The sequence below is a fragment of the Jatropha curcas genome, chromosome 9 (assembly GCF_041381405.1).
Source record: "Jatropha curcas cultivar XTBG-Jc1 chromosome 9, XTBG_Jcur_1.0, whole genome shotgun sequence".
NCBI lineage: Eukaryota > Viridiplantae > Streptophyta > Magnoliopsida > Malpighiales > Euphorbiaceae > Jatropha > Jatropha curcas.
Window position 1 is genome coordinate 9,112,060 of NC_143159.1, and position 138,584 is coordinate 9,250,643.

Sequence of the window (138,584 nt, forward strand, 5' to 3'; positions counted from 1 at the left end):
TCTTTTCCTATTGAAAGTGATTGACAGCTCTATTTCCATATCTTATAGTATCCAAATAACATATCTACCTTCTTTCTATAAACATTTATTAACATGTTTTGGGGCAAATTTAGAGCTTTAAAGATCAGAAAAGGTATGTCTTCATCTTTTCATATTAACTATTTATCACAAACATGTTTTTCCCCCCTTGTTTAGTTCTATTGTAATGTAAAAATTAATGGAATTCTTTTTTAATTTTTATAGTTAGAGGTCTGAAAAGTTTCTTGAATAGTCGAATTTTGCTTAGGAAATTTCATGTTATGAAAATCCCTAATTTTGAAAATTACTTACTTATGCTCGATTATTTTACTTCTTTATTTTCAGATAAGAAAGAATTGAGGGATGTCTGCCAAAGCTTGAACGTCAATGAAGAATATGTTAGTGCCTTAAGAACACAATCATATATCGATTTCTTTGCAAAAGCTCAATCGCTTGTAAATGAGCCGCCGTCGTCATCATCACCGTTATCACCATTTCCATCTTCCTGCTATAAAAAATTCTCTGAATTTCTTCTTGAACCAGATCAAGAAACTATACCTGCAATTCTTGAATCAACTACTATTTTTTCGAAAATACCTGAACTCAAAACCCTAATCCTTAACTACTTTGAAATAAGTGCTGAAGCTTCAAAAATTTGCAGTCATCTTCTCACAAACATTTCCCAGATTCAATCTCATTACCAATACATTCAACGAGTGATCGACACTACTATTGATGATTTTGATTACTCACCGGAGAAGGTAAAGCTTATTGTTTCAGAGCTAAACTCATTTATCTTTCAAAGAAACCCATTTTCCTCTCCCAATAAGCACGAATTCAAGCTTATTCATGAAAAGTACTCATTAGCATTAAATCACCTAAAATTAAAAAGAAAAAAAGTAGCTCGAAAAATAAAGCTTATGACATGTATACACAAGGCAAGTGGAGTTTGCATAACAGCAGCTTGTTGTTTAATTGCAATATCAGCCATTGTTTTAGCAGCTCACACTCTTACTGCTTTAGTGATGGGGCCTGTAATATTTGGATTTCCATTAAAAAGCTTTAAGAAAAGCTTCGGATTTTTAAGAAGTGGATCATATCTTATGAAAGGTTGCCAGCAACTTGATGTTGCAGCTAAAGGAACTTATATACTAAATAGGGATTTTGACACCATGAGCAGACTTGTCGGTAGGCTTCATGATGAAGTTGAACATAATAAGGAAGTGATTAAGTTTTGCTTGGAGAGAAGAGAACATAAGTTTTTTCTGCAAGTAGTGAAAGAGCTGAAGAAGGGTGACGTTGGGTTTAGGAAGCAAATAGAGGAGCTTGAAGAACATATTTATCTTTGTCTTTTAACAATTAATAGAGCAAGAGGTTTAGTTATTAAGGAAATGACTACAATTTCTAGTTTAGATAGTTTGAGATAGCATGCTACTCTTAAATATTAATTTCAGAGGAGTGGTAAATATTGTATTATGTAAAAAAAAATTTGTTTTTGTACATATGTATGACAATTGAGCTCTTATACAATAATTGAATTGACCTTGTTTTATTTTACATAATGTATTTATATAATTTTACTTGAAATTTGTTAATTATGACTGGGGCTGGTCAGACCGGGCTTTGGTTCAATGAAAAGAAATTTAAGCCGGGTTTAGGTTTAATATTACATTTATATTTTATGTTGGGCTGAATTTGGGCTTAGTTAAAAAATATGTAAGCCCGAACTAAACTTTGCCCAATCTCAATCCGAGTCAGCACTTGAACAGTTGTACTTACAGTAAATAACTTAATGCATATTAAATCGCGACAAGAGTAAAGGTATGACTAGTTATAATTTAATTTCAACTCAAAAAATAAGTTTTAGTAGTTTTTTTTTTTTTTTTTTGAAAGGCAAAAAATAAGTATTAGTATTAAAATAAATATATTTTATTTTTCATATATTTATGTAGATAGATGTATCAACGTGAGATATAGATTAATATTTTCTCTTTCTCTGTTCCACTTTAATAACAATATTTAATTTTTTTATAAGAATTAAAAAAAAAGAAAATGATCACATTGATTTTTTAAAATATACAGTAAAATATCTAAATTATCCTTAAAATTAAAATATTTTATAATGACGTGGGATAGGTAAATGTCATCGTATTAAACTTATATTATAATCTTACAATTTTTTTGAGGCTGAAATCATAATATAAAAGAATTTTGTTCAGAAAATATTAGAGCATTGTTGAAAATATCAAATTTGCGGCTCAGTTTACACTTGTAAATGCATTGTCCCCACAGTCAAGAATGAACAAATAAGAGACATGACACTTGTTCCTTGCTTTAATCATTGTCCATATTTTGCTATTCATTTGGTCTAAAATCTAACACGAATTTAAAATTAATTAATATCAGTCATTTTAGGTTAATATTTTTATCATAAAATATAAATCGTTTAAATATTTTAAAGAGAAATAAATAATCTGTTTTTAATTTTACAGTTATTTATATGTCAAATATAATATAATGATGTTAGATATGAGTAATGATGTGAGATAAATGATAATTTGATTAAATTACCTCTTTTTTTTATAATTTAAGAGAATTAATTGTTTTTTTAATCTGATATAAAAATCTTACACTTTGTTTGGATGGAGGTATTTTTTTGAAGGAATCAAAATAGCTGAGGAAAATAGCTGTGGAAAATAATTTTACCTTATTTGGAAAAGAAGGAAAATTAATAAAAGGACAACTAATTTATTTTCCTCTCTATCTCATAAAGATAGAATCTCTCCTTTTGGGAGAGAAATGGTGGAATGTTAAAGTTTCTTCAATTTTTACGCTTATTCAAATACCCAAACTACTTTTAATTAAATATTGAAGATATTGAATGACAGTGCTTTCGCAAGTGTACGAAATCGCTACAAGTAATATATGATGAATAGAGTATCGTTCCCACGAGAATTGTATACCAAGTACCAAAATTATGTTAACCTATTATTATTTAAACGATTAAATAAGAAAATTGTTTCAAGAATTTAAATTCAACAAGTAAAAATAAGAAGAGGTCAAGCAAACAAAATTTGATTAAAGAAAACAAGGATTTAAAACTACTAGGGATTTTGATTTCACTTAATTCTATCCAATTTATTTTATTAGTTCATTAATCAATTTTAATTATTCAAGTAGGGGAAACAACTCTAAAATCACGGACAAGATCTCCCAATGTATTGTTAGCTATTTTAATTCCTTTTAAGTACCTATCTTCCAATAGCATAATTAAACCTGAATCAAATCATTAAGCTTTGCAGTTTGTTTACAAAATCATAAATTGAAGTTGTTAATTTATGAAAACCCCCATGAGTCAAACCATATAGCTTCCGTGTCAATTTGTTATTCTCATGTGATTCATTAACTTTTTCATATCAAAAATCCATCTTCCGATAGTGATTAATAAAATAAATCAATCCAGGGGATAACCTCAGCCTGGAATTATTAAGTTTATCAATCAATCATAACTTGAACAAAGAAAAATAAATCTAATATTATAAATTGGAAAAGAAGTTAAGTTACATCAAATCCCTAGTATAAGAATTTAGTTAGATATAGTGCTTAAATAAAACTCAATAATACTTGATAAATATTCCATAATCAATAAGAATAATGAAAGAAATAAACAAGATTAAGAGTTTAGAAATAAAAACTAGTTAACAATGGCTTTGAATGACTTCCTTGAATCTTTGCACAACTCTTGAATACTTGAACTTTTGAAGAAATAAAACTATATACAAGGGTAAGAGAATGAGATGAGATGGATCTGGAATGGAATGGGATAGGATGGTATGGGATTTGAGATGGAATGAATTGGGATCCTTTCTCTCTTTATATAGACTTTCTTGGGAGAGAACTTCTACATTGTTTAGGGAATAAATCCACATTGTTTAGGGAATAAATTCCACCTTGTTTAGGGAATAAAGTTCTCATTAGGCCTTAAATTTCTCTCAAACATGTCTTTTCCATGTGCATAGATTAGAACTTGATTTGCATGTCAAGAAAGTATCCAAGATGAGCTCATGAAAATGATAAGGAATGGTTGGAAATTTTGACTCAAATCAGCACTTGGTATTTAGCACGGGCGTGCTGGGAACCACGGTCTGGGCGTGCCAAGTTCTGAATCTATGGGGAGTTCAGCATGGGTCGTGCTTAGAGGCACGCTTGGATAAGGACTTGTGGCACGGGCGTGCTAGGCTCTGAGTCTCCACTTGATTTTCCTTAATTCGAGCACGGGCATGCTGATGTGCACGGCTTGGATGTGCTAGAGCCTGAGTGTTTTGCTTTATTTTGCTCTTTCTATGCCAAAACCCTATAAATTTCCTTAAGACCAAGTGAATTATAATTCAAGAAAGCTTTTACATGAAAACATAAATAAAATTAAGATAAAAACTAAATAAAGTAATTAAAAATACTAAAAACTCCTAATAAAACTATATTGAAAACACTATAAAAATAACACTATCATTGAAGTTATATGATCATCAAAGTCCTTCAAATGGATAAGTGAGGTTAAAATGGTAAGATATCAATATTAACAATTTTTTCCTCTAAAATCTTACCTTTCCAAACAAAGTAAAATAAATTTATTTTCTTTCCTTTATTATTTTCCTTCATCATCCAAACACAAGGATGAAAATTAACAATTCATCCTTATTTTCTTTCATTATTTTAATTCTTTCATTATTTTCATTCTTCTTCTTTTCAAGAGTGTTAAAATTTTATACTTTAGAAGAGAGGGAGTAATTTGTAATTATGGTCCAAGAATAAGATGACATTTTAAGTTCTGATGCAAGATTGTCAACAAATTGAACAAGTATAATTAACGTGTTCCATGAGAGGGGGAAATCTATTTTCTGTTTTGTAATCATATCATAAAAAAAGAATTTCAGAACAGAAGACCCAGGTTGGCACCACATGTTCTTTTTTCTTTTTTTTTTTTTCTTTTCTTTTAAAATAACTTGGTTAGTTATAGCTTGTCTATTATTATTATTTAACTTGTTGAATATGGTGTCTCATCAAGTATAGCAGTGGGGTCGAAGATTATAACATGGGAAAGCAGATCCAATTTAGCTTTTATATAAAATAAATATAGGATGTGAATGTAATTAACGATGTTTTTCTGTCTTCAAAATTATCTAGTTGCATACCCATATAATTTATCCTATTAATATTTAAATTTATCATATTTTGCATACACTATATTCAGTAGTTTTAAACATATTAAAATTAAATAATAAACTTTTATTGTTTTTATAAAAAATAATTAAGAGGCCACCCTATTTTTTTTCTCTTAAGAAAATAGAAACCAGTATCATCGAAACCTTTCTTCTCACTATTCTTTTTGTTTTAATAACAATTAATTATTTTAGTAATTGTTAATTATTTTATTACCAATCAACTAAGCATTAAGAGAGTCGTTCCTCTAACTTCTAAACACTAGTATACTGAATGTTATGTGTCACGGGCTCGGTGCTTTTGGCTCACTACATAGCAATTGTCCATGCGGCACTAGCAAACTTTTTCACAAGTTAGCTAGTCAGCCTTCCCCATCCTCAAAGTGAGGATGATGGCAAAGTAATGAAGCTTTAGAGCTTAACAGATCTAGAGAGACAGACTGGAGGAAAAAGATTTCACTAAGCAATGGAAAACTTTACACCGCGTAAGAAGTTATGGCATGCTATGCCTCTCTCTCTCTCTCTCTCTCTCTCTATATATATATATATATATATATATATATATGTGTGTGTGTGTGTCTGTGTGTGCACTTTCTTTCTAGAGCTTTCTAGGCATGTCTTGGCCTAGATCTTGATAGAAGGCTCTAGAAGCCCCTAGGTAGATCCGAATGGTAATGGAACTTTCCAAAAATCTCCAAATGATGCTCCAACCTTCTAGTTGGCTCTAGATTGTGGTACCTCTTGGATCTCCCAAGATTCTTATAGCACTCTCTAGGCTTGTCTAGAACGTTGCACATGGTTCTAGGCTCTTCTAGAATCTGCTAACCTCTTAGCTCACCCTTGGCTCGACCCAGCTCGCCCTTGTCGCCTGCCTACATAGTGTCTCACCCAAGCCTTGCGCCTGGCAGCCCAAGTCTCACGTGACTTAGATTTTGGCCTGCCTCTCATGGGCAGATTGGCCCCAAACTCGACATTGGCCCGTAAATCACCTTTTTGGGCCCTGAAATAGGCATTTGGCGTATGAGGGAAGTCTTAGTGTGTGACATATGTCACTGAGAGGGCTTTTGATTTAGCAGTTGATTCATACAACTAATTGTTGATTTACACCAACCCAACAATTAGTTTGTAGTTGTTCCGTAAACTTTTTACAACTAGTTTGTAGCTGCTAGCTGATTTGGATATTATTTTGTTTACACTCCATTAACCTTATAAAAGTAACTACTCATAAAATTTTCAAGTTAATATTTTTAATGATAATTTTATTTATGGTTATTTAAAATCGTAATTTTTTTATTAAATGTTACACTTAAAAATTAATTAATATTTTTTATTTATACAATGCATTAGAATAAAAAATAATGCATTCACTTTAAAAATAAAAAAATCTATGTACATTATATATCATAACATATAAAAAAAAACAATTATGTCTTTATTGGACATTTTATATTTTAACAATAACTAGCTATCAAAATTTTACTAAACATCATAATTAGTCAACTAATCGCTATCAGTCATCAGCTACTAGCTATTAGTTATTTGCTGATATAAACAGCTAATCAAATGAGCTTTATACGATGTAAATAGCAAATAATATTTCTCCCTTTGGCAATAGCTTTCACATAGCATTTAGTATTTTGATTAAAATCAAGATTGTGTTCGGCAATAGAATTTTTAGTCAGTCAAAATGGTAAATGTTACTTAAAAAATTGTTCGATGACATAACATTTGTACTAGTTTTAAAAGGTTATGGTAGTGTTTTATGAAAAGTTAACTCATATAACGTTTACCTTTTAGCGTTTCATGAAAAGCTACTCAAACAGCTAATAGCTAAATGCTACTGAAACAGTTAACAACTACCAAAATAGCTAATTTTACCAAACAGATCCCAAAACACTATCTCTATTATACATAGTTGTCAATGATTAAGATCAAACCACTATTTATAATATTTGATAACGTAAAATTTTTTACTAAAATTTAAATTTAAGGGAGTAAATTTATTCTTTTTAATTTTAAATAAAATGTTACTGACATTTAGTAAAACAACAAATTGTACTGAAGAAATTCTGTTACTTTTAAAACCATTCTTGAAAAAATGAGAAACTTTCTTGATAGTGTAGAGACTTGAATTTATATGGTTTAATAATAATTTAAAATGTAGAGTGCAAAAAAGGAAAAATATTTAAGTGTTACTTCTGCAGTTCTATTTTTATAGAGAAAATTTTATTTTTTGTCATTCTATTTATATAAAGAAAATTTTCTAAAATGGTAATTTTGAGACTAATGCCAAAGCAAAAGGTTCAATATGCCCTTATTTTGATTTATAGATTAAACATTGACTTTGAGAATATTTCAAGAAAGACATTATTGTAGTTGGGCATTTAGTGTTTGAAAATTAATTGAATTGTGCATTAAGAATATGTGAACTTCAAGCACATTATGTACAAAGATTAAATTCGATCAAGAAGTTTAGGCTTAATAATTAAGTGTGCACATATAGTGAGATTTACTAACAACTCTAATAAATTCAGAACGAAGAGAAATTTTCTTCCAAACGATAGTGCTTAAATCAAAATTATTGTGCTCATTTATATTTACTTATAGTTGTGTACACTTATAACTTGATTCTCAAAAATAACTTTATCTTCTAGACAACTTAAAGTACTGCAAACACATAAAATAGGTAGTCCACACTTATAAGAAAAATATATGGACATTTTTACATGACAATGCATATATATTAAAAAGTATGCGATATAATTTATGGGTTGTGGCTTAGTTGGCAATGCAGACTGGACATGTGAGAAAAGCTCTTGGGTTCGATCCCTATTAAATGCACCTGTAGGGAGAGGCGAGGTGCTTTAATTGTGACTAAGCCCCTGGTAATAGGATCCGGATTTCGATAGCTTACAGGAATATAAATTAAGAATTAGTTAACATATTAAGCACCAGAACTCACGTTTTTGTTTTGTTGGAAGTCTAAGTAAATAAAACTTCTCATTTAAATAACATATCCTCTCTCTTATCCTTTACCGTTCCCTCTCTCATTATTTACCACCCTTTTATTGAAATTTGGAGGCTATTTAATTTTTTTTTTCAAGTATAAATTAGGAAAAAATTCACAAAAAAGGACCATCTTCTTAACCCTACAAAAATTTTAACTTTCTTTGCATAAATAGAATGGAGAGACTATTTTTCTTACTATATCTATACTATATATAAAAGTGGGAATGAGAGAAAATATTGAGATTTCTTATATTGTCTTTATAAAATTTAAGATACTCTTAAATAACCTTATTAATAGCCAATTAAAAAATTTTAACAAAAAAAAATATATAATATCTCTATAATTTGAATGGATGTTTTTTTAGTAGATAAAGATATATAAACAATTAAGTATTTAAAATTTAAAACTTTACTATTATTATTTTTTTTCTAATTATGTTTTATTTTATTTTATTATTATATAAATTTTTCATAATTTTAATAATTTATTAATATTATTTATGATTTTTATTTATTATTATTATAATTTATCTTCAACAATATTATTTTAAATGAATATGTGTAAATGTGAGGCATTTGAAATTTTTATTTTGTTGAATTTATTTTAAATAAATATATCTAAATAATTAAGATTTTGATTTAAAAAGGGTATAGTTAAATTTCTTTAATTATAAATTTCTCTCTAATTTGATTGGCCAAAAAATAAGATAAACATCTCGAATTTCATTGATTATATTGATATCTTATTTAATTCAAATCTTATTCTTTCTACTAAGGAATATAATTTTGTTAATAAAATTTTTAATGATTTTATGATTTTAATTGGCTAAAAAAAATAATTATTATTTATAAAGATTTAATTTGATTTATTAGATTAGTTTTTTATTCTATTGTTAAAGTATATTTATTTAATAAAAGATATTATAGTGAAAATTGTTAACAAAATATGTAAGTTAATTATAAAACGTAAAATAAAAGTTATATGATGAATTTTACAAATCAATTTGGCACTTAAACAAAAAATAAAAACAACTACTTAAACAAAAAAATAAAAGCAAACATTCATTTTAATGCATTGATTTAAATTAGAGTATAATAAAAACTACGCAAACAAGTACGTTGAAGATAATATAAATGACATATTTCATATTTAAACTAGTGTTCAAAAGTGTACGATGCACGTTGTTACTCGTTGAACATACCCGTTAGAATAATTATTTATAATTTATTTTTTATATATTTTTTATTAATTTTTACAAACACAATATAAAAATTCAATATTTTTAGTTATAATTATTACATGTATAAAAATATATGTAAACCACTATCATATATATTTAGTATTTGATGAAAAATTTTAATAATTTCTTAGAATAGATTTTTTGACGAAATGAAAAAGTTATAAAGTTGAAAATAAATAATCATTTTATCCAAGATCTCGCCATATAGAAAATAAAATACATATATAAATTATTGGTAATTAAATTCAAAATTTTTTTGTGATAGTATACCAAAATTAAAAAAAACTAAATTAGTACTTTTAATAGTAATAATAATAAAGTGAGAAGTTTTGATATAGTAGTAACACAAAAACTCTTGAGAGTAAAGAGTTTTCAATGAATTATTGTAATAAAAGCCAAACAAATCTTAATAGTAGTAAAAAAAAATAGTTATTTGATAGGTTAAATTTTCAATTGAGTTATAATTTAAATATTTGTCCTTTATTATCATAATAATAGATGTAATATTAAACGCAAAGTATAATAAACTTTTAAATTAAAAATATGCAACAACTTAAAAAAAAGCGTTAAAGGTTAAAAAAATTACAATCATGATTTAAATAAATTTTTTTAAAACTTAAAACATTTATAGTGATTGAAAATTGATCAAGAAATTTACTTAGCTAATTAATATTAAAATAATTAATACTCTCAAGAGAATGATAAGGCAAAAAGTAGCTAACAGTATTAATAATGCAAACAAAAGGAAATTTGAGTGAAAGACAAGAATTTCAATTTATAATTTATAAATTTATATTTATTCCCTACTTTTTCTTGAACTAATAAATTTATTTATTCAAAAGTAAATTATTTTTATTTTTTCAGCAAATATAATTAAACTTCTTAAAGTTTTATATTTTTACTGTATATATCTTATATAATATATAATATAATTTATTATTTTATCCAATATAATTTACATTTAAATAGAAAATTTCCATCCTCAATAATTAAATTGGCTTTACTTTTCAACCAATAAAATTAAAATCCTTAAAAGTTTTATATCCTTATCATATATATCTTATATAATATCTAATGTAATATATTGTTTTATTCAATAGAATATATGTTTAAATAGAAAATTAAAATGTTTAATAATTAAATTAGCTTTATTTTTCAACCAATAAAATTAAAATCTTTAATAATTTCATATTTAGAATTAGATTAAACTTCCTATAGTTGCTAGAACACACTTAATAAACACAAATAAAAATTATTCTATTGATTTATAAATAGAGAAAGTTAAGATTATATTTATCGCAAGAAAAAAACATGATGCAAACTCAATAATTTCAAATTAGCAAAGTTTGATTTAATAATTTTTGATAGTCAAAAACAACAAATTCGTGATAGTCAAAATTCAAAAGTAATTATAACCAAAAAATATATATAGTGATATGATAAGACAAAATCCTAATTAGAATTGGATTAAAAGTCAAATTCCTAATTAGAGTGTGATTAAATTCATAATATTAATATAATAAAAATAATAAATTGATTAAAGTCAAATTCCTAATTAAAATGAGATTAAAATTATAATATTAATAAAAAGGGGCTACTAATAAGGGATTAATAAATTTAATATCTTATATTATAATATATTTAAATTATAAGACATTAAATCATAGTATTTTTATATGTATAGGAATTTCAAAAGTTCCTAATTAGAATAGGACTAAATTATTTTTAATAATATGTTTAATTAATCAACTACTAAAATACCATTAAAGTTAAGAGTTTTCTAATTAGAATAAGACTAAATTATTTTTCAATCAATCAATAGAATTAAAAGTCTACAAGGGCATTTTAGAAACCCAATGTTCTCCCTTATTCGCGCCCGCGCGCGCGCGTACACACACACACACACACACATATATATATATATATATATATATATATATCCCCTCATTCGCGCGCGCGCGCGCGCACACACACACACACACACACACACACACATATATATATATATATATATATATATATATATATATATATAATTTGGAATTTCTACACATGCAAAAAAATTATGATTTATTATATTATAATTTGAATATTAAAATTTTCATGGCTATCTTAATTTCATCGAAATACTTGAAACTAAGAAAATAAAGATATTATTTTGACAAATATTGATCTTACAATTCAAATAAAGTTTAGACTATTAATAAAATATAAAATAAAAGAGAGGAAGAAAACAGAAAAGGAAGTGCAAGCATACAAAGGATGTGGCATATAAGAGAAATGCAGTGAAAATAGATTCTGAATCTTAGTTATAACTTTAGCAACGAATAAAAATTCGGCTGCTAACTCGTTTGTAGAACCCGCTCTCAACGACGAAAGAAAAAATAATTCATGTTACAACTTTAGAAACGGAAAAACTTTTCGTTGCTAACACGTTTATAGAACCTTTTGTCAACTCTTAGCAACTTCAAAATAATGAAACAAGATTTATTAATTAATAAAAATATTATGACTAAGGAAACTAAAATAATCAATCTAATTAAAATTTATTATATAATTTTAATCAATAAATAAAATTAAAATTTCCTAATTAAATGGTTCATCTCTTTAAGATATTTCACGATAATGCTATTCAGGAGGAAAACTTATAAGCTTGTAATTATTCATGATTACTAAACAATTATAATCTATAAATCTAAATTATAAGAACTATAAATAAAAATTATTCTATTAATTTGTAAATAGAAAGAGTTAAGATTATACTTACCGCAAAAAGAAAACACAATTGCAAACTCAGTAATTTCAAATTAGCAAAAGCTTAATATAACAATTCTTGATAGTCAAAAGCAACAAATTTTTTTTATAGTCAAAAGCAACAAATTCTTGATAGTCAAAAATAATTAAAACTAAATATATATATACTGGTATAATAGGCAAATTCCTAATTAGAATCAGATTAAATTTATAATATTAATATAATAAATATAATAAATTGATATCATATTTAGATTATGATTAGTAATGATATTTTTATCAATTCATAAACTTAATAGGGGCGTTTTAGGAACCCAAAGTTCTCCCCATTCATACTTTTATATATACTAGTCTTTTTTATGACGTGCGTTGCATATTGACTATGCTCGTTATATATTTGTACTCTTTTTAATTTTTTTTTATCTATATACTATTAAAGTATAAGTTTTTTTTTTAGATTAAAATAAATACAATTACTTAATTTGTATTGGGTTTTGTCGTATAACTTACTTGTAATGTTACTTTTTATATACTTAATTCAATTTTTTTTTATAATGAAGTAGTCTCAAAATAAAATTCAACCTAATTCCTATAACTAATCATTCCTTCAGTCCTTAATTTATAAATGTAAATTCTTAAAACCTTAATAAGTATCCAAAAAGAAAATTAAGTCATCATTTCATCTCCAACTTTCTGCTCTTAATCCCAAATCAATATCTAAATACAACTATAATAAAAAATAATAAAAAATTATTTTTTACAGCTGGGTAAAGAAAAGAAATGAGCAGATGAGCTGAATTGATGATGATAATTATTTTGGCTATGATAACAATATTACTCACTCAGTGCATTAGAGAAAGGAATATATGTACATACACACAAAATCTTGAAACCCTAAAAAGTGACCCAAAACAGAGATGTATAGTTTTAGTTTTTTTTTTTCCAGTTTTATAAACACTATTTTCTTTCGAGTCAAACATATTTAAAATATAATAGAAAAAAATTAAGAAAATTCAAAATGTGTAATTATCAAAAGTCATCTATTTATTGCAAGGGAGATATAAATCTCTTGCTAAATTAAAGTGATAATAGTTACAAATTAATTTAGTAACAAAAAAGAAAATAAAAAATTGTTATTAACAATAGAACTTCTTTCGGAACTCAACATATAACAAGAAACAAATTATATTAAAAAATTATTAATTTGAATTTCAAAAACCAACCCCTTCTTTAATTGGAAATGTTATAATTTAATCAAATTTGATATTGATAGACAAAATAAAAATTATAACCAATTCAATTAATGAAAATTACAAAGCAAATAATGCTAAGATCTAATTTTAATTCTCTATTTTTATAAATTGCAAATTTAAAATAAATAAATAAATTAATTAATTAATAAAAAATATTACATAAAAAAAACGTTATATTCCCGCTAAATAAACCCTCAATTTTAAGGAAGAGCATACTTTTTCTTTTTTTATTGTCTACATGTATTTATTTAAAAAATAATTTTTAGAAATTATATCCAATTAAATAATAAAATTGTAACTTTTCTTTTTTTTGTCTTAACTCCTGAGCCCATTGGACTAGAACTAAACTCTGCTTGTATTGGGTTGCGCAAGAAGGGGTAAAATACTCCAAGCAAGTATTTACTTATTCATAAGAATCGAACTCTTTGCCTCACTCAAAAGAAAAGAGTGCCGAACCACTCATCCAAACCCTCATTAGTATAAAATATAATTTTCGAATTAACTATGATTAAGGCTATTTTAGGATTTCTAAGATTTCATTAAGATTAATATAGGTAATCTCATTATTCGCCCTCGTTCACACTTTTGTATAGTATATATAGATAAATAGAATATAGATTATAGATCATAGATTATAGATACATAGATTACTATTTCTTAATGAGATATTACAGCGAAAGACATATAACTAAAAAAAAAAATAATGTATATATAAAAACTATTATATTTATTGTAATCTAAATAAAAATTTATATTTTAATTACATAAATAAAGAAATTAAATGAGCATAAAAAATGAACATATAACAAATATATTAAAGTTCCATTAAAAGATAGTTATTATAAAAATTAGAACTGTTAATATATAAGGTGGGTTGGCCGCGTTGAAAGAGGCGCACCCCGCAAAGCGCGAGGCTGCACAAAAGATTCATCGCCCGATCCGTGCGATGTGCGTTAGTTGTGTCAGACAATAACTACCGTTCCTTCTTTTCCATACTTTACCGAATTTTTTTTTTTAAAACGTTAGATAGCTTTATTTCTAAAAAATAAAAATGGCCTTTTTCTTATACAATTTTAAAAATAATATAAAAATTACGTTTTAAATAAATTTTAAAATTTAAGCAGTATTCAATAATAACTTTTTAAATCGCATAATGCTACTTAAAATATTATTCAATAATAATAGCGTTTGTACTAAATTTTTCAGATTGCAGTATCATTTTGTAAAAAGTTAATTTATATAATGTTTAAAACAGTTAATTTTGCTAATCAGATTCTAGGTGATTAAAAAAAAATATCGAACAGACGCTAAGTGGTTAAAAAAAAAGCTCGTTGCTTTAATTTGCAAGCACTTTTTAAAATACTTTATGAATTATTTAAAATTTTTTAAAAATATTTAACTTTACATACATAATCTTGTCTAAAAATATTTTAGTATATAAAATTAATCATTATATTAATGTTAAAAGACATGCGAAACTTTAACAAATTTAAAATTGTAAATATTAATTTAAAATTAGAAGCATTATTATAATATGTAGTCAATAACAAATTATAAAATTGAGACTGCCAATTCTTTTTTCTTACTTTCAATTAATTGGACAATTATAGTTTAGGAGTTTCTATAATAAATTAAAATTCACCTCCTTATTATTTATTTATATTTTCACTCAATTCGCGTCCTCCTACTTGTTGGTCGCTGTAGTCTCTCCATTCGTTAAGGTTTCTTGCCCATGTTTCTCTAAAGTCTAAACTCGGACACAGGAAGTGAAGTGCACTCACCTGTAATCATCACCTTCTCAACTTGCTCTTTCCGTTTTTTATCAACTTTCAATCTTTGACTACACAAATAACTTCTACACCCTTCTGCATAGTTTCTTTTGCAGTCAAATTCCATTGCCACCGGTGTAAGTACACGATCGTATTAAAACTTAATGACTTAAATTCCTCATTTTCTTTTACCTTTCTGAACAGCTTATAGCTTACAGTTCTTGATAGTATTTCTAAATAAGTATCAATAATCTTGTATCTTTTCTGGGTCTTGTATTTGCTTTCGGTTTCTTGAATTGACTTTCCAATTTTTTTGCTAATTTTGAACTCTTTTATACTTAATTCTTGCCTTTAGGCCGGGTTTAGCTTATCTAAAATATGCTTACCTAACGTTCTTTATGGTCCAATTGACTGGTGGGTAGTTTTCTAGCTTACTTGCTTGTTTCTTTGTTTGTCTGGTTAAGTATATTCTTTATATAGTATTTAGAACTTCAATTCCGGTTCTCTTTGAACTTTTGACATCTGCCCACTTTTATCTTTGCAAATGTTCATTTATTTTGCTTGGAAAATTCAAGAATTCAAATTCAGAGGATTGTGGTTGACGTTTTCTTGGAAAATCCTATTTTCATAGGTTTTGCTAGATTGTTGGGATTGTGGGGAGGGTTGTCAAAAGGGTTTTTGAGTTGAGGGTTTACTGAGTCGTACTATGTGATTTTGTGTTTTCAGCTTAAAGCTTTTGAGAAGTCGTACTATGTGATTTTTTGGTGAAGGGTTTAAGATTTGTGGGTTCTGCTAGGTTGTTATTGTGAAGCAGTTTTTGGCTGTAACATTCGGGAAGTTTGAGAACTGAGAAATTGAGAATTGTTGTTAGAGGGAGTTAGAATTGTTGGTCCTGGAAATTTTCTTGTTGATGTGATTAACTTTAGGCATTTTGCACTTTGAGAGTTTTGGATTTGGATTCGTGAATTAGATTAGTGCACTACTTTATAGGATTTGGTGACATTTTCTTGTTGGTCAGTACCTTTTGCATTTCACTGCCGAAGTAAGGACATTGTATTGGGATTTGAAAAGTAGTTGGGTTATTATTTTGGGGTAGGCTGCGCATTTGACGAAATGGGGAGTAATGGGGTTGATCATCCATTGAGTAATTCAGAAGAGGAAGGGCTTAGTAGCAGCCAGGAACTTTATAAGAGCTTTGAGCAGATTGGTGGTGTTGACACTTCAGTAATTGTAGATTACGTGTCTTCAGGTGAACAATTTGAAGTAGGTTCTCCTCAAGAAACACAAAAGCAGGAGACGAATTCAGGAATGACAAAAGCTGGTCAGCTTCAGGAAGCACAGAAATCAGTGACAGATTCAGCGCAGCAGCCATCTGTTCAAGAGATTCTAGAATCAAAAAGGCCAAATGCCACTTCTTTCCCTCAACGAGGTTTGTACTCATCAACTCAAACTAGTTTCCTTAAACTTGGTTATATCAGTAAGCTCTTGGTTATATCGGTAAACTTTTAGGGTTGAACGACAGTGTAGTCCACTGAATCTAATGACCAGAGTGGGGTATGCAAATCCTTCTTGTGATGTGAAAGTGTATCAATACTGAATTACTGGATTGCAAAGCATTAACCTTGTTGCCCATGGTTCATTAATAATTGCTTTTCGAGAAACCCTACCTTTGGAAGGACGGAATTTGATTTTCAATCCCCGGACCAACTTGCATTTTATGCTATCTAAATTTTTGCTGCAGCAATATACCTTTATTTTTCAGTTTTGAAAATTTATTTATCTAATTATCTTGGTTAACCCATTGCATATAAAATTGCTGGAGATTAGGCTCACCTAAAAGTTTGTTTTCTCGCTCAGTGGTTCCCAAAATGTGTGGTCATGCAATAGGATTGTTATGTGGAAATAGACTAGAAGCATAGATTATAAAACTAAAATAGATCATATATATGTCATGTACCCATGAATGTGCTATGTACACATGGTATGCTTGCAATGTGGTTCTTTGAAATAAACATAGGTTTGGAGGTGCATTTCTCAAACTGCCTAATTGCAGTCATAAAGTGGCTGTAGCAGCTTTTGTCACATGCCTTGCATATAATATCTTACATCCTTAGTTTTTGAAGGGAAGATACTTCTTCCTGAAATCAATTTCAGGGTAGTTCTCATTAATTTATTGATTTTTCTGTCTCTCAACGCCATTAAGATTGAATTTCCACTCAATTTTTGCATATTGGAATGCTTCATAAAATTTGATTTTATGAAAGAGAAAATGCAGAAGTGATCTGTTATGGTTATTTAAAGGAAAAAGGAAATTAAGATTCATCGGAAACTAAAATAAAAAGAATTATCATATGGTAAGAATTTGGATTTTATAAATCTCATCCAATGAGAATCCAACAGCCATGAAATAAGAAATTTAAAGCATTATAAAGAACAGTAGGAACACCGTGGACTACCAACACGCATCTTTTTCGTATCCCTCATGTTTCTGTTTTTCTTATTTCCTATAAGTTAGAATAAAAGTTTTCTCCATGTTCTTTCTGTTTGGGGACTATATTTCCAAGTCAGAGTTTGTACCTGGCATGCTGAAGTTCTCTCACAAACATTTAACCTTTCATGTATGAGTTTGTTTGATATGTTCTCTGACAACAAAGCATCTGATCTTGAAGGATTGAATCACTCCGTTACTGCCCCTGTTTCTACTGATAGACATCCTCTGCTCGATGACTCTGGTAAATTTACATTCTGTAGATCCATGACAGAGAAGAAGACTCCAAGGCATGAGCTAAAATTGGATAGACTATCAGAGCATGAAAAGGTAAATTTAGTAGTATCTGCGAGTTTCCTAGCTTGTATCTGATCATTATTTTTCCTTTGCATGTTCACAAGGTATGTAGGAGATGCTCTCTAGTTTATAGGCAATGGAATTCGGCTAGTTCTTATATGTTCATGAGTCATTGCCTATGCAATGTCATATTCATTTCCTTATTGCATTCCACACCATTTTAAGGCCTACTATGGAATTTGGTACATTTTTCTCTCATATCATTATTTCATAACACAGCAGCTAATGCTACTGGGCCTATCGTTATTTTAATGAATCTATAAATTTATTTCCTCTGTGGCATCTAGTACTAGGTTTCTGTGGCAATTTGAAGAACCAACCATCTATGAGGGTCTCGGTTCAGGAAAAAATTTCATTCTCCACTTTGCCCAAAGCTTCTATTGGTTCAGGTACTGTTTTCTTCTTACTAATCATGTTTCTTTCTTGTAATGTCTTCAGCACAAACTAATCATTGAGCTAGTCAAGATCCAAAATGATGGAACAGTTGAAGTTGATATAGCCAAAAGTTCACCTGTTGCATCTGAATTATTAGAGCTCCATTCAGTTGAAGGGGCATCCTTCTATAGCAGTTCTGAATCTTTCAATAAATCAATTCCGAGGTTGAAAATTGCCATTCTTGTGGTCGGAACAAGAGGAGATGTGCAGCCATTTCTAGCTATGGCTAAGAGACTTCAGGCATGTTGATAGTAATTTGTTGATTACTCTGGTCACTGTTTTTGCTATGCCACTTATGTCCTGTGCAATCATCCCCAGGTTTATATGTTCAGAGCATTCATTTCTAATTTTCTACGTTAGAACATCTTGTTCTTTCTTCAACAATTTCAGCAGGATTCAAACTCAGATGAAGTTCTAACAATCTGTCGATTGAATTCCTCTTTTGTGGACTTTTTATGATCTTTAATTCATTACTACATTATTAGGAATCAAAAATATAGATATCCGGACCATGTGTGTGCAGCTCCTTATATTCTAGCCATTTTTTAATATATGGTTATATAAACCTTAATAATTATTAATTTGAATTACATTTAACAATCCAATGTTCAATTGCAGGAATTTGGTCATCGTGTTAGGTTGGCAACTCATGCTAACTTTAGAAGTTTCGTAAGGTCAGCTGGTGTGGAATTTTATCCCTTGGGTGGTGATCCCCGGGTTTTGGCAGGATGTAAGAGGTCCCTAATCTTTGAATGTCCTTTATGTTTTGTTTCATTGCAATTCAATGTCTTTTGTGTGGCCAGCCTGTTTGGGACCCTAATGTTTACTTTTTATACTCTTTTATTTTTAAGTTTTTTGTAGCTTTTTGAAAGTGATGGAAAAATGCATTAGAATACAGTTAGGATGTATGCTTCACTTTATAATTATGTTTTAAAGCATTAATCGATTTCCCATTGTTGCAAATTATGATCTCATCTCTTTGAACTTACATTGCCCTCCTATTTAAGATACCCTAGTATGTCCTATATAATCAAAACTCTTTCATCTCCTTCTTCCTTCCTAAATTTTCTTTAAATTTGTTTGTATTATAGTGCTAAAAAGAATCGATTTTAAATTTCAGATATGGCAAGAAATAAAGGCCTCATCCCATCTGCACCTGGTGAAATAGGCATACAAAGGAAGCAGCTGAAAGCCATTATTGAGTCTCTTCTTCCAGCATGTACAGAACCGGATATAGAAACTGGTGCATCTTTTAGAGCCCAGGCAATTATTGCAAACCCACCTGCTTATGGTGAGTTAATACAAACTGAAGAATGCTTGGTTCTTGTTGCTTCAGCTTCTGGACAATTCCCATTATTGTTTAGTACATCTCAAAAATTGATTCTGGGTGGCCTAATGTAAACATTAGCAGTTCGCTTCATGACCCTTCTTACATTATTATTTGTAAAGATTGCACTACTACTATTAAAAGACTTGTGACACAAACTATCATCAATTTGTTCCATGTTAGGTTCTGCTTTTGATACTGGAGCATGTATTAAAGATAAGATCTATATTAATGGTTCCTACTTAGAAGATTGACTGGACTGGAATAAAATTTTAGTGCTTTGGAAAATGTCTGGAAGCATTTATTTGGACCAAGCTTGTAGACATTGGTTTAGAACGAGATTTCTGTCCCAAAAGTAAAGCTATCGAACATAAAATTGAACAAGATTGAAACCTTGAATTTTGCTGACTGTGAAGGATTGATTGCTCTCATGTAAATTTTGTGTTTGTTTAAGATGTATGAATGGTTTTAGTCGCATGATAATAATTTAGAAATTATGTGTCTGTCAGTCTGGTTGTGTGGATTGGAAAGGAAGAGAGAAAGAGAGGAATATGCATGACTGGTATGGAGTAAAGTGAGAAAATGAAATGCTAAAAGCCATAGAAGGAAAGGAGAAAGGATGTAAAGAAAAAGAATTTGATAATTTTGTTATCTGTGAAAAGTGGAATCTCTCAGAAACTATTCTTTATGCAATATAAAAGGGTCAACATGAAGATAGTAGTTTACATCAGAGCGTGGAAAAAAATTCCTTCTGGTGTTATGGTATCTTTACATTAGAATCTAATTGTAGTTTGTGTTGCAGGACATGTGCATGTTGCTGAAGCTCTTGGGATCCCGATTCATATTTTTTTCACAATGCCTTGGACGTGAGTATTAATTGAAAATTACCACACATGGGAATCTGAAAAAATAAATGATTCATTTGAAATTTTAGACATTTTAAAGTAAAATCATCCTTATTGCTTGGAAAATGTTAAAAAATGGATTAGAAGAGAGCCATTTAAATTTTAATCAAAGCTTTCTGCAAAAGGTTTCCACTAGTTTATCAGAATAGCCTGCATGATTGTTTGAGTTTTACTTTGATGTGTGTTCCCTACTAGGCAAGTGTTTTCCCATTATTGAACATGTGAGAATTACATGGATCTTGGACAAAACAACCTGAAAATTGATGGAATTGCAGCTTATATGCAGGAACTTTTTTTTTTGTTACATTTATTATTATTATTATTATTATTATTTTTTTTTTTTGTGTGTGTGTGTGTGTGTGTTGGGGGGGGGGGGGGGTGTTGGGCGGTTATTGTTAAGTGATTATGCTGTGATATTGTCTAGCATACATCTACGCTAATATTTGTTTAGTGCTAATAAAATGGGATGACAATATTTTGAGGCAAATATGATGCAATTGAAAATTACATGAGAAATTCATATTTAATTTTGCACACTTTTACTTGAATTATGTTTTCTTACTTCCTTCTTCAATAGGCAGGCCAACTTATGAATTTCCTCACCCTTTAGCACGTGTACCTCAAAGCGCTGGTAATTGGGTATGTTCTTTTTTGTCGTATCACATTTCCCTTTAAGTTTTCTATAAATCAGTGAACCATTGGGCTGATTCGCCAGATAATGTTTCTGTCTGTTCTTAATGGATCCAGCTTTCATACGTAGTTGTGGATTTACTCATATGGTGGGGAATAAGAGGATACATAAATGACTTTAGGAAAAGAAAGTTGAAGCTTCCCCCAATTGCATACTTCAGTATGTATCATGGATCATTATCTCATTTGCCAACAGGTTATTTGTGGAGTCCCCATCTTGTGCCAAAGCCAAATGGTAAGCATATTTGGTCTCTTTTTTTTCTCTTGTTCTCTCTCTCTCTCTCTCTCTCTCTCTCTCTTGTTTTCTCCCACTCGAGTATGTTATGTATATATTTATACAGTTTTGAATTATCTTTTTGTGCCCCAAATGCACACAGCCTCAAACTCAGTCATCAAATGCAACAACTGTGATGTTGCAGTCTCTGAGAGCATTTCTATGCTCTTTTTTCTGCTTATACCTTTTATTAGTACCACATTCTTATGGGTGAACTATGATATATTTTTTTGCTTTCCTGAAACAAGACCTGTGACACCTTGAGCGAATCCCACATCGGCGAAGTACAAGGTGAAAGTGATGAACATAAGAAAGGGCAAGTCTTAGACTACCAAGAGGCCTTTTGAGCTATTGAGTTGGTTCTAGCCCAAAAACAAAGCCATGCGGGCCCGAGTAGGTTCGGCCCAAAGCGGACAATATCTTGCTAGGCTTGGCTGTTACAAGCTTAGTATCAGAGCCAAGCCTTGTCCCTCTGGCTGGTGGTGGGGCAAACCTCAGCGAGGGCTCTGAGTCCCTAAGGGGGCTGGATGTGACACCCTAGGCGAATCCCACATCGGCTAAGCACAAGGTGAAAGTGATGTACATAAGAAAGGGCGTCCCTTAGACTAGCAAGAGGCCTTTTGGGCTATTGAGTTGGCTCTAGCGCAAGAACAAAACCGTCCGTACTTGAGTGAGTTCGGCCCAAAGCGGACAATGTCTTGTTAGGTCTGGGCTGTACAAGCCTCCATGTCCTGCCAACCATTGATCTAAGTCTTTGTAGCTGGGCACTAGATGGAATATGACTTTATCAAAATTGTGTTTCATGTATTTTTTGAAAGAAAATTAAGGCACTATTGGAAGCCCTAGAACATTCATTTGGAGAATGTTAAAAGTAGGCATCCAGAGATTTCTCTCTATGTTTCAAATGCCTCTGATTTTTTTTTTTTTTATCTTGTTTTTTAACACTATTTGGAAAAGCTATGTGCAGAGATTTTAATCAGCTATATATTATTTGGTACCCTTTTGGGAGAGATCTAACCAATTGTTGAGTGTTTTTAATTGCTCTCACCTTCTCATGTTCTTCGTTGTTGTTTTGATGCGCTAGCCACTAAGCTTCTTGCTTCTTACAGTTTTTGTGATACTTATTTGGAATCCCCAAATGCTAATATTTATGCTTTGTGTGAAAGAATTAACTTTATAAACTAATATGCAGATTGGGGTCCTTTAGTTGATGTCGTTGGTTATTGTTTCTTAAACCTTGGGTCAAAGTATGAACCTAAAGAAGAATTTAACAAATGGATTCTGAAAGGAACAAAGCCCATTTATATTGGGTTTGGGAGCATGGTATGTCATTTTTTCAAGAGCAGTTGTAGTTATTGCATTTAATGTGTTTTTTCTTTTTCTGTTTTTTTTTTTTTTTTTTTTTTTGCCTTTAGTTTCTTACGCCAACTGATGTACCTCAACCATTTGTCATTTTCTATTTTCTCCAGATGTCTCTAGTATTTAATATTTTCTTTGCATTGATTGAGCCTCTAGTGCATTTTCTTGGAGTAGTTTCTTAGTTGCAGTGAGAAATTTTTTTTTCAATTAAATCATATTTGTGGACAACCAATATTGTGTATGGGAAGGGACTGCAAAATACATCTGACCTAAGGCTTAACTGTAAGGATACTATTAGACTGGGCTAAGTTCAATGTTGTATGTGTTTGAACTGATTGAGGAATGAACAAGTAATTCCTTTCTTGTACTTAGTAACTCAGCTAAATTCCTTATTCAATATAGTGAGTACTTTTATTGGAACTGGTTTTATGTTTGCATCACTTAAGGAGTAGGTGACACGGTACATGGGCTTGCAGCATATTGATTTTCTTCCCTGCCCTACACTAAAATACTTGGCATTCTCATCAGCCCTTTTGTTAATTCTACTTTATATTTTGTGATTGGCATATTTGGCTGTTACAGTTTTTCTTTTCTTCATTACTATTTGGGGAAGCTCTGACTAGTGCTTGTTATTTGTTAAGCCTCTTGAAGATCCCAAGAAGACTACAGACATGATAACAGAGGCATTGAAAGATACTGGGCAAAGAGGAATAATTGATCGAGGTTGGGGCGATCTTGGAAATCGTGAGTATTTTCCTTCCATCTTTGTATTGCTCTTTCTAGGTGTTTTGGTTGTTTTAGAAATTCTGATCCCTTGAGCAAATTAACATAGTCTATGGTACTAGTTACTAGTAGAGATGCTCCTTTTATTGTAATTGACTTTGTGAACAATTTTTTGTTTAGCAATATATTCGAGTGAAGCTTTGCTGCTAATTTTACATTGACACACAAGCAAATACGAGCCTTATTGTTCAAAAAGTATGGAACTTTAGATGTGATTTTTCATTTTATGTCATTTAGAAATAGAAGCTTCACTTCGTTATAGGATAGAGCTCTCTCAAAAAAAGATTTTAATGAAGCAATGGGTGATGAATTGGAGATGAAAATTCTAGAGACAAGCCTCAAAAGTTGCATTTTGTTTAGTGGACAGGAGGACAACTTGCTCTTTTCTTGGGATGCACCTGTTTGATTTCCTACTGTGCTTCTTGCTGGTTTTCCATTATTAAGTTTGATTTCTGTGGATTGATATTTGAAGACTGAGGTCACTGCATTTTACATGGCTGGTAACATAGATATGTGACCTTACAATTTGTTTGATGAAAGGTTGTAGAATTCCTAGCATACTGATTACTGATACAGCATCGTAATTCTAAATACTCTTTCTGCTCTATGACTTGTAATCTTTGAATTGAAACAGATGTCGTTTGTTGACCATGTACTAAATAGAATACATGTATTGTTCCCTCAAATTTTTTGCTTTTTCTTTTTCTCTCTCTCTCTCCCTCTCTCTCTCTCTCTCTCTCTCTTTTTTTTTTTTTTTTTTTTTTTTTTGAACTTTCTCCTATTTGTTTTTGTCTTGCAGTTACAGAGGTTCCTGATAATGTCTTTCTTTTGGAGGACTGCCCCCATGATTGGTTGTTTCCTCAATGTGCTGCTGTGGTGAGTCTTTTATTACTTCTAATAGAGGATAACTAATTATAAATTCTTTTGCGATTAAAATAACTTTGCAGTTGGTCTTCTGTTTTTGTCCCACTGGACCCTGTGTTTGATCATGATTGCAACAAATATGCAGGTTCATCATGGTGGTGCTGGAACCACAGCTACAGGATTAAAAGCAGGGGTAACTAGTTAGTTTCTTTGTAAATGCTCTTTACTGTGTATTAGACTGGTTTCCTTTAATAAGATTCTTTTCTCTTTGCTTGTCCAAATAAAAAAAAAAAAAAAAAAGAAAAAGAGGGGGGGGGGGGGGGGCAGAATTATGTAATTGGAAATTACATTAAGGGATAAGATTGGTAATCCATTTAAACTTATATATAATTTAAGATATTTACTAGAAGTGACTGTTTTAAGCGGTTGATCTTCTGTTGTCAAACTTGTAAATACAGTGCCCAACAACCATAGTGCCGTTCTTTGGAGATCAGTTTTTCTGGGGTGATAAAGTGCATAAACAAGGGCTGGGACCTGCTCCAATACCGATTGCCCAGCTCAATGTTGAGAATCTTTCAAATGCAATAACATTCATGCTCCAACCAGAGGTAATTCTCATGTGCATGAATGCTCCCAATTTGTAGAAGGGTTGATTCTAGAGGATGGAAATATATTGTATTGGCCTTACTTTTATCATGGCAATACTGGTTGGTGTTTATAATATTATACTAAATTTTATTGGATTTGATTTGCTTTGCTCGTCAGTTTGGTCCTTATAAATCGATTACTCCATTAATCTTTGGTAGATCAAAGACTTGATTAACTATGCATCAGAAGTATGATACAAACAAATACAATGACAGTTGTGATGCTATATTGAGTAGGAGTTTGAAAGACACCATTTGTTCGACTGCCTATGTTTTGTTGGTAATGAAAACATGAACTACAAAAGAAAAAAAAAAAAAAAAAGAATTGAATAAGAGATGTCCAGGATCTGTTTTCAACAGTGTTTTCAGGTTACTGTCCAAAAAGAGAGCAGAATAAAACTTTGCAATTACTTTGGTGTTGAAAGATGTATTTGGAAGCTAGCTAAAAATTCAGAGAATAGGTTCTTTGTGTTGTGTGCAACAGGTGACATGTCCAAACTCTGCTAAAAACAGTCCAACATGTTCTGAAGCTGCACTACAATTTTATATTTTGAAGAAAAGAAAAATGTTTCTAGAAGTTATCCAATTTTAGATATTTGGTTTTTAGTGGCTTTATCATCTCTGTTCTGTTCCTTCACATGTTGACCATCATGTTTTCCATCCTTTCCTTCACTCTTTAATTTTATTACGAGCCACTTGTCTTATACTAATGCTATTTAAAATTTTCCCAGGTGAAATCTCGAGCAATGGAATTAGCGAAGTTGATAGAAAATGAAGATGGTGTTGCCGCTGCAGTTGATGCATTTCACCGGCATTTACCACCTGAGCTACCTTCGCCTACCGCATCTTTTGATGAAGATGAACATCCAGACCCTCTACAATGGTTCTTTATTCAACTTCAAAGGTGGTGCTGTCGACCTTGTGGTGGTGTGTAGGCTTCTTCGTTGTATCTTTTAGCGTTGTATAGATTTGTTTTCATTTTATTTTTATGTCACAGGTTAATTTTGGCATTTTTATTTAATGATTCATTCATTCCATTCATGGATCTAGTGTGGTGTTAAGTTATAGTTGAAGAAATAGGGTAGATTTTTCTCGATGCTTGTATAACAATATTAGGCTTCTTTTTATTTACATTTGTTAGATTGATCTCACAAACGAGTTGCAATAAATTAAGATGGTTTACTTGAAACCAGTTAATGGGTTGTCCAGTTATCATTTCCAGTTATTTGGAGACACTCTCGGATTTGAATCTTGCATCTCAGTCCCTCTTCCTCTATCCCTTCTCTACTGTTAATGTATGTATTGTATATTTTGGATGTTTTCCTTCCATTATTAGTTTGATGACTTAGGGTATGTTCGGCAAAATTAACTGTTTTGGTAGTTGTTTGAGTAACTTTTCATAAGACATTACATAGGTTAGCTTTTTATAAAATGTTACTTTAATCTCTAAAGATTATTTTAAACACTCTTATCGAACACTAGTGACTTGAATGATCAGGCGCTTCATAAACTCCACATTTGAAATAATGCTCCGCCGGGCTGTCATCGTTGACGATCAGTTTCTGTTGACCATTTACGAAGACTGTGATTTCCTCTTGACCTACATTGTGGATCACATTAACTCTTAGCCACTTATTGTAGATATCTGCAGCCACCGAGTTGGAGTTGTCAGTAGGGATGCAAGTGAGATGAGTATTTTAGGATATCCAATCTGCTCCGATCTGTTTAATGAGTACGGATAGTTATAAATAGAGGTTATAGATGGATACGGGTAGTGAAATTACAACTCGTAACGGATGGGTAGGATGCGGGTATTAGACTCTAGGTACCCACTATCCATTACCTGCTATAATAAATAGTTTTGACATGAATACTTGCGGGAACCCTACCAATTTATTAGTGAAAACACATTTTAAATAAATTCGGATTTGGATAGTTTAAAATGTGTGGATACTCTATTCGTTTAAGAGGTACTTTAAAACGGGTTTGGGACGAATACAGGTAATAAAATTTTAAATAGATTTTGGACGGATATGGATAGTAAAATTTTAAACAGATACAATTACAGGTAGTTCAAAATTCGTGGGTATCAGCCCCGCTTCCATGTATAGTTGTAAGCCTTCAACTCTCCGTTGTAAACCCTTAAGTTGCAGAGCTGTTGCTTTCTTCACTGCACCAAATATTTGCATTACTATTACTCCACTGGTCCCTGTTGGAACATATAGCTGCCCTTCAAATTGCCAAACTCTAGATGAGTAATTATGTCCTTAGAACAAGAGAGAAGGTACCTTTTATTATGTATAGTAAGAACTAAATGCATGTTTATGTTAGGGGTGTATACGATTTAGTTTTGAAAATACAAAAATATTTTTTATTAGTCTTAAAAGAACTTTTTGTGTGGCTCATTGAAACAAAAATTTAGTTTAGTAATTACTTCCTCCATCTCATAATTTATGTTAAGGATTAAGATAATTTAATTAATATGATTAAGCTATAATTTTTGCTTCATTTTTTTTTCTAATATACACTTATGTTACTATCCATAAAAATTAAATGATTCATATTAAATTGTTCTTGAAATTAATCAAATAGTATTTGATTAAATAGAGCTTTACCGGGGAGTTAATTAGTTCTCCCTTGATGGGAATTAGGGTTCTTTCTCTTGGGAATTAGAGTTTCATTTGTTTTGGCGTCTAGGGTTCCTTCTGAGGTTGTTGTTATTCCTGACGAGGCTTGTTCTGAGGATTTGAGTGAAGTTTAGCTATGTATTGCGGGAAAGCTATGGATTGAATGTCCTTACAATAAGTTTGATCTTATGGATTTGATGCAAAGGGTTTGGAAACCCAAACATGGAGTTGTGATGAGAGAGTGGAGTAAGGAGGTCCTGTTATTCCAATTCCAGCATTGGCAGGATCTGCAATACGTACTAGTTTCACCTTGGCACTTTGAAAAGCAGATTCTTGTTGTAAAACAAGTCACAGGTGATGAGCTACCGTCGTCCTTAGAACTCTGCTAAAATATAAATGCTTACCCAACTTCTGTTATTGCTGCAGATGATGTGGACACTTATACAAACAATGTGAGTTACTGTCAGATAGGAGGGAGGTTGATCAGTTTGCTCTTGCTTTTGATGAAGGAATTAGGGCGTCTCCTTTTAGAAAATCAGTAAGGCTAGCGACGGGTTTTGAAGGTTCTAATTTTGTCACTCGCTAGTTGTTTCCCAAACCAACATAAGGCAAAGTGGATAAGCATATTCCAGCCGCACTAAATATTGACGTTTTAGGGAATTAAGAGTGAAGTGAGAATCAGGAGGCTCTTCTGAGTGCTACAGCGGCGGACACTGATGAAGTATTAAACATGCTTGAGCAAATGCATGTTAGAACTGCGTTGCGCCAGGATAGTTCAGGTACTGATGAAGATGAGTTTACCAGGTTGATGGGGGGTACTATTTTGACACATGATTCTGACCCGATCTTGCAAGCTCAAATTCCTTCGATCCAGGTAACTAAAAATAAAAGCCCCAATTCAGCTGTGAACCTTCCCATTCTAAAAAATACTGCCACTGCCACCTCTGTCCCCATAAATTCTCCGGATAAAATAAATTCCAATAACCACAACTCCTGCACTGAACTAGGTTTTTACCATGTTCCTATTATTCTCGATTCCCCACCTGATCAATCCGTCCTCCTTGGACCCTTGCTTTGCTGCTAATCTGGTTAAACCATATAATTCCATTTTTCTCCTCTTAAACCCGATTTAGGCCCACCTTCTCAAAACAAAACTCCACCAAAAATCTTGTGGAAACGTATGGCCCGAATAAATCAAATATCGATTTCCCCGTCAGACTTAGTGTTAGTTGGTGAGAGACGAAAAAGTGTTATTCAGGGTGTTGCGCAACAGTTCGGTCAGGAGATGGATATGGGTTTAAAGAAATTAAAAAAAGAACAGGGGTATTGTGATTGTTGATTTTGATAATTTATCGGCGGAGGCATTCGCAATAAGTCTTTTACTATGGAACTTTAGAGGGCTTAGGAACCAGGATGCAATTTGTCAATTGAAGAAGGTTTGGGATTAGCGTTCCGTGTGATGAAAGGCTTGGTAGGAAAGGAGTTTTGGCTCTGTTCTGGTCTGATTTTTTTCGAGTTAAGCTGTTGTCATACTCGGATCACCATATTGATATTGAGATTGATGATACATGGCATTTTACGGGTTTTTATGCTTAGTCTGACGAATCGAATAAGCACTTGTCTTAGGATTTATTGCGTCGATTGGTAGGGAATTATGGTTTACCGTGGTTGTGCGGGGGAGACTTTAATGAGATTCTCTATAACTATGAAAAGAAAGGAGGGAACTCTCGTCCTCAAGCTAAAATGGATGCTTTTCATTCTGTTTTGGACAGTAGCGGGTTAGGCGATCTGAGTTACCAAGGGTATAACTTCACTTGGTCGAATGGTCAAGAAGGAGAATCTCGCGGTTGAAGTGCGACTTGATAGGATCACAGCCTCCATGACGTGGGTTAGTCTCTTTCTTGAGTACGCTATATCTCACTTATTTCGTTTTTGCTCAGACCATTGTCCCATTTTCATATCTCTCTTGAAATCGGCTGTTACTAATTGTCGAAGATGTAGACCTTTTAGATTTGAATCCATATGGTTGAGAGATAGTACTTATAGGGAGGTAGTACAACAAGCGCGGGAGGGTTCAGAGGATTTTGGGTTTCGGGTTTCCATTGAAGATAAATTTAAGAGATGTAGTGTAGCTTTGAGAAAATGGGAAAAAAAAATTCATTTTGGGCGTGTTTCAAAAGAAATTTCGGATTGTCAGAAGAATCTCCATGAGTTGCAGGTAGGAGTTCAGTGTAGAGAAAATATAGCTCTCTAAAAGATTCCGGAATCAAATTTAAAAGAACTTTTAGCTAGGGAGGAGCTTATGTGGCTTCAACGTTCTAGAATTAATTGGTTAAGGGAGGGGGATAGAAATACAACTTTTTTCCACCAGAAAGCTGATGGTAGACAAAAAAGAAATCAAGTTGTTAGCATTCAAGATGAAACGGGTCGACTTGTTGATAATGAAGATGGCGTTCGTTTGGTTTTTTACAGATATTTTTGAGACTTATTCACATCTTCTAATCCATCTGCCTATGATAATGTGTTGAATTCAGTAGAGCCAAAGGTTTCTATGGATATGAATGTTGATCTATGCCGACCTTACAGTAAAGAGGAAATTGTTGCGACTTTGCGTCAAATGCAACCTTCCAAGGCTCCTAGGCCTGACGGTATGCCTCCTCTATTTTTTCAAAAATTTTGGTCTATTATTTGATCTTCTATTGTGGAAAAAGTCTTGTCTGTTTTAAATAATGGTGAATCTCCTGCATTTATAAATCGAACCTTTATTTTTTTGATTCCTAAAGTAAATGATCCTTCTCTTACTTCTCAATTTCGTCCTGTTAGTTTATACAATGTATTTTTAAACTTATTACCAAGGTCATAGCTAATAGGGTGAAATTCATTCTTTCGTAGGTTATTAGTTAGTCTCAATATGCTTTTGTGCTTGGTCGTTTAATTACTGATAATGCCTGATAGCCTTTGAAATTTTCCATTATACGAAGAATAAATCTAGTGGGCGAAAATGCTTTTTTGCATGTAAGCTTGATATGAACAAGGCTTATGATAGGGTAGAGTGGTGTTTTTTAAGAGATCTGATGCTAAAAATGGGATTTGTGAGTAGTTGGGTGGATCTTGTGATGAGATGTGTTTCAACTGTTTCGTATTCTATTCTTATTAATGGAGAGCTTCACAATTATTTTTCTCCTAATTGAGGGTTTAGACAAAGAGATCCCCTCTCTCCATATCTATTTCTTTTCTGTGCAGAAGCTTTTTCCAGTTTAATCAGGCAAGCAGAAGTTAATCGGCTAATCCATGGCGTGAAGATCTGTCCAACAGCTCTAGCAATTTCTCATTTGTTTTTTTGCAGATGACAATATTATTTTTGGTAGAGCAAGTGTCGGAAGCGAATGTATTAAAGAAAATTTTGGAGATTTATGAGAAGGCTTCCGGTTAGAAGATAAATCTGGAGAAATCTGAAATTTCATTTAGTAAAAATATTTTCATGGTGTCGCAAGAGGTGATCTCCAATTTGTTGGGAGTTAGAAGCATATCTGGCCACAGCAGGTATCTAGGTTTACCAGCAATTATAGGGAGAAAAAAGAAGCAAGTGTTTAGCACCCTTGTTGATAGGGTAGCCAAAAAACTAAAGAGATGGAAGGAATTATTTCTCTCAAGAGCTGGTAAGGAAGTCTTGTTAAAGTCAGTGGTGCAAGCAATCCCTAATTACACTATGTCCTGTTTTCTCTTACCAAAGGATATTTGTGCTAAAATTGAATCTTTAATGGATAATTTTTAGTGGGGTCAGCGAAAAGATGAGCGTCGTATTCACTGGACTAGTTGGCATTAACTATGTTTATCCAAGTTTTGGGGAGGTCTTGGGTTTAAGGATCTGCACTCTTTTAATCTGGCTATGTTGGCTAAACAATGTTGAAGATTTTTAAACAATGATGAGTCGTTAGTTTTTAAATTTTTTAGGGCCAAATATTTTCCTAACTGCTCTTTTTTGGAAGCACAGCCGGGTTATCAACCTAGCTTCACTTGGAGAATCATTATGGAAGCCAGATGGATCATAGAAGAAGGGAGTAGAAGGGTCATTGGTAATGGTGTGAGTATTCCCATTTGGCGTGATACATGGGTTCCTGGTTTGCATGATTTTAGAATCTCTTCTCAGCCAAATCTGTTGGACGAGAATGCAACTGTGAATAATTTAATTGGTTTCAACACAGGGTGCTGGAATGGGGATCTTATGGTATCTTTGTTCTCAGAGGAGGAGGCCAAATGTATTGTGTGAATACCTTTGTGTCTTCGTAGAGGAATGGATGTGCTCAATTAGGTTCATCACAAATTAGGCCTTTTCAATGCGAAGTCAGCTTATATGGCTGCGTTTAATTCCGTAGTTTCGTCTATAATGTCCAGCTCTTCTCAGTGGAGTGAAGTCCCTTATTAGAAACTCCTTTGGAACCTTCATTTCCCCCCAAAGTTGAAGCACTTTTTTTTATAGAGTCTGTTCCAGAAAGCTCCCTACTAAATTAGCTTTACTTCAGCGAACTATCCCAGTTGACCCTATTTGTAGTGTTTGTGGAGAGGAAAATGAGTCTGTGGAGCATATTCTCCTTCACTGCCCTGTGGCTCAAAGGGCTTGGATGCTAAGTCCTCTTCGGCTTTCTATCCGCTCAGATGAGTCGTTATTCAAGTCTTCGTTCTTTAATCTCGTTGATTCCTTTCAATCGGAGCAGTTGGAGGTTGTGGTTGCTATAGCCTGGAGTATTTGGAAATCGCAAAATGCTTAGGTTGTTCTAGAATAGTCAGCTTTCTAACCCTTTTATAGTCAATCAAGCACTATCTATGATCCATGACTTTCAATCTTCAGGTATGAATTCTGTTTCTCCCCCAACTGCAGGTTTAGTACAGAAATGGTCTCCCCTGATTGGTACTTGTGTAAAAATTAATTGTGATGCTGGTGTGTTGAAGGACTGAAATTGTTGTGACATTAGTTTTGTTATTCGTAATGAGAGAGGGGAATTGATGGCAACGAGGTTGACACAACTTGATTGTGTCTTAGAGGTTCAGGATGTTGATGCAGACGCTGCCATTTTTGCTCTAGAGTCAGCTCTTGCTCTATCTTTCTCACAAATTACTTTAGAATCGGATTGCCTTCTACTTCTTCGACAATATGCCTCAAAGAAGTTTCCCCCAGCTGAATGGGGTACCAGATTGAGTAGAATTGCTGATTTAGCTTCTCATTTCCAATTATTTTCCTTTAATTATATTCCTAGACATTATAATCAGGTGGCCCATAAGTTAATGTCTTTGGCTTTATCGGTTTATTCTTCTGAGCACATTTGGATTGAAGATGGTCCTAGTGCCATTGTTCATATTATTCAAGGTGACATTTCAGCTTCTTTAGTTTCTGAATAAAACTGCAGTTTTAATTCTCGAAAAAAAAAAAAAAAATAGAGCTTCACGGGAAGATTAAAGGTTAATATGTTAATTTTGTTCATATCAAGATTTAATTAATGGCAATATAGTAGTTGATTATTATATTTATTGACAAAGAAACATATTAAATAAGGGTAAAATAGTAACTTTCAATATTATTCGCTTCTAAAAAAAGAAATAAAATAATAATTTGGAATGAATAAAAATAGAAAGTTAGACAAAAATTACGGAACGGAGAGAGTAATAAGTAACAAATTAATATTATTTGACTTTAATGGAACTAATTCCAAAGTTTGGTCACCATTTAGCGTAAACAAATATTTGATCCCTCGGGTTTGGTTATAATTACAATTTCATCATTCTTAATGCACAATGCACTCATTAGTAATGAATTTCAGTTCTCTCAAATTATTTAGTCTTTTATCCAAAAAGTGTTATTTTTTGCCATTGAATAAAAGATTTTAAATAATAATTCAATGCGTAAATATGAGATATTAAATTATAATATCATATTAAATAAGAATGATTAAATAGTCAAATATTACAGAAATTCAACAAAATTATAATTATGACCAAATTTGAAGGAGTAAATAATTATTTGCCCTTAATATAATTTACACAAATCCAAATTGAACTGAATTATCAAGAGAAACTATATCGTTTAGATTATGAAATCCATAATTTGGTTAGTTTTATTGGGCTTATAGTTTAATATCTCCTCCGTCCCATAATTTTTGTCTTGATTTCATTTGCACATGGATTAACAAAATTTAGTTAATATAGTTAAAATATAATTTTTACCTTATTTTTTCCTAATCAGTAATGCTATTTAGCACAGTTTGTGTCAGCTCAAGAGGCGTATTTTTGAGTTTTACTTATTGTATTTATATTTTACAATTTTCAATTGATTAAATATTATAAAGTCATAAAATATCCTTTACAATATAATATATATAGAAATTTTGTAATTAGATTTGAAATCCAAATTATTTATTGATTTTTAAGCAATATTTATTGTAGTTAATGGTTCCAATGAATTGACTTTTTTATAAAACGAAGGTTAAAAAAATGCCAAAAGAGAGACAAGTATACTAATATAATATCTAGTACTTTATATAATTAACTTCACTAATAATAATTTATACTTTAAAGAATTATATGATTTCTACTTTAAAGAACCATATATTTTAATATGATTTGTACTTTAAAGAAATAAAATACAAGTGTCAAGGTTAGAATATATATTTTATCATTATTAAGTGTTATTCCATATGAAATATTAAATAAATATCTCTTAGAATATATATGTATAATTGTCAAAATTAAGTAGAAATCCTTGAAAATTATTTGAAATTAAAGATTTTTTGCTTAATCAAATTAGAGAATTGAAAACTCACATAAATATTTTATTTTCATTCATATTATTCCTATTAAACTTTATATTTATTATTTAATTTAAATAAAGTATCAATTTATATTTAATTCATATCAATATTATTATATATTTACTATAATCTGTGATAGTATGGATTTATATTTAATTTGAAAAAAAAAACATTTGCTTCCTTAATTAATCTAATTATAATCATAAAGAGTTTTTAACTAATCAAATTCATAACATTAGAAAATATTATTTAATTTGAATCTGGATATATCACCAGATCGTATATGCACTTACCATTAAGTCATACCTTGGTGTATATATTATTTAATTCGATTAAGTACATTAAACATCTTTGCATAACGAGTTACTCCTATAAATAATTTATACTTGTTCATATCACTAACATTAGGTATTTTTATTTAATCAAATTTATATCATACTGAATTTGATGAAATACGTTACTTAAAATTAAAGATTTCTATTTAATCAAACTAATTAATGAATTATATGCAATTTGATTATTTACATTAATTTTTTTAATATGATTAATCATAATAGAGATTTTTATTTAAACCAATTGACGATGTTATGTATTTCAAATTCTAATAATTATACGTATGTGTGTGAATTTTAGGATGTTACAATTCACGTTTAATTTTAAATTTCATGAAATATAATTTACTATAATTGTTCTTTATTTGTTAATTAGTTTTTAAATATTTTATTAAATAATATCGTAGAATTATATAAGTTATACATATATAGTTACTATAAGTATTATACAATTTTAAATATTTACTATAATCACCCTTTCCTAATATTCCACTAAAATTAAATGATTCACATTAATTTATGCTTAAATTAATTGGGCAATAAATCAAACATTTGATTAAATAAATTTTTCTTAAAAGATTAAAGATTTATATTCTAATTTTTAATGGTAATATAAGAGTTTGACTATTATATATATTTAATAAGGGCAAAATACTAAAATTCAAATATTATTAACTTCTAAAAAAAAGGAAACAAAACAATAATTTGGGACGAATGAAAAAAAAAAAAATAATTATAGGACGGGAATACATTATTTTCTCAAAACTGGTTTTGAATTTAAAACAATTTTAATTATTCAACTTCTCAAATCATTACTAAATTTTAATAATTGTGAAATCCTTTATAATAAAAATGATGAAGCTATATATTCAGTGTTTGTTCTTTCCCTCAAAACCATCAAATTGAATGGTTTTCTAGTCTCTTAAAATTATTAGATCATCCCATATGTTATAATAATTAGCTTCCATTTATTTTCTGAAAATAATTTGTTTAGAAAATATGTTTTTTGATTTTTAGATGTTTGGAATGTTGAGGAGAATCAGTCAATGAAAATAAATGGAAAATATTTTTTAAAAAAAAGTTATTTTTTGAAAAGAAACGGTGCCTTGGTTACAGAGAGAAAAGGTTACCTTGATGTGCATTACAGTGCGAGGCCTGGTAGGGCTGCCTTCCTTGAAAGGCTTATCATTTTCATAAACCCAGAAACGATGAATCCCATCATGGAACCTGTAATGCTCGTTCAAGTGTTTGTCATATGGTTTTTGTATTCAAAGTCGAATGGCACCTCACTAAAACCATTGGCACTAGGATCTGCAAAACAAAGATTGGTGTCTTTCAGGAAGCTAACGTTGACAGGAATCAAAAGGACAAAACTGTACAACCAGCGGTAGGAAAACAGATTCTTTTCCATGTGTCCTGGTTTTTTCTTAAGCTTTTTACAAAAACTTACAAAAAAAATTTATGCAAACGGTGTTCTTTGAAAAGGATTTACGAGAATGGTGTTCTGTTGACATTTCAAAGGCATTTGTTCAGGTTATAGTGTAACAAATGCATTGTTGATATGACTGTAACAAAAGTAATAAATTTTAATCTGTTTTACTATTGTCCAGTGGCTTTACAGACCAATATTCTTTTTCCGCTCTCTTTGTTAAATGTTTTACTATAAGTGAAACAATGTCGCAATATCATGAAGAATATATTCTAAGCTTTTCTAAAGTACACATGGTAAGATTAAGATTCCCACTATGAAAGGATACATTGTTGCAGTGTAAGTATAACAATTTAAAAATATAAAACAAGAAGGAGAAACAAGGGAGAAACACAAATTAAGACTGTGAGTAGGAGAAGCAATGTAATGTATAAGTTCTTTCCTTTAATAATTTCAACCTCTTATACAAGAATATTTTCCTTCCCAATAGACATCTTTTGCATAACATCAAATTGTTCAAGTGTTTTGTGTAAATAAAACATTGTTACACTATTAATAACACAATATGTGTTTTATATTTGTAGGTTGTTACAATATAAGTGTAACAATAACAATAGTTTATTGGTTGTTACACTATAACATATATGGAACTGTGCAAGAATATTTTCCTTCCCAATAAACATCTCTTGCATAACATCAAATCGTTCATGTGTTTTGTGTAAATAAAACATATTGTTACACTATTAATGCACAATATGTATTTTATATTTGTAGGTTGTTATAGTATAAGTGTAAAAATAGCAATAATTTATTGGTTGTTACACTATAACACCATGGAACTGTGCAAGAATTTCAAAGGTAGCGTGGGAATCTCATCTATGGATCAATTGCACCTTTGCGTTGGAATCTCGACAAAGAATATATTTCTTCCCATATTGTGATATTGTTTCACTTATGGTATAACATTTAACAAAGAGAGAGGAGAGAGAATATTGGTATATAAAGCTACTGGCAAAACATATTAAAATTTATTGCTTTTGTTCCAGTCACAGCGTAACAATGCATTTGTTACACTATGATTAGAACAAATGCCTTTGAAATGTCAATTGTAAATACTTTTTGGAGAACACCGCTTGCGTAAATATTTTTTTGCAAAACAACATTTTTGTAAAAGGCCCCTTTTTCTTAGCAAACCCCTTAACATCAACTCAAGTGTTCTTATTTACACTCGTATGTATAAAGTTCTTTATGTAAGAGAATATTTTTTCCAAGTGGTTGTCACTTTAGGGCAAGAAAGTGATGCTTCTCAAAATGGAAACAGAATTGGTGTCTTTAGAATTGCTTTAGCATTGAAGTAGATAAGGAGTCTACCTTGCTATTATTAAGTGTAGAATAAAACAACCCTTACAGTTACACTAATTTCCAATAGGTCTGGCTAGGTAAATGGGCTCTAACTTGTAAAAAATTACAGATAAACCTAATGGATATGAAACAATAATATCTTTTGTGTTCATCGTCTTGTTTGATTTCATGGTTGGCGTTCTCAACTTGCACTCTGTAACGCTTGGATAAGAATTATCTCAACTTAAAGTAGCATTAATTATTTTATTTTATTTTTACTCTTGTCTAGATATTTACAGTAAACTTTATTTCAATTAAATGAACATTAATTAAAAGGTAATTTAGTCAATTACCATTTTTTTTTTCAGAATTCACGTGATTAAATCATTTTATTAATTTTTGTGAAAAATTAAAAACTATCAAATTTAACGGAATAGATGAAATATTGAATTTAAATATTTATTCAATTACTCGTACTAGAGTTAGAAGTTTTGCTATGGGAAAAGGTATTTTGACTCATAACGAGCTAAGATTATTAGATAGTAAGTATCCGCTTTGCAGTCAATTTCAAGTTTTAGGTTTAACTTAGGCGGAGTGAATGAAAATTTTGAAATTCAAAAATGACATCCTCTCTTCCTTTATCAACCAACAACAAACAAAATATCAAATGGACTGAGATTCTCAAAGCATTACTAGTTTTATGATACTATCCCTGCTTCATAATACTTGTCATATTTTGAATTTCACGTCCTTTAAGAAAACTATTAAATTTGTCTAAGTTGTAATAAATTATTAAATAAATTGACTATATTACTCTTAATTTAATACTAATTTTTTAAGAAAACTATTAAATTAAAATAATAATTATTGGTCCTATACAAATAGTAAATATGGAAAAAAATTTTAATTATTTCTTGAAACCACAAATATGACAAGTATTTTGGAACAAACTATTTCCTCAAATCTGACAAATATTATGGAATAAAGGTAGTACATTTTTAGATGTAAGATTTCAATTTCCATCTAATTCCTTTTTGTTTTGTCTCCCTTCTCAAATAATTTCATCTTATAAATCAAACAAAGTGAAGAAAAATTATTTTGGATTCTTCAACAAGGGAAAAGATTTATTGGTGCGTGAAAAAAAGATTGGATGGCTATAAAAATTTAGTGAAGAAATCCAAATCCCCTTGGTCCATTGTAAAAGAGTGGTGTTCAATGCAAGTAACATATATAAAGAAAATATTTTTCATGCTTAGGTAGGAGTGATATTTAAGGGTTTGTTTGGTAAAATTAGCTGTTTTGAAGCTAAATATTACATGAGTTAACTTTTTCATAGAATGTTATTATAATTTCTAAAAACTAATCCAACTGCTATGTTACCGAATATCTTTTTAAGTAGCGTTTCACATTTTAAAAAAGCTACTTAAAAAACTGTTATCCAAACAGTCTAAGTGAAGCTTTAGCGACTTCCTTGCAAGCAAAGTTCGCTTGCGATGTAGTACGCTTCGCCTTATTTAAGTGTACTGCTATTTGTAATATCAGTTTTTGTAAATTTTGATATATCTCCAACTTGATCCCATATAGTTACTATAATTATACCTCCAACTTTTGTGGTCATAGACCCGACCCGTGAACTTCAAACTCCATTTTTGTAACTGTAACTATCTCGTAAAGATTTGTCATATGGTTTGTACATTTGCAGAAAGGTCACAAGCAGTATGAGCAGAAAACTATTGTAGTGAGAGTAAGTATTCATTTCAGTTCATAAGTTATTTTCTCGCAGTAATTAGAACTAGGATCCATGTTTACAGTCAGTTTCAAGAATCAAGATTATCACTTCAAGACAAAGAAATCTTCTTATGTTATTGATCCTCTTAGTTATTATCTCCATATTTATAATCAATTTCATGTTTATTATCATATAAACATGAAAATTCAAAATTCCTAAAGTTGCTCTCGTCGAATCTACTTTTGTAAGAAAGTAATTTTCTATAGGAAAGTTGATTTTCGATAACTAAATACCTCCAGTACAGACCGCTAATTAACTAGAGTACAACATAGAGAGTGCTTATAATTAAGGGGTATTTAATTATTGTTGTTTCTTACAAGAACAATTAATATTATTTAATAATCTTGTTGAGTTATAGCTTTCGCTAAAAGGTTAAGAGCAGCTTCAAAAAATAAATTAACATATTGATATTATAAAATTGTTACTGCTATTATTTCACAAGATCTATCATGAAATAGAGTATATAAAATAAAATATAAGCACTTAAAATTTATATTAATTAATATTGTTGAGATAAAAATATACTTTTAAGTTTTATAATTTTAATAAGTTTCTCAAAATTAAACAAATTAATTTGAATTATATTTTTGAACTTGATTTAGACGAATTTAACAAACTAATTTTAATTGATATTGTAATATTTTTTTCTTGACTTATTCGATTATAACCATGATTTTTTAGTGGCGCCTATTCTCATGATTCATACACAACATAAAATTCTTTTTTAAATATAATATGTGGCACCATTAATTCTTTTTTTTGGATAAAAACCATGAGAATAAAACTTCCTAAGTCTAATGGCATTGGTGGCCGAATAGGCCTTATGCACTTAGCTTAGAGTTGTTTTATTTTTATTGAATAATTGCCTTAATTTAATGGTTTCTAAAGTAAATGAATTTGGATTCTAAGTATAATTTTCAAATTGGTATGGTTAAAGCTTGGTTTTTCTAAGAAGCATGTCTTTATGCATAATGACAGTGTGATTTAATATTGAACATGAAAATTACCGTAGTCTTGAAAGTAAGTGATGGATAGAAGTGTTATTTCCTTTTTCAGATTTTTGATTAAGTATAGTTTTTAGAGGAAGCTTTTAAAATTTTTCTATATGAATTTCCTAGATATTTTCCAAGTAATTATGGGTTTGCTAGCATGTGAATTCTAAAGCATATATGATTGTAAGATATATTTAGATTGTTATGATGAGACTTGATTCTAGCATCTTAATATAGTGCATTTAGCACAAAATGTGGCATCCATTGCCCTAGTCCTTCGGAATTAAGTAAGGGTTGTTATGGGTTGGGCACTAGTGAATGAATAAAATGAAGGATAATTACTATTGTATCTCTATATTTTGTATAATTAATTATTTTATTTCTATATTTTTTAAAAATGGATAACTTTATCCTTAGTGACCGATTCCGTATAACTATATTATCCATATACTTATATAATTTTCCATTAAACAATTTAGGAGTAATTACTATTTTCTTCTTATATTTTCTCAAAGTTAAATATTTTGTTCTTGTATTTTTTAAGAATATAACAATCTATTTTTAAAATGAGAAGCACAAAATAGTTAATTTTTATAAAATATAAGGATGAAAGAATAATTATTCCTCAGACTTTTAATGAAAAAACGACAAAAAGCTAGATGGAATAATAAAATAGTTGGATAGAATCAAACGTTACGGATAAAATTAACAACTTTACAAATATAAAGATAAGGTAGTTAATTACGATAAAATATGTGCACAAAATAATAATTATTCCATAAAATGAGCATCGCCGATGAAATTAATTGATTCATTTGGTTTTGGACCAAGTACTTGGTAGTATCGGGAATAGATCTGGTAAGGCAACCCAAATCCGACCCGCATGACCCATTCATAGCTAACCGGTAATAGTGGGTAACCTCTATTACCAAACCTGTCGATTCAAAACCCTAAGCCGAAGCCTGAAACTGCCAACGATACAATTTCAAAATTTGAACTTGGCGCTCTTGCTATTTCGGCAATTCATCTCCCTCTGGATCTCCAATTTCATAGCCTTTCTTCATTCTCTACACAGTCAATTCCATCCTTCCAATAAGAAACAAAAGAAAATGGGAGCCGCTAACAGCCGCGAAGAGCTCTTATCGGATTCCGACACGGAGTACCAAGAAGAAACTGAAGACGAAAGCTTCGCAACGCCAGAGAAATCATCCTCCGGGCACAGACCTAAAACTCCTTCGTCTTTGGACGACGTTGAGGCCAAGCTCAAGGCCCTCAAGCTTAAATACCCATCTACAGCAACCCCACCAAGCGAAAAACCCAATTTGAAAAATGCTGTCAAGCTCTACCTCCACATTGGCGGAAATACTCCCAAAGCCAAATGGGTCACATCGGAGAAGCTCACCTTTTATTCCTTCTTTAAGACGTCCAAAATCGGCAGTCAGGAAGATGAAGATGAGGAATCAGAATCGGAATCTGAAGGGGAAGGTTGGTGGGTGTTGAAGGTGGGTAATAAAGTTAGAGTTAAAATTGCTGCTGATATGCAATTGAAGACTTTTAAGGACCAACGTCGCGTTGATTTTGTCGCGCAAGGAGTTTGGGCTATGAAGTTCTTTAGTGACGAGGATTATGGGGATTTTATTAGTAAGTATCAAGATTGTTTGTTTGAGAATACTTATGGGTTTGAGTCCAACGATGCCAATAAGGTTAAGGTTTACGGGAAGGATTTCATTGGATGGGCTAACCCTGAAAAGGCTGATGACTCTATGTGGGAAGATGCAGAAGATAGTTTCTTGAGAAGCCCTGAACCAGCAACTCCAGTTAGGGGTAATCAAGATTTGAGAGAGGAATTTGAGGAGGCTGCAAATGGAGGGATACAGAGCCTGGCATTGGGTGCATTGGATAATAGTTTCTTGGTAGGTGATTCGGGCATTCAGGTTGTTAAAAATTTTAGCCATGGGATTCATGGGAAAGGTGTTTGTGTCAATTTTGGCGGTGAGAACCAAAGGAGTGGTTCAAAGCTGGCACCTAAGAAGGCACTTCTTATGCGTGCTGAAACTAACATGTTGCTTATGAGTCCAGTTGCCGAAGGCAAACCACATACTAGAGGTTTGCATCAGCTTGACATTGAGACTGGGAAGATTGTTACACAGTGGAGATTTGAGAAGGATGGAACTGATATTACAATGAGGGACATTGTAAATGATACCAAGGGGGCTCAGTTGGATCCATCAGGGTCAACATTTTTGGGATTAGATGATAACAGGCTTTGTAGGTGGGATATGCGTGACCGAAATGGGATTGTTCAGAATCTTGCAACTGCTAGTTCCCCTGTCCTGAATTGGGCACAAGGGCATCAGTTTTCAAGAGGAACAAACTTCCAGTGCTTTGCAAGCACTGGTGATGGATCAATTGTTGTTGGGTCTCTAGATGGGAAGATACGATTGTACTCAAGCAATTCTATGAGGCAGGCAAAAACAGCTTTTCCTGGCCTGGGATCACCTATTACTCATGTTGATGTTACTTACGATGGGAAGTGGATATTGGGTACCACTGATACCTATTTGGTACTCATCTGCACTCTGTTTACGGACAAGGATGGTAAGACAAAGACAGGTTTCAATGGTCGAATGGGAAATAGGATTGCAGCACCCAGACTGTTGAAGCTAACTCCATTGGATTCACATTTAGCTGGGGTTAATAACAAGTTTCGCAACGCTCAATTTTCATGGGTAAGTAGACATATTTCCTTTCTAGCTGTGTGTTGCATTTCCTGCTTTGCTTTGCTGGTAGTCTTCCAGTAATGGATATGATATGGAAGTCTCCTATCATGCCCATTGAACTTGAAAGCTTTCTTGCCTTTCTTATGGTACTTAGTGTCATTCATTTTTTTTTTGCTCACATTTCTGTCAATATCTGGACTTGTGTTTATTTTGTTTGCTCTAAGGCTGCTTAAACTACAACTTTCTAGATAAAAGCGAACAAAGTTGCTCCATGTTAATTTTTATCAATCTGTTTCTCTATCCGTTGCACTTAATTCCAGTGTATAATACATGCCTATGGTACTTTTGTTTGTAGCTGAAACCCTCAATCACTTGGTACTGTGGTATTTAGTAGTTTCTGCAGAGACCTTTGGAATGTGAAAGGTGATTTTGCCAGGGTATAGAGGAATTGAGTGGCTTTTTATATATGATACTTTGAAAAGATGTTCCTGTATTGATCCTTAGAAAGTTTTTTTCTCCACTGATGAAAAGATCATGTAATGTTTTACAGTGATATAGAAGTTGGGTTATCCAGAATTGGTTTTGTTTTACCTAGTGCTTCAATCGGAAAGACTGCCCAATATTGCTTGCTTTGCATTCCTATGTTTTAGGATAGATGCTTGTTGATTGGGGTATTGTACTTGCATGGTCACTGATATAGTGGGGATTTGAGTTTGTTCTATGATCAAATTGCTTTTTGCAATGGAATATTTTCTTTGAACTTGAGGCCCTATAGTATTTATCAACATTCTTATCCTGATTATCCAGCTAAGATTCTTTTCCTCTTATTATGTCTTCCAAATTTGATTTAATTCTTCTGGCAGTCTCTGTCTTGTGTCTTCCCAACAAAAACATAAGCATACTGATTTCTACTGTCCCTAGCCCATAGATATCCTCTTTTGAATGTTGATAGCTCCTGACTGCTTGATGAACCTTACCGAACAGAAAATTTGTTTTCTAGAACCTGCATTTTTTCTAGTTTACAGATAAGATATACCTTCTTTGATGGTTTAACCTTGCAATGTTGTCTAAATTAGTAGCTAACTCTAGTTGTTATTTATAGCACTCTGACTGAAATTCTTGATAATTTTGTGTTATCTTTACCGTTATTGTTGCACGTCCTTTATTCTGTGAACTTGTTTTTCTGAAGTGTTCTTTCTTGCTTTATTGAAGACTTATTTTAGAAATGCCAAATATAATGAAGTGGAAAAGCTGTTGTTTTCATTCATGAATTTTCATTTAGACCTCAGCCATTGAAAGATTGTGACCATGTTCAAACAAGCCCAATGAAATGCTGATATATAATGATTGAGTATCAGCCACTGCAGAATTATGCATCGATGGGGTGCCTTTGCTGTGTCTCTATTAATCTGAAAATTACAACAACACTACTTAGCCTTAATCCCAAACTAGTTAGGGATAAAACTGAAAATTATTCAAATAAATTTTTTGTGCTCAAAATTACATAAAGATGAGTGGGATTCTATCTCTAAATATTTATGCACTTTTTAGCTCTAACCAAGTAGTAGAGTTGGAATTATTTTCCCTCATTCATTTCGTTCCATATCCCCTGCCCTAGCTTTTAGCTACGGGAAACAATGTGGTGACTGTGGATAAGAAATTTAACATGTATGGTGTTATAAAATTATTTCAGGTCACAGAGAATGGGAAGCAGGAGCGCCATTTGGTTGCAACGGTTGGCAAGTTTAGTGTGATATGGAACTTCCTGCAGGTAAAGAATGGGTCACACGAGTGCTACCGCAATCAAGAGGGCCTGAAGAGCTGCTATTGCTATAAGATAGTCTTGAAGGATGATTCCATTGTTGACAGTCGTTTCATGCACGATAAGTTTGCAGTCTCTGATTCTCCTGAGGCTCCGCTGGTGATTGCAACACCTTTGAAAGTCAGTTCCTTCAGCATATCCAGCAGGCGATGACATGACATGAAGATGCTCCGACAGTCTTCAGTGTCATTAGCAATGTAATTCAGATGGTTTATATTAAACCTTCTTAATTGTATTTTACATTTTTGTTTAACCAAGATAAGCTTGGATTATCTTAAGGGAAGGATGCTGTCTAATTAAGTTGTACAAGATTTCTACGTAATTGCCAGTTATTTGATGACATGCAGCTTTAATTTTGTATTATTTGTCAAAGAATCAACTTCTGTGATTTGTTCTTTCATTTTTCTTCAATTATTCATCAAGTTATGGCTGTCTCTCAATTTTCCAACAATTACCTTGACCGGTCTTGAAAAAGTTTATGGTAAATACACCTCAGAGCCAATTTGGAGCTGCCGGGGCCATTTTATAATGTTTTATGGTATGCATGTAAAAGATGAGTTCTTACTTTGGATGGTATTGTATAAAGAGATCAACACTCCACTAACAGAAGCTTAAAAGAGATGAAAATGGTATACTTTGTTCAACTCTTCCAAATATTGATTTTTCTTTCATTAAATAAATAAATTTACTCCTCTATTTTTTGCAAAAAACTTTATAGCAGTCTTAACTTTTAGTTTGGCACATGAAAACTTTAATTTTATAAATTTTCACCACCTACAAAACCATTCTATTGAATGCTTCTAGGGATGGAAGTGGTGTGAGTATTTTAGGGTATCTGCTCCGATCCGTTTAAATAGGATATGTGTAGTTATAAATGGTTTTTTGAAGGGTATGGATAGTGAAATTACTAATTGTAAAGGATATGGGTACGGAGTGGGTGTAGGTCTTTGGATACCTGCTACCCACCATTGGGTACCCACGGGTATCCTATTCACTGTTAATAAAAATTATATTTTAAATAAGTTTGAATTTGAATAGTTAAAATTCGTGGGTACCCTACCCATTTAAAGTATTTTAAACGGGTTATGGACGGATATGAATAGTAAAAATTTAAATAGATTTAGATACAGGTACTTAAATGGATATTTAAACGAGTTTTAAATGGATACGGGTATTAAAATTTTAAATGAATATGATACGGGTAGCTTAAATTTAGTGGATACCCGCCCCGCTTCTAGCCCTAAATGCTCCAACTCCTAATATCAAATCAATTAAACATTTATTGAATAGTTGATAAATGTGAAAAAACATTGTTTCAAAAGTTTTATTGAACCCTCATCAAATCATTATCTTACATATAGAACCAAAAATCTTAACTACCTGTTGTTGTTAGTGTGGAAAAGTGTGCAATGTTATTAAAATTCATAATTTTAAATGGCATAATAGATCCTTATAAAGTTGGAAGTGTTATAAGGTTTTTCTTGAAAAATATATGAGAAAAATTTAAGTATTTTCTTTGTAATGACATTCTAAGCAGGGTGGAGGGAGGGGGCACTGGGGGAGCCTGTTCCTCTAAACTACAGAATTTTTTTTTTTTAAAAAATTTTGTTTTACAACTTACTGCAAAAATTTTTTAACTTCGTTTTGGTCGCTTTAACTTTAAAAAAAATTTTTTTAGCCTCTCAAAATTCTGAAGTCTAGCTACATACTTATTCCAAAGTTTGTTGCATTCTTCAAACCAGCTTCTCATATATAATGAAATATTGTTATGAAATAAGTAGATGTCCTATATGGGTTAAAAATCTGTATTCTTAATTATTGTGAACTCTATTTTTTTAATTTGTGTAGTATTCTATTAGGATTATACTTATGTAACTATATACATGTGGTTTCTCATCAATAGTATATATACTTTTGTATTCTCTCCCTATTCTCTTTGTATTTCTCTTTCTAATTTTATATTATTTTATAACACATTATCAGCACGATTTCGTTCTACCACTGTGATGTTATTCTACCGCTTTCAACTTCATCAATGGATATGATTTTGCTCGAACCTTTTCAAACTTGATGAATTCGATTAAAGCTTAGTGCATGCTATTTTGCATCAAAAAGGTAGGATCCAATATTAATTATATTACAAGTATACTTATTTATTTTGATTATTCATTATATATAATCGTTCATATATATATATATATATATATATATATATATATATATATATATATATGATTAATAGCTTGACTGAATATATTACTGTTACGACCCGACTCCGTGGGCCGGACCGGCACTAGAGCCTAGGTAAGCATAAGGCCCCCGAGGCCCGTAGTAAGCCTAATTACTCAACTTATACATTCCATACCATTTATAAAAAGTAACGCATACAACAAGGCCCAATTTAAATGCACAACCCTATAACTGCAGAGTTCAATAATATTCTGATAATAGAATAATTTATACATCCAAAATTAAATAACAGAAATATAAAGTTTACATTTATAACTCTGCGGAGAAGATTGCAGAGCTTCCGTTGGATCAGCAACTTCATACTACCTGAGAAGTTTGGAGAGAAGGGGGGTGAGTTTTGCAACTCAGTGAATAATAATAAATAATACACACCACATACAGTCACACGAAATGCGCCCTAATATACTGAATGATCACACAACAATCAATCATATGGTATAACATCAGCACCCACAAACAAAATCACCTTTAAATAATCACATCACGTGGAAATAGTCAGTGGAGTCACCGAACCCCCGATGAGCCGTCCTCCCACATGGCTCATCCTCTCACATGTGCACCAGGGAGCCGATCCCCCATACTGGCCGACCGGTCTAATCCTCACTTGACCAGCCCTTTCATTGTTTTTCTATCCTCTCTTTTCTTTTTCATACCAACAGGAGGCAACCCGGTGGTCTCCATCCAATCTAGATCATCAAGCGCTCACAACAGGAGGCCACCCTGCGGGCTGCGATCAAATCTAGACTGTCCGGTGCGCAACGACGAGAAGCCAACCCGTGGTTAACGGTAACGGTAACGGTAGGTGCACACGGGAGCGCCGATCTCCCATTTACCCGGCTAACAGAAACAGAATCAGGATCCATATAACAGAATCAGAATATAACAGAAATCAGAATCAGGATCCGTATAACAGAAACAGTCTCACAAACCCATGGTGACCCACTTCATCCCAATTCCACACAAACAAATCACAATATATGCACAGCACAATTATTCAAACAATTCTTTCAACGTACTACACCAATACATCCAAATATACAATTATGCAACATAAAATAAATATGAGCTTTAATATAAATAAATATATATATATATATATATATATATATATATATATATATAAGGTTTGTAAAAAAAATGCTATGCAAATGCATGTTGATATGCATTGTTTATTATTACTCACAGCGCTGGAGAGCGAAGTTCTAGCTTTGATTCTGTCCTGGAGGAGCACTAGATGGACCCGAGCGATCTAAGCAGAGTAAGAACGACACAAAAGAAAATAATTCTATCAGATAAAATATTTCTTTACCACTCTAAGAATTTTATTTTATATTCTAAATTTTTCTACGTAATTTAATCTCGATATTTAATTTCTTTTCTGTAATAACTTTTTATTTTTCTACCGAACTCTATTTTATTTATTTTCTTCTGAAATCTATTTTATTTCCTACCGACATTTATTTCATTTTCTACCGAAATTTCGGCAACATCTCCCCTAAAAATTGGACTATCTACCTGTTAGAATATCAACAATATACCAATAATTCCAAACCACACAGCCCATCCATCGGGCAATCAATCAATTCAATTTCCCCATCCTCCATCCGAAATACAATATTAACATTACCTTTAATTCTCAATTCCTTATTTCATTCCATTCACAATATTATCATCAAAATTCCTCAATAAATTAATCAAAGGATTTTAATTCAATCAACACTTATATTATAAATCAATACTAAAAATTAAATTAACTTAATTCAACTACTCACAATTACTAAATTAAATTAACTAAATTGATTAACTACAATAATAAAATTTATTTAATTAACTAAAATTACTAAAATTAAATTATACCCAATATATATTGCTGTCGGAATTGTTTGACCGAAAATGGAGGTTACACGTGCCGGAATGAAGAGCAGGTGGAGGCTGGTGGCCGGAGGTGCACTGGAGCAGCGGCAGAGCTGCTGTGACGTCGGCGGAGGTGCGATCTGTTGTGGCGGATCAGTGGCGGAGCAGCAGCATAATGACGGTGGCGCGACAAGGTGGAGATCGTGCTGTTGCCGTGCGCTGCGCGCGATTTGGCAGAGGGCGGAGCTACTGGCGGAGCTGCTGCGACGTCGAGCTGCAGCGAGGTGGCGCGCGAGGAGGCCCGATCGACTGGAGGTGTCGCGCGACCTGCTGCTGTCTCGCCAGAAATGCAAACGCAAGGAAGGAAGGGAAAGAAAGAAAGAAGAGAAAGGAAGAAAGAAAGAAAAGAAAGGAAGAAGAAGAGGAGGAGGTGGCGCGGTGGTGGTGGCAGTGCCGGTGGAGTGGAGGTGCGCTGGTGAGGGGGGATGAGTTTAGCGTTGGAGATGAGAGAATTTTCTAGATGGTTTGGGTCGAACCGGTTCGATTCGGTTCGGCCCAAATCTCTGGTTTTCAATTGGTTTACGGCTTTTTCAATCGGTTTTCAGTTCGGTTTCTCACAGTATTCGCAATAAAATATTAATATGAATTTCCAAGCTATCGGTTCATTAAATTTAATTGGAGAATATTTTGAAAATGAAAATTCGGGTTGTTTCAATTACACTAACTTGTAGTATATATATTATCATTATCATTGCATGTTTAAATATCTGTCATGGTGTCCATGAAACTACCTTTTTTTTTTTTATTATCAATTAATTAGATCTTAGATATATATTTTAATTTATTTTGTTTATTTGTCATATTTTCTAAATTCAATTCATCCAGTATTGATGATATGTGAGTTTATTATCTGTGTTTAAATCAATTTTGTACTATGATTTAATATAGAATTTGATCGTGGACAAAAAAGAAGAGAGGGACTATTGTTTATTTATATAGGCTGTAGGGACTGCCACTTACGTGGTTGAGTCTTGGCCAATTTATGAATTTGGTTTTTTTTTTTTTTTTTTTTTTTTTTTTTTTAAGTTTTTTAGGCCCAAACATAGTCACTTTTTCATGGCCATCAATAAAAATCATATATATAATACTATTTATTAATAGATTAATGTAATGCCAAATTACAAAATTCAACAAAGTATAGTTATGCACATACTAGTCGTTACTGTGTATGGATAGTTGCTACAGATTAAATATGATTATGCGCTATTATGTAATTCTAGTTTCATTATTTTTTTTGTGATTTCATTATCCAATATATTATTGTTATTTTGTTATAATATTTTCGTCCATATCAAATCTTACGAACTTTTATTCCTCTGTACATATATTTTATTGCAAGTATTTTGTGCTGAATATGCTATTCGATTGTTGATTTTTAATTTCGTGATTTGAGTTTTTATGGGTAAGAATAATTTATCATGAATGCTAAACTTGAAATATATTTGGATAATATGAATTTGGAAGATCAAGATTCTAATCAAAATAATATAAAGGCAATGATATTCCTCTATTGAATATTTGATAATTAAGTATCGATTCGTTCTTTGGAGTGATTTGAAAGGAAGATACAATAATCAAAAGAGCTCATCATGAATTGATGATCGCTATGAGATCATAAAATTGTAAGTTATTTCAACTTTGCAATATCAAAGTTATTATTTATTATTATAATTATTGCTATATATTAGAATATATTATCCATGTGATATAAATTTTGAGAATTAATTGATTTATTTCTTAAATATAATTAAGATATTGTTATTATTATATTTGGAGCTTATATTAGCTCTTAATCTAGAATTGTCAATGATATTATTTATACCTTGAATATGTTCCTGAAGCAGCAATATTGAGAGAAAAAGTTTTATGATAAACATTGAATTTAATTCATATCATTCTATTATTGAGCAAAGTATTGAGCTCCTAATTATATCATGAAGCTTGTCCAATTAGATTTTCACCATTCCCTGAAGTGAATGGAATGACATATAATGCTGACATAAAAGTAGTGAAATCCACTCAACTAGATTTGATGCATTGCCTGAAATGAATACAATAATATATGATATTCGGTGTAAACATGAACAATGAATGAGATATACTCATCATTGAGAATATCAATAAGGTCACAATTGAAGTAATGGTCTTAACAATTATGGTGGCTACATAATTAAGAACAAATTTTACCACCAAAAGTCGTACAAATAATGTGAGATATATGAATATTGATTATGTACTTGTTGTACACCAAAATATTGAAAGACAAATTTACTTTTGGTGGTAAAAGAATATTAAAAGACTCCGGCAGAGCAAATATTATTATATAAAGGAATGAATTTTATGCATAATGCATTATTCCAAAGATATTCATTAAAATGAATATTATATAAAGATAACAATTCAAATAAATATGATTATAAATCAGAAGTTTACAAATTCAAGTACTTTATTATTTGGCATGATCGGTTGGACCATCCCGATCAACAATGTTGTGAAGAAAAATTTAAATTATTATATGGATATTTATTGGAAAACCAGAAATTTCTTGAATTATTCATGCTTAGTTTATTCTCAAAGCAGATTAATTATTAAGTAATCACCAAGTATAGTTCAAATTGAACTGCTTGTATTTTCTGAAATATATAAAGGAAAATTATGATCAATTCATTCACCATGTGGATCATTTAAATATTTGAATGGATGCATCCAAAAGATAGTTACATGGTTATTAATTCGCAACCTGGAATCTACAAATATTATTAACTTTCAAACTGAAGTTTGTAAGCACATAATTTTCAGATTATGCTATTAAGCTAATTTATCTTGAGAATGATGGTGAATTTACATATCAGGCCTTTAATGATTATAACACTTGTTGATTGAAATAATTATAGAGCAACTAGTTATTGCTTTTATTTATGCTCAAAATCATTTAGTTGAATAATTTCTTAAATGATTGCAATTAATTGCAAGACAATTATTATGAGAATAAAACTCTTTGTTTTTGTAGAGCAGGATGTTGTTATATGTAGTAGCACTTACTTGCATCAGGTCAATAAGTTGTTATATGTTCTCCCTTTTATAATTGATTTTGGATCAAGAATCAAATACCCATAGAGAAATTTTATTTTAAATGTGCATCATATGTTCTAATTGCTCCACCACAACGCACTAAGTGTAACATCCTACTGAATCGAATCGTTGCATAGAATGTAAAAAGCAACAGCTTGACATCATAATCAGCATACAACATGATATTAGCATGAAAGGACATAGGTTCAACCAGATTGTAGCGTCTCAGCTCGGTTCATTTGAGTTAACGGGTGGACCGGGAAGGGATGTTACACTAAGATGTGTCCTCAAAAGAGGTTGAAAAATATGTCGGGTATGGATTTACATTTATCTATCTAGAACTTTCAAATACGAAAGTTATTTGTGGCCAAATTTGCTAATTGTTATGGATCCTGACATTAGGGGGAGAAAATAAGTAGCAAGAAGATTAAATTAGCTGGAAAAGAATTATCGTTATTAAATCTTGATTTTCATACAAGGCAGTGTGAATTTAAAAGTTTAAAAGAAAATTCATCTACAAAATGTTACAAATTAGTTGCCAGATGTATTTACTGATCCAAAAGGTGATAATTAAATCTTATATACTAGCTGCAAATTGCTCCTATTAGAATTGAAGTCCCTGAAGGACAAATTGCCTATGTTAATGAGTTTAAGGCATGCCTGAAGCATGGTAGACCAATCGGTTCCAAGGATAAAAATCCTAGAAAAAGAAAATGAGCAAATATTCAATATGGTTAAGTTCTAGAAAGTAAATTCTAGCAGAAATCTTAGACATGACTAATAAGTTTTTCGAAGAAACTCAAATACCTGGAATCATTGAAAATTATGAAATATCTATAAATTATGTCATGTCAGGAAATATATGAAACTGTTATAAAAGAAATGTCGACAATATTTATATAATATAGCGCTTGAAATTGTGAAAAATAATGAGGACCTTGAGTTTAGTCTATTGAGAATATAGACATAGAATTGATTAGTCAAAATAAAACAACGCATGTGGCATTTAATTTACTTGAAAAGTAAAATTTGAAATTTTAATATGCGCATCAAGAGATGTCAAGTCAGTAGAATACAAATATCTATTTGCGCGAAAATTGAAACAGGTCATGAGATATAAAGTAAACTTGTTGCACATGTTTTTTCGCAAAGAACTGGCATTGATTATGAGGATAAATACCATCATGTGGTGAATACAATTACAATTTGATATTTGATTAGTCCGCTAGTTTATGAAAATTCTAAATGTGTCTAATGAATTAATGGCTGCCTATTTATATGCTAACTTGATATAGATATCTATATGAAAATCCCTAAAGAATTTTAATTGCTTGAAGCATAAAATTAAATTCTCGAGAAATTTATTCAATCAAATTATATAGAGTTCTATATAGATTATTGGATAATGATATCCATAGAATACTGAAAAAATGCTTGAAGCAAGCAAATCGAGACCTCGAGAAATATATTCAGGATTTCTATGCAGGTTAAAGAAATCTCAATACATATGGTATAATTGCCTCAATGATGTTAATGGCTAAGACAATATTATATTATTTTATAATATTTTATTATTGAAAGCATACTTTTGATATTTACTTTATATACTATCATGAGTAAGGTGATCCCTTGATTAGTGAATATCTGTTGAAAAGACATTTTAATAATATTGTTATATGTTCATGAATTTTTACAGAGATATTTGGATATGAATTTATCATTATTTGGTTTATAAACATTATTGAAACTCCTAAAGAGCTTCCAAAGATTATAAATTCCTTAAGGAAAGAGTTTGAGATGAAAGATATGGGAAATATAAAGTTTTGTCTCGGCCTGAAGATCGAGCATTTCATAAATGATAGTTTTCATATGAATCCACATATATGACTAAGTTATTCAAATGATTCTATGTGGATAATAGTGAGGTCACTTGATGAGAAGATGACCATTTTTTACTTTGAGAAAAATTACGAAGAACTCTTGGTCCTAAAGTACCATATCTTAGTGCAATAAAGAGGCTAATCTATTTTGCTACTTGACTTGATTTTTATAAATTTTATTAGGAAGATGTAGTTCTTACTGGATAAGAAGAAATTAAATGGAGTTAAACATATATTTTGACATCTCCATGACACAATATATATGAGTTATATTATAATTAAGATGTCAAAATCAGTTTTGATTTGCTATGAAAATGCAGGTTATTTGTTTAATTCACATTATGTTAGATCATAAATAAGCTATTCATTCACATGTGGAGGTACAATTATTTCATAACATTCAAGAAATGAAGTATTACTACTACTTTTAGCCATGTAGAAATTTTAGAACTCATGAAGAAAGACGAAAGTGTGTTTGTTCGAAGTATGTGCAATCTACTTATCTGTAGAGAAATTCCTATAATATTTGGAAAAAACATTTCACACACTCATCTCCCTTAAAGAAATGATATATTAAAGAAAATAAGAAGAGCATATATTACAACAATTCTTCTTTTGCTTATGATCTACAAAAGAATGGTAACATTGAAGTTCAATCACGCAAGACAATATTGTTAATTTATTAGCATTTTCTACTACAAGTTTTATGCTACAAGCTTTTTACTACAAGTTTTGAAGAATTGATGCACAAAATTAGAATGTATAAATTTAAAGATCTCAAGATTTATCTTCATGAGGGGGAGTAAATACGCACTGTACTTTTTTTCTCTTTAACCAAGATTTTTTCCATTGGATTTTCCTGGTAAAGGTTTGTAAAGAGGCATTATTTCAATGCGTATTTAAGAAAAGAATAATGTACTCTTTTTTCTTTACTAAGATTTTTTTTCCACATGGTTTTTTCTTAATAAAGTTTTAACGAAGTATAGTCTTTGAAGAATGGACATCCAATAGGGACTGTTATGAAATAAGAGGATGTTCTATATGGGCTAGAAGTCTGTATTCATAATTATTGCGAACTATATCTTCTTGATTCGTGTAGCACTCTATTAGGATTCCATTTATGTAATTATATTTATGTGGTTTCTCATCAATAATATATACACTCTCATATTTTTTCTCTATTCTCTCTTTATTTCTCTCCCTAGTTTTATATTATTTTATAACAAAATATAATTTTTTATTGCAATTATCAATTATTGGTGATGAACTATGAGATTGAGTGATGGATATGGAATATCAATGAGAGATACTCTAGGTTATGGGCTAAGGTTACACAGACATCTGATATGGGATACAAGTACAATATCATTTGACATGGACACGAGACACGATAATTTTCTAAAATAATAATTATCTAGTAGATTTACAAATTGACAATCATAAATAAGGTTTTATTTCTTTTATAATTTAATTTTTTTATTTTAAGTGTAAATAATTATTTACTATGTATTTAAGACGATAAGTTTAAAATTTTTGTTAAATTTATAACCATATAAAATTTTTAAAAAATGTTCTAAAGCATCTAAGAAGTGCCTTTAAAGAGAGTTTCCAAGAGGATTCGTTCTCCAAGTGTGTTTGACACGTTGAGTATTGGCGCTTTGCAGTATACATATATATAATGCTTTAAGTCGAGTAATAAGGTTAAGTTTCTCTGAATTCAGTGCTCAATTGTATGTTTTAAAGTCAAGCTAAAGGCCTAAAAATGCTTGAATTTCATCAAGCTAAAGCCTCAATTCTCCAAATTGCTAAATATTTATTCCTCATGATTAAATAATTATACTAAAATTTGCAAAAAAATATGATTTTATCCTTGTATATTCTTGCATTTTTAAAAATACATCAAAGTTTTTCTTATATTTTAGTCGTTAAATTATGTTGAATTTCAATCCAAATTCATATATTTTACCCATTAAGTTAGGGAAAAAGCCAAGGTGAGATGAGAAATAACAAAATTGAGAACCTCAAATAACATTGTAGCATTGCATATATAAAATGAAGAAGAAGCCAAAATATAAGGAAGAACATTTTGGGCTTTTGAACGAATTGAAATAGAAAAGGCTTTGCATGTCTAAAAGAGTGGAATGTCTTCATCCAATATCAATCATAGTGGGTGGATTGAAGATCCATTAAGACGATGTGCACATGTGGAAAAACAATTTGAGATTCAAATTTTAGATGCCTTGAAGAACAAGAATATTCTCTATAATTACTGTCAAAATAATGAGTGTGGAACGTTTCTCCATTGGTTAAAGCTTGCAAAAGCCATCGAGTGTGCGAGGAAAATGAGAGAGTCCAGAGAAACATGAGATTTTAATGATTATGAAGTGATCCAACGGACCAGCCTCTCATGATGTGCATGATTTGATGGAAGTCTCTAAATGTGACAACTATTATGAAAAGAAGATAGTAGAATATAATAAATAATTAATAATATATTTTTATATTATATTATTAATATAATTATTAAATTATATTTTGCTTGATTTAGTCTAATTTTGTAGTTTTTAGGTTTAGGATGATTTGGGCTAAATGGCATAGTTTCCTAACTCTACGTAATTTGATTATATTTTAGTTGATAAATTCTATAATAATTTTCAATATTAAATTGTAATTTACCTAAGACATAACCATACTTTATGAACCAAAGAGTGTATTTTATACGAAATCTAAACAGGATTAGCATATACCATTTCTAATCCTTTGATTACGAAATCTGAAGGGTCTTTTAGATCTCTTTAAAAGATAGGACACAATTCAATTCATTATTCTTTTCTTGACCAAATTCCCTTAAAAAAATTATAATCCATCAATTGGTGTTATGAGCGTAGACACGATCTTCTAATCTCCGGTCTATGCTGTAATTTAATACATTGCATTTTCCTTTTAATCGTGAAATCAAAGGTATTTATCCAAGCTTACCCCAACTTGTATAAAATCCATCAAAATGGCACCGTCTAACATGAATTATTCTTCATTAATTAGGAGTATGTAATTAAGTCTTCAACGACAGTAAGTTTTAAAATGACATAACATCAATTAAAAAAAAAAAAGAACATGAATATTTTATGGGTCATGGTGACAAAAATTTAATGACATTTTCGTCTAAGGCTGCAAATATAATATCTTATATAGCAAGAACTATTAAATTATAAAACTTACCTGAGCTTTAGAATAACATTATATTTGTAATATTTTAGATATTATGATGACGTTACAATTAATAACTTGGTAATTGATATGAATAAGTCTTATTATCTACTAGTCTTGATGTATGTGCCCACCCGTGCAGCCAACATTTTCTTATTCATTTTTTACATGTACAATACATTTTCAATTGTAAAAAAAAAAAAAAAAATGTCCAAGCAGGCCGAATATATGGGAAGAGCTTTGAAGTTCAATTCCTACTAAACACATCGCCAAAGAGAGGCGAAAAGCTTTAACTGTGAATAAGTCTCGAGCCGGATTAGGTAATCCGTGGTAATAGGATCCGGATACCGGTGGTTTATACAAAAAAAAAAAAAACAAAAGAAACTAAGTGCTTATAAATTAAAGATGACAATAAAATAAACTAATGTAAGGATTTAATTGCAGAAAAAGAAGAATTTAAGTGGACATATGCATCTATTTTAGATTGGGAAGTCTCTAAAGAGAACGATATGTTTAATTAAAAGACATAAAATACTATGCATTTTTGCTTAAAAAAAATATCTTATACAGGACAGGGGCAAAGACTGTTTCAGAAAATAAGAATCACTCGTGCACTAATAAATACTTTGCAACTCATATAAAAGAAAGTTATGCATTCTTCTAATTAAATGGTTAGCTAGAGACTCCATCACTGATCAAAAGCTCTCCTAATTTAATTTCAGAGAATGGCTTTGTTAATGGATGCCATTTAGCCATTAACTTTGAAGAAACTTGTTCCATTGTTGGTCGAGATTGAGGATTCACACTTGAACAAGCAAATGCAAGTTTTAAAATGTAGATCACTCCCTCAGCTTCTTTATTATAAGGTGATGGTAAACGTTGATCAATCACTTCTTTTATCCGTATTTGTTGCACAATTGCTGAAGAAGATGAAAGAGATGATATGAAATCACTCGGATGTGTTCCCATTATAATCTCTAGAGTCACCACACCAAAGCTATAGACATCGCATTTTTCATTCACCATCATTGTGTAAGCGAGTTCTAAAAAATTTACAATTCCACATTAGTTTGTAATAATGATACTTTGCTGATAAATATTAATTAAAGATGATATGAAGGTATGCACCTGGAGCTGTGTACCCAAATGTGCCAGCAAATGATGTCCAATGTGTTGAGTCAGGCATTAGTAGCCTAGCTGTGCCGAAATCAGACACATGAGCTTCAAACTCTGAATCCAATAGAACATTGTTGCTGGAAATATCGCGATGAATAATTGGAGGAAAGCAATTATGGTGCATATAAGATAATGCATTAGCTATTCCCTTAACGACATTTAGCCTCTTGCCCCAAGTTAACTCTGTTGCACGTTCTTCATCACATAATATTTTTCTCAAACTTCCTCTTTCCATGAAATCATAAATCAAGAATGAATGTTTACGATGTGAACAAAACCCATGTAACTTTACAATGTTCCGATGACGAATGTTTGTCAATGCAGAAATCTCATTTTGAAATGCTTTTAAATTTGTCATCTCTCCATTTTGTGATTGGTCATGAATTTTCTTCACAGCAACCACTCGACCTGTTGGTAACACAGCTTTATAAACAATTCCATACCCTCCTACGCCAATGCAATACATGGAGTTAAATTCCCTTGTAGCCTCAATAATGTTCTCATATTGCATATCTGTATCTTGGCTCCATATTAAATGAACAATTTGATTGCTTGATGTTGCTTTTTTGGTTGTATTTCTTTGGCGAAGGATGAAGAAACCTCCAATCAAAACAAAGAATAGAAATAGACTACCCAAGAGTGGAAGAACAATAAGATTGACTACGTTTTTGTTCTTTTTTCCTATGATTGCAAGAGAAACACAAGCCTCTAAGTTACTGTTATTACCACACAAGTGGCTATTATTTCTTAATGCTTCAAATGGAGCCACAAGAAAAGCTTTCGTGTTTGGAATTTTGCCCTCTAACTCATTGTAGGATATATCCACCTCTGTCAAGCTTTCTAAATTATCAAAGGCTTTTGGAATAGAACCTGATAAAAAATTGTTAGAGATGTTCAGTATCTCTAGACTTTTCAACTTTCCAAGCTGTTGTGGTATCTCTTTTGTTAACAAATTGTGACTTAGATCAAGAATTTCTAGAAAGTTTAAATTCCCTATCTCTGAAGGAATACTACTTGCAAATTTATTATTACTGAGATTCAAGAACAGTAATTTTGAGCATTCACCGAGCTGTTTAGGAATTGGTCCACTAAAATTGTTTGCTGCCAAGTTAAGAAGTTCAAGTTCATAAAACATTCTAACTTCTTTAGGAATTCCACTTGAAATCTTGTTGTTGGCAAGAGAAAGTTGGTACAGTGTTAAATTTCCCAATTCTTTTGGAATATTCCCCACAAGATGATTCGATGAGAGGTCAAGAACATGCAACTGAGTTGCCTTACTGAGTTCAGATGGAATTGTGCCAGAGATACTATTCTTTGATATTTTCAAAGTTGACAAATTCTGAAAATTTTCCCATTTCCATGTAAGCTCACCATAGAATTTGTTGTCACTTAAATCTAAATAGTACAAGTGTGGATATATCCCAAAATTTTCAGATATATTTCCTGTAAGTTGGTTTCTCTCAAGACGGAGTCTTATCAAACTACTGCAATTTCGAAGGCTTTTTGGGATGAGACTCGAAAAATTATTTCCATAAACAGAGAAAAACTGAAGTCGACCTCCAAGGCATACGTTATCTGGTAGGTGACCTTCCAATCTATTTTCACCTATTACTAATTGTTCTAATAGCATAAGGTTGTTAATCTCCAAAGGGAGAGTTCCGGAAAGCTGGTTGAATCTAAGATATAGAACTGATAGCTTTGTCAAGTTTCCTATAGAATTTGGGATTACACCGGTGAGTTCGTTATCATCCAATCTAAAGTTGGTGATCGATTTCAACATTCCAATCGAAGGTATGGGACCGGAAAGTTGATTTCGATACAAATGAATAAGTGACAGCTTTGTCAGGTTTCCTACAGAAGCGGGAATTGAACCATTGAGATAATTCTCTGACAAATCAAATTCAACAGCAAACTTTAAGATTCCAACTTCTTGGGGTATGGAACCAGAAAGTTTGTTAGCGTACAAATAAATATTTGATAGCTTTGTCAAGTTTCCGATCGAAACCGGAATCTCACCAATGAGCTGATTGGTTGACAATGCTAAGTAGGTAATTGTACTCGACATTCCAATTTCTGCTGGTATGGTACCAGAAAGTTGATTTCCTGACAAATCCAAATTGACAATAGACCTCAAAAATCCAAGTTCTCGAGGTATGGCACCTGAAAGATGGTTGGTATGAAGAGAAAGAGTTGATATTTTTGTCAGATTTCCTATAGAAGTAGGGATTCTGCTAGTGAGATAGTTCTTTGCGAAATCCAATTCAACAACAGACTTTAAAGTTCCAATAACTTCTGGTATGGAACCGGAGAGCTGGTTACTACCAAGATAAAGAACTGATATCTTTGTCAAGTTTCCAAAAGAAAATGGAATTGAATCGGAGAGATTATTGTATGACAAGTCAAGGATGGTGAGAAATGCCAAAGTTCCAAGTTTTAGAGGTATTGGACCAGAAAGCTGATTGCTATTAAGATGAAGAGTGGATAGCTTTGTCAAATTTCCTATAGAAGCAGGGATCGAACCCCACAATTGATTGCTTGACAAGTCAATAGATGTTACAGAGCTTAATGTTCCAATATCTTGAGGAATGCTACCAGAGAATTTATTAGAAGATAAGTCAAGGACACTGAGTTTAGAAAGATTACCTATATGTGAAGGAATGTTCCCTTCGAATGAGTTATTACTAAGATTAAGCCGAAGAAGATTGGGAAATAATGAAAAGTTGAGATTTTGAAGTGTACCTTCTAAACCAAAATCTGCGAGTCTTATAATGGAGACGTTTTTATTTCTATTACAGTAAATACCAAACCAATTGCAAGGAGTAGATTTGGTTGCAGACCAGGAAGACAAGACAGATTGGCTTTGATGATCAAGACTAGCTTTCCATTTTAGAAGAGCATTTGCTTCAGTTTGAACAGAAGCCATGGAAGTAAAAGCAAGGATATGAAAAGATAACATAATAATAAGAAAGAAAATGGAAAGTGGTGTGTCTGAGGAGGATGACATGGCTAATTACTTGTATTAAGAGATTGCAAAGATTTTATTGATGAATTTTAGATGCAGATTAAGAGATATTTATAGAATAATTTAATTTTTGGACCAAAGAATCATTTATTTTTATTAGTTGAGATAGTTGAGTTAGTTGAGTTTATTAAAATATCACCGATTAATTTAGAAAAGATAACCACCAAAATGGGTTACTACAATAAGATAAATACTTGGCAAGCTTAAAGACCCAAAACCCCAAGCCCAAAGTTGGAGGTCCAAGCCCACATTCTAAAATACTCCACAATTCTCCACACATGAGATGTAATAAAAATATCTTACCTAACTCTAGAATGTTTCTTGTAATCTAGACCGTCCAGTTTTGTAAACAAATCTTAGCCGTACATTGAGGAGGTGGAAATGCCTATAAATACCACCCCTCCTATCATTTGTAACCAACCAAGCAAACACCAAGCAAAAACCAAGTAAGTAATCATTTCCTTAAGCTTTGTGAATGTTTGCTTCTTATTAATACAATATTATTTGGTGTTTTGTGTTAGCATTATTTTGGTTGCCTTTTCCGTTATTATTTTTGGTGTTATAAATTATTAATCAATATTGGAGTTTATTACTGCGCTGATATCCAACAAGTGGTATCAGAGCCTGGTTGTGGTGGTAGTTGTTGTAGCCGTGGTCTTTTGTGGTGTTCATTTACAAGTGTAGAGTATCGTTACTCTGCTGGAATTAACAGTCGGGGACTGTTGTTGAAACAAGATTCACAAGCAAGGATTGTGATTTTAATTGGTCAAGGACCGTTGTGCATTGGTTAGTGTCAGGAACACTAGTATCTTATGGCGGATTTTTCTGGAGTTGCTAATAGCATCGAGAAGCTAAATAGCAACAATTACGGGAACTGGAGTACCCGTATGAGATATTATCTCATAGGTCAAGACTTATGGGATATCGTCGGAGGAGATAATACTACACCACCAGTTGGGGATACGAAAGCTCTGAAAGAGTGGGAGACAAAATGCGGAAAGGCGATGTATATTCTGACGGTTGCAGTAGAAGATGAGCATATGCAACGGATCAAGTCAGCTAAAACACCAAAGGAAGCGTGGGACATCCTCAAGTCTGCTTTCGCCAAGAAGAATGAAGCAAAACTGCAACGACTCGAAAACGAGTTGTTCTCAATCTCGCAATAGAGCCTCACTGTAAGTCAATACTTTTCTAAAGTAAAATCTTTATGTGAAGAGATTTCGAAATTAGATCCAGACAACGAGATTAACGAGACAAGGATGAGGAGGATCATCATCCATGGTCTAAGACCTGAATTTAAGGGTCTTGTGACTGCTACTCGTGGTTGGGCTACACAACCAACCTTAGACGAGTTAGAGAATATCTTGTCCAATGAAGAGACTTTGGACGAAAAAATGTCTAAAGTAACTTTGAAGGATGATGAGAAAGCTCTCTTTGCTAAAAAGAGGGGATTTCGAAATGTTGTGAGAGTAGATGGTGGAAAAGAAAGGAGCAATCAACAAGGATGGAGAAAGCAAAAGTGGAGACCATCACAGTAAGGCGGAGCAAGGCCAAGACAAAGGAAAGACGACTGGCGAGAAAGTGATCGTTGCTATGAGTGCAACAAAAGAGGACATTTTGCCCGAGAATGTCGAAGCAGACGAGTAGAAGGAAACATAACATCAACCCAGAATGAGCAACAAAGTGAAGAGGAATGGGATATTCACAATTTCTTTGTTTAGGAGGAAGAATATTCACCACAGAAACCAGTAGAGATGATGATCAAAGGACCCGAGCAAGAGTCGTCATTGATATCTGTAAGTGATAGAATCAACTATGATGATGATTGGATAGTTGATTCTGGAAGTTCTAATCACATGACAGGAAATAAGGAGAAATTATCGGATGTATTCGATTATGATGGAGGTCGTGTTGTAGTCACAGCAAATAACACGAGATTGCCAATAGCTCACTTTAGAAAGAGAACCATTGTTTCTCCCTCCAGTAAGGAGAAAATGGAGTTACAGATGGTTTACCATGTGCCAAGGATGAAGAAAAACTTGCTCTCTGTATCACAAATAGCAAGTGCAGGTAATTATGTGGTGTTCGGTCCTGATAATGTTAAGGTTTATCGTAACCTTAAATTAATCGGAGATCCAGTCATGGAAGGACGATGAGTAGAATCAATCTACGTCATGTCAGCACAAGAAGCCTATGTTGACCGAACAAGAAAGAATGAGATAGCTGACTTGTGGCACGCTCGTCTGGGACATGTTAGTTATCACAAGCTTAAGGTGATGATGAAGAAGTCCATGCTTAAAGGTCTTCCTCAGTTGGAATGCCGAGAAGACACTATATGTGCTGGATGCTAGTATGGAAAAGCTCACCAAATTCCCTTTGAAGAGTCAAAACATAGAGCCAAGGTGCCATTGGAGTTAATACATTCAGATGTTCTTAGACGGATCAAGCAACCTACAAATAGTAATATGAGGTACATGATTACTTTCATCAATGACTACTCGAGATATGTTTGGGTAGATTTCATGGTAGAGAAGTCGGAAGCTTTTGAAAGATTCAAAGCTTTCAAGAAGAAAGTTGAAAAAGAAGTCGGGAATAAAATTAGATGCCTTTGCACCGACAATGGTGGAGAGTACACGTCTGACGAATTCACTAAATATTGCCAAGAGCAAGGCATTCAAAGGCAATTCACATGTCTAAGAACACCGCAGCAGAATGGAGTTGTTGAGAGAAAGAATCGACACCTAGTGGAGATCTGCAGGAGTTTGCTCCATGCGAAGAATGTGCCAGCTAGATTTTGGGCAGAGTGCATGAAGACAGTTGTGTACGTCACCAACAGACTACCTCAAGCAAGACTGGAGTTTATATCTCCATTCCAGAAATTGTGGAACATTAAACCAACTGTAAGTCATTTTCGCGTTTTTGGATGCGTGTGTTATGTCTTCGTTCCGAATGAACTTCGAAGCAAGTTTGACAAAAAGGCACTTCGCTGCATATTCGTTGGTTATGATGACTAAAGAAAAGGCTGGAGATGTTGTGATCCTACAACTAACAAGTGCCATATTTCACGAAATGTGGTCTTTGATGAGACATCATCTTGGTGGTCATCTCAAGCAACCCTGCTACCAGACTCAAAAGAAATTCAAGAAAAAGTTGAAAAGAAGATAGGAGAGGGAGAGTTCATCCTAGAGAAAGGTCAAGGAGAGCCATCCAGAGTTCAAGAGAAATCGAAGAGCCCATGGAAGATAGGTGCATACGAACAACAACAGCCAAGTCAAGAAGAACAAGATCCAGATTATCCTCCACTTCGGAAATCGAGTCGAGAAAGAAGGTCTAATCCAAAATATGCAAATGCTGCTATAACAGAGATAAAAGAGCCAACAACTTATGAAGAAGCATCAAAGAAGATGGAGTGGACGACTGCAATGGAAGAAGAAATTGCTGCTTTGGAGGAAAATCAAACATGGGAATTAGTGCCAAAACCAAAAGATGTGAAACACATCTCTTACAAATGGGTCTACAAAATCAAAACTCGCCCGGATGGATCTATTGAGCGATACAAAGCAAGACTGGTTGCTCATGGATTTTCTCAACAGTATGGCTTGGACTATGATGAGACATTTAGTCCAGTTGCCAAGATCACTACTGTGCGAGTATTACTAGCTTTAGCAGCTAGTAAGTCATGACCTTTGTGGCAGATGGATGTGAAGAATGCATTCTTACATGGTGAAGTTGATCGTGAAATCTACATGGAGCAACCATCAGGGTTCAGAAGTCGTAAAAATCCTAACTATGTGTGCAAGCTAAGGAAAGCTCTTTATGGTCTAAAACAAGCATCGAGGGCCTAGTATGGCAAGATTGCAGAAGCCTAAGAAACCTCACTTGGAAGCAGTTCGAAGAATATTGAGATATGTCAAAAGTACAATCGATTATGGGATCTTTTATAAGAGATGTAAAATTATCAAGTTGGAAGGATATTGCGATGCTGATTATGCAGGAGATCACGACACTCGGCACTCGACAATAGGCTATGCATTTAGTCTTGGTTCAGGAGTAATCTCTTGGTGCAGCAAGAGACAACCTACAGTGTCACTGTCCACAACAGAAGCTGAGTATCGAGCAGCAGCAACAGCAACTCAGGAAAGTGTTTGGTTGTCACAGCTTATGAACGATCTGCATCAACCCATCGACTATCCAATTCCATTAAATTGTGATAATCGTTTGGCTATACAAATGGCTGAGAATCTGGTGTTTCATGCGAGAACAAAACACGTGGAGGTTCACTATCACTTTATCAGAGAGAAGGTTCTACAAGGAGAGATTAAAATGAAATATATCAAGACGGAGGATCAACCAGCCGATATCTTTACAAAGAGTTTAAACGCAAATAAATATGAAGATTTTCGCCAACAGTTGGGAATGATGAAGAAAGAGAAATTAATCGTTGAGGGAGAGTATTAAAATATCACCGATTAATTTAGAAAAGATAACCACCAAAATGGTTACTACAATAAGATAAATACTTGGCAAGCTTAAAGCCCAAAACCCCAAGCCCAAAGTTGGAGGTCCAAGCCCACATTTTAGAATACTCCACAATTCTCTACACATGAGATGTAATGAAAATATCTTACCTAAAGCTAGAATGTTCCTTGTAATCTAGACCGTCCATTTTTGTAAACAAATCTTAGCCGTACATTGAGGAAGTGGAAATGCCTATAACTATCACCCCTCCTATCATTTGTAACCAACCAATCAAACACCAAGCAAAAATCAAGCAAGTAATCCTTTTCTTAAGCTTTGTGAATATTTGCTTCTTATTAATACAATATTATTTGGTGTTTTGTGTTAGTATTATTTTGGTTACCTTTTCCATTATTATTTTTGGTGTTATAAATTATTAATTAATCTTGGAGTTTATCACTGCGCTGATATCCAACAGAGTTTCCATTACTGCATATTGTTTAGGAAGACTTGGTCCTGTCTCAAGATAATTATTACATCAATCCAACTAACAAAACATGTATTTTTCATCTACTACTTGCAAATAAAAAGTACTTCTCAATTTTACAAGTCAAGCAGTCTTGAGAATTCTTATTACCATGTAAGAACTTTCATAATTCTGCAATATCAAGCACAGTATAAATGTATATAATATGTTTCTTTTTTTTCTTTTGTTTTTTTTTGAGAAGAATATGTTTCTGTCTTTAAACATAAAAGCAACTTCTTCACAATTTTACAAGTGAAGTTATTTGCAGAAATTCCCGTTACCATGCCAGAATTTTCATAATTTCTATATCATGCACATTTTTTTTTTTTTGAATGGAAATGTTACTCATATATTATTTGCTTCAGAAATCAAAACCTCAGTAATAATAGATGGATGGATAGGACCCCACTCCATCGGATCAGACCCAGAACCAGCGGCCTTAGCCAAAACATGGGCACACTGATTCGCTGATCCCTTAATAAAAGACAGATAATGAAGTGAACTCATTGATGAGAGTTCTACAATCATCAAGAAAAGTACCAAAATTTGAAATATCATTAAAAGACTGGTGAAGAGCTTGAACCACAACCAAACAGTCACTCTCCAGCTGCACACAAGACATATGCCCAACCCTTTTCAACCAGCTGAGAGCTTCACGAATACTCATCAATTCAGCCAAAGGAGCACTCATCACACTACTGACAGCCACATACCCTCCGCCCATACACAACCCATGATGATTTCTCATTATCCATGCACATAGTTGTTTTTGTCTCAATCTTACAAGTCAAGTCATCTACAGAATTCTCGTTATTACATTCATAATTTCTACATATCATGCATAGAGTAGGTTTCTGTCTTAAGTTACAAAGTCAAGCCGTCTGCAGAATTCTCCTTACTACATTTATAATTTCTACATATCATGCACATAGTAGGTTTCTGTCTCAATTTTACAAGTCAAGTCGTCTACAGAATTCTTGTTATTACATTCATAATTTCTACATATCATGCACATGGTAGGTTTCTGTCTTAAGTTTACAAGTCAAGTCGTCTGCAGAATTCTCGTTACTACATTTATAATTTCTACATATCATGCACATAGTAGGTTTCTGTCTCAATTTTACAATGCAAGTCGTCTGCAAAATTCTCTTACCTTCGTATCATATTGGACACATATATTATATGCATATATATGGTAGATTCATGCCTTTTTCAACAATTAAAGTTTGAGTTTTTTGTCCTACATATAAGACATAGCAACGTTCAATAATATTTATACATGAACCCGATTAGATATTTTTTTTAACTGTAAAATAAACACAGTTATGTTTAATTCCAATTAAGTAAACTGTTATCAAAAAAATAAAAGAAAAAAATTCTTGTAATTTATTATCTGTATACTTACAGATAATGTAAGGAGCAAAACAAATATTATTTTACTAAATAATTTTTTTAATGAATTTAAAAATATTATATTTAGTTAATTAAAATTAAGAGTATAATCATTCTAATAGGAGGCCGGTTGTATTGGTATATTGATATTTAGGCCAAATCCGTTTTTAAAGGTTAACATTCTAATTAATTTTCATTTATTTATATTATTTTTTGTCTTGGAAAAAGCAAACATGAAATTAATTAATACCATAGAGGAAAAAAAGAAAAAGAACTAAAATTACAACGATACTCCGAAACAATGAATTTATATATCATTTGTTCGTTCGTTTAAAGGCATAGTGAACTTCTTATGAGATTGAAAAAAATATTATTATGAATAATATTAAAAAATAAAGGCCTCATGGTAAAAAAAAAGGTTTCAGATTTTAAAAGAATTAATTAAATTGGTTAAAATGTTCAAAGTTCATGATCTATTTTATCATTAGACCAAAAATAAAAATATTATTATGACAATAAAAAATAACTATTAGAAAAAGAAAAAAAAATATTAACCAATTATTATATGAATAAAATTTCTATTGGAGCCTTCTAAAAAAAGAAAAAAAATCTATTGGAGCAATTGGAAGTTAGGAAAAAATCCTATTGCAATATTTTCATGAGGGAAAAATTCTCCTTTCTCGTTAATAAAAGGAGTATATTTCTCCTTTCTCGTAAATTTTCCATACTTCAAACCTGAAAGATTTTTAGAAACATCCTTCAAAACAAAATCAAGATATTATTCAATACTCTGTCATGCATTATGTGCTATCACTACAAAAAAAAAAAAAAAAAAAAAAAAAAAAAAAAAAACCCGCTAATTTGCGATCGGTCGCTAAATATAAAAAATCGGTTGCTAAATCGATTTAGCGACCGATTTGCGACCGCCTTCAAATGATCGCAAAAGTACTCGTCGCAAATTTTTTTCCGGCTGAATGACGAAATGGTCACAACCTAGCGACTGATATGTCGGTTGCAAAATATTACAAATTGGTCGCTAATCTGCGTCATGTATTCAAGTTGAAAACTTGTCGCAAAACTTGTCAGTCACAATTAGCAAAAGGCAGTCGCTAATCGGTCACAAAATCTGAAAGTGATTGGTTGGTGATCAGTCACAAATTTGAATTTAACAGTTATAATTTGATCGCTGTTCAGTCGTAAGTGGGTCGCAAAATATGATTATAGGAAAAAAATAATTTATAAATATTAAAAACTACAATTTTTTTCCACCCATTAAAAGCAACATATATAATTCACAAGCATCATCATCATCATCACTACAAAATAACAATCCAAAAAGGAACTGTAAATATACTATACTATACAGAATATGAAAAATCACAGATAATTAAAATAGTTCGAAATCAAATCTGTGATGTCGGTTCTCTAGATGATCCGGTGTAGTGTTCGCTGGATGTGCTGTAGTGTCCGCAGGAGTGACCAAGGTATCATATGCAGTACCTGGATGAAGAGGAGAAGATGGTGGCTAATGCAAAGTAGAAACAGGTGGATCTATAGTAGGGGGAGGATCGGAGCAGACCGGAAATCCGCATCACATGCACTCTCAGCTTTGCAAGTTGTCTATCCTGTTAATTTGAGCTCGTAATGCACTAATCTCCTCGGCACTATGGTCGAGTTGTGGTCGTGAGGAAGCAACACGCTCAGCTACAGGTCCAGCCTGAGAAGAAACAACACACTTGCGAGCTGTACTATAGTTCTCCTAAAAAAAACAATTTAATTAATCAATATAGTTGTAAGATTTATTGAACTTGAACGCGTAAGAGAAGAATAGAAAATAAATAGAAAAATACTTCATACCGTACTTACACTGACTCCCACCACATGTCTATCAACAAACGTATGTCCATCGTGGTCTTTTATATGAGTGTAAATGAACACCTCCATTGGTATGGGCTCACTACCATATTTTTCAACCTATATCGCATTTTTATGCATAATCTATTAATATGGTGTCATTTCATTAAACATCAGTTTTGTAACTATAAGTAATTAACTCACCAATAATTGAGATGTCTCTATACCAAAGATTGATCCGCTTGAATGTTTGAAGGTCCTACTCTGTGACTGCCAGTCTCACTGTGCCTGTTTCGTGCAAATGTCTCACACTTTTCTTGAATGTAGAATCCTCCCATGCCTTCTACCAGCTCTCCCATATCTCCTGAAACACTCATTACTGCTTCTTACCAGCATCCTAGCACATTCAGAAATGTCTCTATTCAATAGTCAATATGAAACAACTTCTTACACTATGCACCGGCTGCAATTTCAACAACATCTCTCTATAGTTCTCTAAATGCATATTGTGGCTTGATTAATTCCATAATAGCACCCGAAGAACACAATAAGGAGATACAACAGAAATTACAGAAGGAGATACAACAGAAATTACAAATAAGTGCATATATATGTATAAGATTGTTGTTTCATTCTCTGTCTACTAACAAACATTTCCAAACTATCATAGGTATTCTCTTCCATACAGATGAGAAAATAAACTGCACGTGCAACTAATGTTAACTATATTTACATAAACTTACTATAATATCAGCAAGTGTACGGTTTTTGAAGGTTTTTTAAAAAAATTTTAGCGGCACTTGGATATAAAATAATCAAATCTCAAGTCAAAGACGCAACATAAACACTTCTATTATCCAACAACATTCTCCAAAGTAAAACATGGCCACTATTAGGCATCCAATTCAAATTCATTATATTCATATCATGTCTACTCAAACGAAAACACAAATCCACATAAAGTAATATCAAAATAATCAATTTCAAAGTTAATGCATAAACTTACTTATCTTTTATATATTTACTTATTATAATTTATTTCATTGCAACGATAGAAAGTCCAAGTTTTTTTATAATTTTTCTCTTTAAATGTATTTTTCTCATTAATTAATTTATCGTAGTGAATTCAAATTTTATGCTTTCATTAAAACTATTTCTAATATTTTTAAAATATTTTCTAACAAAATTAGACTTATAATTTGACTTAAATAATATTCTTATGACTTCTAATTTGTCGCTTCTAAATTACACATAAATTTTATTCTAAATACACTAATTAGAATCATTTTTTGTTATATATACACTAATTAACTTTTTTTGCTATAAATTACAATTATTTCTAATAATTGTATTTTATTTTTTAATTACGATTTAAGGATTTAAATTTTTTTTATTATCGATTCATTCATAAAATTTTACAACAAAATTCATTCATAAAATGACAACAAAAAAATTCTATAAAAAAAAGCAAATACATAAACAACAAAATATTAATTGAAAATTAATCAAAATTTTCAACAAATCCTATTTATGTTATATATTTCTCATTAATTCTCACCCAAAAACTACAAATTACATAAAACAACAAAAATTAAGGAGGGTATATTGGATTAGGGTTGTGTTAGATTTTAAAAGAATTGTTGAGTTTGATGAAATTTGAAGGATTTTCTAATATTTCCACAGATTCCACTAGAATTCTATATAGAGATTTATGGAATTGAGAAGACTTTTTTATAGATTTTGATTGACTTTGATGGAATTACAATGATTATTATATATCCAATTAAAATTAATTCAAAGACCTAATTGAACAAATTAAACGGTTTTGAACCCAATGAAAAAATGAAAACAATGAGCGAATAAAAAAGCAAAATGCAGCATCTTCTCCAAAATCATCTTTTTCTGCGTTAAAACCTTACCATCACTGATAGTGAAAGGCCTGCAATGGCCTGCACCATCGGTAGCCATCCCACGGTGTCATTAACGGCTATATTAAACGGGTTCGGTAGTTGGTACTCTATCCATTATTAATAAAAAATGTATTTTAAATATAAGTTTGAAATTTGGATATTAAAGATTCGCAAATACCTTACCCATATAACGAGGTACTTTCAATAGTTAAAGATCCACAAAATATTTAAACGGGTTTATAACATATACGAATAGTAAATTTTTATACAGATACCTATACAGGTAGTTTAAAATTCGTGGGTGGCCATCCCGCTTTCATTCTATTAAGAGGGTGTATTGGATTAAGACTCTGTTAGATTTTAAAAGATGTTTGAAATCTTTGTGTCGGACGATGAATTTGTGAATGACTCTTTTATTCATATCTAGCACTCTAAAATCCAACGAAATCAATAATTTTATAGAATCCTTTCAAATCAGTAATTTTTTAAATACCATCAAATTTGTATGGATTTTTAAAAATTCATAATTGAATATTATCAGATTTTTATGAATTTTATAAGAGTCTGAATTGAATACTAAAAATTTTAATAGACTCCAAAAAAATTTATATTGAATACCATTGGAATGTTAAATTCTTTTAAAATCTAACAGATTCTTGATACAATACACCCTTCTAAGTGCTCAAAATACACAAAAAAAGAATTAAAATGTACACAAAATAAAAAAAATCAAACTACTGCCTGCTGAGAATAGATTTGCAGAAAATGAAGAGTAAGAGCACCTACTTGACCAGGCGGACGATGTGGCTTCTCTGACAACAGGGGCAAGCTCTAGTGATCCCACAGCAACTAGCAACCAGTGACTAAGGCGAGAATTGGAAAGGGAGGGAAAGGGGGAGGGGCGCACTATGATCACGATCAATGGCTTAGAAACCCCTAATATTTTATCGGTCGCAATTTTTGATCAAGCGCTATCGTCTTGTAAGTAAAAAAATTGCGACCGACTTGCGAACGAAGAGAATCGGTCGCAAATCTATCGCCAATCCATCACACTCCAAAAATAAAATTTGGCGTTAAACTGCAGTGTGCACTTTAGCGACGCACCGTGAATCGATCGCAAATCCGTCGCTAAGTCAATCGGTAATACATTGTTGTTTAGTCGCAAAATAAAAACCAAACTCACAGGTATTATTAGCCTAGAATTAGCTATGGATTATCAATCGGTCGCAATTCCATCGCTAATTCGGTTGCAAATCGATCTATGAATATTTAACTTTTGTCACTTCAACATTCGTCACACGTGGTCGCAAATGCATCGCAAGTGTCGATCGCAATTTAGAATTTTTTTTGTAGTGTATGTAAATGAAGGGTTTGATCGGCAATATTAATTATTTTAATAGTTAGCTATTCCATTAGCTATTAGCTTTTAGCTGTTAGATGTTTATATAGCAGTTTAGATTAGAAATGTTCAATAAAAATAGTTGTTTAATTAGCTATTTAATTTAAAATGATAAAAAAGGACATTAGTTGTTTAGTTAGTTGAATTTGGCGGAAAAAATAATAGGTAGGATTGTCAAAAAAAATTTTAATTAAAAGTTAAACGCTAAACATTAGAGTGATTAACATTTCATAAACAACTCTCTTAATATCTAAAAGTTATTATAAAAGTTGTATTATCAAACGCTACAGTTAATAGAGATAGAGTTTTAATTTGGTCAAAATGCTAAAAATTAGCTCAAAAGTTGTTGTCGAACAGGGCGAAAATCCATCTTTTGGGAGTGGCAAGTAGTTTTCTTGAATTAGATCTAAATTAGTAAGATGCCTCAATATTCAAACTTGGTGGAATATGGAACCTGAAAGTTGGCTATTGTTGATTGGGAGAAAGTCTTGATACCTTCATCAAGTTTTAAATAGAAAATGAGATTGAATAAGATAGATTACTGTATGATAATGCAAGATTAGTAAGAAACGTCAAAGTCCCAAGTTGTTGAGATATGGGACCAAAAAGTTGGTTTCAATGAAGATATATAATTGACAAATTTCTTCCCTGTAGAAGACATAATTGTTTGCCAGGTATGTGATAAAGCTATTTATAGAAGTCAATAAATGATATGTGCTAATAAAGAACATTGAGAAATCAAGAGATAAATTTAGTTTTTTTTTTTTTTTTTTTTTTTTTTTTTTTTTTTTTTTTTTTTTTTGCCCCATGAGGTTTTGTCCAATACCATATAGTGACTATACAATTTAACAAAATAAAATAAAATGTTTTTTTAAAAAATAACAAATCAACTCATTATATATGCCAAATTATGCTCAAGTAGTACGGAAACTAAATTCGATTCATAATATTGACTCACCCGCACCTCTTTTTATAGGGTAAATGGAGTTGAATATGACTATTTTTTAAAAAGTATTTTAAAAAACAGTAAATCTCTTTATATCATCAACGGAAGATTCAAATTATGTATGCTCAATAGAATTTCAAAATTGAGTTATAATGGTTAAAGGCATGATGTCTTCGTATAATATTTTGAAAGTGTCAAGGGCTTATTGAGCTGAAACCTGAAAAGTTCTAATATCCTTCAACCACCAACAAATATTTTTCCTTATTAATTGGAATTTGAATTGCTCCACTAATATTTTTCCACCAAGCAAATTCTAAAGTGAATAGGACATTGATGTGCGTAGTAGGCAGATAGTCTACGATAGCTAAATTAATTTATGAGAAGTCTTATTCATTTATATGTTTTTTTTGGTACATAGGAATTGTAGGAGTATATTTTTCCTCTCATGGCGGAGGAGTGGAATCATGAAGGATGTCAGGTTTAAAAAAAAAAAAAATTAGAATTATCATTAAGTTGAGAAAATGGAGAAATAGAAGATGAATGAGAAAAAGGGAAATAGTTTTCAAAAAAAGTGAACATGTCTAGGAAATAAAATAATTCTCTGGAAATGAGATCCATAAGAACATAAAAGTTTGGTGTTGGATACCCTTAGAAGCATTATCACTTCTGATAGTTTTAATGGTAGTGATAGTCTAAAAATGTAACAATATTATGGAAATGAGAGTGATTTAGTTATATTTGATAATCTAAATTGATATCAACCTTTTTCAGGGAGAAGTTTTACCTTTGTATACAAGTTATTGGATAGAGTAGATGTCTATCAAGTAGTATTAAACTGATAATGAATAAGAACAACAAAAGATTGAAGCAGCTTTCGAGTTTCACTTTTAGATTTCATCAGAAAAAGCATGATACAGGGTAGCAGATTGAACACCAGTAGGGAAATTTTAAGTAGAGAACATATTTGCAGAGACAAATTTGTTGGAGGCAAAATTATTTCCTTTGCAGTTACAGCCAGGTTGAAATCCATATTTCCTGTAGCAAGTTCCCAAAGTATGGCTTTCCTAAAAACAATAAGTATTGACTTTGATATTGCCTGTATTGAAATGTCCTGCCATCAGAAAAATTAAATTGCCTGTACCAAATCCACCAGAATTATTTCTAAAATTAGCATAACTGCTGCTAGGGTTTACAGCTTTAGCGACAAAAGACACAGATTCCAGGTTATTGGTGTAAAATATGTCTCTCTTGTTGAACAACCAAAGAAAAAACTTTATTAATTGGGGGTAAAGGCTCTATCAACATAATCCAAGACCTAACATTGGCAAATTGGAAAATTTTTCATTTAAACCCTTCAAAAACTGTATCAAAAAATCATTTTGCATATAATTCCTAAAAGTAGAAATAACTCCACATGAACAAGGCACAACACATGAACAGGTAGGAATTAGTGTGAAATTAAGCAATTCATCTAATAATATCTTCATTCCAGTGAAATAATCCATAACAGAAAGCTCACCTTGCTTGAAATTAGAAATTTTTTCTTGAAGATGAGAAATCTGATTTCATCTCCTTGAGAGATACTGTCTCTCAAATCATTCCATGCTTCAAAAGCTCAGTCAATCCAAAAGGATGCTTTAAACAATGGAAAGAGATACTAACTTTGCTATCCAAGTCAGAACCATTATATTACAGCTTTCCTAAGTAAAGAACATAAGATCAGTACCTAAAGGGATTGCCATAGATCCATCAATGAAAGCCATTTTATTCTTTGAAGCAAGAGCCATTTGCATTGGTCTTGCCCATGGATGATAATTCGATCCCATGAGAACTGGAGAAACAAGAACTAAGATGGGATTTCCATTTGGATGAAGAAAAAGTGGATTAGAAGGATTCAGTAAATGAAGCCATTGTATAAGCAAAACCAAAGAGAAGAAAAGAAGATATTTCTTCAGAGAAGAAGTTGAGTTTACTGCAAAAGAGAAAGCTAGATATTTCTTAGAGAGATTGCAGGATAAAGCTCAAGAGTTACACTGTGTAATGAGTTAAGAAATTTGCAGAAACAGACTCTTCTGCAATGAAATCTCCATCCTAAGCTAATTCTAGGCAAAAAGAAGATGTCAATACAACAACAATACAGGTCAAATGAGTTTAATTCACAGATTCTAACTATCTAAATTGACGTTTTGTCAAATTCAATTTCAGTTGATAAGTATGGCCAAGAATTGACAGATAAAAATCATTCAAAACCACAAAACTATAGAATATATTGAAAAACTATATATTAAACCACCAATGGAGATATATGCAATGCATTAAAACTTCAATCTTCTTAAAAATAAGCATAAAAAGTAACCCATAAGCAAAAAATTCTGCAACTATTTGATTGAAAAGATATATAATTAAAGAAAAAAAATCCTTACATCTGTAGCACCAAAGATGCTCATAATATCACTTATTAAAAACCTTGATGCTTTAGGAGGACCAACATAAACCCCCAAGCTTGAAGCATAAATCTATGGATATCTTTATTGTTTGAACTCTTACATATTTGGGGATTATTTATGTCTAAGTTAGGTGTGGAGGAAAAACTAAACTACTAGCATAAACAATCACTTTACATGGAGGCCAATACTTCCACTAACCCAAAACAAATTGATGTGCAGCTCTAAGTTGGATTTGTTTGCAAGTACCTTGTTTTGGGACATATATTATGACTTCCTTTTCAGGCGTAAGATGACATAATACAACAACTGCGTCATCCCAAGTTAAACACAGAGCACTCAAGAAATCTACAGGATCAGTTCCTTGCAAATGCTATAAGGAATGGTAATAAACTTGCTCCAGGCACTTTGTTTCTTGTCTTTCAACACCCATACTTCCAAGAAAGAGTCGTCTTCTTCATTATTAGACAATGAAAGGCAGCTGTTTAGAGGCCTCAATTGTAGAGGTCCTTTGCTTGGTGTTACAGATGGAGGAAGTAACACTTCCCAGAATACTTCTGTAGCTAAATTAAATCCAATTATTGTGTTTCTTCGAGAATCTGTAGAATCAAAAAGCAGACCAGTACACACTTCCATCTACAGAAATTGCTTCTGTGGAATCATGCGTAAAAAATTTGAAGTCATCATAAACTTGTCTCCACGAGTTGGACCTTACAATTAAAACACTAACCGTCTTACGTCTTCGAGTATCAGTTGTAGCGGATGGAACATGCACAACTTTGTAATCATTAATAGTCGAATCATACCCAAAACCTAGTACATCGTGCACGACAAAATCAGCCTCAGGACAGGGACTCGTTAAATTTTATAATCTTCCACTAGAGGAGTCCATAATAATATACGCATTATGGATATTGTTGCACATAGAATGCCGTCACAACAGCAGGAGACGTTTAATCTATCCTTGCTTGGTATTGAAAACTTATATATGCGAAGATCATTTGAATCCACATCTACTGTCTTGTCGTTTTGTTTTACGACTTTCTCTAGTGATTCAGAGTTTAACATTGTTAAATGTCTGAAAATTAGGGAATTCTGATGGGGGGCGTTGATGCGATTGTGATTGACATGTGATCTTGCAAAGCGGAGATCACTGATTACGGATTGCCATCGTTTTGATGTAGACCTGAATCGAGCTACAGATTTTATGGGCAATTTCAACAGAATATCCACTATCAAATCATCTGCAATTTCTTTATCTGGATTTTCCTTCTTCGAGATCATGGCCATGGCTTCTCAATGAATGTCTCTTGTTACACCCACCCAAGGCGAACGGCAGGAGCAGGCGATATAATAATAGTTGCGATGTCTAATGGTTGAACGGGAGAAAGCTATTCACGCCAAATTAAAGAACATATATATATATATATATATATATATATATGTATATATATATATATGTTCTTTAATTTGGCGTGAATAGCTTTCTATATATATATATTACTCGCTGTATATTTATACTCTTTTAATTTTTTTTTTATCACTATAATATTAAAATATAAGTTTTTGTTTAGATTAAAATAAATCAATTGCTTAATTTGTATTGGACTTTGTTATACAAAATACTTGTAATGTTACTTCTTATATATTTAATTCTATTTTATTTATAATGAAGTTGGCTTAAAATAAAATTAAACTCAATCCCTATACTTAGTCCCTAATTTATAAATACGGATTGTTAAAACCTTAATTAGCTTCCAAAAGAAAATCAAGTCATCTCTCAACCTCCAACTTACTGCCATCAAATCCAAATCAATATTTATATACAACTATAATGAAAAATAATAATAAATTATTTTTTACTATTTGGGAAAAGAAAAAAAGAAATGAGCAGATAATATGAATTAATAATGAAAATTATTTTAACTATTGTAATGGTATTACTTACTCAATGCATTAGAGAAAAGAATATATACACATATATACAAATTTTTGAAATCTAAAAAGTGACCTAAAACAAAAATTTATAGTTCTAATTTTTTTTCTAGTTTTATAAACACTATTTTCTTTCAAGTCAAATAAATTTAACATAATATAATAGAAAAATATTAAGGAAATTAAAAATATTTAATTATCAAGAGATCATCTATTTATTGTAAGGGAGATATAAATCTCTTATTAAATTAAGTGATAGTAATTACAAATTAATTCAGTAACGAAAAAAAATAAAAAATAAAAAAATTTATTATTAAAAATATAACTATTTTCGAAAAACAACATATAATAATAAACAAATTATATTAAAAAAATTTACCAATTTGAGTTTCAAAAATCAACCCCTTCTTTAACTAGAAATATTGTAATTCAATGAAATTTGATATTGATAGACAAAAAGAAAAGGATTATAGCCAAGTCAATAAATGAAATTTACAAAGTAAATAATGCTAGAATCTAATTTTTTCTCTATTTTTCTAAATTGCAAAATTTAAAATAAATAAATAAATAAGCTAATTAATTAATAATAAAAATTACATAGAAGAAAGGTTCTATTCTCGCTAGAGATGGTGTGATTTTATTTTTTTTATTTACCACTCTCAACTCAAGTCTTTTTCGAAAGACACTGATAAGTGTTATTTTTATAGTATTTTTATTGTAATTTTGATTAAAATTTCTATTACTTTTAATTTATTTAAATTAGTTTTTATGTAATATTGATATGTTTTTATTTAAAAGCTTCCTTGAAACACAATTCACTTGATTTTGAGGAAAAATGCAGAGTTTTGCAAGAAAAGGATAAAAATGAGGTAAAAATTCATTAAGCACGCCTGTGCTACAGTGCCCGTGCTAATCAGCACGCCCGTGTTGTTATTGCATAAGATTTTCAGAGGCACGCACGCCCCAGACCGTGCTAATCAGCACGCCCGTGCCAAGCAAGGAATCCTAAATTTAGTCAAAAGTTGCCAACCAACTTCCACTAATTTATGGAGCTAATCTTGGACAACTTTCCTCACATGCAAACCAAGGTCCAATCTATGCACATGGAAGAGGCAAGATTAAGAGAAATTTAAGGCCTAATGAGAACTTTATTCCCTAAACAATGTAGAATTTCTCTCCCAAGAAGTCTATATAAAGAGAGGAAGGATCCCAATTAATCTCATCCCACACATTACACTACACTCCACCCTACATCTTTCTCTCATTTTATAGCTTGTATATAGTTTTATTTTTAGAAGTTAAGCATTCAAGAGTTGTGCGAAATTTCAAGGAAGCCATCCAAGCAATTCATCACTAGTTCTTATTTCTAAACTCTTAATCTTGTTTATTTCTTTCATTATCCTTATTGATTATGGAATATTATTCAAGTATTAATGGGTTTTATTTAAGTACTATGTGTAACTAAATTCTTATACTAGGGGTTTGATGTAGCTTAATCTCTCTTCCAATTTATGCAATTAGATTTATTTTTTCTTATTCAAGTTATGATTTATTGATGAACTTAATGCTTCTAGTCAGAATTTTCCCCTAGATTGATTTATTTCAATTATCACTCTCGGAAGAAGGATCTTTGATAAGAAAAGGTTAATAAAACACATGAGAGTAATAACTTGATGCGGAAGCTACATGGTTTGACTCATGGGGGTTTTTTATGATTTATCAACCTTAAATTGTAAATTCATGAACAACTACATAACTTAATGATTTAATTCATATTTGATTGCGCTATTGGAAGATAGGTAATTAAATGGAATTAAAATAGCTAGCAACACATCAGAAGAGCTTGTTAGTAAATTCAGAGTTGCTTTGCCTACTTGCATAAGTAAATTGATCAATGAACTAATGAAATAAATTGGATAGGATTAAGTGAAATCAAAACCCCTAGTAATTTCAATTCCTTGATTTCTTTTAATCAATTTCTGTTTACTTGACTCTTGTTTATTTTATATTTATAAAACAATTCTCTTAATTATCGTCTAAATAATAACGAGATAACATAATTTTGGTACTTGGATTACAATTCTCGTGGGAACGATATCTTACTCATCATACATTACTTGTAGCGATTCGTACACTTGCGAAATAAGCTGTCAGACACATTAGTCGGGATAGAAAGATTTTCAGCTATGATGCATGCTGCTACTATGGTAGCTAATGCAAATTTAAAATAAACAAAGCAATAAGTTAATTAATTAATAAAAAAAATTACATAGAAGAAAAGTTTCATCCTCACTGAATAAACACTAAATTTTCCTACAATCATATAGAAAAATAAGAGTATTTTTTTATTATCTATATGTATTTATTTAAAAAATAATTTTTTAGAAATTATTTCTAATCATATAATAAAATTTTTTTTTTTTTTTTTTGTCTTCACCACAGGTATCTTTAGCTCACTAGGTTAGAACTAAATCCTATTCACATCGGATCACCCCAAGGAGTAAAGTGTTCACAGCGAGTATTTACTCCATCTATGAGGATCACACCCTTGAAATCACTTAAAGAAGAAGAGTATCGAACCACTTATCCAAACACTTATTCGTATATAATATAATTTTCGAATTGGCTACTGCTAAGGCTATTTTAGAATATTCCAAATTTCATTAAGAGCGACATCAAAAATCTTATTATTCCTCTCTCCCTATTTCCCCCCCCCCCCCCCCACATATATAGTTCTTCCTATTAAGCAAACAAACCTTTTAAGAATAATATTTGAAACACTAAAAGAAGATAATTTTATATGGTTTTAATATGACATACATCTTCTTTCTATTTTAACAAGATATTAATTAATTCTAAAATATCTAAAGGCACTAACCGAATAATTTTTAATTCTTTGATGACACATTAAGTCTTGATTTTTCGTAGGATTAATTAAATCTACATTTAAATTCCTATAAAAGACTTTTAGCTGAATCTACATGATAACTTATTCAATTTATGAGTTTTATTAATCATCAAAATCAAATATTACAATAACCTTTGGCCAACATCATTTAATGGTAACTTATATCAACTAATAATTAGATAGAAAAATTTGTGTTTAAATAATTTTGATTGATGCTTTAGATTAAACAATAAAAGAATATAAACTTGCAACTTCTTATTTATAGTTATTCCAAAACAATTATTAAAAAAATTATTTTCTAGTACATTGCGTATGTATGTATACTAAACGTAGTTTGCTGCCTGAATACATAAAATCACCTCTTAAATTTTAGGACTTTAATATTGTGGCATCCTAAACTTTACAAATGACATATTGTGTAACTGAATTTGTAAATTTTAATAATATTACACATTTTTCAACACTAATATAAATAATTTTTATAATTTTTAGCTTTTATTTATAAAATATCGATTGGATATGTAATTAGTATGGCTTTTAAAATAATAATTTTCCTAAATTTCAACTTTTTAATGAGTGTTCAATTGATTTAATTTTGCAAGTTGAAGTGTTTAATAAAATAAATTTGAAAATTAAAATATTAATAGATATAATTTTATAAATTAAAATATTTAATGGGTGAAATAAAAATTAAAAGTATTATAAAATTAAAATAATAAAATTGACGGGTGAATTTATATATTAGACCGCAGTTTGATAGTTGTAGATTTACTTGAAAATTAAATATAAAAAAAATGAAAATATAAAACAACCGCATCGTTGTCTGTTAGCCCAAACTTCTCGGTATAAATAAAGATCTGGACCTTTTTTTCTCACACAATACCGTTGTCTGTTTCCTGAAGTTATCGTTTGTGGGACGACCATGAGGAGGCGTTCGCCGGCGGCGAGAGCCACCGGCGGTTTAGGAGTCGCAGCGATTTCCTACGTGGCGGTGGACTATCTACGCTACCTCTCTCCCACCTGGCATGAGCGTCTGCAGCCACTACTGTGGGGCGTACTCGCTCTTATCGCCATCTCTCGTGTACCTTTTTACAGGCACTGGTCTTTAGAAGTTCGCGCTGCCATTCCATTTGTTGCCTCTATGTTCTTCATGCTCGCCTCTCTCCTCTTCGAGGCTCTATGTGTGCGCTTCTCCACAGCCGTCCTTGGCATGGAATGGCACCGGTAAGCATTGTCGTTTTGTTATGAGCCGTTGTCTTTTAGCTAACGTGGCGTTACTTGAAGTGGGTTTAGTTGCTTCTTGGATTGTTTTTAGTTAATATCATGTGGGTCGAGTTCGGTTTCTTCAAATAAGTATTTCTTTTGCCATTTGAACTGGTTTAGATCTCTTTTCTGTTTATCAAGTATCAAGGATTAATATTACTCGGGTCTGTTGTCTTTTGATTATATGCATTTATTGATTTGGAAATTTAACTGGGATCTGATTGGTATTTGACGTAAGCGGATCCTGGGATCTAATATGCGTCAACATTTATTACCCTAGTAACTGAATCTAGATTGCTTAGGTTTCTGGTATGGTAAGCTCTGATCTATGGCTTTCTCCAAGTGTCACTGAGCTGGGATATTCTTGTTCTTTCCTTTTAATCTGCAGGTTCTAGATCAATTTGACCATGAACTTTAATTGACTGACTGGAAGAATTTTGAGGAAAAATTTCCCCATTTTTTAAAATCTATGCAATTATGTTGCAGCTTTTGCAAATTAGGGATGCACATGTCATGACATTTGGTGATTAGTAGGTCGTAAAGGTATTATTTGCTCTATTCCATTAAATACATAGTTCTTGCCAATTTGTAGATTATAGAAATTTGTGAACTTATTTGATAATTTTTTTTGATAATTTTGTTGAATCATCTACAAAAAATAAGTTGGGATATGAGCCAATGTATATGATAATTCTGATTGAGGCAACAATCTATTGTTACCTTTTCCAACAAGGGGTTTGTTCATATTTTCATGAATGCTAACTGCTATTGTGGGGTCATTAATAGAATTCTTATAGAATTCAAAAGTTACTTGATGAAGTCTTCTCAAAATTCTTCAACAGGCTCAAATGGTATCTGCATCATTTTATAAGGGCCATAAACTAATTAGCTTCTTGGGTTCTATGACCCCAAAATTTATTGCTATGCTTGTCAAGATCATATTATTATTTAGTGTGTCAATATATCTTCTATGTCTTCACCATAAACTTGGATGTGTTTACACTATAATTAGCATGTATTAAGTCTGAAGATAAATTAGTGATCCAACTCAACTATGTTGAGTCAATACTTGAAAGTAGATGCAGAACAATATTCCTGGAAGAACCCTGGTTTGAATCCTGAAAAATCAGAATGTTGTGCTTCTCGTAATGAATTCTAAGTCAAAATCCCCAACTAATAGTCTGAATTTTCCAAATTTTGCATGCTTTTTGCATTTTTACAATCTGATATTACATGCCATGTTTTTTCTTCATCCCTTGCTGGAATTTTCTTGCCAAAACAATGCATTCCTCTGCTGAACTATTTCATTTTAAAATGTTGGCTAATATTGTTAACAGGACTATTGATTGGCTTGGTATTAATATTGAACAGCGGTAGACCTCCTCTTCCTGACACTGGACAGTGGTTGCTCCTGTCACTGAACGAGAAACTTCCTGAACCAGTGGTTGAGATACTGAGGGCTCATATCATTACTCTGCACCATTTTTTGATGTTGTTTATGATGCTGGCATTCTCTGTGCTATTCGACTCTGTGGAAGCCCCTGGCCTTGGACTAGGGGCAAGATACATGTTCACTATGGCAATTGGCCGTCTTCTTCGGGCCATAACTTTTGTATCCACAATTCTTCCATCAGCCCGGCCTTGGTGTGCTACAGCCCGGTTTTCAATCCCAACACACCCTCATCCTTGGGCTCAAAAGTATTATGTACCTTATGCTTCAGATGTTAATGCTATTCGACAGATAGTACAAAGGGATATAGCTTATGGTATGCTCTGTGCTCTAAATTCATATTTACTAATTTTGTCTTCCCAATTGTGTGTGCATATTTTTTTCTCGATAATTTAACGATATAATGTTTAATTTGCACTTATTCCCCATGAAGATTCTGCATTCCTATGTTAATTTATTTAACGATGAACATTCTACCAAACTTTTATTTAAGTCTCGTTCACGATTCACAGAGTGGTTCCATTGTCCACTTCAACATTTCCTAGCAGTTCCCTTACTGGATTAATGTCCAAACCATATTTGCTGCTATGAGGTGCTATTGTTGCTTTTTGGCCTGCCAAGACAAATTGGTTATGTTATTTTTTAACATTAGAGATTTCAGATTGACCACGGTGTCCAGATAATTTATTGGTTTAGTCTCTCTAATTCTTAAAATAGGTAAAATCCCTTTATTAAGAAATGTGTTAGGGAAGTTTGTGATGTTGGGATGCCATTCAAGTTACTTTAATGAAGCTCATTTTCTATTCTTGAACTTGTGCTCTGCTCTCCTTCGTTGAGTCATCTTAAAATTAGTACCCGCTATTAACTCTAAGCTTGAAATTTCTCCACGATTTTTTTGCTTTGTCTTCACAATTTTTTGTTTTCCAATTTTCAGCAAGAATTGGGGAAATCAAGGGTGATTATCGTCCAGATTGGGGTTCAATGAGTTTCCTGATAGATTTCATGCGACCCACTACGAAAGGATCATGGTTCAGTCTTCTGAAAAAAGCTGGAGGTGGCTGCAATGACCTCATGTACAGTGGCCACATGCTTGTTGCTGTACTAACTGCTATGGCTTGGACGGTAAATTTTGCAGATACAAATTCCATCGCCGGATCAATGATCTAATGGAATAAAAGTTTGTTTTGCTTGATGGTTTTCTCATGACTTCTGCAGGAAGCTTATGGAGGTTTTAGCTCAGCTCTCATATGGCTGCTTGTATTGCACAGTGCACAAAGAGAAATACGGGAACGACATCATTATACAGTAGACTGTATCGTAGCTATATATGTCGGCATCCTTCTTTGGAAGGTGACTGGTATGATCTGGCCAACAAAAAATGTCACAAGAAGTAGAAGGCTCTCAAAGCTTGAGAAAATACAGAGTAGATTAGTCCAAGCTGCGAAAGACTCGGACATGGACGAAGTGAGAGAGCTTCTCAAGGAAGTTGAGTTGAGCAACCAGGAGAGCCAAAATAAAGGCCAGAGCAGGTCTATGTGGCTATTTGCTTGTGTGACCATTTTCTCCGCACTTACAATTGTCCTTTTAGCCTTCACTTTGACAAGCGACGGGTGATCTTCTAATACGATTGCTCTCACGAGTTTGATGGTTTGAGATTTTATGTTTGTATGTGATGTAACATTCATGAAGTGTTGTTTTAGCTTTTAGGATTGGCCAACTAAAGGGGGGTGGTTTGTTGGAAACTGTTGTAGTTTTGCAGGAAACGATGCCCCCAAACAACTGAAAAAGACATCTTTACACATCCATACAAGAATGGCCTGTAGACAATTGTCTGTATTTTACATAGTTCAGAAGATTCTGTTTCATAGTTGAAATCTGTCTAACAGTCTATTTGGTGCTTGTATTTGCCAGTAGTCAAAACATAATTCAACTATGATGATGAACCTGAAACAAGACTGGGTAAGTAAGTTTCTTCCTACCTTTTTTTTTGGCATTTATGAATCTTATAGTTTCAAGGTGAATAGTAAATTACACTACGGTTGTTTTTGTTTTCGGAAAGTAACTTGTCCCGATGTTTGAGGTGTTTATAGAGATTAGTTAATAGAAATTATTTTTCTAAATTAAATTATTTTCATTTCTCATTTTTAAGAAGGAAAATAGTTTCTCATATCGATAAATTTAGTATAAGCTTATAACTCTCTTTTTCAACCATCTACTATTGAAATGTTGCCAACTATCACCAATGGCAATCAGCCAATAGATCATACTCAACTATCATAATTTATCATTTTTATATATTTTTTTTTCATATTAAACAATAAAATTTTAAAAATACTTAATTTCTATAATTATAAATGTTTTTATGATTTTATAAGTTAAAAATTTTAATTTTTTTAATTAATTATAAATCAAACAATGGAAATTGAGTTATTTAAAAAATATTTTCAAAAAATAAATTATTTTTCAGAAACAACCACAGATTATATAATAAGCTTATATATAGTGAGATGCGAATTCTTCTAAGGCATGTTTGATCTAAGATGGTCCATTTGCTCGGGAAATGTACTTTTCAGGAAATACAATTTCAAGGAATTTATTGTTAGGAAGTATAATAATTACTTTCAATAATATTCATGATATAAAATTAAGTGTATTTAAAAAATAGAATAAATTAATAAATTTATTTTATTTAACTAGAAAAGTGTAATTTCATTATCCATCCCTAAAGAATTTTGTTTTGTCTAAGATAAATTGGATGATCTATTTCACAAAAAATAGAATTAATATTGATCATACAAACTAATTACAAACCCTTTATACACCTCTATAATTTATTTATGCGAACCAGACATCATCTCATCCATGAACTATTATACATGAAATTAATATCTAAAAGCACATTTAATTTTAAATCAAAATAAATATCGCTATGCACACTGAGGTATAGCCTAATAGTAAGTGCATATGCGACTTGGCAATTGATTCGGGTTTGAATTTCTCTTCTCCAATAGTCAAAAAAAAAAATATTGCTATTGTTTTAGAAAAAAATAGATAAAGAAAATCACTAAAACCTATAAAACTTTAACATAATCAGGAATAAAAATTACATCTTCCATCCCATTCCATTACTTTTTTATTTTATTTTACTCGTATTTCATGATATTTTTTCTAAATAAATATTAATTGATCATTTTTTTATTAAATTAAACTGGTTTAAATGATCTTTTCAATCTTGGTCTAATTTGAAAATTTACCAACGTGGTCGAAGTAATAAATTGAGCGTGCAATTAACTGTCTCCACGTACACGGGAACACTATCCAGCCTGCCTGGCGACTGGAGTCATACTCGCACCATATCTTTCAGGAGGCAGCACCGAATTTCTCCTCAGGTGGAGCCCACCGAGCGCACAAATCTATGGAGACTGGAGTCATACTCGCACAAATCTTTCAGGAGGCAGCACCGGATTTTCTACTTAGGTGGAGCCCACCAAGCGCACAAATCTTGACTGATAAAACGTATTACGATTCTAGACATCTAACGGTTCACAATCCACCATTTCTATCACATTATCCTAGTACCTGCAATACAACATCAGCATCACATTCTGGCATTTCTCTTGATTTCTTCTCAATTTGTTTTTTCGTTCTTGCGAATCAGATTTTTTTGCCCTTTTAAATCGTAAATATCCAACGGGATAGGCGAGTGTTTCTTTGGATCCTATCTACTCTTAAGAAACTACTAGAACTAGTAGACGAAGAAGAAGAATATCCGAAAGTATGGCGATTTCTTCTCTATCGGCATCAACAATTCCTTCTTTGAAGACACCGCAGTTACAGTCAAGTACCACCAAATTAACTTCCTTATCTTCTCTGCAATTCCAATCTCATCTTCAAAGGCTTCAATTTGGGAATGGAGGAATCACTTCTTCTCCTTCCAGGCCTCGAATTTTGCCTCTGGTAATATGTCTGACCATCTGTCGTTAAATTTATTCAATAGTAACATTGTTATAGCTATAAAGTTTTGGGATGTTTAAGAAATTGGATTTTAGAGTTGATTGGATCAATTTCTTCTTTATTTTAGCTGCTGTATATGAAATATGAATCACTAGGGTCTTGAATGCTTGGGGCTAGTTGTTTTTTTATTGAATCAGTTACTTACACGTATACAAAGGAATTGGGGAGAGGGAAGAACTTGGTCTATATGAATCTGAAAATTCGTAGTTTAGTTTTGATTTTGTTTCTATAAAGAAGTTTAAAAGATTTTTTTAGCTTTTCTGTGTCAATAAATTTGCATGAACTCAGAGAAAGATTGTAGAGTTCTTATAATGTTAGGCCAATCCTATTTCCCAACCCATGTTCGTCTATGCTTAATTTAATCCAAGTATTAGCTTTGGGTTTTTCTGTTAGTGAATATGTATATTTTCATTGATTAATCTGTGAATAGGTTGTTTTAATGTTTCACATAATAGGGATATGGAAGAGAGGCTTTATTTCCTCGAGTGGGGAATGGAATCAAATATCATAAACATACTTCAAGGAGGATGGGATTTTATTCAGTTGGGGCATATATTCTCTGTGGAATGTAGATAGATAGATTGTTTTGTCTCAGCAAATGACGTACCAAACACTAAAGGAGGGTTTGGTTACCAGAAGAAAACATTTCCATGGAAAGCTACTTTCTTAAGGAAGTAGATTAATATTTTTTATGTGAGAAAGTAGGGATGAGAGTTGCGTATTTTGAGATGGATTTTCCTAGGAATTAGGAATTCCTATACCAACCAAACATTGAAATCTACTTTTCAAATCACTCTTTCTTGAGATTCAGGCAACCATCAACAGGATTCCAATTCCGTTTCCTTAAGAACCAAGCAATGCTTGCAATAATATTTTATATCTCTAAAGTAATTATTAAAGCCATGATCAAATTCAGAATCTTTTGGTTTAGCTTGCAATTGTTCGTGGTGCTTCTTTGTTGATCTTTTGAGCTGTACTGCCAGAATGGCTAATAGTCTTCCCCTATTCAAACTACAGTTCTGCCCTTGGTTTAAATATGTTTCTGGAGGGTATTTTCAGTAATGTATAATAGATTAACATTATTTTTCTTTTTTTTTTTTTTTTTTTTTTTTTTTTTTTTTTTTTTTTTTTTTTTTTGAAGTTGAAAAAAAAAAAGCATGAAATGCAGATGCTGAATAATCTATCGGTCTCAATCTTTGCCCCATTGCTGGTGCATTGCCTTTTCTGTGAACTAAATTTAATAACACAATATTTCGGAATGAATTTATTTTTGCAACTACAACTTTCTTTCTGCCTTTGCCATCTTTATTCTGAGTCTACATTATTTTGGATGGTCATGTGTTCGTTATTACATTACACTCTGTATAGTTAATATCACATGATAATAATAATAATAACTGCTGTTGCCATATTCCTGTTCCGCTTAGTGCTTATGCAGTTCTGCTTGGTGCTTATGCAATTCCTATAACACTAATTATCCAATACACGTGATCCATCCAAAGGAAACCGTCTAGGAACTTTGGAGTTCAATAGACACTGTTATTTATAGCTAGACAAAGTAATTTTGTTGGGAGTATATGGCAATATTCTTAAAAGATTTCTTAGTGAAAGTTGTAACTTTTAAGGTATTATTTTGCCTAAATACAAATTATTCAAGTATACAAAAAGTCTAATATGCAACAGAATGGCAAGAGTGTGAAGATGTAACTTTATTGAGGAAAGAACTTGTTCCCTGTTTCGGATTGTTTATCTTGGATAACTATTACCCCTTGTTCATAGTAATTGTTAGATCTTGGCAGTGTTAACAGCCTATATACTCAGTTTTCAAGTATTTATTCACATACTTTGAATGATTAAATTGGCAGTCAAACTCAGTTTGCCTATTGGATTTGGTTTGTTACCCTTAATATCGTAGCTGTTGGTTTCATTGACATTGATAGAATTGATGTCCATCTTAGTTTCTTGGGAGATGGCATTTCTTAAGAAAATCTATTCTAAATGCAGTCAAGGGAATGCTCAATATTCATCCTAATTGTGGCTGTATTGATAGTTCTATATTGTGCCTGAACTATATTGAGCCCAAACTACCTTTTGGAAATACAAGTGACAGTATCTTTTTTCCCCTAATGATTGCTGTAGGTTGCAGCAAAGAAGCAAACATTTTCCTCCTTCGATGAATTGCTGGAAAATGCTGACAAACCGGTATTAGTTGACTTTTATGCAACCTGGTACTTTCCTTTTTCTTTCTTTTCGATGTTACTTTCTTTCCGGTGTTTCTTTAATTAAGTAATTTTGGAAATCTGTTGGGTTAATATGCTGATCTCAGACAAATTGTCCACATAAAAGAATTATGATGAACAATTTGTGATAAAGAGATGCTGATTAAGGATCTTTAAGATTGTGGATCTTGAACTTTGAAAAGTTAGAATTTCAATTGAAGTGTAAAGTTAATTAAACTAAGCTGTGGTTTGCAGGTGCGGTCCCTGTCAAATTATGGGTCCAATTCTGAATGAAGTCAGTACTGTTCTGAAAGACACTATCCAGGTGGTGAAAATAGATACCGAGAAGTACCCTACCATTGCTGACAAATACAGAATAGAAGCATTGCCTACATTTATCATATTTAAAGATGGGAAACCTTATGATCGCTTTGTAAGTTCATTTAGTATCTGTTTCTGTTTGTTTTACGAAAATAGCTTTATCATATATATGTTGTTTGTTGCAAATTCATTTCCTCGGCATTATTTAGTGTCATGCTGGAAAATTTTAATTCTTGTTCAACTCTAATCTTCACGTTTCAGTTTCCAGCTAAAGTCATCCATTTTTCTGAGTTTAATTCTTGGTTTGATTATTTTCAGGAGGGTGCTTTTTCTAAAGATAAATTCATTCAACGCATTGAAAGTTCACTGCAAGTGAAGCAGTAGTTACGGTATGACGTTCATTTTTCTCTTTTAAGTTGCTCCCTTCCATCCAGAATTAATTTGCACATTATGAGACACCATTAATAAGCTCCCTCATGTTCGGCCTTCAGGTTTTACGAACAATGTGATATTGAAGTGAATTCTTACCACAGAGGCCACCATTTCTTCCCCTTCCATGGTGCTTTAATTACTGCCAGTGTACTTCTGTTTTTAGCAAAATGGGATTGTACCTAAAAAGAGTGAAAAATCTTTTAAATTATTTTTGAGACTTTGACAAGAGCAGCATCTCTAATTTGATGGTTACTTTACTTGGTGCGGCCAATGATTAGGTCAACATTTTCTGTTGGATGGCCGCTATTCAATTTCAATTTCTTGAGAAGCAAAACTAAATTGACAGGACCAACAAAATGGAATAAATGTTTTTTGCTAATTTTGTAAACTGGACTGAAATTAAACTCAAAATTTATCAGTTTGGTTTGGTTCTATTAATCGACTAATTGAAAAGCACTCTAGTTAGCAGGTATTATCCGTAACCGGCAAAATTTTTAAATTTTGGTACGGCTTGGTTGATTTCAAATTTTTTTTACTATAAATGTAACTAAAATGAAATAACAAAAATTTTAAATTTAATAATTCAGTTGAACCGATTAAACTGAAAATTTCAATTGAGAAATCGCTTTAAATAAATTTAATTTTGATTTTTTCAGCTATAATTATTCTATGTTCGCTCTAAAAACTAATAACGGGTTCGTGTCGTATAAAACACTAAAGTCATTCAATACTATTTTTTCTCACAAGAAGTTGGTTTATTTTCATTTTTTGCCAGGTTCATTTCATTGTCTAAATTAAATATACTAAAACTTGTGGTAGAATTTTAATTTGTATCAATAAATTATATAGTTTCAAAAAAAAAAAAAGTTCAATTGATTTTTATTTTGATATACATGAATTCATATAAGAATTTTATACTACTTTCATTTTTTACTTTCAATAATTGAAGCGCTCTATTTATAAACTTAGATCTAGCAGAACACTTTAATTTTATCCATTGAACATCTTATATTTAAAAAATTATCCATTGAACATCTTATATTTAAAAAATAAAAAAATTATCATTTTAAAAGTCACATTTATAAAATTGTACTGTTAATATTTTAATTTCTATTGAATATAAATGCTTTAATTTATAAAATTAAATCTAGATAAAAAAAAGTATAAAAATTATTATTCTAAACATTTTACGGACAAATGTGTAACTAACATATAAAAGCTCTCTTTCAAAAAAAAAAAACATATAAAAGCTAAAAACAAATTGTTGTTAACTTCAACTGAAAGTATTACAAAAAAAAGTGAAATTAAGAATCCCACAACCTCCATTTTACATTTTTTCAGTGTCATATTTTTTATTTTTTCAAAATTCATGGTATATATTCTGCCATTTTCATTATCAAGTTCAGGGGTAAAATCAGCATTATATGGATAGTAAAGTCACAAATTTTGATTGAGTTTGTTAATATGATGGAGAAGTTGCAGATGGAAATGGAGATGGAGATGGAAGCAGGTGAGGACATAGGAATAGGAGAAGACATTACTCTACCTCTATTTCCTCTCTCTTTCTCTCTTCACGACTCCTTCCTTCACTCTCACTGCTCTGCTTGCTTCTCTCCTCTCCCTAATCCACACTCTTCTACTTCTTGTCCTCCTTTTCTCTATTGTTCTCCTATTTGCTCCTCTCTTCACTTCTCTTGCGCCGAATTCTACCTTCTGCAATCTCTCTCCTCTGTCTCTGCTCCACCCTCCTCCACCTCCGACCTCCGCGTTGCCCTCCGCCTCCTCCATTCTCTCCCCTCCCTCTCCGCCAAAGACGGGAGGATTTCCGGATTATTGACCAATCGCGAGAAATTGATGACAGATAACGAGATATTCACGCGAATTCGAGACGGAGCAAAGGCGATTGCGGCTACCAGGAGACTGAGAGATGGAAAGGTAGCCGTCACTGCGGCGAATGAAAATGATGAGGTGTCGTTGGAGGAGTCGGCGCTGTGTTTGGTGCTAACGAACGCCGTAGAGGTGCAAGACAATGAAGGGCGCACTCTCGGGATTGCTGTTTATGATCATACTTTCTCGTGGATTAATCACAGCTGTTCTCCTAATGCTTGTTATCGGTTCTTAATTTCTCCACTGAGTATAGCGCCATTTCCGTCGGAATCCAGGCAGGCAATTGTTCCTGCCGGCAGCAATGTAAAGTCATATCTATAATCGAAGTGTGATTTGCATTTTATAAAAAAGAAGCTGAGAGATTAACACTGATTGCAGGGGGAGAAGAGTGCTTTTAGCAATATTGAACTTACAAAAGGTTCTACTAATTATGCTGTATTTCTCTTAATGTGTTCGTTTCTGTAGATTACTGATGTTTTAGATTTTTTTTTTTTTTTTTAATTTAACTGTTAGTGATTGTGCAGGACATGGTGAATATGGGCCAATGATAGTTGTGAGGAGCATTAAGAGGATCAAGAAAGGAGAGAAGGTAACTGTGGCATATACAGACTTGTTGCAACCTAAGGTGAGGTGATAACTCCTCTGTTTTTCAGCATTCTAATGCGCATTGCTATATGATTTCAATGCTTCATTCACTAGTAGCTTGATCCTTTTTAAATTCCTTATGTAATTTTTGTCTTTTCAAAGTTTTTGTCCAATCTGTTCTAAGTTATAATATAAGCTCTGATATCATAGTCCTGTTAATGAAATATGCAAGCTTTATTCTTAATTTAATGTGGCACGAAACCAAATATGGAGCAGCTATTTTATTTTGAGATTGTGTAATAGGAAGCTTTATCACATCATTAAAAGCTAGCTATTTTCATATGCTGACTACTATTTTGCTCTTGTCCAATTAAATTTCTTATGGTTTTGCTGGCATTGTATGTTTACTGTTGGGGATTCGGAGTTTACCTTTCTGCCACAGGCAAAGAATAGACTTGCTATATCCATAATGGTTTTAATTGCTAGAGCTAATTATTATGAGTGATTTCAATTTTTGTTTTAAAAACCATAAGAACTTTATGGTTTAGATTTCAATTTCTCTTTTTACATTTTCTTGATTCTTTTTAAAAATTTGCACTTTAATTAAAACAAACTACATTCTTACACGTAGTCTAATTCTTTGCACCAATGCTTTTCTGAAGGCAATAAGACAGTCAGAGTTGTGGTCAAAATATCGTTTTAGCTGTTGTTGTACAAGGTGTAATGCCTCGCTTCCATCTTATGTAGATCGTATGTTGCAGGTAAGAGTCAAACTTCTTTGGAAAATTCTCATTTTATGGTTTATCCTTTCATGTTGGGGTGGAAGAAGGCATCATAATCTAACATGGTTAGATTGGTCAAATGCAAGAAAGATTTTAGTCCAAAGGGTTAATTGTAATTGTAATCGGCTATCACCATTGACTATCTTATACAAATTTTTCATTAGGAAAACACCTGAATTGAAACAATCAAACAAATAGGAGTGGTAAATATCATTTTCCACAAAACAGTTTCTACCCTGGTTTTTGAATCCCTTTCTTTTGTTGACATATTTTGTTTAGTTTCCCAATTTCTCAGTATGTCCTCTTGTGTGCTGGTGTTCTATTTTTGTTACCCCAGACATATTTTCGGGTATAGTTGGAACTACCAAAGTATCAGTTAACTTGTATGAAATATTGAACATTTGCCAAAAGCCTGAACCACAACGAGAGAGTTAGATGGATTCTTATTGATGGAGGATCCAAACTTGGGCCTCTTTTATATTACTCCTTGTGTGCGTCCTTATTTCAGTGCTTCACAGCTTGGTAAAGAAAAAACAGTGGTTTCTAACTGCAAGGTAATCAATCGTAAAAAGTAATTTTTCCATTTAACCTCTCTGAAATTTATGCATGTGAACTGCAAAACCAAATGTCCATTATAGAAGTTTTATGGATTATAGGTGATTGTGCTGATCACCTATTTACTCTGGAATCTTACATCTAGGAAACTACTGCTGCAAATCTGGCATCGTCTAGCTCAAGTTCTTATCACAGCTTTCATAGAGATGTAGCAAACAGAAATCTGATTGATTATGTAGATGAAGTTATAACCGAGTATCTCTCCAGTGGTGATCCTGAATCTTGCTGTGAGAAGCTTGAGAGCGTGCTTGTTCTTGGACTCTTAGACGAGCCACTGGAGACCAAGGAAGGAAAATCACAGTTGACTGTCAAGCTGCATCCCCTGCACCATCTTGCTCTAAATGCATATATGACGTTGGCTTCTGCATATAGAATCCGTGCAAGTGAATATCTTGCTGTTTCTTCTGATACCAATGGACATCAGTTGGAAGTCTTTGGCATGTTGAGGACTGGTGCAGCATACTCCTTTTTGCTTGCAGCCGCATCTCACCACCTTTTCTGCTTTGAATCTTCACTGATTGCCTCTGTTGCAAATTTCTGGACAAGCGCAGGTGAATCCTTATTAACTCTTGCTAGAAGCTCATTATGGGATTTGTTTGGTAAATGGGAGTTGCCCGAATCAAAACATTTTTCACTCGCTAAATATAAATGCTCAAATTGCTCATTGCTGGATAGATTTGAAGCAAATTTCTCTCATTGTCATGCTGTAAATAACGATTTTGAGAACATATCAAGCAAATTTCTTGATTGTATCACTAGTTTTTCACGGGAAGTTTGGAGTTTTCTAATTCAGGATTGCAATTATTTGAAATTGCTTAATGATCCCTTCAATCTGAATTCGCTTGGGAAATTGTCGAATATATCGGACTTTGTGGCTGATTCTGGATATGAAGCAAAGAAGTACGCCAATGAGGAACGGGTAACTATTTTTCGTCTTGGATTCCATTGCTTACTCTGCGGTGAACTTTTAGCAAGTATATGTTATGGTAGAAATTCTCACCGAACTAGATACATTCAGAGTCTTCTATGTTATGATTACCAAGAGAAATGAAAATTTTGTTCTTGTTCTCATTTTTAGTTTTTTACAAGCATGTAACTCCGCGTTGCGCGGTTAATTATCATAAATTGTATATTTATAAATGTAATTTAAAGTTATGTCATAATAATATAGAATATGACATTTAATCATAAATGTTTATGTATGATAAAACTTCACTTTTATTTACTTGGTAAATGTAATGCAACTTATATACATTATTATAAATATTATATTGACATTATCATATGTACGTAATTATATAAGAAACCATAATAGCATCTATACAATTTAATAATACACGTCTAGTAGAATTTCGTCAAAATATTTGTCACACAAATAAAAATATGTTTTTCAACCAAATAATGTTGGACATCCATATAGGTATGTTTTTGCCTTGGTTTACGCAACTGCATTATAAGTTTTTTAACAATATATATAAATTTATTGTCAATCTATAATAATTTTAAAAAATAGTAATAAAAATTAATATGATTATTAATGAAATAATTTCATCATAAATAATTATCAAAGATAATTTCTATTCATAAGTAGTTGAAAATAAATGCATGAAATACTATAAGCAGTAAGAAACTTTTTTTTTTTTTTTTTTACATCTACACTAAAAGATATGTACATCTAAATATATAATAAAGGTTAAAATTAGTGTTATACGTATTATTTTTAATTAATTTACTCAATATAATTTTACAACTCATTATTTTGAGAAAAAGCTAATATTTTATAAATTTAATATATCAACTCTAAAGTTTTTTAATGTGAATGTATGAACAAAGAGTCTTTTAATGTGAGTCTATTAGATATGTAATATTTCTCAAATGAAAATGGACAATTTATATAATAAAATTAAAATTAGCTTTTATTAGTTTTTCTATCTTTGAAATTTTAGTTTGAGTCAATTTAGACCAAAAAAGTCATAAAAATATAAATTTATATAAATATTCTTATTCTTGGTGTGAGGAAGTTGTTCCTAGTTTTGTTCCAAATGATTTAGTGGGTTTGCTTCGTGCTAGTGGCTCTCTTTGTCATTATAATCATGGCGATGGGCCTGAAAATCATATGGTGCATATAGGGGATCCTCCATTGGGAGAGAAGAAGGGAGAGATTATTCTCGAAGGTCTCTCTTATTGGGTTGCTTTTCCCCCGGGGGTTTGTTGTTATTTTGTTCTCTTTTTCTTTTTTATGATTATAGTCAGCTGGAATTGTCAGGGGGCAGCTTCCCCTAAATTTCGTCGTGCTATGAAAGAGTATTGTCGAATTTATAAACCGGGTGTTGTGTGTTTGCTTGAGCCTAAGACAAGCAACCGTCAAGCTAATAGGATTTCTGCAGCTATGGGGTTTAATTGCTGGATTCGGGTTGAGGCAATGGTTTCTGTGGTGGAATTTGGATTTTTTGGAAGGAAGCAGTTTGTAGTATCTCCCTTCTTAAATCTCATGCTTGTTAGCAATCACAGCTGATATAAGGTGTTAAGTGTGATTATGCAAATTAAATAAAACCTGTTAACGGAAAATATGGTGGTATAAGGTTGTCAAAGGGGTTATAAGGTTGACTAATATTTTCCTATTTTTCACAACAAGAATATATTTGCTTATTTGATATCTTTGTGCAGTAAGTTCTTGACTTGGTAATAGTTCATACTTTAACCAAATAATCTGGCTTCTGTTGCTATTTTGAATAATTGCATTATTATAGGGATTTAGTGGATTGTATTTGTAAAGGGCTCTCTATATAAAGAGCACTGCGTTTATTGATTATCTATGATATAAAAAACATAACTACTCTTTATTAAAAGCATTTTCATTTCATCTGTTCTTTAAAACAGCTTTTTCTATCTTGGTTTCAGAGCATTACGTCCAGGAATTTCATGGCCTTAACAGCCTCTTCATCCCTATCACTGAATGTAGGTAACTTCGTTACCCTTAAATTAACTCCAAATAACTACCTCCTATGGCGTGAGCAAGTCCTTGGGCTAGCCGAAAGCCAAGATCTCTTAGACCACCTTACAAATCCACCACAAACCAATCCAGCCAACTCCGACAAAGCTACGGATCAGGCTATACAAAATTATACTGTCTGGCAGAAAGCAGATCGCTTGCTTCGCGAATGGATTATTGGCACATTATCTGAAGAGTCCCTTGGACTCGTTATTGGCCAAGACACAGCATATGCTGTTTGGGAAGCGCTAAAAGAGTCTTATGCCCAAGACTCGTAGGAACGTGAATTTACCCTCCGCCAACAATTGACGTATCTGCGCAAAGAAGACAACGTGGATATCAATACTCACATCCGCAAATTCAAAAATATATGTGACAGCTTGGCTGCCATTGGACGCCCAGTTTTAGAAAAAGAGAAAGTTTACAGTTTATTGACAAGTTTAGGTCCCCAATATGAGACCTTCACAACCACAATGCTGAAACCTCCAAGACCCACATACTCAGAGTTGATTTCGCACCTTCAAAATCATGATCAAAGACGAAATTGGTTTGCCAATTCTGGAAATTCCTCATTTACAGTGCACTCACCACATTTGGCTTTTTACACGCAGCAGAAAAAAACCCCTCAATCTAGCGGGTCTCAAATGGTGTTCGAGAACAAATCCTCTCGGTCATCTTTCTCTTCTGCAGGACGTGGCTTCCAAGCACAGAGTCAAAACAATTATGGCAGCTAACAACGTCGTGCCGCCCCTCCTGGCAAACGACGGATGATTGCAGCAGAGCGGGAACTGTACCAAAATGAGATATGTCAAATCTGTTACAAGAAAGGGCATATTGCCAAAATATGCTGGTGGTATTCACCTTCTTCCCCGTCAAATGATCTTCCACAAGCCTTGGCGACATTGACATTGGATAACAGTGTAGCTGATCATGATTGGACCTCGGATACCGGTGCCACAAATCATATGGCTGGAAATGGAGGTATGGTGTCAAATTTACAAAATTACAAAGGTAGTGATGAGGTTATTATAGGTGATGGATCTTCCATTCCTATTGTTGGTATTGGTACTTCTCAAATTAAGAAAAATAATCATGTGTTGCCTTTGTCTAATGTGTTATATGTTCCTAGTTTAAAGAAAAATTTGTTATCGGTAAGTCAGTTAACCTCTCAATTTCCTGTCAATTGTGAATTTACTGACAAATCTTTTATTGTGAAGGAACGGATAACAGGTGCAATGATAATGCAGGGACCAAAGAAGGGTGATTTATACACTATTTCAAGCAATCCAGAAGCACATTTTTCTTTTCGCTTTAAGTCATGCAGTGCAGATGTGACATCCCAGGTTTTGGGCACAACACCTTAGGCGAATCCCACATCGGCTACGCACAAGGTGGAAGTCTTATACATAAAGGGTGGCAACCTTGAACTAGTGTGACGCGTTTTGGGCTGACAGAGCGGAGGTTTCCCTGGCCCAGAAACAAAACCGTGAGGGTTCAGGCCAGGTTTGGCACCCAAAGCGGACAATATTACACTAGGGCTGGGCTGTTACAATTTGGTATCAGAGCCCTAGGTTTAGTTTCCCCGGGCTTGCATGCATAAGTCAGTATAGTGTACATGCCATGTCTACCCTGATGAACTAAGCAGTTGTGGTTCTTTTAGGAGGATGTCACAGGAAGGTGAGAGCGAGTCACACGCCTCCAGACCAGTGGAGGGTGAGGCTCCAATAGCACCAGGCCAAGAGGTGTTGTTAAAGCAACTTGCGGATACTTTTAGACAGATTGCAGGGGTGATACCTCAAGCACCAATAGTAGTAGAAAGAGAAAGAAAGCCCCCACTAGAGAAGCTTCGGAAATATGGGGCGAAAGAATTCAGTGCTAACAAGGATGACAGTCCAGAAAGAGCTGAGTATTGGTTAGATGGGACATCGAGAGTTCTGGAACAATTACAATGTACACCAGAGGACAAGTTGGTTTGTGCCACATCATTGCTCATAGATGAGGCATATACCTGGTGGACTACTGTTCAGCAGCGGGTATCAGCAGAGCAGCGTACATGGCAATTCTTCTTGGATGAATTCAAGAAAAAGTTCATTACAGAGGCTTACTTAGATGCGAGAAGGAAAGAATTCTTATACCTGAGGCAGAACAGAATGTCAGTTGCCGAATATGAGCGAGAATTTACCAGGCTCAGCAGGTATGGTAAGGGGATAGTGGCTACAGAAGCCGAAAGGTGTAAAAAGTTTCAGGAAGGCTTGAATGATGAGATTCAGATGGGAGTGGTAGCTTCTAGATTCAGAGAGTTCTCAGCTTTGGTAGAGGCAGCTCAGGAGATAGAGCGCATTCAGGCCAGTCAGCGTACCAGACGCCAGCGGTCTCAGCAGAGGAGAGACCAGACTCAGAGTGCACCCAGTACCCATCAGTCAGAAAGCAAGAGATTCAGAGGTGCCAGTAGTTCAGCTAGTGCTAGACCTTCCTTTAGCCAAGGCGCAGCTAGGGGTGCTAACATGCCAGCGGTATCAGTTGTGGCTAGTTCTGCCGGTGGTAGTCGAGGTTCAGGCAGAGGAACTGGTAGAGGCACCAGTAGAGGTGCAGAGTCAGCCGGTTATACTTTTCCACCTTGTGAGCATTGTGGCAGACGACATGGTGGAGATTGTTGGTTGGTGACTGGTAAATGTTGGATATGCGGAGCATCAGACCATCAGAAGAAGGATTGTCCGAAGAGGGCAAAAGTTCCTACACAGTTCGTAGCAGGCAGAGGAAGAGGTGAGAGCTCCGGAGGGCAGAGACAGCAGTCAGAGACTGTGGACAGACCTGATACAAGAGGTCCAGCCAGGGTTTATGCTATGCGAGCCAGAGAAGATGAGGAAGCTCCAGATGTAATAGTTGGTGAGTTTTCCTTATGTGATCATACAGTTTATGCTTTAATTGATCCTGGCTCATCTCATTCATACATTAGTGTACCCAAACCTTGGGTAAAAGGGTTAGAAGTTGCATATGTGAGTCAGGGTATGGTAGTTACTAATCCATTAGGAGATGTAGTACAGACTCATACAGTGGTCGAAGGATGTCCAATTGTTATTCATGGAAAAGAGTTTCCAGGAGATCTTATGGAGTTGCCATTTAGAGAATTTGATGTTATTCTGGGTATGGATTGGCTATCCAGACATCAGGCTATAGTTGATTGTGCAAAGAAAAGGGTGACATTATATACAACAGCAGGGGAAGAGATTACAGTAGTCGGGAAGCGGCGAGAGTTTCTGGGTAATGTGATATCAGCCATGGCAGCAAAGAGATTAATTCAGAAGGGTTGTGAAGCATACTTGATATGTGCATTACAAGCAGAGAAAGAACAGTCCAAAGTGCAAGATATATCAACAGTGTGTGATTATCCAGATGTATTTCCAGAAGAGTTACCAGGGTTACCACCAAGGAGGGAAGTGGAGTTTACTATAGATGTCTATCCTAGAGCAGCACCAGTATCAATTGCACCTTACAGAATGGCACCAGCAGAGCTAAAAGAGTTAAAGATTCAGCTGCAGGAGTTATTGGATAAAGGCTTTATCAGACCCAGTGTATCACCTTGGGGAGCACCGATGTTATTTGTAAAGAAGAAAGATGGATCATTCAGATTGTGCATTGACTACAGACAACTGAACAAACTGACAATCAAGAATAAGTATCCATTGCCTCGAATCGATGATTTGTTTGATCAGTTAAAAGGTGCAGGTATGTTTTCTAAGATCGACCTTAGGTCGGGATACCATCAGTTGCGGATAAAGGAAGAAGATATCGCTAAGACTGCATTCAGGACCCGATATGGTCACTATGAATTTTTAGTCATGCCATTCGGTCTCACAAATGCACCAGCGGTTTTCATGGATCTCATGAACCGCGTGTTTCATTCATATCTGGATCAGTTTGTGGTGGTGTTTATAGATGACATTTTGGTCTACTCCAAAGACAAGGTTGAACATGATAAACATTTGCGGATTGTACTTCAGACACTGAGGCATAAACAGTTGTATGTCAAGCTCAGTAAGTGTGAGTTTTGGCTGGAAGAAGTTTCTTTCTTAGGACATGTGGTGTCATCGGAGGGTATCAGAGTGGATCCTCATAAGATTGAAGCTATTGTTGACTGGAGACCACCCAGAAATGTCACAGAAGTTCGAAGTTTTCTGGGTTTAGCCGGTTATTACAGAAGGTTCGTAAAAGGGATTCTCCATCATTGCATCACCTTTAACAAGATTGTTGAAGAAAGCAGTTGTATTCCAATGGGATGATAGATGTTAGCAGAGTTTTGACACTTTGAAGAAAAAGTTCACTGAAGCACTAGTGTTGACTCAGCCAGTGTCAGGTAAAGACTTTGAGATTTACAGTGATGCCTCTCATATTGGGTTAGGATGTGTACTCATGCAAGACAGGAAAGTGGTAGCTTATGTCTCCAGACAATTGAAACCACATGAATTGAATTATCCAACCCATGATTTAGAATTGGCAGCCATTGTTCTAGCATTCAAAGTATGGCGGCATTATCTGTATGGTGAAAAGTGTTACATTTACACAGATCATCAGAGTTTAAAGTATTTACCGACACAGAGAGATTTGAATTCAAGACAATGGAAGTGGATGCAGATTCTGGCTAAGTATGATTATGTCATTAATTACCATCCAGGCAAAGCTAACGTGGTAGCTGATGCCCTTAGCCGGAAATCATTGTTTGCTTTGAGAGCCATGAGAATTAGCATGGAGCTGCAACAGCAGGGAGTTATTCTAGCACAGATGCAAGTACAACCATCTTGGGTTCAGGAAGTTGCAGAGGCACAGATGAAAGATGCACAAACAGCACTATGGGTAAAACAAGTGCAGGAAGATCATGGTGGGAAATTCAGATTGGATAACAGTGGAGTTTTATTCTATGAAGACAGAATTGTTGTACCACAGATAGGGGAGCTTAGACAAAAGATTCTGCATGAAGCTCATAACAGTCCATATACAATGCATCCAGGTAGTACCAAGATGTATCAAGATTTGAAGAAAGGCTATTGGTGGCCAGGCATGAAGAAAGATATCGGACATGTTGTAACAAGATGTTTAACATGTCAACAAGTAAAAGCAGAACATCAACTGCCAGCTGGGTTACTTCATCCAATAACAGTGCCAACATGGAAGTGGGATCAGATCACGATGGATTTTGTTACTGGATTACCTCAGACGCAGTGGAAGCATGATGCAATATGGGTGATCGTGGACAGATTAACTAAGTCCGCACACTTTCTACCAGTCAGGATGGACTATTCTCTGGACAAGTTAGCAGACATTTATGTTAGAGAAATAGTTCGACTACATGGAGTTCCATCATCCATTATCTCTGATCGTGATCCAAGGTTTACATCGAAATTTTGGGGTAAACTGCAGGAAGCATTAGGGACGAGATTGCATTTTAGCACTGCATTTCATCCTCAGACAGATGGCCAATCAGAGAGAGTAATTCAGATCCTGGAAGACATGATGAGATCATGTGTTATAGAATTTGAAGGCAGTTGGGACAGATATGTACCTCTCATGGAGTTTGCCTACAACAACAGCTACCAATCAAGCATTAAGATGGCACCATATGAAGCATTGTATGGTAGACCATGTAGGACACTTGTGTGTTGGACAGAACTGAGTGAGAAGAAGATTTTGGGTCCAGATTTGGTTAGAGAAACAGAAGAGAAAGTGGAAATCATCAGAAAACGGCTGAAAGAAGCAAATGATCGACAGAAGTCTTATGCTGATTTAAAGAGAAAGGATATTGAGTACTCGGTTGGTGATAAAGTATTTCTGAAAGTTTCACCATGGAAAAAGATCCTAAGGTTTGGACGAAAGGGTAAGCTTAGCCCTAGGTTCATTGGTCCATACGAGATTGTTGAACGTGTAGGACCATTAGCCTATCGCCTAGCGTTACCTTTAACCTTAGATCGAATTCATAATGTCTTTCACGTATCCATGTTAAGGAGATACAGATCAGACCCATCACACGTGTTATCAGCAGAAGAGATTGAAATTCAGCCGGATCTCACTTATGAAGAAGAACCTGTTCAGATCCTAGCCAGAGAAACTAAGGAATTGCGGAACAAGAAAATAACATTAGTAAAAGTTCTTTGGAGGAATCACAAGACAGAAGAAGCAACTTGGGAATCTGAAGACACCATGCGACAACAGTATCCGCAATTGTTCACAACAGGTAAACTTCGGGACGAAGTTTTTATTTAGGAGGGGAGAATTGCGACATCCTACCGAGTCGAGTCTTAGTACTGAGTCGAGTTGAATCAAACCCGGTTGGGGTAGAATGGGTTATTAAGTTGAGTTACTTGATTGAGAGAAAAGATTAAAGCACATGGGTGAGGATTGATTTGCATTAAAAGATTGAGCTTGGGTATTAAGTTGTAGCCTGTTTACAATTGAGGTACCATTTAGGAAGTTTTCCATAAAATCCTTTGATTTTTGATGGCCTACCCGTAATACTCATTTTCACTTTCCCATTTTCATCTTTATCTTCATCTTCTTCATTTTCTTCCTTTCCTCTTCCACCTTCTTTTCAATTTTAATGGTAGTTAAGCCTTAACTTCAATTTTTCTTCTATCCAAGTAAGTAAACCTTCTTGAAGTTCATAATTGAATCATTTGGTGCTATTATTTTAGAATTCATAAGAATTCTTATTTATAGGTGAAGGGAGTTCAAAGAGTGTAGAAAAAAGAAGCTAAAGAGGAGCTCAGCTTTTGGAGTAAAGGTTTGATATCTCTTGTTATTTTTCATTTTCTTTGCATGAGAATTGTGTGGTGTGTTGCTAGTGAGACAATATATTGCTTCATGTTGAGTCGGAGGACTGGTAATGGTGAGAAACAGGGGAGAACAGGGGAGGTATTGAATAAATGAAGTGAATATTGAGTTTATGTTGAAACAGGTTTTGCTGGAAATTTTACCAGTAACTTCATCTTGATTTTGACCCCATTTAATGATGGAATTAGGAAGTGTCATAGAAGAGTTATTTGTTCCTATATGTGTTAGCTTTACATGGGTTTTTGAATCATTCAAATCAGAGTTGTATATTGAGAGATATGACCAAAAGAGTACAGACAGTGCAGGCTGGAAGCGCGCGCGCGAATTGCATGACGAGTTCACGTTGCCTTCTCGCGCTCGCGAATTTGAACTACGCACTCGCGACTTTCACCTGAAACTCTCTGACTCTTATTTGGCACATCTCGCGCTCGTGACTTTCAAGTGCGCGCTCGCGACTTGTGCTCGCAAACTCTCTGACTTTCATTTGGCACATCTCGCGCTCGCGACCTTCATCGCGCGCTCGCGAATTTAGCCTGAGAACTCACTGTCTCTCATTTGGCACTTCTCGCGCTCGCGACTTTCAAGTATGCGCTCGCGACTTGTGCTCGATAACTCACTGTCTCTCATTTTGCATTCTACGCGCTCGCGACTTTGAAGTACGCGCTCGCGACTTGTGTTTTCATGCACTTTTGGACTTCTTTTTCAATGCAATTGTATTCCTTTGCTTCACTTATATGCCTCCAATCATTTTAACATCAAATGCAACATGAGAACATGTATCAAAACAACATGCAAGCATGCAAATGATGTGAAATCAAATATACATTATGAATTATGAAGTTATGAACTATTAATGTGATGTTGTGTTATATTATTGACATACCAACATTATGCTCCATTGAGGTTAGGTAGAAACCATGTAGATAAGGCTATGTCGCGACATACGATAGCAGATCTGCACCTCATATAGTTTGATACTCCGGCTACAGGCCGTTGAGTGGATATGATTATATATGGGCCATAGCAGCCAAGCATACAGTATTCATCCAGTTTCATACAGTTTTTCTTATCACTTCGGTTTCACTATAACCTTATGAAGCCATACAGATATATTGACATAACATTTCATGAATTATACAGTATTATAAATAGTACAAAAGATAATCAAGATATCATGAAAGTATCATGATGTGTGTGCTTATATGTGCCATATGTGTTTACATGGTTCTTTCTATACATGTATGTGTTTAATTGTTTCTTTATCTGTTGAGATATCCACTGAGCTTTCTTTGCTCAGCGAGTTACCTGTTTAACTCGCAGGTTTTGAGGTTGGACAGTAGAGAGTCAGCTTACAACTGTTGCAGTTCATCTGTAGAAGACTCAGTCTTCAGGGTAGCTACTCATACGGATGTGTATTTTTGTTTATCCTTTTCATGGCATGTACAGGGCACACAGTTGGGCCCATTTCATTTTGACACTAGTATCATGTTTTGTAAATATAAATTACATTATTTTTGTATACAGTATCAGCATGCTATTACATTCAATATACATTATGACTTCAGCATGTCAGGTCATACAGTCAACCAGTTTGTAGCGTCTCGGTTCGGTTCATTCGGGTTACGGGTGGACCGGGAAGGGATGTTACAGCAGATGTCTGGCACCAACGGCTTGGACATCCGCAAGTTTCAGCTTTAAATAATTTACATAATAAGGGCCTCATTTCTGTTAATGGTCCATTAAAAATAAAAAATTTGTGTGATAGTTGTCAACTAGGAAAGCTTAGTCGATTTCCGTTTTCAAATAGTTCTCACTCTACAACTGCTCCGTTTGAAAAAATTCATTGTGATTTATGGGGACCAGCTCCGGTTTTATCTCTTGAAAAATTTAAATTCTATGCTTGCTTGGTAGATGACTGCACTAAATATGTTTGGCTAATTTCATTGCGTATGAAATCAGATTTTTATTCTGCTTTTATTGCTTTCGAAAAATTTATTCAGCGTCAATATAATGCTGTAATTAAAATTTTTCACTCAGATGGAGGAGGTGAATTTGTTAATAATGCCTTAACTACACACTTTCTTGAAACCGGAATAATGCATCAAATCTCCTGCCCATATACGCCTGAACAAACTGGTGCGGTAGAACGTCGTCATCGCATAATTCGTGAATTAGGAATGTCTATGTTATTTCATAGTCGTGTTCCTTTGTCGTTATGGATGGATGCTTTTGCAACAGCTGTTTTTCTTATCAATCGGTTACCGTCGTCATCTCTTTCCTTTGAGTCACCGTATTTTGCCTTACATAAAAAACATCCTGATTACTCCATTCTACGTGTCTTTGGGTGTAAATGCTTTCCGTATATTTGGGACTCTAGAAAAAATAAGTTTGATCCTAAATCTGTTGTCTGTGTTTTTGCAGGTTACAGTGAAAAATATAAGGGGTACAGGTGCTTTGACATTCATAATCGAAAATATATAATATCCAGGAATGTTGCTTTTGATGAAGAGTGTTTTCCTTACAAGTCTAGTATAGGTACAGATGTCATTAATCAAGCTGGTAAAATTATAGACTACTGGACAACTACCCCAAAAACTACTGAGCCACACACAGAGCAACCCATCTCAACAATACCCCTGCCTACACCTGGTATTTTATCACTCGCCACCGTCCCACCTTAATTAACACCTATGAATTCAGCAAATAGCCCGATTTCATCTCAACCATCGCCTATGTCGCCATCGAATTCACCACCACAGTCCCTAAATTCACCAGCTGACGTCATATTCGCCCCTCAATCCCAATCGGAATCTAGTGCAACCCCAGCGGATTCAATTTCTTCTCACAATATGCCGATGTTTTCAGATACAACACCACCCAATTCACCTGCAGCTCCTAGTCCGTTCGACGGTTCGCAGTCACCCACATCAGGTGGTTCTGTTCAGTCCGTACACCAAGAGGAAGTTCGGCAAGCTGGAGTTGTGGCAGAAAACTTACACAATGATCCTTCTGCACCACAACATTCGATGGTGACGCGATCAAAATCAGGCATTGTTCAACCTAATCCCAGGTATGCTCTTTTTACAACTGTCGATTCATCCATTCTAAAAGAACCTCGAACAGTCAGACAAGCTCTGGCACATCCTGGTTGGAAGCATGCTATGGAGGAGGAGATAGCTGCTCTTCATAAAAATGAAACCTGGACTTTGGTTCCAAGGCATCCAAACATGAATGTCATCGAGTCTAAATGGGTCTTCAAGGCCAAGCTCAAATCAGATGGTGACTTAGATCGGTTGAAAGCACGGCTGGTAGCGAAAGGTTTTCATCAGGTTGATGGTCAAGATTTTACAGAAACGTTCTCTCCAGTAATAAAACCAGGTACAATACGTCTTGTTTTGTCTATTGCTTTGGTTCGTAAATGGTAGATTAGGCAATTAGATGTGAAAAATGCATTCCTGCATGGACATATTACAGAGGATTTGTACATGGCTCAACCTTCAGGTATGACAAATTCTCAGTTTCCAAATTATGTCTGTAAACTGAAAAGAGCATTGTATGGTTTGAAACAAGCTCCGCGAGCTTGGTTTGATCGGTTGAGTAGGTTTTTGGTTTCGTATGGGTTTGTGTGCAGCTTAGCTGATCCGTCTCTGTTCATATTTCAGTCCTCCAAAGGAATGATTGCATTGTTAATTTATGTCGATGATATGTTGCTAACAGGTTCTTCCGCTGTTTTACTTGATGGGTTTGTTCAGTTATTATGTAAGGAATTTGCCATGAAAGATCTAGGACAGTTGCATCATTTTTTAGGCATTGAAGTTACTCATACGTCTGATGGTTTACTCTTGAATCAGTTTCACTATGCATTAACGTTACTTGACAGATTTGGTATGATCGATAGTAAGCCCATGTCGACACCCTTGGAGCTTCAACCGCCAGTTACCAAGGCTGCTGCTTCAGTTGATGCCACTTTATATCGTAGCATTGTCAGTGCTTTACAATATCTCACTCTAACACATCCTGACATTGCTTTCAGTGTTAAATTTGTTTCGCAGTTTATGCACGATCCGACAGTCATTCATATGAAGTTTGTGCACCGCATTCTCCGTTATGTGAAAGGCACTCTTGATCATGGATTACACTTTACTTCCAATTCCACCTTAACGCCTCAAGGATTTGCTGATGCTGATTGGGCTGGATGTCCGGTCACTAGACGATCCACCACAGGCTACTGAACTTTTCTCGGCTCCAATTTGATTTCATGGTGTGCAAAAAAATAGCACACGGTCTCCCGATTGAGTACGGAGGCAGAGTATAGAGCCATGGCGCACACGGCAGCTGAGCTTACCTGGCTTACATATTTGCTCAAAGAATTCTCGATTCCCATTACAGTTCCTCCAATTTTGTTTTGTGATAATCTTAGTGCTCTCTATCTCACTGTCAATCCCGTTTTCCATGCGCGAAGCAAACACATCGAGTTGGACTATCACTTTGTTCGAGAACGTGTTGCACAAGGACTTCTTGTAACTAAGTACATTTCCACAACCCAACAGGTAGCTGACATCTTCACTAAACCAATTAATAAATCTGCTCTTGCAAATTTTCGGAGCAAACTTCGCCTCAAACCCCGGCCAAGTTTGAGGGGGGATGTTAGCAATCACAGCTGATATAAGGTGTTAAGTGTGATTATGCAAATTAAATAAAACCTATTAAAGGAAAATATGGTGGTATAAGGTTGTCAAAGGGGTTATAAGGTTGACTAATTTTTTCCTATTTTTCACAACAAGAATATATTTGGTTATTTGATATCTTTGTGCAGCAGGTTCTTGACTTGGTAATAGTTCATACTTTAACCAAATAATCTGGCTTCTGTTGCTATTTTGAATAATTGCATTATTATAGGGATTTAGTGGATTGTATTTGTAAAGGACTCTCTATATAAAGAGCACTGCGTGTATTGATTATCTATGATATAAAAAACATAACTACTCTTTATTAAAAGCATTTTCATTTCATCTGTTCTTTAAAACAGCTTTTTCTATCTATGCTCAATTTCTAAGTTGTAGAGTGTTTATGCGCACTGGCAAGGTTTGGAACTTGGGGGTGGTTTGTGGTAGTCCGTGTGTTCAGCTAAGGAAGCTTCTCTGGAACGATTTTATGTGGGACTCCATTGATCCAATGGATAACTGGATGATAGTGCGAGATTTTAATTCTGTTTTGTCCTCAGATGAGCAAGTGGGGTATGTTTATTCTTCCAGTGCTAACAGTAGAGATTTTTGTGACTGGTGTTTTACGAATGCCTTGATTGATATGGGGTATGTTGGTCTTCCTTATACTTGGTCTCGCGGGACTTCTTCCACCATAATTAAAAGAGCTCGGTTGGATAGGACCCTATGCACGGTTGGATGGCAGGCTATGTCTCCTAATTCGTCTGTTTCATATGCAACTCGGAGTCACTCTGACCATGTCGTAGTTGTTGTAAATTTGGAGCTTGCTCAAGCTGCCAGACAGCCTTCTTTTCGGTACCAGGCAGCTTGGTCCTCTCATAAATCTTTTTCCCATGTTGTCAGCCATATTAGGATGGTTCGGCCCCTACTCTTGAGTCTTTAGGTAAGTTGGTAGCGTCGCTTCTGGAGTGGAACAGTTCAGTTTTTAGTAATATCTTTATCCAGAAGTGACGATTCTGGAATAAGCTTCAAGGAGTTCAACAAAGGCTGACCATTTCAGCTTCTAGTAATTTGTTGAAGCTGGAACATAATTTGAATCTAGAGCTTGAAGAGGTGCTAGCCCAAGAGGAGTTGTTCTGGTTTCAAAAGTCCAGAGAAGATTGGATTTTGTCAGGTGAACGCAATACCAAATTTTATCATACGTTAGCCATGGTTTAAAGGAAGAGGGCTATGGTTCAGCAGTTACAGGCAGATTCTGCGGAGTGGGTCAATAATGAAGGTGTGCTTCGAAGATGGCCTTTGATTTTTTTAGAAAGCTTCACACTTGTGATTCTCTTTCGGATTTGTTTGGGTTCCATCATGGACTTTTTCCTCCCCTTGCTTTTGAGTTAATGGAGGGATTGAATAAGCCATTTAGTAAGGGGGAGGTTCGTGCGGCTCTTTTTTTATGGCTCCTTTCAAAGCTCCTAGTTCTGATGGTTTCCAAACTACCTTTTTTTAGAAATCTTAGCATGTTGTGGGGGATTCTTTTAGCCGGTTTGTGCTTGGTGTTCTAGAGGGTGCTCCGATTCCGGCTACTGTTAATGAAATGCTAATTGCTCTTATCCTAAAGGTTGCTGCTCCTTAAAGGTTAGCTCAATTTTGTCCCATAAGCCTGTGTAATATGCTTTGTAAGACCATCACGAAGACATTGGTGAATAGGTTGAAGTCTATTCTTTCGTCTCTCGTTGGTCCATAGTAGTGTAGTTTTGTTCTAGGGCGTCAGATTATGGATAATATCGTATTGTTTCAGGAAGCTATTCACACTATGCGAATGTCTAGATCGGGTACCGAGTATATGGCCAGCAAGATTGATCTTGAGAAGGCGTATGATCGTTTAAATTGGGACTTCATTCAATGGATCCTTGTTGATATTGGGTTTTCGGATAAATGGATATTTGTGATAATGAATTGCTTAGAGTCTTCTTCTATGCCTGTGCTTTGGAATGGGGAGCAGATGGACACATACAAACCTTCTAGGGGAGTGCGACAAGGAGACTCCATCTTCCCTTATCTCTTTGTCATGTGTATTGAGTGCTTGGCCTATGCTATTCGACAGGCAGTTGTTGGGGGCACCTAGCATCCGCTTCCTCTTTCCAGGCGAGGTCCTCTTCTATCTCATTTGCTTTTTTCTATCGATATGATTTTGTTTGCTGAAGCAACAGAGTCCCAGCTTTAAGTTATTATGGATGTGTTATCAAAGTTTTCAAGTGCTTCAGGGCAACAAACAAATTTCTAGAAGTGAGGGCTATTTGTTTCGCATGGTGTTGATGGTGGTCTGGCAGCTAGACTCTCTACACTTTCGGGTATTCCTTTAACTTTTGATTTAGGTAAATACTTGGGTGTTCCAGCTCTGCATCATCGGGTTGATCGTAATACCTTCTCTCACATTCTTGATCAAATGCGGCAAGCTGACTGGTTGGAGAGCCAATGCTGTCATTGCCGGGTAGGATTACTATGGTTAAATCCGTTTTGTCTGTGATTCCCATCTACATTATGCAAACTTGCTTACTTCCTGCCTCTTTGTGTGGCGAGATGGAGAGGGTTTGTAGGAACTTCATTTGGAAATAGGGTTGTACACCGTTGTTCCTCTTCGGGGTTGTACACCGCTAAATCAGCTTATGAGCTTCTTTCTAATTCCGTAGTTTCCCCGCAAGCTAACTTGTGGTAGCTGATTTTGGAAGGTAAGAGTTCATGCCTTTCTTTGGTAGGTAGCGCATGGTAAAATTCTATGTAATGTGGAACGTTCTAGAAGGGGATTCACGTTGCATGAAGCTTGTGGGATCTGTCATCAGCACCGTGAAACGGTTCTCCACGTGCTTCGTGACTGTGGTAATGCCCAGCAGATTTGGAATTCTTTTCCCTGTCCAGAGTTTGTACCCTCAGTTTAATTCATGTAATATCCAAGTACGGCTTTTATGAATCTATCTTTGGAGATTATGTGTTCTATTAGTTGCCCTTGGGATGTGGCCTTTGCAATGGGGTTATGGTGGATCTGGAAGGCTAGAAATAGAAGGATTTTTGAGCTAGACCTGACTCCCATGACTTTATCTTATAATTTCTTTAAGGATAAGGTTTTGGAGGTTCATAGAGTTTGGATTAATGATTGTATTGTGGTGAGAGGGTGCCATGTGTCTCATGTAAGGTTGATTGGTTGGTTTCTAGCTCCGGCAGGATGGGTAACTATCAACACTAAAGGCAGTGCTCTCGGGCAACCTGGGTTAGCTGCTTGTGCAACTTCTTTTAAAAATTGGTAAGGTGACTGGCAATTAGGGTTTTTGACTTCTCTTGGGGTCTGCTTAGCGGTGGAGGTTGAGTTATGGCCAGGGTACTATGCTTTGAAAATTGCCTAGGATCATGGCTGGAGGCGGATTCAGTTGCAATATAACTCTCAGGTGGTGGTTAGTATGCTGTCCTCGAGGGATGCTGTTTGCATTCGATATAGAAATTTGTTGGAGGCTTGTATGACTTTATTGAATAAGGATTGGGAGGTCCAGACTGTGAAGATTTTTAGAGAGGCAAATTTTGTGTCGGATGCTTTGGCTAAAGATGCTGTTAGAGCTGCTATGGATTATGGATATGCAGTTGTGGCTTGCTCCTCCTGTATGTGTCCGAGAATTCCTCTAGGCTGATGCTGTTGGTGTCTTGTGGCAGAGGTCTACCTGTAGCTAGTGGGCTTTGCCCGTCCATTTGATTTAAAAAAAAAAAAAAGTACTATATTTTATCAATTGAACTAATAAAAGAATAAAAATATTGTTCTAAAAATCGTATTGAGAGGAGCTTTACAGAAGTTTAAAATATTAATCTTTCATTATCTTAAAAAAATTATTATCAACTTTAAATATTTTATATTTTAATGATAACTGTAAATAGTAACATGTACGTGCATAAATTACTAAAATTTTCAAATTATAATGATTTCCACATTATAGGAGAAGATATATTTCATTTATTGATTAACCGGGTGTAAAAAAAAAATAAAAAAGTATAAAATAAATCGAATTAAATTAAGTTTTACTTATATAAATTGAAAAATTTAACTTAACAAATTTTAAATGAATAACTAAAGTTTAAGTTATGGCAATAATGTAATTAAAGAATAATAAAAAGTTTAAGTGGAAAAATAATATTGTGTAGAAATGTAATGAAATAATAATAAAAGGATTAAGTAAACTATTATGGGGCAAGAATTTAATTGAAAAATAATAAAAGAGTTAAAAAGAAAATATTATAAGACAAAAATATAATTAGTGAAAAGGCTAAATGGACAAATCAATGTTATGCTAATTGTGATTCTCCACTCCGCTTAATTATATACTAGTCATAATTCTGCGCTTCGCGCCCGGGTATTAATTAATTATTTGAATAATTATTATTATTGAATTATTTTTTAAATATAACTTCATGTCGAAACCTAATTAGAAAGAGTTTTAGTAAACCCTCAAATAACAATAAATTAGCCTTATCATTTACTTATATAAAATTGATTGTTCAATATTTTAAAATAAATATTGTCATATATATTTAAAAATCTTATTTTGAAAAATCTATAATGTGTTGAATATATACACAATAAAATTCGTGTGCAAGACTATTATTTTGAAAAATCTATGATGTTTTAATTTATCTAATACCATTCAATGATGTATTGAAATGATATGAAATAAGGTGCTATTGATTAATTAAAATAAATAATTTTTTAATAAAAAAACTTATAAGTATAGTTTGAGATATAGCCAGTACTGTTCTTTATATATATATATATATATATATATATATATACACACCAATTAATAGCAAAACAAAAAAAATAATTAAATAGCACATTACCTACGTATGGATAAAAACTAAACAAAAAAAAAAATTTAAAAGCTAAAGCTGTTAAATTAGAGTACTAAAGCTGTTAAATTAGTAGAAATTAAATAGAGATTAACAAAAAAAAATTATATATATATATATATATATATATATATATATATATATATTGTGGGTTACTTCTACGTTAAGGGACTAACAAAAATTAGACATTTTAGTGAAAATAAAAATTAACAATGCATCTGGAGGTTGACCCGATTCAGTCTCCACCGCCCATCCATTCCTATTTATATATTTGCAAGATGATGATCAAAATATTTCCTATTTATTTATTCTTGATAATACAGGAATGATAAACTGAGACGTAGAAGATGAAGAAGACAAAAATAAAGAAATTAAAAAATTAGTGATAATCATTCAATTTGGATGACTAAATAAAATGTGCTCTTGACAATGAGATAAAATTAATTAAATTGTTATTAATTAGGGTTGTTTACCTCTAAATCAAATTAAAATTTTATTATTTTAAACTTTCAAAGCTGGAATAAAATTATTTAATTATTTAAATATTTAAAGGCGAGCATCGTCATCCAAAAACCATAAAAAAAAATAGAAAAGAATTAGAATAATAAAAATAATATCGATAAAATATAAAGGAGGTGACTAATAATAACGAACTCTTAACAAAAAACAATACTCCATTTGCTAATTAAAAAAATGGTAGAAGATGAAAAATAAATAATAAAAAAAAGAATTTTTCTTTGTTGTTTTCATTTATTTTTATATATGTACAAATAATCAAAAGGCGAAATTGGCGGATTTTGATAAACCATCACTTTCTTCATCTTCGTTTTGCCGCTCAGGGAGTTTAAGTGTCCAAAGATCTAGCACTTACCTCGAACGGTTGCTTTACGGGTGATATACATAAAAGTAAATTAAATAACGATAAAATAAAATAAAAAGCTATATAAAAAAATTCAAATTATATACACTAAATTGAAAAGAAAGAACAAAAAAAAAAACTGCTAAATTAAAAAAAATGCTATTAAAATAAAAAATTAAAGAGATGCTCCTAAAGCATAGGAGAGAAAGAGACGATGAAAAAAAAAAAAAAAAAAAAACCAAAGAGATGCCGCTAAAGCATAAAAAATAGAATCGTATAAATATATATATATGCACACACACAAAGGAGTGGACATATATGTTAAGATATAGATAAGAATAAAATTGTAATTCATTTTAAATGTAATTATTTAGTTATCTTGATTTTTTGACAAAATGGAATAGTTACGAAGGTAAAAATAAATAACTATTTAATCAAAGATCTCGTTATATATAAAAATAAATACATATATAAATTATTGGTAATCAAATTCAAAATTTATTTTGTGATATTATACCAAAATAAAAAAAAATAAAAGTTGAAATTAATACCTCAGCCATTAATAATAATAAAGTGAGAAGTTTTTGATATAGCAATGAAAAATAAACTTTTCATAGTTAACAGTCGTCAATGAATTATTGATAATAAAAGCATTGACAGTAGTCAAAGAAAATATAGTTATTTGATAGATTAAATTTTCAATTAAGTTATAATTTAAATATTTATCATTTATTGTTATAATAATGGATGTAATATTAAAATCAAAGTATAATAAATTTTTAAACTAAAAATATGCAATAACTTAAAAAAAAGAAGCGTTAAATGTAAAAAAAATTACAATCATGATTTAAATAAATTTTTTTAGAACTTAAAAAGTTTATACTGATTGAAAATTGACCAAGAAATTTACTTACCAGATTAATGATAAAATATTTAATACCTTCAAGAGAATGATAAGGCAAAAAGTAGCTAATAATATTAATAAAACAAACAAAAGGAAATATGAGGAAAAGAAAAGAATTTCAATTTATAATTTATAAATTTATTTTTATTCCCTACTTTTTATAACAAATTTATTTATTCAAAATTAAATTCTCTTTATTTTTTCAACCAATAAAATTAAAATTCTTAAAGTTTTATTTTTTTTACTGTATATATTTTATATAATATATAATATAATTTATTATTTTATCTAATATAATTTACATTTAAATAGGAAATTTAAATCCTTAATAATTAAATTAGCTTTATTTTTCAACCAATGAAATTAAAATCCTTAAAGTTTTATATTCTTATCATATATATCTTATTTAATATATAATGTAATATATTATTTTATCCAATAGAATATATATTTAAATAGGAAATTAAAATCTTTAATAGTTAATTATCTTTATTTTTCAACCAATAAAATTAAAATCTTTAATAATTTCCTATTTAAAATTAGATTAAACTTTCTATAGTTGCTCACACTTAATAAACATAAATAAAAATTATTCTATCAATTTGTAAATAGAGAAAGTTAAGACTATATTTACCGCAAAAAGAAGACATGATGCTGTTGGCTCAAGGGTCAATTTCTAAATCTCGGATTTTGATGATTAATACAAAACAAATAAATTTAAAATTATGTTATTTGTGCTAATTTTATTTTATGCAGAATTTCTTTGGAAAGAAATCGTACAAGGCAAGTGCTACATTGAGTGTGAAGTTTTTCGAAAAACATAGTAGCTAGGTATTTAGGAAACTTTGTAGGATAGAGAGAAAATCCATATATGAGCACAAAAATCTATTTCTCTCTCAAAAATATTTTTCGGAAAATTAGTTTTCTTCAAATAATTTATTTTCAAAAATATTCCTTTAAATCGAAAAGATTTATTTTCCTAAAACTAAAGAGATTTATTCTCTTAATGTTTTTGGTAATACAAATCACTCTCTTTTCGGAAATATATTTTGAAAGATCTAAAATACTTAAAATTATTTTTTTACCTTAAAAACGAAGGAGAATCTCTTTCGGTTTTAGTAAGAGCATCCTTCTGCAAAAATATTTTTCCAAAACATTGCTGTCAAAAATCTTTTATTTAAAGGAAAGTAAAAATCAGGTTTTATTCTCTTACCAAAAAGGATAAAATAAATTTTTGGAAACAAAGATTTTCATATCTTCTAAATAAGGAAAGAAGATATTCTGATTTCAATCTCTTTCCATAGGCGACAGCTTATTAGTTTCCTATATAAAGGAGCATTCACATCTTCAACTTTGGTAATGTAAGAGTTTTCGTTTTAAGAGCATTTTCACATTGAACAAAACTTTATCTCTCAAAACTTACTCTACCCCCATTTTCTTTTCATCTCTACACTTAACATTTTCAATATTTAAAGTGAAAAGAATTTTTAAAATTCTTTTTGAAAAACAGTTATGTGTTCTAATCGATCTTCTAATTTGATAAAACTGTTTTTCCTGTGCTTATATGGGCATTTCTTTCTGTCTATTTAGATTGTGTAATCTATAGTAGACAGGCTCTTTATTTGTTAAACTTTTGTGTGTAATAGCTTAGGTTAGAAGCTATTGAGATAGAGGTTATCAAGCGACCTTCTCCATGTGTGGGATAGTAATGTCTTGAATTGAGTTTTTCTGTACTCTGCCAAAAACAGAAAGGGTTGAGATTAACTAGAACCTTTGGAAAATCTAGTGGGACAAAAGGGTAGATCTAGGTTTTTGATCTATTGCATTGTACTGTTGGTTTGTCTCTTACCCTTTAAAAGAGATAACTTAGTTGAGGATCTCAAGATGCGTCTTGGGGAGTGGATGTAGGCGAGTTAGTGTCGAACCACTATAATTCTCTGTGTTGATCTCTTTATTTCTGAAGTTTGCTTGATACTGTCTCTATTACACTCTTGTTTAATTTTTAGAAACGCTAAAATTGTTGATAATTCAAATGTTCTAAAACGGTAATAAGTCTTATCTATTCTGAACATTAGAACTCTGGTATTTTAATAAAGTGAATATACAATGTTCTAACTGTTGTTCTATTCCCAGTATGATTCACTGTTTGGGTTTCTATTGTATTTTCTAAACTTTATGAGGATGTTCTAATCCTGATAACTTTCCATCATAAAGTTACTCTAATATTTGATTAAGGCTCTGTGAAGAAGTTCTGAATTTTAATAACTATCTTTCACATAGCTTTATAAGGTTTTGCAAACTTTATGAGGAAGTTCTAATTTCGATAACTTTCCTTCATAAAGAAGCTCTGATATCGTACAAGTTAGTGTGAAGCTGTTCTAATCAATAGTTGCACTTTGCACAGACTTTCTATATTTAAAATTAGAACATTATGAGGAGATTCTAATTCATATTCTACTCTCACAAAATTTTGTATGTTTTCCGCTGCACTTAGAATTCTAATTTCTATTTAGAATTTCTAAAATTTATTTCAGTTTTTAGAAAACTCAATTCACCCCCCTCTTAGGTTGTGCCATACATATTCGGGACCCACAGATGCAAACTCAATAATTACAAATTAGCAAAGCTTGATGTAATAATTCTTGATAGTCAAAAGCAACAAATTCGTGTTAATCAAGAGTAACAAATTCTTGATAGTCAAAACTCAAAAGCAATTAAAACCAAACATATATATAATGGTATGATAAGAAAAAATTCTAATTAGAATAGTATTAAAGGACAAATTTCTAATTAGAGTGTGATTAATTTATAATATTAATGTAATAAAAATAATAAATTGATATTATAATTAGAATAGGATTAAAGTCAAATTTCTAATTAGAATGAGATTAAATTTATAATATTAATAAAAAAAAGGCTACTAATAAGGGATTAATAAACTTAATATCTTATATTATAATATATCTAAATTAAAAGATATTAAATCATAGTATTTTTTATATGTATAGAAATTTCAAAAGTTACTAATTAGAATGGGACTAAATTATTTTTAATAATATGTTTAATTAATCAACTACTAAAATACCAATAAAATTAAGAATTTTCTAATTAGAATAAGACTAAATTATTCTTTAATCAACCAATAAAATTAAAATTCTGCAAGGTATATATATAATTTGGAACCTATACATGTAAAAAAATTATGATTTATTATTTTATAATTTGAATATTGAAATTTTCATTATTATCTTACTTCCATCAAAATACTTGAAAACAAAAAAATAAAAAATAAAAGATACTAACTTAATAAATGTTAATCTTACAATTCAAATAAAATTTAAAATATTATAAATAATAAAATAAAAGGGAGAAAGAAAAGAGAAAAGGAAGTGTAAGCATTAGGCATGGCCACCGGTTCGAACCGAACCGGAACCGAACCGTACTGTAGACGGACCGAAACCGGACCGAAACAGGCGGTTTAAAATTTTGAACCGAAACCGGTGGTTCAAGGGCCGGTTAAGGTTCATGTGAATGTTAAAAAATGAACCTGAACCGGCCCAGAACCGGCGGTTTCGGTCCGGTTCGAACCGGATTCACAAACAAAATTATTTGATGTAATAATACTTAATTTATAAAAAGTAGTGAAAAAAACATCATCATTAAACCTTTTATAAAACATCATCATTTATAAAAAAACATCATCATTGAACCTTTTATAAAATATTATCATTTATGAAAAAATATCTTCACTAGCCGTTGAACCTTTTGTTTTACACAATTTTTTTCAAGGTTCAAACGGCTAGCAGGTGTCATTGTCAATAACATTTAATTTTTTTAGTTTTGGTAAATAAATTTTATTCATTTATTATAATTTACTAAATTATTCAAAAATATAATTGTTTTTTTTCTATTATAAGGGACAATTTGGAAAACTACATAAATGAAAAATATGTATAAATATGATGAGTTGATTATTTTTTTTCACAACCAATTATATCCTATCTCTCCTCTTCTTAATATTGCTTTATTTTCATAAATCCAATTCTAAATTCCATTAATTTCATATTCCATTTATTCATTTTTTTCCATAATTCCATTTAAAATTATGGCACACAATTCACAAAGCTCCAAGGGAAAGCGAGTTGCTCAAAGCGTAGAATAAATTGATTCAAACGATCCATTGATTGATTTTTCACCACAAGAAGCAATGTCTCCTAATATTTCAATAGGTAAACCACCAAAATCAGATATGTTTAAGAAGCACTTTGCAAAAATTGTTCAAGATAATAGAGAAATCAATGCGGTTCGATGTAATTATTGTAAAAAAGAATATGCGATGATGATGATTCCGACTCTCAATAATGTGGAAATGTAAGAGTGTGTTGACGATTGGACTAGAACGGCGTTGAGAACTCAAGACCAGCAAAATTCAAGCGATGATGATGATTCCGACTCATTAACGGAGACTAGTGGCGCCGATGACTAAAATTAATTGTAATAATTGGGAGGTTATTTTCCAATGAAATAAAAAAAAAAAGAACTACGTGAGCTTTGATTTTCTATAATTTTCAAGAGGATACGTAGGTAATTAAATTAAAATTTTTCAATTTTAATTTAATTCAAGCCCAAAATAAAAAAAAATTATAATTTTCTATATTATTGAGTTAGCAAAATTTGTAAATTTAATGTAATAATATTTCTAAGTTAATAGAAGTTTTTGTTTTAAAATTTTATAATAATTTATTTAGTTAATAAAATTTAAACATTTTAAAACTATTATTTATTCATGAATTCGAAATCAAAATTTTATTATTTTTTTTTAAATTTGCGTAATGTCGGAACCGAATCGGAACCGTAATTTGAACCGTCGGTTCGCCGGAACCGTGCTGAACCGTACCGGAACCGGAACCGGAGGTTCAAGGGTCGGTTCCGGTTCAAAATTTTAAACATCTCGAACCGGCGGTTCAATGAACCGAAACCGGCGGTTCATTGAACCGGCCATGCCTAGTAAGCATATAGGGGAAGAGATCTGCATTGAACATAGGGCCTGAATGTTAGTTATAACTTTAGCAACGGATAAAAATTCCGTTGCTAACTCGTTTGTAGATCAGCCCTCAGCAACGGAAGAAAATCAATTCACGTTAAAACTTTAGAAACGGAAATATTTCGGTTTCTAAAACGTTTGTAGAGCCTTGTCAGCTCTTAGCAACGGAAAAGTAATGAAACAAGATTTGTTAATTAATAAAAATAATATGATTAAGAAAAATAATATAATCAATATAATTAAAAATTATTATATAACTTTAATCGATAAATAAAATTAAGATATTCTAATTGCAAAGTTCATTTTTTTACGATATTTCATGATAATGCTATTCAGGAGGAAAAACTTATAAGCTTGTAATTACATATGATTACTAAATAATTACAGTTAATCTATAAATTCATAAATTTAAATTATTAAAACTATAAATAAAAATTATTTTATTAATTTGTAAATAGAGAGAGTTAAGATTATACTTACCGCAAGAAAAAAATATGATTGCAAACTCAATAATTTCAAATTTGCAAAAGCTTGATGTAACAATTCTTGATAGTCAAAAGCAACAAATTTTTTATGGTCAAAAGCAATGAATTCTTGATAGCCAAAAGCAATTAAAACTAAACATATATATAGTGGTATGATAGGACAAATTCTTAAATAGAATGAGATTAAATTTATAATATTAATATAATAAAAATAATAAATTGATATCATAATTAGAATAGGATTAGTAATGATATTTTTATCAATTCATAAACTTAGTAGGGGCGTTTGAGGAACCCAATATTCCTCCCTCATTCATATTTTTATATATACTAATCTTTTGTATCACGTGTGTTGCATGTTGAGTATGCTCGTTATATACTTATTTTTTATCTATATAATATTAAAACATAAATTTTGTTTAGATTAAAATAAACACAATGTTGGCTCAAGGGTCAAGTTCTAATCTCGGAATTTTGATGATTAAAACAAAATAAATAAATTTAAATTATATTATTTGTGCTAATATTATTTTATGCAGAATTCTTCTGAAAAGAAAACGAACAAGGCAAGTCCTACATTGTGTGTGAAGATATTTGAAGATCCTAGTGGTTAAGTTTTTTTAGGATACATTGTAGGATAGAGAGAAAATTCATCTATAAGCACATAAACTAATTTTTTCTCTCATCAAAAATATTTTTCGGAAATTAAAATTCTTCAAAAATAAATTCGTTTGTCAAAAGTGTGTTTTCGAAAATATTCTTTAAAGTCAAATGATTCAATTACCTAAAAATAAAGAGATTATGTCTCTAACAATTTTGGTAATAAATCATACACTTTCTTTTTCGAAAATTCCTTTTGAAGATCTAAAGGATTTTTATTTATTCTCTTACCTAAAACGAAGAAAGATTGTATTTTTTCGTTTTTAGTAAGTAGTATCTTTTCGAAAAATATTTTTCCAAAATTGCTTTCGAAAATCTCTTTGTTTAAAGGAAATATCGTTTTCTATTCTCTTACCAAAACGATAAAATAAATTTTTAGTAACTAAGATTTTTGTATCTTCTAAATAAGGAAAGAAAATATTCTGATTTCAAAATGAAATATCCTCTTTCCAAAAGCGAGAGTTACATATCTCTCTATAAAAAGGAGCTTCCACGCTTTGAACTAGGTGGAAGAAAGAGTTTTGGTTTTAAGAGTATTCACCTATTGATCACATCCTTTATCTCTCAAAACTTATTCTCTACCCCCCATTTTTCTTTTCATCTCTGCACTTCACGTTTTCATCTTTAAAGAGAAAAGAATTTTTACAATCACTGCTTTTGAAAAACGGTTCTGTGTTCTAAATGATTTTCTAATCTGATAAACTATTTTTCTTATGCTTAGATGTGCATTTTTTTCTATCTATTTAGATTCTGTAATCTATAGTAGACATTTTTATTTGATAAACATTTGTGTAATAGCTTAGGTTAGAAGCTATTGTGAAAGAGGTTATCAAGCGACCTTCTCCGTGAGAGAGATTCTAATGTCTTGAACTGAGTTTCTGTACTCTGCCAAAAACAGAAAGGGTTGAGGTTAGCTAGAACCTTTGGAAAATCTAGTGGGATAAAGGGTCGATCTAGGTGTTGATCTATTGCCTTGTACTGTTGGTTTGTCTCTTACCCTTGAAAAGAGATAACATAGTTGAGGATCTCAAGATGAGTCTTGGGGAGTGGATGTAGGCGAGTTAGTGCCGAATCACTATAAATCATTGTGTTAATCTTTTTAATTTCTAAAATTTTGCTTGATACTGCTTTATTTACACTTCTGTTTATATTTTAGAAATGCTAAAGTTGTTAATGATTCTGATGTTCTAAAACTGAAATAAGTCTTATCTTCTCTGAACATTAGAACTCTGGAATTCTGATAAGTGAATATACTAGTTTCTAAACAATTCTTCTATTTACAATATATTTCACTACTTGGGTTTCTAATCAGTTTTCTAAGCCTGATTAAGGCTCTGTGAAGCAGTTCTAATTTCAATAATTATCCTTACACAGTCTTATATGATTTTTTAAACTTTATGAGGAAGTTCTAAATACAATAGCTTTCCGTCATAAAGAAGTTCTAATATTGAATAAGACAATGTGAAGCAGTTCTAATTAATAACTGCACTTTGCATAGTCTTTCTATTCTTTATAAATAGAACATTGTGAGGAAGTTCTAATCCATATTCTATTCTCACAAGTTCTTTGTTTTTCCGCTACACTTAGAATTCTATATTTTGTTTTAAAATTCTAAAATATTTTTAGAAAATTCAATTCACCCCCCTCTTGGGTTGTGCCATACATATACGGGACCCACACACAAATGGTTAATTTGTATTGCACTCTGTCGTACAACCTACTCACAATGCTACTTCTTATGTATTTAATTTTATTTTTATATAATTGAGTGGTCTCAGAATAAAGTTCAACTTAATCCTTGAACCTAATCTTTTAGTCCCTAATTTATATATGCAGATTTTTTAAATCCTAATAGGTGCTCAAAAAGAAAATCAAGTCATCACTCAATCTCCAATTTCTGCCCTTAACTCCAAATTAATATCTATATACAACTATAATAAAAAAATAATAATAATTTATTTTTTTGCTGCTAGGTAAATGAAAATAAATGAGAGGATGATTTGAATTAATAATAGAAATCACTTTGGATACGGTAACAATATTATTTACCCAATGTATTAGAGAAAGGAATATATGCACATATACAGAAATTCTTGAAACCCCGAAAAGTGACTCAAACAGAACTATATAGTTCTAGTTTTTTTCTAGTTCCCCAAACACTATTTTTTTTTTAAATCAAATGGATTTAAGATATAAGAGAAAAAAATATCAAGAAAATTAAAAAAATATTTAATCATTAATAGACTATCTATTTATTACAATGAGATATAAATATCTTACTAAATTAAAATGACAGTAGCTACAAATTATTCAGTAATGAAAAATAAAAAAAAATTATTATTAAGAATAAAACTCTTTCAAAACTCACTTAACAAAAAAATGTTTCAATGTATATAGATATATAAATATATAAATAAAATATTTTATACATTTTTTAAATTAAAATTTTCAACTGTTTATCATATCAGGTTTAATTATGTAAATTCTATTTGAAAATTTACACTTTTAAAAAATATATCCAATCAAATCTTACAAACATAAAGAAAAAATATTAAAAAAATAATATACCTTTTTCTTCTTTTTTTATCTCTCCTAATATATTATATATTCTATTTAAAAATTCATTTATAAAAAATACATCCAATCAAATCATACAAATATAAAGAAAAAAATATTAATAAAAAGAACATATTTTCTTTCTTTTTTTATCTATATCCTAAAAGAATTAAATCTTTAATAAATAAATATTTTCAAATGTCTCGTTATCATATATATTTATTTAAAAATGAATTTAGCAAAGATAAAACTTGAATTTTTAAATGCTTAATTATCTATATGTATTTATTTAAAATTAATTTTTTAATTCATTAGGAGGTTTAATGAGCTAAAATAACACTGCGAGCTACATAATAAGGAGTAACCTCCACTCACTAAATTGGAAAAATACTTGTGGTCAATAGGATTTGAACTCGAGACCCCTCACTCCTTAGATAAGTGAGAAGACAATAAGACCACAAATTATTGGCTTAAAAAATAATTTTTATAAACATATCATAGAAAAATATAATTTTTTTAATTGACTATAACTAAAGTTATTTTAGGATATCTTAAATTTCATTAAGGGTACTATGGAAAATTTTATTATTTCTCTATTGTCATTTTTATATATAATAGAGAAGAATAGATATAGATGGATAATAATGTCTCCTATTATGATCATGCAGTGTGCCAATTATTTGCACTTTCCGGTGGCCTGCCAATTAAAGACCTTTCTAGTATCTAGATGGGCTTGGAGCCAGCAGGCCCTGCAGGAAACATATATAGCCGAATACATAAATTTTTTTTTTTTTTTCTATACCTTTTTCCCAAAAAAACTGTAGCATCCTAAATTTTACAGGCCCTAGAAGTTATAAATTTTAGTAATCTTATACATCTCTCTATGTTAGCAACTGTAATTTTTCATATTTTTTAGTTTTACATGTAAAATATTAATTTGATATATAGGAAGTATCTTTTTGAAACAATAATGATTATATTTTTTAACTATTTAATAAGTGTTTAACCAGTTTAAATTTATAAGTTGGAGAGTTTGATGAAGTAGTTTTACAAATCAAAGTGTTAATAAGTGTAATTTTATAAATTGAAGTATCTAATAGATTAAAAAAAAAAATTTGAGATTATGATAAAAAATTTTTTGGTAAAAGTACATGGGGGTTTTTGGATTTTGCCACCAATATATGCTTCACATGAACTTGGAGAATTTGAATGCATATATTTTGCATGTTCATATTAATTAATAGAATCATGGCTCATTTCTCTTCACTTGTGAAATTTTGCTGAGTGGAATTGGAACTTACTGAATTGTGCTTCACATTGTTCATATTTGATACTTACGGTATGTTTGGCAATTTGAGTTGTTGAGAAAACCACTTCAAGCTGAATCTCACATACTTTATTTACGTTTGGCTGATTTAATGAAAGTTTAATAAACAAATGGTCCAGGACTTTCTAGGTTTTGAATTTAGACCAATGTTTTATTGGGTAATGTTAATCTTAACTGTCACTCATTTTAGTAATTGTTAATTGTTTTATATTAATTGTTACTTGTTAATTATTTATAATTATGCAAGTGATTTAAAATAAAAGTATTTGATAAAAAAATTAGCTGTTAAATTTTATAAAATAATTTTAAATTAATTATTTTTAAGCTCTAAATGTTAGGAAATCTTTCATAAAATACCTCTCAATATCTAAATACTACTAGTAATCTATTAATATTACTAAGCATAATAACTAATAGTATTTTGATCCTAATCAAAATGATAGACACCAATTTAAATGTTATTGTCGAATAAAGCACAAGACTGATTTCTAAGATTTTCGATTTTGATTCTGGTCTTGATTCAGTCAATTTCAAGTCGCTGAAAGGCCTACTCGTTCACTTCTAATTTTGGGTTTTTTTTTTTTTTTTTTTTTTTTTTTTTTTTTTTTTTTTTTTTTTTTTTTTTTTGTCTCTATATGTATGTCCTTGGGACCAAAATCAGCTAGGAATCCTCAGTTTTGAACCCCTTGATCCAAGATAAAAAATCATGGGCCGCTTTATGTTAAGCTTTTCCAAATTCAGTTTCAGTTCCAAATGAAATGACCACCTCTACAGTAATAATTCTAATAATGCCAAACACTCATAATTAGTCTGAAATCCTGAACCATGGTTTTTAAGATCATACAGAAAAACTTGTTTGATTTCATTATGTTCTACTGTTGACCTACGTAATTAATAAATTATATTTATCTGAATAGGATTTATAGCAGTATTATGCGAGAAACACAAGGATAAAGTCTATGTACAGAAAATGAAAAATACTTGTAAAATCCTATTTTATTGGTCTGATTCATGGGTGACGTTATAGAACTAGTCTAAACAAGTTTAGACCCGCATTAAGATAGTTAATGTCATTCTCTTTATTATTACTTTTTTTTTGAATATAAATTTTAATTCCTGTTTTCTTTTCCACATTGAAATGTGTTAAAAGCCTTAGTAAAACATAATTTAATATAATCAAAGACATTTTTAGTGTAAACTATACTACATTTTATTATGGTTTATCAAACATAGGTATGAGGTTACAAATTATGCAATCAAAAGAAATTTTAGTGTAATATTTATACTAAAAATGCATTTAATAACATTATAGTCCCTCCAATTTATTTATATAGATAAAGTTTCCATTTTGGCCTTCCATTTATATATTACCCTTAATTTGTTTCATATAGATTATCAACTTTTAGAAAAACAAGAAAATGGTAGACAACCAAATATTGTATTAAATATGATTTAATTACTAATACATAGTTGTATTATCTTTTCTTTTTTCTATTTCAAGCTAAATTGCACTCAGTTTTGATGTTTGGTGAGCATATTTATAACAAATTAATCGTGTAAAAAATTGTAAAAAAATGACATATATGGGTTATATATCTAGGGCACAAGTATAAACTTATCTTTTCTAAATAGACAATGTGAGCGCAACTTTCTCGATAGAGCGCGTGTATTCCAGAAAAAAGTATATTTTTAACTAAATTTTTTGTTTCTTCTATCATATTTTTTTTTCTGCTCCTTTCTTCGTACCAGCAATTATATATGCCAAAAAGACGTTGTGTGAATTCAAACTCTTCATCATGATCAGTAAATGCGTATAATCTTCTATTTAAATCAATCAAGTCCAAGGGACCAATGGTCGAAGTGAGCACTTTTCTAAAGTTATGGGGGAATCAGAATGTTGCATGTTCAGATCAAAGGGATGTGACATGGTTGTAGGAAGTGAACTTTTGAATTTTGTTACTGTAGTTCGTGTGTAAGTGGATATTTAGAAAAATTTTGAGAAGATATTGACGCTGTCAAAAATTTTGGCTCCAAAACAAATTTGCACACTTCCTTTACCAAGTGTTCACAATTTTAAATGAAAATCAAATGTTCGTTTCTCACCAAAATTGTTGCGCTAAAAATGAGACGGTCAAATTTAAAATTTTGATTAGAATGTAAAAGTTGGCGTTAATTAGGAGAAATGCATTAGATTTTACTGTAATCTATCTTTTAATTATGGATATAGGTCATTAATTATGTTTACGGGAATAAATGGGCATGAAAACTTTGACTTTCAAAACAACATTTAATTAATTTAATGTTGGGGGCAAAATAGAAAAAATGTGGCAAAAAATTACAATTTAACTAATTCCTTGATCCATGTGCAAAGTTAGTTGTGTCTATATAAATGAATCGGAATGAGTATTATATTCTATTAAAGTTTATCAAATATAGTCATGTCTTTATAAAATGGAAAATTAGAATTATTTGATGTGATAAATCACCATTTGAACAATTTCTTTGCAAACTGCACACACTCAGGGGCTGATCTAGAAAGGGCTTCAAGCCCCCTAAGAAATTTGAAAACAAAAAATTTCCATATAAAAATTATACTTTACCTTCAAAAATATGAAAACTAATATTTTTCACCCCCAAAATTTTACAAAATTTTATTTTCATCCCCAAACTTTATTTTCTAAATCTGTTCCTGTCCACGCTAAAGCCATTGTCGAGGATTAATATCCTTCAAACATTTTATCAAACGAAAGGATAGGCTAACAGGCCCTTCACGTGTAATTACTTGGAAACCTTGGCAGTATGCAGTAGTATTCAAATATTCATTACTTGTGAAAGTAGTATAAGATATCTCTCTGATTGCAAATACATGATATGATACATCCCTAAGGCTAACCTGTCCATTTAATGGAGCAACCATCTAACACTACCAAACGGCCATAACTATTTTGAGAAAATAAAATATTAACAGGAAAAAAAAAAAAGGATAATTCCAAGAATTAAAATAATATGCATTATCCTCTAAAATCCATTTAAATTTATAGACGGAAAAAGATATGTAACGTATATACATTGGGATCACTCAATTATATATTCCAGAATTACTTTTTGAATTTTTGAACGATGGTTCTGTACATTAAGACCTGATCTATAAGATGAAAAGCAAATTTAAAATATTTGAAAGTTAGGTTAAACGGTGTGACATGGTAATGTGATATGAATGAATCAGCCCTACCCAGAAAAGATCAACCATACAGATGTCGTTTGAACGTTTTAAATAATGTCCTTTTAAAAGAACGTGTCTGGTTGATCCTTAAAGTTTGCATGGGACCAACTTACCTAATCCATAACCATAGCCAAACAGCCCTACCCTTACCGACCTAAGAGGATTATTGAATCTGAAATCTGAATGCACCATAAAGTCCAAATCTAGTACTCTGTCTCTCTCTTTACATCTGTGTGGATCCAGATAAAGCTCCCTATTAATAATAATTTTCATATAGATTTTGGAGCCAATTATTATTTGGGGCCTATTCAAGTAAAATGAGTTTTTTTTTATATTTTAAAATTTATTTAATAAAATTAGCTGATTTGATAATTATTAATTATTTTATTAGTATTTAGCTGTTAGTTGATTGAATGGCTTTGCACGAAAAGTTAAAAGCTAAACATTTTATGAATTAACTTTTCATAAAACGCTACTTCAACCTCTAAAAACTAGTTTAAACGCTATGTTACTTGACCTCTAAAAAATAGAGTTTAGCGTTTTGATTGGTCAAAGAGCTAAAGGCTACTTAACATGTTGTTGCCGAACACAGCCTTAGTATCATTTAGCTTGAATAGCTTTTCATAAAACGGTAAAATTTAAATATTGGATTAACCCTTTATAAAATGACATTTTAACCTCTAAAAGCTAATATAAATATTATGTAACCAAACACTATAAAAAATAGCATAGAGTATTTTGATCAGTCAAGACGCTAAAAACTATTTAAAAAGTTATTGCCGAATACAACCTTAGTCTTTCAGTTATTATTAAATACATTAATTAATACTTTTACTTTTAAAAATTTTTTATAGTGTTTCAATTTTGTCCATACCACTACTTAATAATCATTATGTTAAAATTTTTTTTGAGGAACATCATGTTAAATTCATTATTAGTCAAAATGATTAAGTAATATAATGAAAATAAAATTGAAAGACTATAATTAAATTCTAAAAATAAGTTGTGACTAATGTATTTAAATTTAACTAGAGTACTAAATAATAATTCAAATTGGTATTTGGTCTAGATTATTAAGGACAATAACGGACATGTTATTCCATAAAAATTAACTAAAATTTGAAAATAAAAGTCCTAACTAATATATTTAAGTATAACCTAAAGATTAAATAGTAATTCACTCTACAATTTATTTAAAATTGAGATTGAAAATTTCTCTTTTAAAAGAATAATTTAAAATAATTAACTCCTCTGATTAATATAAGTTAAATTTAATTTAAAAATTAATCTGAAATATTTTTTAATATAATATTTTTTTTCCAACAACCAAAACGCCACCAAACAGCAGATTGATAGATACATAGATAAGATGGAGTGAAACATTCTCTTGTATTGCTTTTTCAGCATCGTTATGATCCCAATATTTTTCTGGATTACATAAGGTCTTGTTTGGTTTCAACTTAAAAATCCATTTTTCATGTATATGATACTTTGTTGTTCTTCTATATCACGGCTCATTTGCTATTTTCGTTCATCTATTATGAGGATTTGTAGATATTTGCTGTTCTTATTTTGAAATATAAAAAGCCTTTTTAAAAAGGAGAAAATCCATTTTTAAGGCCATAACCTGTCATTGAAACCATATATACTTGAGATTCAGTTCTAATTCTTCATTTTTTGAAATTGGAATATGCGGTTTTGGGTTAAAACCAGCAGTTCTAATTTGAAACTATGAAAAAACATGTCCTTAAAGAAATTTTTAATTTATTTTTTTGTTTTATTATAATTTTTCAAAATAACTTTTAAGAATTTTTATTAAATTAGTTTAGTTTTTTTCAATATTAATATTTGTTGTTATTATTTATTCAAACCATAAATTTAATAAAAATTTAAAAAGTTTCAAAAAAATTATCTAATTTCGGTTCAAAATCGAAACCGATGGTTCCAAAACTATTTGAGAAATCACCTAAAAGTGATTTGGTTTCGATTCCACTTTTTTTATAACTGAATCCGATGGTTTTGGAACTATGGTCATGCCTGCCTCTGAATCTTTTTTTTTTTTTTTTACAATTATATATTTTCTTTTAATTTTTCATTAATTCTGTGATTTTAATGGATTCTCATATTTTAAAATTCTAAAGATAGAATGACAATGCAGGTTGGGCATGTGGAAAAATTTTTCAGATTCAGTCTACTAAACACACTTATAAAAAGGGACGAAAAATCTTAACTTTAACTAAATCTGAACTAAATTAAGTGATCTGATAATAGGTTCTCAACACCTATAGTTTACACTTTACACCAAGAAATTCTAAAGCGAGGAACGAATTCAGTCTAAAAGAGGTAACAAAAGTGAAATCGAGTGGGCAAAACTTTTTACTTTTTTAGATTATATGGCTAAATATATAAATTTACACTTAATAATAATCGATTTCTCAATGCGTTTTGAGTTCATGCAGGGCCTATTATGGGCTAAACATTCAAGATGATTAACACCATTTTACCCATAAGCTACGTCATGTCGCATTACTTGTTACTTTTGTCGTTCATTTATATCATTATCTCTTTCTAACTGTTGTTCCCATTATCAAATAATTTTCTTTCAATGTCTTCTTAATTATTATGAGACTGCTAATCGTGGTTGCAATGTAGATAGTCATCATGTGCAGTTATTGTATATTTTACAATATCAAAACCAAATAGCTAATTAATTATATATCTCCACAAAGTATTAATCTTATCGTATCTTTAAATTTTACATCACTTTTAAAAATTATATTAGATCTAAATAGTTTTCTTGAACTCAAACGGGGTAGTTCAGTGCCAAAGAGCATTTACGGGATTGATCATCAATGACGTTCGATCATCCGTAATGTAAATTTCTCCGAGCCAACCCCTTTATTCACTCTTGGGACGAGCGGAATTAATCTAATTTGTGGACAATTAAAACGGACACAAGCGAGGATATCTCGTGTAAATATAAAACAAATATAGAGCCGATTTTGATGCTAACTAAGAATGAAAAAGAATTAAAAAAAAAATACAAGATGCTTAACCCTTAAGTACTCAGTTGGCTATATATATTTTTTTAGTTTATTCTTTTGAAAAAGCTTCTTCCCCCTTCTTTTAAAATACAATATATACTCCATCCGTCTCAAAGAGATAATTCATTTTTTTTAGTTTATCTTAAAATATAGTCGATTTTTCTTTTTTACATTATAGTTAAATATTGAATTATCTACTATATTTTTATTAAATTACCTTATTTTTAATAATTTTTATTAATTATTAGTTATTATTACGATACTCATATATTATTTAAGATAGATATAATAGAAAAATTATATAATAAAATTATATTTTAATTATATTTTTTAACCAATATGAAAATAGAAAGTAGATATTTTTTTGAGAAGGTAAGAACAAATTATGAAAAATAGACGTACGGTTGAAATAACATAAATAGGTTAGTTGTATAACAGTTACGAAATATAATATCCAGACGATGGAAAGCATCTGGATGTGGATATACCTTTGCCGACACAAACCCCTAAATCTTTCAATGGGCCCCATTGACCGTCCCATCATATCTTCCTTAACAGGAGTTGCAGAACATTTCAGCCTCTTCTTTACACCACCATTATTAAATTATTAAGACAGAGAAAACGGTTGAATCTCTCTCTCTTCTCTCTACCATGCTATATATCCGGAAAAAAGCATTTGATGTATTATATTAATATTTTATAAAATAGCTTTTAGTAAAAAAATAGTGTTTAGTAAAATATTATCTCATCTAATATTTAATATTTTTTATTAAAATTTAATTTATTAATAGTCTTGCTTTTAATTTAAAATTTTTTTTTGTTATTTCACTTGCCTCATTTTCCAACTGTATGCGTAAATCTCTTTTTTCAATTAGCTACATATCAAAAAATAATTAAACTGTTTAAAATATATTTATTATGATAAAGATACCTCTTTTTATTTTTATTCTTATAATATTTCTCCTGCCATAAACGGTGAAAGCTCTTTTATTTTCATTCGTATAATATTTCTCCTGTCGTGTTACATCACATAGTCATTTCTCCTGTCGTGTTACATCACATAGTCATTTCCTTTTTTTATTATGTGATTTCACTTTTATAATTATTTTAACTCAATATCCAAACTTTATTTTTATTATTTTAAATTTAACAGCTAATTAAATAATTATTTTTATAAAATATTTTTTATTTAAATAATCATGTGAACAGTTAATAACTAATATTTAAGAGTTATTTACTATTAAAACAGCTAATATTATCTAACATGCTTCAGACAAAGTTTAATTAAGACAAATGCACGTGGCATATTTATAGGTTGGCCTTATCGTCCCTTTGATTTAAGCAAACATCAATATCTTATAACATCTTGGACTGACATATATCTTCTTTATTTTTTTAATAATTTATTTATTTATTTGGATGAAATGATGGGTGATATTTTTTTTCAGCTATTAATTAAAAAATTCAACAATTTTTTAAAATTGGATCCACCAGTTTATCAGATAAACTAAATCAGTTATTAGTCTAATCTGATTTAGTATCCGTTAGATTAATCTTTTAGATTGATTATTCAATAACTAATGGACAATAACAGTTATCAATGAATAGTAATCTGTAAATTGTACAAATTAGTCGAATCTAACGCCTTCTTAATTATATATTTTTTAATGAATTAGATTGATAGAATTTAAAATAAAAAAAGTAAAAATAAACCTTTAAACATTTATAATATCCAAAGGTAAATATAATTACACGTGGATCAAGTTAGATGGGATTATAAATTTATAACACCCAACTTATGCAAATGGGTTAATAATTTTATCACTAACCCAATTTATCAAATGCGTGAATCTAAAGTTGGATATGAATCCGCAGGTAAAAAAAAAAAAAAAAATATTATTCCCACTGTAATAATATATATATATTATTAAGTCATTTTAAATATTGTAAGAAGTAATAAATGATATTTTTCAATGCTACCCTTATTTACATTAGATATAATAATACATTCACAAGTAATTTCGGTTGTGAGATAAAGGATAATTTGGTCAAATTATCTTTGAATTTGTTATAATCTAGGATAATTAATTGTTTACTTATGCAAAAACATTAAACGCTTATATTTTAGGACAGAGTAAGTATCTATTTTTTAATATCCATCTTGAGGAATGAAAAGATATATTGATATACACAGCTAATAAATTGCTTGCATGAAATCTTTTTTTTTTTTCCATTTATATTCCCATTTATGCTTTTAATATTTGTCATTTTACAATTTAAAATACTGTCAAGTAGCAAATTGTACTACTTACACTTGGCTTTTATATATGACAAACTACTCTCCTTTTATATATTAAATAAATTGCTTGCATAAATTTTTTTTTTCATTTTATATTCTCATTATGCTTCTAACATTTATCATTCTATAATTTAAATACTGTCAAGTAGTAAATTGCATTATTAACACTTGACTTTGATATAAGGCTAACTACTCTCCTTTTATATGTTACTAGTTTTCTTTACGACGTGCATCGCACGTCGACTATGCTCGTTTTATGTTCATTCTTCATACTTGTTTAATTTTTTATTTATATAATATTAAAGTATTAATTCTTATTTAGATTGAGTGGTTAAGTTATATTACACTTTATATATACAGTAAAATGTTTTTTTTTAATTCTATATTAATGTACTGATTCATATAATTTTTATTATACCTTAGTTGCTTTCATTTTATTTTTTAAACAAAAACCAAATTGATTTATAAAAATCATCATATAGCTCCTATTATACGTTTTATAATAAATTTACATGTTTTGTTAATAACTTTCACCATAATCTCTTGTAGTAAATAAATATACGTTAACAATAGAATAAGAAAGCAATTTAATAAATTAAATTAACTATATATAAATAATAATGAATTTTTATTTTATTTTTTAACCAATTAAAATCATGAAAGCATTTTAAAAAATTATTAATAAAATTATATTCTTTAATAGAAATAGGATTTGAATTATATAATATATCCATATAACTAATTAAATTCGAGATGTTTAAAACTAATAATTTTTTATTTTATTTTTTGGCTAACCAAATTAGAGTGCAATTTGTAATTAAAGAAATTTAATCATAACTTTTTTAAATCAAATCTAAATCATCTAGATATATTTATTTTAAATAAATTTAAAAAAATATAAAAATTTTCAAATGCCTCATTTACATATATTATTTAAAATAATAATGTTGAAGCTAGATTATAAATTATAATAGTAATAAATTATTAAAAATTATTAAATTATTATTAATATTTTATATAATAATATAATGAAATATAATATAATAGACACAATAAGATAATAATAGTAAAAATTTAAGCTATATTTATTTATCTATTAAAAAAAGTCAAAAAAAATCCAATCAAATTATAAAAATATTATATATATATTTTTAGGTTGAAATTTTTTAATTGGTTAAAACTAAAATTATTTTAGGATATCTTAAATTTCATAAGGATAATATTAGCAATCACATTGTTTTCCTCATTTCCACTTTTATATATAATATAAATATAGATAGATAACTAATAAGTAAAATTATGTTCCATTTTAATAATTATTATTTAAGCGATAGATCGATAAGTCAAATGTCTCACCTTTACCAACAAATTGATTTATTTGTGAAACTATTTTTTTAATTTGATTTAAAATTATATTACATACAACTAGTTTTTACTAATTTTGAAAAAAAAATTCAAAAAAACTATTTCTTACTAAAAGATTTCAATGAATAAATTAAATCAAACTTTTTTCTACTTAGATTAATTTATATATTAGATTGAAAATTTCGGATGAAAATTTTGGTAATACCATATGTCCCCAATTGAGGTTGATGATTAAAGAGTTAATTTGAATAGAATATATATATATATATATATATATATATATATATACTCTACGGTGCGCAAAGCCATTTTTCTTTTTTAGGACAAAGAAGCCAAACTTAGAAGCTATAAAGTACTGTCTGATCTTCAAGTATGGAGTTCATTTCTTTTATTTTTTTTAGTTCATAAAATGTTAATAAGACTGAAATTTTTAATTGTTGAGAATGTTAAAAAAATTGCTAAATTATAGCATTTATCCGAAGAGTAAAAAACTGTGAACCGTGTAGAATCGAAACCAGTAACAACCGAAATCATAACCTAAGTTTGCAGTTCGGTTCTGATTCTAAATTTTTTGAAACTGTGAACCAGCAATTCTGAGAATCGATCGAACCAAAGGTTTTGACAACCGGTTAGAACCGGCAGTGGAAATATATTTTTTTATTTTCAAAAATTTTTATTAAGATTTCTAAATTAACCCTCATAATAACTATAAATGACTATATAACAACTAGTTGAAATAGTATTTGTAGAAGTTAGATTTTTGGATTTATTATAATTATCCTATTATTTTCACTTTGTTTGGATAGTGGGAGGGATGAATCATTAAAGTAATGTATAGTAAAGCACTGTATCAGAAAGTATGATAAATGGTTTTTTGTGTTTGTGGAGAAGGTATGAATGTTTAATCGCATTCTTTTGTTTGCTTTGATGGTAGAGGAAGGTAATGTTAAAAATAAGAAAAAATAATTATTTCGTCCTGAGATTTTATAAAATTAATTATTTGGTCCTCATATTTTTGTCTATTAGGTATTAGTCCTCGAGATCTAGTTCCGTTTCATTAAATGGTCTTTCCATTTGAAATCATCTCTTTTTCCAATTAAATGAGACTAAAAAGTAAGAAAGACAGAGAGATAAATATTTTAAAATGACAAATGCACCCTTAACAAAATCTGGAAAAATCATTTCACATGAACTTATTATCACTGACAACCACAAATAGAGTATTCACCACCACTACCAACAAAAGAGCACCATCATCACAAAGTAAATTTTTTTTGAAGCTAGAGTTTGTGAAAGAAATGGAAAATCTTCTCAAATTAGCACTTGATAAATTTTATCACAGTCCATTTTCACCTTTAGAAAACCAAACAAGTATTTATCATCAAACAACATAAAATAGCATAGTTACATGATTTTCATACTCTTACAAACTATGAGAAATAAAAGTAAACAGCATCCAAAAGAGAGAGAAATTGGCAAACAACTTAACACAATAATAATGCAAAATAAAATTAAAGAAATAACAGAAAATTAAAATAAAATAAATAAAACCCAAGGAAAGAGAGAGTTACGCATAAGGAAACAATTGAGTTTGTTGGGAAGATGGAAAGATGAAAGAGTAGAAAACTGAGGAAAAATTTCGACTACTGCAGAGAAGAAAAAGAAGAAAGTGGTTGTCATGAGAATGGAAAGAACGGATTAAGAGGCAATTAACATAATTTTCTTGTTTTGAAATACCCGATCTCAAAATCAACAACCATTTTGAAAATCAACACTCGATCTCAAAATCAACAACATATTCATAAACACCTTCAATTTTGAAATGGCTAATCTCAAAACCAACAACCATGCAGCTTTGCAAAAGATAAGATATGGTGAAGAAGATGAGAGAAGCTTTTGAGTTCAGTAAGTGATCTAGAGACACAAGCCTTTTGTGATTGCTGCTATAGTGGTGGTGGAGCACGAAGAAACGGTTGGTGATGGAGATGAAAAGGAGAAGGAAGAGGAGGGTCGAAGAGATTCAAGAGGTTTACAAAAGCAAAAAGAGAAGGAGAGAAGATAGAGAATTTTATTTTATTAAAGGTATTTTGTTCTTTTCATTATTATTTAACGGAAAAAGTAGCTATTTTAGACGGAATGAACGGAATCAAACCTTGAAAACTAGATACCTAATATACAAAAAATACAAAGACGGGATAATTAGTAACGAAACCAGCCCAAAAAGTTGGGAGGGCCAAAAAATAATTTTACTAATTATATAGAGTAAAAACTTTTTTTTTTTTTTGAGAAAATCCAAAAATGTCAAAAAATTTTTAATTTGAGGTGGCCACAGCCCCTCCCCGACCCCCTGGGTC

General features: G+C 31.8%; 10 protein-coding genes, 2 long non-coding RNA genes and 2 pseudogenes across 15 annotated transcripts; 10 read left to right on the forward strand and 4 right to left on the reverse strand.

Moving 5' to 3' along the window:
- Nucleotides 1-306: 306 nt before the first annotated feature.
- On the forward strand, nucleotides 307-1,510 carry LOC105640936 (UPF0496 protein At1g20180). Its single transcript, XM_012225352.3, has one exon. The coding sequence runs from the start codon at nucleotides 333-335 to the stop codon at nucleotides 1,443-1,445; it is 1,113 nt and encodes a 370-aa protein (XP_012080742.2). The 5' UTR covers nucleotides 307-332; the 3' UTR covers nucleotides 1,446-1,510.
- Nucleotides 1,511-15,173: 13,663 nt separating this feature from the next.
- UGT80B1 (UDP-Glycosyltransferase superfamily protein) lies at nucleotides 15,174-26,581 on the forward strand. Of its 3 annotated transcripts, none has more exons than XM_012225347.4 (15): nucleotides 15,174-15,400; nucleotides 15,990-16,692; nucleotides 17,933-18,081; nucleotides 18,547-18,783; nucleotides 19,162-19,273; nucleotides 19,664-19,834; nucleotides 20,673-20,736; nucleotides 21,357-21,414; nucleotides 21,523-21,700; nucleotides 22,932-23,062; nucleotides 23,740-23,842; nucleotides 24,681-24,757; nucleotides 24,891-24,938; nucleotides 25,204-25,353; nucleotides 26,124-26,581. In XM_012225347.4, exons 2-15 carry the CDS (start codon nucleotides 16,377-16,379, stop codon nucleotides 26,325-26,327), a joined length of 1,998 nt encoding a protein of 665 aa, XP_012080737.1. In that variant the 5' UTR covers nucleotides 15,174-15,400; nucleotides 15,990-16,376; the 3' UTR covers nucleotides 26,328-26,581. The 3 variants fall into 3 exon arrangements, with proteins under 3 accessions (XP_012080737.1, XP_012080739.1, XP_012080740.1); XM_012225349.4 differs by having other exon boundaries at nucleotides 15,175-15,400; nucleotides 16,513-16,692; XM_012225350.4 differs by lacking the exon at nucleotides 15,174-15,400 and having other exon boundaries at nucleotides 16,558-16,692; nucleotides 18,015-18,081.
- A 289-nt stretch (nucleotides 26,582-26,870) lies between these two features.
- LOC149493577 (citrate-binding protein-like) lies at nucleotides 26,871-36,641 on the reverse strand. Its single transcript, XM_089726157.1, is given in 6 exon segments — nucleotides 26,871-27,061; nucleotides 27,508-27,538; nucleotides 27,540-27,658; nucleotide 35,630; nucleotides 36,285-36,424; nucleotides 36,427-36,641. Coding segments are annotated over 6 exon segments (621 nt in total). The 5' UTR covers nucleotides 36,566-36,641.
- On the forward strand, nucleotides 28,005-33,325 carry LOC110010226 (uncharacterized). Its single transcript, XR_002285203.3, has 2 exons — nucleotides 28,005-28,373; nucleotides 28,446-33,325. It is a non-coding gene; the product is annotated as an uncharacterized LOC110010226 (long non-coding RNA).
- A 4,993-nt stretch (nucleotides 36,642-41,634) lies between the features above and the next one.
- On the forward strand, nucleotides 41,635-45,610 carry LOC105640934 (protein CYPRO4). The gene is made up of 2 exons (XM_012225346.4): nucleotides 41,635-43,434; nucleotides 45,119-45,610. The coding sequence occupies exons 1-2, from the start codon at nucleotides 41,815-41,817 to the stop codon at nucleotides 45,398-45,400; spliced, it is 1,902 nt and encodes a 633-aa protein (XP_012080736.1). The 5' UTR covers nucleotides 41,635-41,814; the 3' UTR covers nucleotides 45,401-45,610.
- Nucleotides 45,611-47,588: 1,978 nt separating this feature from the next.
- Nucleotides 47,589-49,932, reverse strand: LOC149493578 (uncharacterized). The gene is made up of 3 exons (XR_016322450.1): nucleotides 49,355-49,932; nucleotides 48,681-48,746; nucleotides 47,589-47,803 (listed from the first exon to the last, which is right to left on the reverse strand). It is a non-coding gene; the product is annotated as an uncharacterized LOC149493578 (long non-coding RNA).
- An 8,055-nt stretch (nucleotides 49,933-57,987) lies between these two features.
- On the reverse strand, nucleotides 57,988-61,769 carry LOC149493579 (uncharacterized). Its single transcript, XM_089725551.1, has 2 exons — nucleotides 58,699-61,769; nucleotides 57,988-58,613 (listed from the first exon to the last, which is right to left on the reverse strand). The coding sequence occupies exons 1-2, from the start codon at nucleotides 61,748-61,750 to the stop codon at nucleotides 58,243-58,245; spliced, it is 3,423 nt and encodes a 1,140-aa protein (XP_089581677.1). The 5' UTR covers nucleotides 61,751-61,769; the 3' UTR covers nucleotides 57,988-58,242.
- A 3,845-nt stretch (nucleotides 61,770-65,614) lies between these two features.
- LOC149493580 (secreted RxLR effector protein 161 pseudogene) lies at nucleotides 65,615-67,008 on the forward strand (annotated as a pseudogene).
- Nucleotides 67,009-77,045: 10,037 nt separating this feature from the next.
- LOC149493581 (uncharacterized) lies at nucleotides 77,046-77,987 on the reverse strand. Its single transcript, XM_089725944.1, has 3 exons — nucleotides 77,600-77,987; nucleotides 77,428-77,510; nucleotides 77,046-77,333 (listed from the first exon to the last, which is right to left on the reverse strand). The coding sequence occupies exons 1-3, from the start codon at nucleotides 77,985-77,987 to the stop codon at nucleotides 77,046-77,048; spliced, it is 759 nt and encodes a 252-aa protein (XP_089582070.1).
- A 4,418-nt stretch (nucleotides 77,988-82,405) lies between these two features.
- LOC149493582 (Sphingomyelin synthetase family protein) lies at nucleotides 82,406-86,127 on the forward strand. The gene is made up of 4 exons (XM_089726401.1): nucleotides 82,406-82,764; nucleotides 84,175-84,569; nucleotides 85,188-85,375; nucleotides 85,469-86,127. Exons 1-4 carry the CDS (start codon nucleotides 82,463-82,465, stop codon nucleotides 85,865-85,867), a joined length of 1,284 nt encoding a protein of 427 aa, XP_089582527.1. The 5' UTR covers nucleotides 82,406-82,462; the 3' UTR covers nucleotides 85,868-86,127.
- A 1,713-nt stretch (nucleotides 86,128-87,840) lies between these two features.
- On the forward strand, nucleotides 87,841-91,465 carry TY2 (thioredoxin Y2). The gene is made up of 5 exons (XM_089726516.1): nucleotides 87,841-88,210; nucleotides 90,407-90,495; nucleotides 90,742-90,919; nucleotides 91,126-91,196; nucleotides 91,299-91,465. The coding sequence occupies exons 1-4, from the start codon at nucleotides 88,031-88,033 to the stop codon at nucleotides 91,189-91,191; spliced, it is 513 nt and encodes a 170-aa protein (XP_089582642.1). The 5' UTR covers nucleotides 87,841-88,030; the 3' UTR covers nucleotides 91,192-91,196; nucleotides 91,299-91,465.
- A 1,044-nt stretch (nucleotides 91,466-92,509) lies between these two features.
- On the forward strand, nucleotides 92,510-96,300 carry LOC149493584 (SET domain-containing protein). Of its 2 annotated transcripts, XM_089726473.1 has the most exons (5): nucleotides 92,510-93,429; nucleotides 93,505-93,544; nucleotides 93,651-93,751; nucleotides 94,374-94,472; nucleotides 95,194-96,300. In XM_089726473.1, exons 1-5 carry the CDS (start codon nucleotides 92,704-92,706, stop codon nucleotides 96,157-96,159), a joined length of 1,932 nt encoding a protein of 643 aa, XP_089582599.1. In that variant the 5' UTR covers nucleotides 92,510-92,703; the 3' UTR covers nucleotides 96,160-96,300. The 2 variants fall into 2 exon arrangements, with proteins under 2 accessions (XP_089582599.1, XP_089582600.1); XM_089726474.1 differs by lacking the exon at nucleotides 94,374-94,472.
- A 2,273-nt stretch (nucleotides 96,301-98,573) lies between these two features.
- Nucleotides 98,574-99,364, forward strand: LOC149493585 (uncharacterized; annotated as a pseudogene).
- An 11,990-nt stretch (nucleotides 99,365-111,354) lies between these two features.
- On the forward strand, nucleotides 111,355-113,257 carry LOC149493586 (uncharacterized). The gene is made up of 5 exons (XM_089725947.1): nucleotides 111,355-111,697; nucleotides 111,911-112,071; nucleotides 112,337-112,497; nucleotides 112,579-112,804; nucleotides 112,979-113,257. Exons 1-5 carry the CDS (start codon nucleotides 111,355-111,357, stop codon nucleotides 113,255-113,257), a joined length of 1,170 nt encoding a protein of 389 aa, XP_089582073.1.
- Nucleotides 113,258-138,584: the final 25,327 nt, after the last annotated feature.

Excerpts from the sequence above, each read along its gene's own strand:
- LOC105640936 (XM_012225352.3), top strand. The coding sequence starts at position 333 with ATGCTCGATTATTTTACTTCTTTATTTTCAGATAAGAAAGAATTGAGG.
- UGT80B1 (XM_012225347.4), top strand. The coding sequence starts at position 16,377 with ATGGGGAGTAATGGGGTTGATCATCCATTGAGTAATTCAGAAGAGGAA. Across the intron at positions 18,082-18,546 it reads GACTATCAGAGCATGAAAAG|CACAAACTAATCATTGAGCT; the intron begins GTAAATTTAGTA and ends TAATGTCTTCAG. Across the intron at positions 19,835-20,672 it reads TGCAAACCCACCTGCTTATG|GACATGTGCATGTTGCTGAA; the intron begins GTGAGTTAATAC and ends TTTGTGTTGCAG.
- LOC105640934 (XM_012225346.4), top strand. The coding sequence starts at position 41,815 with ATGGGAGCCGCTAACAGCCGCGAAGAGCTCTTATCGGATTCCGACACG. Across the intron at positions 43,435-45,118 it reads GCAACGCTCAATTTTCATGG|GTCACAGAGAATGGGAAGCA; the intron begins GTAAGTAGACAT and ends AAATTATTTCAG.
- LOC149493579 (XM_089725551.1), bottom strand. The coding sequence starts at position 61,750 with ATGTCATCCTCCTCAGACACACCACTTTCCATTTTCTTTCTTATTATT. Across the intron at positions 58,614-58,698 it reads ATTTGGGTACACAGCTCCAG|AACTCGCTTACACAATGATG; the intron begins GTGCATACCTTC and ends TAAATTTTTTAG.
- LOC149493581 (XM_089725944.1), bottom strand. The coding sequence starts at position 77,987 with ATGGCCATGATCTCGAAGAAGGAAAATCCAGATAAAGAAATTGCAGAT. Across the intron at positions 77,511-77,599 it reads TGCAACAATATCCATAATGC|GTTTTGGGTATGATTCGACT; the intron begins GTATATTATTAT and ends ACGATGTACTAG. Across the intron at positions 77,334-77,427 it reads ATACTCGAAGACGTAAGACG|ATGGAAGTGTGTACTGGTCT; the intron begins GTTAGTGTTTTA and ends CAATTTCTGTAG.
- LOC149493582 (XM_089726401.1), top strand. The coding sequence starts at position 82,463 with ATGAGGAGGCGTTCGCCGGCGGCGAGAGCCACCGGCGGTTTAGGAGTC. Across the intron at positions 84,570-85,187 it reads ACAAAGGGATATAGCTTATG|CAAGAATTGGGGAAATCAAG; the intron begins GTATGCTCTGTG and ends TCCAATTTTCAG. Across the intron at positions 85,376-85,468 it reads TAACTGCTATGGCTTGGACG|GAAGCTTATGGAGGTTTTAG; the intron begins GTAAATTTTGCA and ends TGACTTCTGCAG.
- TY2 (XM_089726516.1), top strand. The coding sequence starts at position 88,031 with ATGGCGATTTCTTCTCTATCGGCATCAACAATTCCTTCTTTGAAGACA. Across the intron at positions 88,211-90,406 it reads GGCCTCGAATTTTGCCTCTG|GTTGCAGCAAAGAAGCAAAC; the intron begins GTAATATGTCTG and ends TGATTGCTGTAG. Across the intron at positions 90,920-91,125 it reads GGAAACCTTATGATCGCTTT|GAGGGTGCTTTTTCTAAAGA; the intron begins GTAAGTTCATTT and ends GATTATTTTCAG.
- LOC149493584 (XM_089726473.1), top strand. The coding sequence starts at position 92,704 with ATGATGGAGAAGTTGCAGATGGAAATGGAGATGGAGATGGAAGCAGGT. Across the intron at positions 93,752-94,373 it reads CAGACTTGTTGCAACCTAAG|GCAATAAGACAGTCAGAGTT; the intron begins GTGAGGTGATAA and ends GCTTTTCTGAAG. Across the intron at positions 94,473-95,193 it reads ATGTAGATCGTATGTTGCAG|GAAACTACTGCTGCAAATCT; the intron begins GTAAGAGTCAAA and ends TCTTACATCTAG.
- LOC149493586 (XM_089725947.1), top strand. The coding sequence starts at position 111,355 with ATGGATAATATCGTATTGTTTCAGGAAGCTATTCACACTATGCGAATG. Across the intron at positions 112,072-112,336 it reads GCCAATGCTGTCATTGCCGG|GTAGCGCATGGTAAAATTCT; the intron begins GTAGGATTACTA and ends TTTCTTTGGTAG. Across the intron at positions 112,805-112,978 it reads TTCTAGCTCCGGCAGGATGG|GATCATGGCTGGAGGCGGAT; the intron begins GTAACTATCAAC and ends AAAATTGCCTAG.